Below are 144,179 nucleotides of genomic sequence, written 5' to 3'. Positions count from 1 at the left end.
AAACCTCTGCTGAAATTGTTCTGCATTCACTTAGAATTTCTGTGTCTCAAAGTCATATCTTAGAAATTCTTAAGTCCATTGAGTCTGTATCTGATTTGTATTGTGAGCACCTCTGATTGTATATCAAGTGTTCAACCTTAAACAATTTTCTGTGTAATTTTGTTTAGTTAGGAAGTCTCTTGCAGTTGTGCTTGAGCAGGAAGTCTCTTGATTGTGTTCTTGAGCAAAGGAAGTCTCTTGCTTGTGTGCTTGAGCATTGGAAGTCTCTTGCTTGTGTGCTTGAGCATTTGTAATCAGATATTACTCATAGTGAAATCTCCTTGGAAGTGCAAGGGGGACTGGACTACTTCCGGATTGTGGAAGGAACCAGTATAATTGCTTTGTGTCGTTCTTCTTCTCTCTCTCTCTGTTTTATTCCGCTGCATTTAGATTCTGATTATCACTTCAGAAGCTGTCTCGCTTAGCTTCTGATCAGTGTGTTCAGTTTTTAGGAGAAACGAAGAATTTTTCTAAAACACAATTCAACCCCCCTTCTTGTGTTTTTCTCACCTTCAATTGGTATCTAGAGCCTTGGTCTGTTGTGTATCACTTAACCGTGCAACAGTCAAAGATCTGAGAAAAACATGACTACTCCTCCTCCTGATGGTGATACTAGCTATAAAAATGTCTCACATGATTATAGTGATAGTAAGAAAACCAGTGTTGGAAAAGTTCCAAAGTTCAATGGAGATGCTGAAGAGTTCTCTTGGTGGAAGACCAATTTTTACAGTTACATCATGAGCCTAGATGAAGAATTGTGGGATATTCTGGAAGACGGCGTTGGTGGTTTAGTCCTTGATGAAGAAGGAGCTGCTGTGGATAGAAAGAAACATACTCCAGAACTGAGGAAACTCTACAAGAAGCATCATATTATCAGAGGAGCTCTTGTCACGGCCATACCCAAAGCAGAATACATGAAGATGAGTGACAAATCCACTGCTAAAGCTATGTTTGCTTCTCTCTGTTCAAATTATGAAGGGAGCAAGAAGGTCAAAGAAGCAAAGGCTCTCCTGCTTGTACATCAGTATGAGTTATTCAAGATGAAGGATGATGAAACTATTGAGGAGATGTACTCAAGGTTTCAAACTTTAGTTTCTGGGCTACAGATTCTAAAGAAGAGCTATGTTGCTTCTGATCATGTAAGCAAGATACTCAGAAGCTTACCTGCTAGATGGAGACCAAAGGTGACTGCCATTGAGGAAGCTAAAGATTTAAACACTTTAAGTGTCGAAGATCTTGTTAGTTCTCTCAAAGTTCATGAGTTAAGTCTTAATGAACATGAGTCTACTAAGAAGAGTAAATCAATAGCTCTTCCATCCAAAGGCAAGTCATCAAAAGCTCTCAAAGTGGTTGAATCTGAAGAGGAAGAACAGTCAAGTTCAGATTCTGAACCAGATGCTGCTGAAATGGCCATGCTCTCAAACAGACTTCAATATCTGGCCAAGAAGAACAGAAAGTTTCTCTCCAGAAGGGGTAACTCCAGAAGCTCAAAGAAAGAAGATCAGAAGGGATGCTTCAACTGTAAGAAGCCTGGACACTTCATTGCTGAATGCCCTGATCTTCAAAGAGAAAAGTCAAAGGACAAGTCAAAGAGGTCTACATTCAAACCAAGCAAACTCAAGAAGCAGATTAAGCAGAGTTTAATGGCAACCTGGGATGATTTGGGTAGTGAATCTGGATCTGATAAAGAGGAAGCTGATGAAGATGCAAAGGTAGCTGTTGGGTTGGTAGCAACAGCAACTTCAGAAGCTGGATCAGATTCAGACTCAGAAGATGAAAACGAGGTATATTCCAAAATTCCCAGAGATGAACTTGTTGAGTCACTTAAAGAACTTCTTACACATTTTGAAGTAAGAACCAATGAGTTGAAGGATTTAAAAGAAAAATATGCTGATTTGGTACAACAGCAAAAATCAACTCTATTGGATCTGAAAGCTTCTGAACAAGGACTTAGGGGCTTTGATTTCATGTGTAAAACATATGAAGATCAGCTCAGGTTCTTATGTCAGAAGCTACAAGAAAAGTGTAATGAAAAACCTTTAAGTAATCATGAAATTGCTCTTGAAGATTTCATTATATCTGGCATTGACAGAAGCAGAGTAGCTTCTATGATTTATAGCATTTACAAGAACAATGGCAGAGGAATTGGTTTTCCAGAAGTGAAACTTGATAAAACCAATCTAAAGTCTTGTTGTGAATGCATCAAGGAAGGTCTGAAAACATTCTTTGTACCAGAAGGGGCTGAATTGGAAACTGTTGTTCAATCAGAACCTGAAGCTTCTAGTTCTAAGGCTAAGATTACTTCAAAGCCAAAGAACTCTAAGTCAAAGGCTATGATCAAATCTGATTCCAAGACTTCAAAGGTTAGGATCCTGAAAAGATCAGAACCTATTCCTCAGAGTCTGGTGAAACCAAAATCTGGGGTTCTGAAGTCTAAGTTTCAGAAGAAGACAGTTACTGCTTCTGAAGTACCAAAACCTAAGGTGATGGTTAATCAGAAGCAACCCAACTCACAGCACAAGGTACAAGAAGTGAAGAGTAAAGCCTTAAGTACTAACCTTCCAGGACCCATAGAACAATGGGTACCTAAATCTAAAAATGTCAATGATGTAGGTATGTCTAAGAGCAGTGCCAAAGCAAAGATCATGGTACCTAGACAGCGGTTGCTCAAGACACATGACAGGAGACAAGTCCATGTTCCTCAGCCTAACAATGAAAGAGGGAGGAAATGTGAAATTTGGAGGCAACCAGTCAGGCAAGATCATAGGTACAGGAACTATTGGTAATTCCTCTACCTCAATTAATAATGTATGGCTGGTAGATGGTCTTGAACATAACCTTTTGAGCATTAGTCAATTTTGTGATAATGGTTATGATGTGCTTTTTGAAAAACCCAACTGTACAGTAATCAACAAGGAAGACAAATCCATTGTGTTCAAGGGAAAGAGAGTTGACAATGTCTATAAAATCAATTTTTCTGAACTGGCTGATCAGAAGGTGATTTGCCTACTATCAGTGAATGATAAGAAATGGATGTGGCACAGAAGGTTGGGACATGCTAACTGGAGGTTAATCTCTAAGCTTAGTAAGTTACAACTTGTGAAAGGGCTACCAGACATTGACTATCATTCAGATGCACTCTGTGGTGCATGTCAGAGAGGGAAAATTGTGAAATCATCTTTTAAAACCAAAGACATTGTTTCAACCTCAAGACCTTTAGAATTACTCCATATTGATTTATTTGGACCAGTGAGTACTGCATCCTTATATGGAAGTAGATATGGATTAGTCATTGTTGATGATTACAGCAGATGGACTTGGGTGAAATTCATAAAGAGTAAAGATGTTGCGTGTGATGTATTCAGTAGCTTCTGCACTCAAATTCAATCTGAAAAAGAATCAAAAATTTTGAAAATCAGAAGTGATCATGGTGGAGAATTTGAAAATGAGCCATTTGAAGCTTTTTGTGAAAAACATGGAATTTTCCATGAATTCTCTTCTCCTAGAACACCACAACAAAATGGGGTTGTAGAGAGAAAGAATAGAACTTTACAAGAAATGGCCAGAACCATGATTCATGAAAACAATTTACCAAAACATTTTTGGGCAGAAGCAGTGAATACAGCATGCTATGTTCAAAACAGGATCTATATTAGACCTATTTTGGAGAAAACAGCATATGAACTCTTTAAAGGAAGAAAACCCTATATCTCTTACTTTCATCAATTTGGATGTACATGTTACATTCTGAACAACAAGCTCTACCTAAAGAAATTTGATGCCAAGGCCCAAAGAGGAATCTTTTTGGGTTACTCTGAAAGGTCAAAGGCATACAGAGTGTATAATTCAGAAACACTCTGTGTTGAAGAATCTATGCACGTTAAATTTGATGACAAGGAGCTTGAAGATAAAACTTCAAAGCAAGGTGAAAGTTCTGCAGAGATACAGGTTCCTGAAGCTACTCCAGAACCTGATCAGATAGCTGAGTCTGAAGATAGTCCAGAAGCTGAACCCACATCAGAAGCGCAAGATGAAGCTGTTTCTGATGAAGCACAAGATGACTCACATCAAGAAGATCATCCCAGAAACACATTCAAACACAAGTCTTCACATCCTGAAGAGCTAATCATTGGAAACAAAGATAGTCCAAGAAGAACAAGATCACATTTCAGACAAGAAGAGTCAATGATTGGACTAATCTCAATGATTGAACCTACAACAGTTGATGAAGCACTTTCAGATGATGGATGGATCCTAGCTATGCAAGAAGAGTTGAATCAATTTCAAAGAAATGATGTGTGGGATCTGGTACCCAAACCTCAGCACAAGAACATTATTGGAACAAAATGGGTATTCAGAAACAAGCTGAATGAGCAAGGTGAAGTAACAAGAAACAAAGCCAGACTTGTTGCACAAGGGTATAGTCAACAAGAAGGCATTGATTACACTGAAACGTTTGCTCCAGTTGCAAGATTGGAAGCAATCAGGTTACTTCTTTCCTATGCAGTTAATCATGGCATAATATTATATCAGATGGATGTCAAGAGTGCATTTCTCAATGGTGTCATAGAAGAAGAAGTGTATGTTAAGCAACCTCCTGGATTTGAGGATATTAAATATCCTGATCATGTTTTTAAATTGAAGAAATCACTATATGGCTTGAAACAAGCTCCCAGAGCTTGGTATGATAGACTAAGTAATTTCTTAATCAAAAATAACTTTAAGAGAGGACAGGTTGACACTACACTCTTCAGAAGGACCCTTGGGAAAGATATTCTTGTTGTGCAAATATATGTTGATGATATAATATTTGGTTCTACTAATGCATCTCTTTGCAAGGAATTTTCTGAGTTAATGCAGGATGAATTTGAAATGAGCATGATGGGAGAGCTGAAGTTCTTCCTGGGCATTCAAATCAATCAATGCAAAGATGGAGTCTATGTTCATCAATCAAAGTACACAAAGGAGCTTCTGAAGAAGTTCAAACTTGAAGATTGTAAAGTGATGAACACTCCAATGCACCCTACGTGCACCTTAAGCAAAGAAGATGAAGGAGCTAAAGTAGATCAGAAGCTGTATAGAGGTATGATTGGTTCTTTGTTATACCTCACTGCATCTAGGCCAGATATTTTATTCAGTGTATGCTTGTGTGCAAGATTCCAATCAGATCCTAGAGAATCTCATATGACTGCTGTCAAGAGAATCTTCAGGTATTTGAAAGGAACGACCAATCTTGGACTCCTTTATAGGAAATCCTTAGATTATAAGCTAATTGGATTCTGTGATGCTGATTATGCTGGTGATAGGATTGAAAGAAAGTCAACCAGTGGCAATTGTCAATTTCTGGGTGATAATCTTATATCCTGGGCTAGCAAAAGACAAACAACTATTGCTATGTCTACAGCAGAAGCAGAATACATTTCAGCTGCAAGTTGTTGTACACAACTACTTTGGATGAAACATCAGTTGGAAGATTATCAGATAACTGCTAACAGTATTCCCATTTATTGTGATAATACTGCTGCTATTTGTTTGTCTAAAAATCCAATTTTGCATTCAAGAGCAAAGCACATTGAAATCAAACACCATTTTATCAGAGATTATGTTCAAAAAGGAATTTTAGATATACAATTCATTGATACTGAAAATCAATGGGCTGATATATTTACTAAGCCTTTAACTGTTGAAAGATTTGATTTTATAAAGAAAAATTTGAACATGCACTTTGTATCTGATTAAATGCTTGCTTGCTCCTGAATAGGATTTTAGGTTCTGAAGTTAGTTCAGAAGCGGTAGTCCATCAGAAGCTCTTTATTGAGGTTCTGAGGAAAACTCGCTTCTGATGATGACGTCAGCATCTGAAGTCCAGAAGCTGGATTTGTTGCTTCTGAATAGTTGAATTAGTGGAAACGTTGGAAGTTACCTTTTAAAAAGTAACTTCTGGCCCACTAACTTGGTAGTTACTCTGTGAACTTCTTACGTGGCCTGTATGTGTTGGTGTATAACTAAAAGGGCAATGATGATTTAATAGCTTTGAAAGTACTTTTCACGCGCCCCCAATTTTGTCATTAATGTTATGTTTGTTTGTCTCTTTTGAATTGCAATCGTTTTACTTCTAACACTTTGTCAATTCACACACTACTCACTCACAACAAACACATTTGCTCTCAAACCTCTTGCGAAGTAAGCGCATTCTCTCAAACTTAGAACCCTAAAATCTTCATCTTCTTCAAATCTTCGTCAATCATCAAATGGCATCATCAAGCTCAAAAGTTTCAGAATCTACATCAAACAAGCAAAGCGTATCAGAATCTGGGTCCATCTACAAAGAGAAGACTATGGATATTCCATGGGAATCCTTAATAGTTCAAGTAGAGTCACCGGTGGATTTTGCTTCACTCAAGAAGTATGAAGTAAACATGGAAGGTTTGATAGAAACTCAGATGATGTCTGAGTATTTCAAGATGCTAAATGGGCCAACATATGTGAACTTGGTCAAGGACTTTTGGTTAAAAGCTGAAGTGTACAATGAAAAGCCTGCAAAAGTCGTAAGCAAACAAGCTGGGTCAAAGAAAGGGAAAATGGTCATGGATATGAATCCTACATCATTTGATAGCTTAGAAATAAGGTCTGAAGTGATGGGCATTCCTATAACCATCACTGAGGACGTTATAGCTAAAGCTTGTAGGATGGATGCAGAGGGAAGATTCCAAGAAATAGTCAGGAAGGAAGATGTCCTGCTACAAGGTTACTACAACACTCTTTTGGGTGGGAAGAAAGATGCAAAGCCTTCTGAAATGGATATTCACAACAGGATGTTGGTGAAATTCAGTAATGATTGCTTCTTTCAAAGAGCAGGAGGATCTGACCAACCCAACAATCAACAGAAGCTAGCAATTTACTTCATGGCTATTCTGGAAAAGATAAACTTCCCAAGATATGTAATGGATCATCTCTGCTGGGCCATAAATGAAAGCACTATCAGAGGAAGAAAACAAGTACCCTATGGAAGATTGCTGTCTGAAATCTTTTATCAAGGAAGGGTGCTGGAGTTCTTAAAAAGGACAAGGAGTGCTTCTGATAGATGTTTCGAAGTCTCTACTGCTGAAAGGACTATCAGTAGCAGGAGCTTATGCTCTATGAAGTTCATCAAAGAAGCCCCTAAAGATGAAAAGTGGTTAGAGATGACAACTGCTGAAACTGAGATAATCAGGGACTTTCCTCCCATCTTTAAGGAAAGTGACTCTGATTTCCTAGTTCAATCAGTAGCTGAGTATGTCCTGGAAGAAGATGCAAGCACTCAGGAGGAAGCTGTTCCTGCTAAAGTAAAGAAGGTAAAGAGTGCCACTGCATCAGAAGCAATTACTGATAAGGGCAAGCAAAAGAAGGATGTCAAAAGAAAGAGGGGGAAAGCTGAAACAGTTTATCACAAGGAAAAACTGGATGAAGCTTTGGATGAAATAGAAAAGGAGGAAGTTGAGCCCAAGCTGAAGAAGAAAAAGGCACCTGTTGATATAAAAAGCTCTATGGTTGAGCTGACTCCTGCCAAGGCCAGAATGGCTAAGGAATTTGCTGCTTTTAAGTTATCAGAGTTACAGGAGAAGAAGAGAATAAGGGCTGCTTCTATTCCTGAGAAAAGAGTGACTTCTGATATGAAGAAAGAAGATGATGAGCAAGTTGTTCAGATGCTAGCTGAGATAAAGAGGAAAGAAGCTCAGCACAATCAGGAAAGGGATCAAAGGCTCAAGGCTTCAGGACTGGAGAATTGTGATAAATTTCTCAAGAAGAAGTCTGAAGAAGTCAAGGAAGTGGCTGTTAAAGCTTCAGAAGCGGTTCTGAAAGCACCTAGTGCTACCACTTCTGTAGCTGGCTCTTCAGTCAAGGTATGTCAGATTCCAGTCACCTCTACCCCCATTTCACCCCTTTCACCACAAGCAACTGAGCAAGAAGAAGACACTTCTGTCTTAGACAGTCTTGCTCTCCACTACTCAGGTGAGTTACCTTTAGACAAATCTACTTCAGAAAAGGCCTCTGAAACAACTCCAGAAGCAACTGCTTCTGAAAATGTTGTTTCAGAAAACCCCCATCAACAAACACCTGAACCACAAAAACCCACAACACCCCCACAATCACCAATAGCCATCATTGACCCCCAACTCAACAATCAAACAACAACTTCATTACAACAACCACCAACTGAAACTGAATTTCAACCTTTACCTGAACACTCCCCAGAACCAACTCCCATGGATGTTGACATCTCTCTAGTCAATGTTCAAGCCTCAACCTCTACCACTCACATTGCCTCTGACCAGCCTTCATCTTCAAACACACAAACACACCTTACCTTTCCAATTCCTAACCCCATTCAAGATTTAGAAATCAGTGATTCTGATCTTGAAACCCTTGATCATCCACCCACAAACATCCTGGAATCTGGATATATTAATTCTGAGCTTCTCACAATCCTGAGTCAGATGCATAATCTGGTGGATCAACGAAGGACAATTGATCTCACAAGTGCATATGAAGACTCCTGGGCATCACTTCAGAACCGGGCAGCTGAGCTTATTGAAGAGATCAAGGCTAAATGCATCAGAGTCAAGCAAGCTTCAGTCAGAAGGCTAATGGAAAATCTGAATCAGAGTCTTAGAGTAAGAAGCTCTACACTGCTTCTGGCAAACCAGCCTTTCTTCTTTGAAACGGATTACTTGACCAGAGAAGCAAGGCTGTGTAAGCTTCTGAAGAAACAGATGGCACAGCAGCAGCAAGAAGCTAGAGAAAGGGAACAAGCTCTTCTTCAGAGGCAACAACAACTTGAAGAACTGTTGAAGAAGAAGATTGAAGAAATGGAAGAGATGAAGAAACAACAACAAACCAACCCTTAGTTGCACACCCTTGTGTTTTTCTTTGTTTGTTGTCTGTTTTAAAATTTCTTAGTCCTTGCTTCTGAAACCATCTTGTCTTATTTCTCTTGCTTCTGAATGCTTACTGATTCTGACTGTTTAGCTGCTTCTGACAATTGATATACATGTTCATATATTTTGCTCTGACTTATTTAGTTCACTTTCTTTTATACTCTCTCCTGTTTGAGTTTTTCTCATATCTTTTTGTCTTTTATGCTTAATTTTTTTTTGATAATAACAAAAGGGGGAGTATTTGTGACAAGTATTTAAAGGCTCTGAGCCCCATTAATGGCATTTGAAATTTTTGAAAAACTTCTATCATTCTTACCTTATTGGTATAAGCTATGAACGAACGAAGGAGTATCAAAATTCAAGTAAAATTAATTGAACCATTCTTCTTATCTATAAGTTAATTCTTTCAATGATTCAATTTTGTTTTTAAGCTCTGATAATTTTATTGCGCGAAAAATGAATTTAATTAACCTGGATAGAACTTAGGGGGAGCTTACAAACCTCACCTTAAAGACTATCAGACTCAGGGGGAGTTTGAGCTTACAAACCTCAGATTCTGAGCTTACAAACCTCAGAACCCCAAAGTCAACTTGTTAATTAGATTAACAACAATTGATCAATTTTAAATACTTTTGTTTGTCATCATCAAAAAGGGGGAGATTGTTGGAACAAAATGTGTTTAACAATGAACCTTAAAGGGTTTTGATGATAACAAGGTATTAAAAATTGTAAATTGGACTAGCTAATATTTGTTCAAGTATACAGGACCATAATTATAAAGTTACATCATCATTGGTTCTGAATGAGCAAATAAAGAGCTATGGAAACAACAAAAATTTGAAGCTTGGACGCTCCTGAAGGCAACTTACTACTGAAGAGAAAAAGCGCTCCTGAAGTCAAGCTGCTCCTGAAGAAATAGCGCTCCTGAAGAATAGTGCTTCTGAAGACAAGAGGTCCAGAAGCCACATCATCAGAAGCTGCGTCATCAGAAGCTGCAGAAGTCATATCATCAGAAGCTGCATCATCAGAAGCTGCATCATCAGAAGCCATTTCACCAGAAGCTGAATATCAACTGGATTTGCAAAGAATCAAGAATTGAAGAATTATCAATGCAAAAGCTGTCTATTGGATTCGAAAACACAAACAAAGGATTAGTGGAGTTTGCAACGGTCATTTCAAAGGTGTTTGAAGGCGTGTGTTTGCAATTTGGACGAAAGCGTTGACATTGTACTTTGTACGAATTGTACAACCACGTTCTCCACTACTCTGTTTTGTGTCCGCGCTACAGGACAAGAAAACAGCTCCAGAATACGGTTTCGCTGCATAGATGTTCCTTTGGATAAGGAATGGATTTCAAATTTGTTCTTCATAGGACAACAGCCAAATCAGGCAAAAGATTATTGGTGAAAGATCAAGCTTCAACAACGACTCTTTGGTGTGCTGGCAATTTCACAACGTCTCTCTCACACCTCTATATAAAGGAGTGAAGACCTAGAGAATTGGTAATGCAAGAACGCTGAACGAAAGACTCACAAGATTTTCACAAGTACCAAACCTCTGCTGAAATTGTTCTGCATTCACTTAGAATTTCTGTGTCTCAAAGTCATATCTTAGAAATTCTTAAGTCCATTGAGTCTGTATCTGATTTGTATTGTGAGCACCTCTGATTGTATATCAAGTGTTCAACCTTAAACAATTTTCTGTGTAATTTTGTTTAGTTAGGAAGTCTCTTGCAGTTGTGCTTGAGCAGGAAGTCTCTTGATTGTGTTCTTGAGCAAAGGAAGTCTCTTGCTTGTGTGCTTGAGCATTGGAAGTCTCTTGCTTGTGTGCTTGAGCATTTGTAATCAGATATTACTCATAGTGAAATCTCCTTGGAAGTGCAAGGGGGACTGGACTACTTCCGGATTGTGGAAGGAACCAGTATAATTGCTTTGTGTCGTTCTTCTTCTCTCTCTCTGTTTTATTCCGCTGCATTTAGATTCTGATTATCACTTCAGAAGCTGTCTCGCTTAGCTTCTGATCAGTGTGTTCAGTTTTTAGGAGAAACGAAGAATTTTTCTAAAACACAATTCAACCCCCCTTCTTGTGTTTTTCTCACCTTCAATGTGAAGGATATAACATAATAAAAATAAGAGTTACAAAGAGAATATATAGTAACGGGTTAAATAAGTTTTTCGTTCCTATAAATATCTCAAATTTTGTTTTTAGTTAGTCCTTGAAAAAATTGTGAGCAAGTTTTGGTCCCCTAAATATTTTCTGTCGCGATTTTTGGTTCTTATTTTTAAGTCAACTCATATGTACCTTTCACATTTTTGAATAAATTTTTACATAAATGTTTAGAATATTATAACAATACCTCATGTGGCATGTCCCCTCTCTTCCAGGTCCGATACCGAATATTTTGAATTTTTTACAAAATATGGATTAAAAATTAATTTTTAAGCGCTAATAACTTAAAAATTCATACTTAATTCATCCCTTGTTAAAAAAGTAAACTTTTGCAAGAGAGATTTTTATAATGTACTTATAAACATGACTGCCATAAAAAAGAAATCAAAATTTTAAAATAAATCCACATGATTTTAGTATGGTGACGGAAACTATTTGGGGGACTAAAAAGCGAAAATTGAAAATTTTATAAGGGCTAAAAAATTATTTAACCCTATAGTAAAACCTAAAATGACTCTGCTCTTGACACATAAATATAAAAGGTTCAACAACATATGTACAATGGTTTATCATCCAATAACTCTCCTCAAACTCACGATACATTAACAGGAAGCATCGAGAGTTTGTCAATTAAGAAACAAAAACTAAGTACCCAATAATTAGTATTATAAACCCAAAACATTTAATATTTTAAGACTGCATCTCAAGCTAAAGTTTAAGAAACTTTAATTTCGTTACAAATTAACCTTGAAAATAAGAGTTCAAACCAAACCGCCTAATATCGAAACCAGCATAGAGAAACAATCAAAGAATGCTCATTGGCCAAGGAGAGGGACCGACAGAGGGAGAAGCAGCAACCAAAAAGAGAAATCATGATAGAGATTAGCAGTTGGGTCGTCCCTTGCGTAGGGTGTAAATAACTCTATGGAAAATTTACGGGCCCAAAATATATATTTTTTAAATATATAATAGATGAAAAATGGAATATATACTAACATCGAGGCTAAGTTACATGACTATTTTTTACGCTTACGGAAGCTATTTTCAATTAAAAAAAATATTGTTCTATGAAAAAAATATTTGATTTTATTAGAGATCTATTTTAACTATGAGAGTCGAGCCTCTAAATTTATAGGAACGGCTCTGATGAACAGCAGTCAAAGAGATAAACAATTAGACAAAAGAACCAAATCAACCATAACCAACAAAAAGAGTAACCAAATCAAGCCAAACCAAACAAAATCAGCCAAAACAAATCAAACGAAACAAACAAAGAGAATAACCAAACCAAACATAAAGAGAAGAGAGGAACGACCAAACAATAAACCAAAAGAATCGACAAGTATTCTATAGTATAACTGATCATCAAAACTTTTTTGAACTCAACAACGGAACAACCAAACAACTAACCAAGAAAACCGACAAACATTTAATATAATCGATCAATACAATTTTTCGGAACTCGACGTCGCAATAGTCATACGATAGAACTCAATCGTAAAAAATATACTCCCTCCGTCTTTTTTTATAAGCAAAAAACACTAATTCACACTTATTAAGAAAACCAATACTTAGTGATTTGAGATATAATTTTTTGTGTTCTCCTTGGAATAAGTTTCATGGAAAGATGTAAAAATAATTCTCATTGGTTAAAAATTATGGAGAAAATAAAAAGAGAAACAAATTGAATGCAACATGCATTTAATTTTATATTGGAAAAGATGATTTGTTTGAAAAAACACAATAATAACATAAAAGTTGGTGTTTTTTGCTTATATTTTGATACAAAGAAAATGAAATTTTTTTGCTTATATTTTAGGACGGAGGGAGTATACTACATTCTCAAACTTTTAGAAACTTAACAGCTTGATAATGGCAAAGTCATTCAAGAAGGATAGAAACAAGCTCCAAATTTCATGTTATAATTAAGGATTACAAAATACGGAAAGGACAAAAAGGCTACAATTTCAATAATGTGAATAACATTCGATAATGAAAATAAAGGTTACAAAGAGAATAAATAGTAAAATCTAAAAAGACTAGACAAGTAAATTATAAATATAAAAGGTCCAACAACATAAGTCTGAATGTTGATGATGGTTCTCTTCTCGAATAGTGATATATGTACATCCATTTGAAGACAACTTTGATGACAATTTTGTTGTTCTTTCTTCTTATTGGCCAAAAACAATCGAGAGAGAAAACGGAAGAGAGAGGAAAAGAACATCATGTGAGTGTGAAAGAGAAAGTTGTACAAAAGTTATCGCAAAATAGATATACAAATATCATTTCTCTTCTCATAATTCTCTTGATTAACTTTAACTTGTGGAGGGCTTATTAGACATCATCATGGTCATCTTATTTGCGTTTTCCATTGCAATATTGTAACCTCTATTGTTTTCCATGCAAAAATTTGGGATTTATGCTATTGCTTAAAGCTTGCTTGCCAACTCCGCATTCCCTCTATTCTGGCTGAGGTTGACTCTGTGACTATGGTTAGTTTTGTCAAAAAATGATTTTATGTGATTACTTCTCTCAGACCTCTTCTTGTTGAAGTGTTTTGTCCTCTTCATGCTCTTAATTTGCATGTCTCTCTTCCTCAAATTTATAGTGAAGTCAACACTTGTGTTGTGTTGATTTTCTTCTCAATTTGAATCATGGTAATAGTTTCTCTTAAAATATTCTAGATATTTCTCCTATCCCTTAGTTAAAGTTGGAGCAATGATACATTGACACACTTATGTGGCATACACACTTTAACCACCACACATAAATCTGACATGTGGTCCCTGCACACAAACACACTCAACACTTTGTCTTTCACCATCTCTTCTCATTTTCCTTCACCCTTTCTCCGACCACCACAACCGGCCTCTGTCATCACAACCACCGCCACCACCTTCACTTTCGTTGCTCTCTCCTTTGCTCAGATCTGATCTCACCATTAACCTCACCATCACGATCGCTCACCGTCCTCATCACCACCCACGTTTTAGATCTGACCTCTCTTCCTTCAGACTTCATCCCTCACCGGCCACCACCACCAGCCACACCCACCCCGTCTTCCGGCGTCATCACTGTCGCATATAACACCACCATCGACCACCATCCCTGTTACTACTGTCGTCCTCCCCACCACCACCATTACTATCATCCCTCACGACCAACCTCTGAGATTCTGAGAGAGAAAGAGAGCGAGAGATGGATGGAGCTTCCACGAGAGAGAAAGAGATAGAGATGGGGTTGCGATTCGGTGTGGCTGATGGTGGTGGTGACGGAACAGCATCGACGGTGGCGGTGAGGAGAGAGGACATTGCAAGTCAATTTAGCTCATATGCAATTACGGATGAATTTGAGTCTTTAAAGGGTCGTCAAGTTCAATTTTCATAAATAGCCACTATTAGTTTTTATTTCTTTTGTTGTAGCTTTTCTGGTACAATCAGCTATTCTATTGTGGCTTTTTTGGTACAATCTGTTATTGCCGCATTTTTTGTATAATCCGTTCTTGTTGAATCAAGTGTGTGTTTTATGAAGAACATTTTATATAAGTAATAGTTATTGTGAGTTTTTCTCTACTTGCCTGATTATATTAGTTTAAAAAAAAATATATTCCTTATATGGAGCCACCTCATAAAAATATTGCTAGCTTCGCCGCGCTAAATTGGAGACATCAATTTCACGAGGCTACAATTAAACATCTAGTCTTGTGTCAATCTGATCACTATCCCCTCCTTTTACGTTGTTGGAATAATCTATCAAGTAGGGATGGGAGGTCGTTTCGCTTTCAAGCTGATCGGTGTACTCATGCCAATTATCATAATATTGATAAAACTACATGAAAAAAAATTAGGTGATGTTTCTAAGTCTCTTGATAATGTTAAAATGAGTCTCTTGTGTTTAATAAGGAATTATCTAGCAGTATTTTTTGCAAGAAAAAGGAGTATGTGACAAGACTTTAGGGTATTCAACGCTCTTTGGAACAAACGGATTCAACTTCTCTTCTTGTTTTACAATGTGATCTTCTTCAACAATATGACAGTAATCTTCTTTAGGAGGAAACTATGATATATAAAAAACTAGAGAATTGGGTTCTGTTAGGGAGTCGAAATACTTCATTTTTCATGATCGGACTGTAATTCGTAGAAAAATTGATAAAATTCATGTTCTGGATCTCATGGCAAGCAAATGGTGCATAAATAATGATATTCTCGTAGAAGGAAGCTCTTCGGTTCTTTAAGATTTTGTTTTGAATGAAAAAATAACCTATGATACCCCCATTGATAGAATATCCAACTCTTGTTAGCCCATATAAGAAGAATGTGCAAATAGTCATGAAACAAGAGGTACATCAAGCTTTGATGGAGAGGAAATCTTATAAAGCCCTTGTTATGCCTGATGTTTTATCAAGATGTTTAAGATGCTTTATGAAGATATTGGAAATGATATGTCCATATTTGTGAAGAAAGCATTCGAGCAAAGGTGTTATGCCATAACAAGCAACAAATTATCATATGCAAATTGGTTTCTATGGTCCTTGTGAACCGATTAAGATCGGTGCTCAATGAAATCATGAGCTCTCTACAAAGTAGTTTTATTCTAGGGAAAGGAATAATGTAATCATTCCACATAAGTTTATTTCCAAGAAAAATAAAATGGGTGTTATTTACAAATTGGATTTGCGTAAAGCTTATGATAGGGTGGATTGAGACTTTCTTTGTGATACTTTAAGCTATGAATTTCTGGCCATTATTATGTCTCTTATTATGACTAGCATATCAATTATCAGCTACTTCTCCTCTTTGCAATGGAAGTAGGATTGAGCATTTACAACCAGTGCGAAGTCTTCAACAAGATGATCATTTATTTCCAACCATTCTGTGAAGGTTCCTCATTCTAGAGTTTAGTTACACATGATAGCAGTGACAAACAACATTAACAATGATGTAGATCTTCAAACTTCTTCCCCAGACATTGAAAAACACCACCTTAGGGTTTTTGGATTGCACCTCACGCATCAGAGCCGTCAAAATTTAGATTGGAAGGTGCATTGTATGCACGAGACAATCGATTGTCACCGATAAATTAATTTAATTTAATTTTTTTATAACTTCTAAAAAAAATGAGAATGCATATCATATATTATCAAATAATTTAGTAGAAAAATCGTACACGAGATAAGCCATCGTGGCCTTAAAATTGAGGGTTGCTCGAAAACAATGAAATCAATACCAAAGTTTTTTTTTTTTTGGTAGTGAATCACTACCAAAGTTTATTATGAGATGGAAAACATCGGAAAAACCTTTTAAAACAAAAAAAAAATGTCTTTTGTAACCAGATTTTAGATTTGGTACCACTACTAAAAAAGCAAAAATTAGTGAGGGAAATTTAGGGAGGGAAAACGTGAAATTCATCTCTAATTCTGCACTAAATTTTGCGACCAAAGAATTTGTGAGAGATTTTATATTTTCCGTCACTAATTTCCCTCCCTAATTTAGCTTTTTCTTGTAGTGGGTACTCTATTATGTGTAGAAAATGTATTAGCACCCTACGAGATTCTTTAAAAAAAACGGTTATCTCTAATTAATTACGCAATTTGTTAACTTTAAAATATCAGCTATGCTATACATAGCGACATTTTTTATCACGAGCAGTTCACGAATATAAATTGACCAATGAAAAATCAGGGATGGGCACAAATCAAGGAAGGGTTGTAACATACTTTTTGGGTTTTAACATACTTGGAAAGCAACAAATAAAGCGGTGAGTTAAATACACAGTCGGAATAAATTCTTGAGTTTCTTTCTCGTGATAAATAGCATTTTTGTTAAAATATTTATTTTCTCCTTATAATTAAATGCAAGTTAAAAATAAATTTTTAAATGAAAATATAGGTTTTAAATATATAGAGAGGAAAATAGAAGTTTTTATCATTATGTTTGACAAGATTGATCTCATGCTCCTAGGTATCTTCTAGCACGATGGAGAATTCAAAACTACGTAATTATTGAATATAAAATACTTGTGTGTTGGTTGATTTTAAAAGAAAATATTTGTGGTGCAATTATTTGGATAAAAAGGTTAACTTGATAAAAAGAAATTATTCATTTGATGAAAATATGTCGAGTGAGTTTGATTATGATGAGGTTTTTTTTTTTTCGACGATCAAACTGAAAGAGAATTTAGAGTAATCATCCTTATTTATTAATTTTGTTACGTCTGCAGCAACTAAACCTCTCATTTGCTTTATTAGGTTTGCAATTATTTAACCTAACAAATTCCATCTAAAAAAATGCATTGCACATCAATTACATTCCTATCCTCTTGCATTTTTTTTATTGAAGAAAATATTTTCTACCATATCAATGATCACATATGATCCTTCTATTTTATACCTTTTTTTTTTGTCAAAAATTTTATATATATATTTTTTTGGATTTTTTTTAATTTCATGCCTTTTTTTTTACATCCTTATCCTTATTTATTAATTTTGTTACGTCTGCAGCAACTTAACCTAATTTTTTCCCGCTCATTTGCTTTATTAGGTTTGCAATTATTGAACCTAACAAATTTCATCTAAAAAAATGCATTGCACACCAATTTCATTCCTATCTTCTTGCCTTTTTTTTTTGAAGAAAATATTTTCTACCATATCAATGATCTTACGGTTAAAGATTATTTATTGGCCTCTATTATAGTCGAGAAAACCCGTGCGACGCACGGGTCAAAAGTCTAGTTAGCTTTTAAATTTTTGTGATGATCGAAATAAAAAAGAATTTGATGTATTCACTGACTTGTGTTTATTGAATTATTAAAGCATTATGATTACCAAATCAAAAGAGAATTTGGAGTAATCACTACAAATATTTAAAATTTAGATTATTTATAACTTTCTGATGGTCAAACCAAAAATGGATTTGAAGTACTCATTTAATCAAAGGTGGTTTTGACTCATTCATTATTACTATTATTTTTGGGTTCTTTTAAATATCATAATAATCAAACCAAACGAAGATTTGAAGTAGACACTGCTAACATTTTAAATTTTTTCAAAGTTTCGCAAAATGACCAAACTAAAAGTGGATTTTTTTTTTTTTGCTTCATTATAATTTATTGTGTGTGCTCATATCCACATATTACTCACTCTAAGTGGAAGTGTTTAGTGCACATTGTATAAGAATGTTGTGAGTTTCTAAAAAATCGAATTCTTTATGGAAAAGAAAAGTATAAGATGTACATTGATGGTCATGAGAGAAAGTTTTAGATAACCATGTTGTAGTTACAAAGTATTTATAAGTATAACTAACTATAAGGCAGTCTAAATTATTAGACCTTAAAATAACATTTTTTTAATAATAATTTATCTCCCAAAGTAGACATATTGTTTTTTTATGGTTAAAAAGATATTGGAAGTAAATGAATATTTAGTATTAGTAAACGACGTACATAAAAACTTATAAGTTCTTTCAAAAAAAAAAAAAAACTTATAAGTTGGTGTATGGAGATGAAAATTTGTTTCAAATATTGTTTTATGTAATTTATAATTTTTTCACACCTGCTCGACTAAAATATAAAAATGGCTACGATGTTATAGTAGAAGATTTCTCACTTTATAGCAAAAAAATCTCCTTTTCCCACTTCTAGTAAATATGTGAAAGAAACTTCGCAGCGTTGCACATCACGTGGTTGTTTTTCACGGAGTCGCGACACTAGATGCGTCACAAAGATGAAAGGGACATTTTCAAATTTTAAAGAGAGAAAAATCATTTTTTTTTAGGGAAGAAAAATCATATTTAAAGTTTTTTCTTGACACAGTATTTCTGTGAAAGTTAGAATAAAAAATTATTTGATAGGAACCAAAATATGTTTCATCATAAATTTAATAAAAAAACTTATCAATTTGTAATTTTGATACATTCCAAATCTCAAAAACTATAGTGACATCTTCTTAAGTTTTTTTTTTGGCCTTTTTTTTTTCTTTCACTCATCGAGGAGCAGTGGCGGTAGACATGGCAACGGAGCGGGGCGGGGGCGGGTTTTAACACACCCGACCCCGGCCCTGTTTGATAGTACCCATCCCCGCCCCCAGACCCAGCGGGGATAAAAAGTTCACCCCCAGACCTGCCCCCAACGGGGACGGGTTTCCCCAGCCCTGCACCCACCCCCACCCGCGAAAAGTGTATTAAAAAAATAATAATACAGTAACCTTTTTTTTTTTGAGAGAGAACAGTAAGCCTAAGTTCTGGAATGTAATTTAGTACCATGTCAAGATTTTTATACAAATTCTGAGCATATGTTGGGTGTCTTGACTTGCAAATTGCAAACATATAAAAGTCTAAGTATTGAAGTTTTCATAAAGTGCATAAGAGAACAAAGGTCATCGAATAGAAGTGAAAGAAGCAAAATATTGTTAACAGGTACTCATAGGTAATTCAGTAATTCAATAATAATAACAAAGGTGCCTTAACATAGTCTCACGAACCACAGCAAAGAAAACAAAGTTAAAAGAACAAGAAAAATTAAAACATTGCAAAGAGACAAACATAGTAACAAACAAGTAAACTTAAAACTTATGCAGAATACTCAATGAACAGCAAGACAAAAATAAACGAAACTGCAAAATTGACTTATGGAGAATACGCCAGAAGCCACCAAGGAAGGACATACCAACTAAAAATGGTGTTCTCTAGCAATTAACATGCATCTTTGTCAAATATGGATGGTAAAGAAATCTAATACTTTGAACCAGCACTGACACAGACTCTTAACTCGGAACAAGACTAATCCTAGCTTGTGAATTTACACCTAAAGTAAATTCATATATACGGGTGCGGGGCGGGGGTGGGTGCGGGGCGGGTGTGTATATCCCCCGGCCCCGGACCCGGCCTAGCATTAAAACTACGGGTTTTCCCCGCACCCGCACCCGGACCCAGTAAATTCGTCTTTTCCCCGTTACAATCGAGGCAGGGGCGGGTGGGACCCGGCGGGTGCGGGTTGTGTTGCAATGTCTAAGTGGCGGAGCTACGTTGCCAGCTCTGTAGGCACGTGCCCCCATTATTTTCTCTGAACCATGTATATATTTTTATATATATGTATACATATGCATGACATACCAATCAAATATTCAATCAATGATTTGGACGTCAACGTTGCAGATCTGAAAGCATGAGTATTCTTATGATTTAGATTTTATCATATTATTTGTAGGCATTTTGCAGTTGTATGCTGTTAATTTAAGTGATGTAAGTTTGTCAACAAAGGTATATTCACAACAAAGGTATATTCTTATGAATATACCTTTGTTGACGCTACGGTCTCAACAAAGCTTCTTTGGCATAAGGATATTCCATTGAAGGTTGTTCTCTTTGCTTGGCGTCTGTTCCGAGATCGCTTGCCAACTAAGGATAATCTGTTTTGTCATGGAGTTATAGCTTCTGATGATAGATTTTGCACGGGTGGTTGTGACTCCCTAGAATCTTCTTCCCATTTATTTTTACACTGTAATGTTTTTGGAGAGGTCTGGCATTTGATCCATCGCTGGATGGGTGTCTGTTCAGTACTCCCTAGTGTGCCTGCAGACTACCTCATTCAGTTTGGTTTTTTTGGTGGTAATTGCTCCAAGGTGCGGCAAACTATTTTGCATCTGATTTGGTATGCTACTGCGATCGATCTACATCTTTCCTCAAAGCCCTGGGGCTGTGTCTTGATCTCCTACGTGCGAAATCTGAGTGACTAGTTCCTATGGAGATTCCCTTTGGACGTGAGAAATTTGGAAAGAAAGAAATAGTCGGTTATTTAATGGTAAAGATTGTCCAACATATCAGATTGTTGACAAGATTAAGTCACTTTCATATATGTGGTTGAAGGCGAAAATTCCTAACCTCTCTTTCAATTTTTTTTTGAACAAGCCAAAATGGAATTATATATAACCAAACCAAACAGCAAATCCCAAGCACAAGGTGTGTCTAGAGACCTACTAGAATACACAAAGTATGTCAAAAGCTACAAAAGAACAAAAAGCTAGTTAACCAATGCCCAAACAAGCTAAAGGACATGACCACAACCTCTGCGTGCCAAAAACAAACATGACATTTTTTGCTTTCAGCCAACCTAATGACAACAACTTAACTTTATCTAACAAACGGGGGATAACGGTTACAACATTATTGAACAGTCGGTTGTTTCGTTCTTTCCAGACAACCCAAGAACACAGAAGCCAAATCACTTGCAAGAACGAACATTTAGCTTTACCCACACCTGTCATATAAGTAAATTGTAACAAATGATCAGAGATATTATTAGTATCAACCCCCGCAAAACCAATCCAGTCACGAACAAGCTGCCATAACATTCCAAACGTTGAACAAGAAAGAAAGAGATGTTCGGCCGTTTCAAAATGGCCACATCCTGAAACACAATAAGTCGCTGCTGTTAGGATAATCCCACGGACGGCCAAATTTGCTTGCGTCGGCAAACGGTCATGAAGAAGCCTCCAAGCAAAGACTGATACCTTCAAAGGAACATGATGATGCCATACAAACTCCAAGGATGTATCCATACTAGGTGTAGCAAGGTCTGTCAGCATATCATAGGCACCACGCACAGTGTAACCCCCAACAGGATTCGGGAGCCACACCCATCTATCTGAAACATTAGGAAAAACAGAGACATCAAATAGTAAAGCCCTACACTCCTGTACCAAGTCCTCCTCCCACGCCCACAACCTTCGATGCCACCTCCAACTATCCCCACCATCACCTAGACCATGAGAGAACATGTCAGCCACCGTGGCATCTTTGTTCTCAGTTAAATCAAATAATCTAGGAAACCGCGCACAAAGCGGTAAACCTCCAATCCACCTATGCATCCAAAACATCGTATCAGACCCATCCCCCACCCTCCTCATCACACTACCACCGAACCAGCCCTCACCCATACCGCCATCCCCGTCACGAATCCTCCCTACCTCCTGCCACCAAGAAGAACCACTCCGGCCCCCAACCTCCAACCTCCCACAAGCCTCGCCATAACGAGCGACTAAAACATGATACCACAACCCGTCTCTATCCACTAGCATCCTCCAACACCATTTTCCTATTAAGGCAAGATTAAACTCTTTCAACTTCCTAACCCCCAACCCTCCATGCTCCTTTTTACAACACAAGTTATTCCAACCAATCCAAGTAATTTTTCTATGGTCCTCACTCCCCCCCCCCCCCCCCCCAAAATTTTTTTTTTTATTCAATATGGAAGAGATTATACCTGATGGAGCTTTGAAGAAAGAAAGTGCATAGACATGCAGAGAATTCAGAACCGATTTAAGAAGGATCAAGCGGCCGCCAAAAGAGAGAAACCAGCTATTCAAACCCGACAGTCTAGATTTAATACGATTCACAATAGGATCCCAAAAGGAAAGTCTCTGCGGATTACCCTCAATAGGCAAGCCTAGGTACATAAAAGGAATTGTTCCAACTTTGCAACTCAACATCGAAGCCGCCTCATTCAACCAAGACTCAGGAATATTGACTCCCACCAACAAGCTTTTATGAAAGTTTACCTTCAAACCCGTCATTTGTTGGAACAAAATGTGCTTAACAATGAACCTTAAAAAGTTTTGATGATAACAAGGTATTAAAAATTGTAAATTGGACTAGCTAATATTTGTTCAAGTGTACAGGACCATAATTATAAAGTTACATCATCATTGGTTCTGAATGAGCAAATAAAGAGCAAAGGAAATGAAGCTTAGATGATTCTGAAGGCAAAGCGCTCCTGAAGTCAAGCTGCTCCTGAAGAAATAGCGCTCCTGAAGTAAGCTGCTCCTGAAGAATAGTGCTTCTGAAGACAAGAGGTCCAGAAGCCACATCATCAGAAGCTGCGTCACCAGAAGCTGCAGAAATCATATCATCAGAAGCTGCATCATCAGAAGCTGCCTCATCAGAAGCTATTTCACCGGAAGCTGAATCTCAACTGAATTTACAAAAGATTCAAGATTTGAAGAATTATCAATGCAAAAGCTGTCTATTGGATTCGAAAACGCAAACGAAGGATTAGTGGAGTTTTGCAACGGTCATTTCAAAGGTGTTTGAAGGCTTGTGCTTGCAATTTGGACGAAAGCGTTGACATTGTACTTTGTACGAATTGTACAACCACGTTCTCCACTACTCTGTTTTGTGTCCACGCTACAAGACAAGAAAACAGCTCCAGAATACAGCTTCGCCTGCATAAATGTTCCTTTGGATAAGGAATGGATTTCAAATTTGTTCTTCATAGGACAACAACCAAATCAGGCAAAAGATCATTGGTGAAAGATCAAGCTTCAACAACGACTCTTTGGTGTGCTGGCAATTTCACAACGTCTCTTTCACACCTCTATATAAAGGAGTGAAGAATTAGAGTTTTGGTAATGCAAGAACGCTAAACGAAAGACTCACAAGATTTTCACAAGTACCAAACCTCTGCTGAAATTGTTCTGCATTCACTTAGAATTTCTGTGTCTCAAAGTCATATCTTAGAAATTCTTAAGTTCATTGAGTCTGTATCTGATTTGTATTGTGAGCACCTCTGATTGTATATCAAGTGTTCAACTTTAAACAATTTTCTGTGTAATTTTGTTTAGTTAGGAAGTCTCTTGCAGTTGTGCTTGAGCAGGAAGTCTCTTGATTGTGTTCTTGAGCAAAGGAAGTCTCTAGCTTGTGTGCTTGAGCAAAGGAAGTCTCTTGCTTGTGTGCTTGAGCATTTGTAATCAGATATTACTCATAGTGAAATCTCCTTGGAAGTGCAAGGGGGACTGGACTACTTCCGGATTGTGGAAGGAACCAGTATAATTGCTTTGTGTCGTTCTTCTGCTCTCTCTGTTTTATTCCGCTGCATTTAGATTCTGATTATCACTTCAGAAGCTGTCTCACCTAGCTTCTGATCAGTGTGTTCAGTTTTTAGGAGAAACGAAGAATTTTTCAAAACACAATCCAACCCCCCTTCTTGTGTTTTTCTCACCTTCAATTGGTATCTAGAGCCTTGGTCTGTTGTGTATCACTTAACCGTGCAACAGTCAAAGATCTGAGAAAAACATGTCTACTCGTCCTCCTACTGGTCCTAGTGATACTAGCTATAAACATGTCTCACATGATTATAGTGATAGTAAGAAAACCAGTGTTGGAAAAGTTCCAAAGTTCAATGGAGATGCTGAAGAGTTCTCTTGGTGGAAGACCAACTTTTACAGTTACATCATGAGCCTGGATGAAGAATTATGGGATATTCTGGAAGATGGTGTTGGTGATTTAGTCCTTGATGAAGAAGGAGCTGCTGTGGATAGAAAGAAACATACTCCAGAACTGAGGAAACTTTACAAGAAGCATCATATTATCAGAGGAGCCCTTGTCACTGCCATACCCAAAGCAGAGTATATGAAGATGAGTGACAAATCCACTGCTAAAGCTATGTTTGCTTCTCTCTGTTCAAATTATGAAGGGAGCAAGAAGGTCAAAGAAGCAAAGGCTCTCCTGCTTGTACATCAGTATGAGTTATTCAAGATGAAGGATGATGAAACTATTGAGGAGATGTACTCAAGGTTTCAAACCTTAGTTTCTGGGCTACAGATTCTAAAGAAGAGCTATGTTGTTTCTGATCATGTAAGCAAGATACTCAGAAGCTTACCTGCCAGATGGAGACCAAAAGTGACTGCCATTGAGGAAGCTAAAGATTTAAACACTTTAAGTGTCGAAGATCTTGTTAGTTCTCTCAAAGTTCATGAGTTAAGTCTTAATGAACATGAGTCTACTAAGAAGAGTAAATCAATAGCTCTTCCATCCAAAGGCAAGTCATCAAAAGCTCTCAAAGTAGTTGAATCTGAAGAGGAAGAACAGTCAAGTTCAGATTCTGAACCAGATGCTGCTGAAATGGCCATGCTCTCAAACAGACTTCAATATCTGGCCAAGAAGAACAGAAAGTTTCTCTCCAGAAGGGGTAACTCCAGAAGCTCAAAGAAAGAAGATCAGAAGGGATGCTTCAACTGTAAGAAGCCTGGACACTTCATTGCTGAATGCCCTGATCTTCAAAGAGAAAAGTCAAAGGACAAGTCAAAGAGGTCTACATTCAAACCAAGCAAACTCAAGAAGCAGATCAAGCAGAGTTTAATGGCAACCTGGGATGATTTGGGTAGTGAATCTGGATCTGATAAAGAGGAAGCTGATGAAGATGCAAAGGTAGCTGTTGGGTTGGTAGCAACAGCAACTTCAGAAGCTGGATCAGATTCAGACTCAGAAGATGAAAACGAGGTATATTCCAAAATTCCCAGAGATGAACTTGTTGAGTCACTTAAAGAACTTCTTACACATTTTGAAGTAAGAACCAATGAGTTGAAGGATTTAAAAGAAAAATATGCTGATTTGGTACAACAGCAAAAATCAACTCTATTGGATCTGAAAGCTTCTGAACAAGGACTTAGGGGCTTTGACTTCATGTGTAAAACATATGAAGATCAGCTCAGGTTCTTATGTCAGAAGCTACAAGAAAAGTGTAATGAAAAACCTTTAAGTAACCATGAAATTGCTCTTGAAGATTTTATTATATCTGGCATTGACAGAAGCAGAGTAGCTTCTATGATTTATAGCATTTACAAGAACAATGGTAGAGGAATTGGTTTTCCAGAAGTGAAACTTGAGAAAACCAATCTAAAATCTTGTTGTGAATGCATCAAAGAAGGTCTGAAAACATTCTTTGTACCAGAAGGGGCTGAGTTGGAAACTGTTGTTCAATCAGAACCTGAAGCTTCTAGTCCTAAGGCTAAGATTACTTCAACGCCAAAGAACTCTAAGTCAAAGGCTATGATCAAATCTGATTCCAAGACTTCAAAGGTCAGGATCCTGAAAAGATCAGAACCTATTCCTCAGAGTCTGGTGAAACCAAAATCTGGGGTTCTGAAGTCTAAGTTTCAGAAGAAGATAGTTACTGCTTCTGAAGTACCAAAACCTAAGGTGATGGTTAATCAGAAGCAACCCAACTCACAGCACAAGGTACAAGAAGTGAAGAGTAAAGCCTTAAGTACTAACCTTCCAGGACCCATAGAACAATGGGTACCTAAATCTAAAAATGTCAATGATGCAGGTATGTCTAAGAGCAGTGCCAAAGCAAAGATCATGGTACCTAGACAGCGGTTGCTCAAGACACATGACAGGAGACAAGTCCATGTTCCTCAGCCTAACAATGAAAGAGGGAGGAAGTGTGAAATTTGGGGGCAACCAGTCAGGCAAGATCATAGGTACAGGAACTATTGGTAATTCCTCTACCTCAATTAATAATGTATGGTTGGTAGATGGTCTTGAACATAACCTTTTGAGCATTAGTCAATTTTGTGATAATGGTTATGATGTGCTTTTTGAAAAACCCAACTGTACAGTAATCAACAAGAAAGACAAATCCATTGTGTTCAAGGGAAAGAGAGTTGACAATGTCTATAAAATCAATTTTTCTGAACTGGCTGATCAGAAGGTGGTTTGCCTACTATCAGTGAATGATAAGAAATGGATGTGGCACAGAAGGTTGGGACATGCTAACTGGAGGTTAATCTCTAAGCTTAGTAAGTTACAACTTGTGAAAGGGCTACCAGACATTGACTATCATTCAGATGCACTCTGTGGTGCATGTCAGAGAGGGAAAATTGTGAAATCATCTTTTAAAACCAAAGACATTGTTTCAACCTCAAGACCTTTAGAATTACTCCATATTGATTTATTTGGACCAGTGAGTACTGCATCCCTATATGGAAGTAGATATGGATTAGTCATTGTTGATGATTACAGCAGATGGACTTGGGTGAAATTCATAAAGAGTAAAGATGTTGCGTGTGATGTATTCAGTAGCTTCTGCACTCAAATTCAATCTGAAAAAGAATCAAAAATTTTGAAAGTCAGAAGTGATCATGATGGAGAATTTGAAAATGAGCCATTTGAAGCTTTTTGTGAAAAACATGGAATTTTCCATGAGTTCTCTTCTCCTAGAACACCACAACAAAATGGGGTTGTAGAGAGAAAGAATAGAACTTTACAAGAAATGGCCAGAACCATGATTCATGAAAACAATTTACCAAAACATTTTTGGGCAGAAGCAGTGAATACAGCATGCTATGTTCAGAACAGGATCTATATTAGACCTATTTTGGAGAAAACAGCATATGAACTCTTTAAAGGAAGAAAACCCAATATCTCTTACTTTCATCAATTTGGATGTACATGTTACATTCTGAACAACAAGCTCTACCTAAAGAAATTTGATGCCAAGGCCCAAAGGGGAATCTTTTTAGGTTACTCTGAAAGGTCAAAGGCATACAGAGTGTATAATTCAGAAACACTTTGTGTTGAAGAATCTATGCACGTTAAATTTGATGACAAGGAGCTTGAAGATAAAACTTCAAAACAAGGTGAAAGTTCTGCAGAGATACAGGTTCCTGAAGCTACTCCAGAACCTGATCAGATAGCTGAGTCTGAAGATAGTCCAGAAGCTGAACCCACATCAGAAGCACAAGATGAAGCTGCTTCTGATGAAGCACAAGATGGCTCACATCAAGCAGATCCTCCCAGAAACACATTCAAGCACAAGTCTTCACATCCTGAGGAGCTAATCATTGGAAACAAGGATAGTCCAAGAAGAACAAGATCACATTTCAGACAAGAGGAGTCAATGATTGGACTAATCTCAATGATTGAACCTACAACAGTTGATGAAGCACTTTCAGATGATGGATGGATCCTAGCTATGCAAGAAGAGTTGAATCAATTTCAAAGAAATGATGTGTGGGATCTGGTACCCAAACCTCAGCACAAGAACATTATTGGAACAAAATGGGTATTCAGAAACAAGCTGAATGAGCAAGGTGAAGTAACAAGAAACAAAGCCAGGCTTGTTGCACAAGGGTATAGTCAACAAGAAGGCATTGATTACACTGAAACGTTTGCTCCAGTTGCAAGATTGGAAGCAATCAGGTTACTTCTTTCCTATGCAGTTAATCATGGCATAATATTATATCAAATGGATGTCAAGAGTGCTTTTCTAAATGGTGTCATAGAAGAAGAAGTGTATGTCAAGCAACCTCCTGGATTTGAGGATATTAAATATCCTGACCATGTTTTTAAACTGAAGAAATCACTATATGGCTTGAAACAAGCTCCCAGAGCTTGGTATGATAGACTAAGTAATTTCTTAATCAAAAATGATTTTAAAAGAGGACAGGTTGATACTACACTCTTCAGAAGGACCCTTGGGAAAGATATTCTTGTTGTGCAAATATATGTTGATGATATAATATTTGGTTCTACTAATGCATCTCTTTGCAAGGAATTTTCTGAGTTGATGCAGGATGAATTTGAAATGAGCATGATGGGAGAGCTGAAGTTCTTCCTTGGCATTCAAATCAATCAATGCAAAGATGGAGTCTATGTTCATCAATCAAAGTACACAAAGGAGCTTCTGAAGAAGTTCAAACTTGAAGATTGTAAAGTGATGAACACTCCAATGCACCCCACGTGCAACTTAAGCAAAGAAGATGAAGGAGCTAAAGTAGATCAGAAGCTGTATAGAGGTATGATTGGTTCTTTGTTATACCTCACTGCATCTAGGCCAGATATTTTATTCAGTGTATGCTTGTGTGCAAGATTCCAATCAGATCCTAGAGAATCTCATATGACTTCTGTCAAGAGAATCTTCAGGTATTTGAAAGGAACAACTAATCTTGGACTCCTTTATAGGAAATCCTTAGATTATAAGCTAATTGGATTCTGTGATGCTGATTATGCTGGTGATAGGATTGAAAGAAAGTCAACCAGTGGCAACTGTCAATTTCTGGGTGATAATCTTATATCCTGGGCTAGCAAAAGACAAACAACTATTGCTATGTCTACAGCAGAAGCAGAATACATTTCAGCTGCAAGTTGTTGTACACAACTACTCTGGATGAAACATCAGTTGGAAGATTATCAGATGACTGCTAACAGTATTCCCATTTATTGTGATAATACTGCTGCTATTTGTTTGTCTAAAAATCCAATTTTGCATTCAAGAGCGAAGCACATTGAAATCAAACACCATTTTATCAGAGATTATGTTCAAAAAGGAATTTTAGATATACAATTCATTGATACTGAAAATCAATGGGCTGATATATTTACTAAGCCTTTAACTGTTGAAAGATTTGATTTTATAAAGAAAAATTTGAACATGCACTTTGTATCTGATTAAATGCTTGCTTGCTCCTGAATAGGATTTTAGGTTCTGAAGTTAGTTCAGAAGCGGTAGTCCATCAGAAGCTCTTTATTGAGGTTCTGAGGAAAACTCGCTTCTGATGATGACGTCAGCATCTGAAGTCCAGAAGCTGGATTTGTTGCTTCTGAATAGTTGAATTAGTGGAAACGTTGGAAGTTACCTTTTAAAAAGTAACTTCTGGCCCACTAACTTGGTAGTCACTCTGTGAACTTCTTACGTGGCCTGTATGTGTTGGTGTATAACTAAAAGGGCAATGATGATTTAATAGCTTTGAAAGTACTTTTCACGCGCCCCCAATTTTGTCATTAATGTTATGTTTGTTTGTCTCTTTTGAATTGCAATCGTTTTACTTTTAACACTTTGACAATTCACACACTACTCACTCACAACAAACACATTTGCTCTCAAACCTCTTGCGAAGTAAGCGCATTCTCTCAACCTTAGAACCCTAAAATCTTCATCTTCTTCAAATCTTCGTCAATCATCAAATGGCATCATCAAGCTCAAAAGTTTCAGAATCTACATCAAACAAGCAAAGCGTATCAGAATCTGGGTCCATCTACAAAGAGAAGACTATGGATATTCCATGGAAATCCTTAATCGTCCAAGTAGAATCACCAGTGGACTTCACTTCACTCAAGAAGTACGAAGTGGACATGGAAGGCTACGTAGAAACTCAGAAACTGTCTGGCTACTTCAACATGCTAAATGGGCCAACATATGTGAACTTGGTCAAAGATTTCTGGTTAAGGGCTGAAATTGTCAATAGAAAGCCTGTGAAGGCAGCAGATAAACCAGCTGGGTCGAAGAAAGGAAAGAAGGAGATTGAGTTGAATCCCACTTCCTTCAGTAGCCTTGAGATAAGGTCTGAAGTGATGGGTATTCCTGTAATCATCACAGAGGAGATAGTTGCTAAAGCTTGTAGAATGGATGCAGAAGGAAGGTTTCAAGAAATTGTTAAGAAGGATGATGTCCTTCTGCAAAACTACTACAACACTCTTCTGGGTGGAAACAAAGATGCTAAGCCTTCTGAAATGGAGATTCACAATAGAATGTTGGTGAAATTCAGCAATGATTGCTTCTTTCAAAGAGCAGGTGGGTCTGATCAACCCAACAACCAACAGAAGCTAGCAATCTATTTCATGACCAATCTGGAAAAGATAAACTTTCCAAGATATGTATTGGATCATCTCTGCTGGGCTATTAATGAAAGCACAGTCAAAGGAAGGAAACAAGTGCCCTATGGAAGATTGCTCTCTGAGATCTTTTATCAAGGGAAAGTGCTGGATTTGTTGAGAAGAACAAGGGATGCTTCTGATAAATGCTTCGAAGTTTCTACTGCAGAGAAGACTATCAGTAGCAAGACTTTGCATTCAATGCACTTTTTCAAGACAGCTCCTAAAGATGAGAAATGGTTGGAGTTGACCACAGAAGAATCTGAAATTATCAGAGACTTTCCTTCCATAGTTAAGGAAAGTAATCCTGAACACTTAGCTAGATTAGTAGCTGAGTACGTCTTGGAGGAAGATGCGAGGTCTCAGGAGGAAGTTGCTCTTGCTAAAGGGAAAGGCAAGAAGGCCAAAGCAGTTGCTGTGTCAGAAGCTGCTGTTTCTGATGCACCTAAAGGGAAAAGGGCCAGAACTAGTTCTGAATCTGATGCTGCTCCTACTAAAGGAAAGAAGGCCAGAACCAGTACTGAGTCAGAAGCTGCTATTGCTAAAGTTGCTAAGTCTGAAGCTAAACCTGTTTCTATCAAGGATAAAGGAAAGATGCAGAAGATTGGTGCTGCTTCTATTCCTCAGAAGAGAAGAAAAGGTAAGGCAGACTTGGTAATCACTCAAGAGCAGCTGGAGGAAGCTCTTGAAGAAATGGAAAAAGAAGAGGCTGATCCCAAGCTGAAGAAGAAGAAGGCTCCCCTTCAACTTGTGAGTCCTATGGTTGAGATGACTCCAATAAGGAAAAGGATGGCAGATGAACGTGCTTCTGAACTTATTGCAAACAAAAAGGATCTAAAAGCACAATACACTCATCAAAGAGATGAAAAGCTCAAGGCTTTGGGATTGGAAGACTGTGATAGGTTCTACAAAGATAAATTGGCTGAAGTAAGAGCCATTGCTGGTAAGCCCACTGAAGACAATGAGGAAGACGATATGATGCTCATTTTTGAAAATGCTCCAGAAGAGGGAACTTCAGAAGTAGTTCCTCAAGCTGCTGATCCACAGAAGATCACTTCTGAAGCTGGCCCTGCAGATCAGGTAATTCAGATTCCAGTCACCTCTATCCCCATTTCACCTTCTTCACCATCTGTACCTGAACCAATAGAAGACACTTCTGTTTTAGACAATCTTGCTCTCCATTACTCAGGTGAGTTACCCATAGACAAATCTACTTCAGAAAAGGCCTCTGAAGCAACTCCAGAAGCAGCTGCTTCTGAAAACGTTGTTTCAGAAAACCCCCATCAACAAACACCTGAACCACATAAACCCACAACACCCCCACAATCACCAACAGCTACCATTGACCCCCAACTCAACACTCAAACATCAACTTCACCACAACAACCACCAACTGAAATTGAACACTCCCCACAACCAACTCGCATGGATGTTGACATCTCTCTAGTCAATGTTCAAGCCTCAACCTCTACCACTCACATTGCCTCTGACCAGCCTTCATCTTCAAACACACAAACACACTTTACCATTCCACTTCCTAACCCTGTTCAAGATCTAGAAATCAGTGATTCTGATCTTGAAATCCTTGAACAACCACCCACAAACATCCTGGAATCTGGATATATTAATTCTGAGCTTCTGACAATCCTTAGTAGATTGCATAATCTTGTGGATCAACGAAGGACAATTGATCTCACAAGTGCATATGAAGACTCCTGGACATCTCTTCAGAACCGGGCAGCTGAGCTTATTGAAGATATCAAGGCTAAATGCATCAGAGTCAAGCAAGCTTCAGTCAGAAGACTAATAGAGCATTTGAATCAGAGTCTCAGAGTAAGAAGTTCTACACTGCTCCTGGCAAACCAGCCTTTCTTCTTAGAAACGGATTACTTGACCAGAGAAGCAAGGTTGTGTAAGCTTCTGAAGAAACAAATGGCACAGCAGCAGCAAGAAGCTAAGGAAAGGGAACAGGCTCTTCTCCAGAGGCAACAACAGCTTGAAGAACTGTTGCAGAAGAAGATTGAAGAAATGGAGGAGATGAAGAAACAACATCAAACCAACACTTAGTTGCACACCCTTGTGTTTTTCTTTTTGTTTGTTGTTTGTTTTGAATTCCTAGTCCTTGCTTCTGAAACCATTCTGTTTTAATTCTCTTTGCTTCTGAATGCTTACTGATTCTGACTGTTTAGCTGCTTCTGATATTTTAGATATTCATGTTCATATATTTTTTTGATCTGATTAAATTCTTGTATACTCTCTTTTGTTTGAGTTTTTCTCAAATCTTTTTGTCTTTTATGCTTATTTTTTACCTTTTTTTTGATAATGACAAAAGGGGGAGTATATGTGACAAGTATTTAAAGGCTCTGAGCCCCATTAATGGCATTTGAAATTTTTGAAAAACTTCTATCATTTTTTTTACCTTATTGGTATAAGCTATGAACGAACGAAGAAGTATCAAAATTCAAGTAAAATTAATTGAACCATTCTTCTTATCTATAAGTTAATTCTTTCAATGATTCAATTTTTGTTCTTAAGCTCTGATATTTTTTATTGTGCGTAAAATGAATTTAATTAACCTGGATAGAACTTAGGGGGAGCTTACAAACCTCACCTTAAAGACTATCAGACTCAGGGGGAGTTTGAGCTTACAAACCTCAGATTCTGAGCTTACAAACCTCAGAACCCCAAAGTCAACTTGTTAATTAGATTAACAACAATTGATCAATTTTAAATACTTTTGTTTGTCATCATCAAAAAGGGGGAGATTGTTGGAACAAAATGTGCTTAACAATGAACCTTAAAAAGTTTTGATGATAACAAGGTATTAAAAATTGTAAATTGGACTAGCTAATATTTGTTCAAGTGTACAGGACCATAATTATAAAGTTACATCATCATTGGTTCTGAATGAGCAAATAAAGAGCAAAGGAAATGAAGCTTAGATGATTCTGAAGGCAAAGCGCTCCTGAAGTCAAGCTGCTCCTGAAGAAATAGCGCTCCTGAAGTAAGCTGCTCCTGAAGAATAGTGCTTCTGAAGACAAGAGGTCCAGAAGCCACATCATCAGAAGCTGCGTCACCAGAAGCTGCAGAAATCATATCATCAGAAGCTGCATCATCAGAAGCTGCCTCATCAGAAGCTATTTCACCAGAAGCTGAATCTCAACTGAATTTACAAAAGATTCAAGATTTGAAGAATTATCAATGCAAAAGCTGTCTATTGGATTCGAAAACGCAAACGAAGGATTAGTGGAGTTTTGCAACGGTCATTTCAAAGGTGTTTGAAGGCTTGTGCTTGCAATTTGGACGAAAGCGTTGACATTGTACTTTGTACGAATTGTACAACCACGTTCTCCACTACTCTGTTTTGTGTCCACGCTACAAGACAAGAAAACAGCTCCAGAATACAGCTTCGCCTGCATAAATGTTCCTTTGGATAAGGAATGGATTTCAAATTTGTTCTTCATAGGACAACAACCAAATCAGGCAAAAGATCATTGGTGAAAGATCAAGCTTCAACAACGACTCTTTGGTGTGCTGGCAATTTCACAACGTCTCTTTCACACCTCTATATAAAGGAGTGAAGAATTAGAGTTTTGGTAATGCAAGAACGCTAAACGAAAGACTCACAAGATTTTCACAAGTACCAAACCTCTGCTGAAATTGTTCTGCATTCACTTAGAATTTCTGTGTCTCAAAGTCATATCTTAGAAATTCTTAAGTTCATTGAGTCTGTATCTGATTTGTATTGTGAGCACCTCTGATTGTATATCAAGTGTTCAACCTTAAACAATTTTCTGTGTAATTTTGTTTAGTTAGGAAGTCTCTTGCAGTTGTGCTTGAGCAGGAAGTCTCTTGATTGTGTTCTTGAGCAAAGGAAGTCTCTAGCTTGTGTGCTTGAGCAAAGGAAGTCTCTTGCTTGTGTGCTTGAGCATTTGTAATCAGATATTACTCATAGTGAAATCTCCTTGGAAGTGCAAGGGGGACTGGACTACTTCCGGATTGTGGAAGGAACCAGTATAATTGCTTTGTGTCGTTCTTCTTCTCTCTCTCTGTTTTATTCCGCTGCATTTAGATTCTGATTATCACTTCAGAAGCTGTCTCACCTAGCTTCTGATCAGTGTGTTCAGTTTTTAGGAGAAACGAAGAATTTTTCAAAACACAATTCAACCCCCCTTCTTGTGTTTTTCTCACCTTCAACATTGATTCAAACAGAAGGAGCGTTGCTCGAAGAGCACGGACGTTGGCCCAACTCTTTTGACCCAATAACAACGTATCATCAGCAAATTGAAGATGTGACACAACCATTGAATTGTCCATACCCACTGAGTACCCATGAAACAGATGATTTTCAACCATAGCTTTCATCAACACATTTAGTCCCTCAGCCGCAATCAAAAATAAAAAAGGGGAAAGTGGATCCCCCTGATGTAAGCCCCTGTGTAATTGGAACTCATCAGTTGGGCTTCCATTTACAAGGACTGAAGCTGTAGCAGTGCTCACACATTCTTTAATCCACTTCCGCCAAAGCACCGGAAAGGACATACACCTCATAACTGTATCCAGGTAGCCCCAATCTACAGATTTGTATGCTTTTTCAAAGTCCACTTTAAATAACATAAGCTCCTTCTTCTTTTTACGCGCCTCATCTACCACCTCATTACGCTCCTTCTTTTTAATAAAAGCAGATTGCGAAAAACGCACAAAGCCATAAACCTCCTTATTAGCATTACACCGACGAGGCACCACTACCTCTTCTAACATACCACATACCTCAAAACCCTTCTGAAAGTAAAAATTCGATAAAAATGGCGGAAAATTAGTAACATAAAAAGTGACAAACCGGCGGAATTGAGAACCCTTCTGAATGTCAACACTGATTGCATCAGCCACCCGCGCTTCAGGCCTAACGCTGCCATCAGCACGCCGGCGTTCAGGCTGCTTCCTTCGAGACACTTCTGCTTCCCCACGTCTGTGCCCCCCAACTCGACGTCTATCTTCAGCCCAATACCGATCCTCCTCAGAATCCCCACAATACCGATCAGCCTACCTGTCTTGGTAGAAATCTGCATCGCTTCCGTAGTACCCATCATGTGAATCCCTAAATCTAGACTATCGCTTGCCCGCTACATCCCAATCTTTGTACTGCTTGTCCTCCCGCTACCAGTCCTTGCCTCGATCTCCCTGTCGCAACGCTTTCCTCCTCCTTGGTCTCACATCAAGCCAATCATCCCCATCCCCCCTTTTGGTGGCACCCAGCCTGGACCCCTCCCCCCCAATTGGACCACACACCCGGCGATAAAGAACACCGGTAAGCCTGCTCGCGTCGGAAGCGCGAACGATCTTCTCTCTCAATCTCCCAATCGCTCGCTCTCATTCTCTCGGTTACAATAATTTTACCTAGAATGATTCGATAATGACGCAGAAGATAAGCAAGGATTAACAAACATTAAGCCTAAAAGATAATAACCTCTCTTTCAACTACCATGGTTGGTGGCTTAGTCCGTTCACTATGTTGGGCATAGGCTAAATACTATTTCTTCCCCTGTTTTTTGTTTTTGCTTTTTGTTTCCATTTTTTTTAAATAGTTTGTGACTTTCATTCTTTTCCTGGTACATCTTATGCTAGGGAGAACGCTTTGATTGAACAATATATTCCATTTTAGTCTCTTAAAAAAAAAAAAACACCTTTTATGTTTTCAATTATGTTGATTATGAAGTCTTTTATCAATTTGAATAAATAAGTTTTTTTCTTTTTAAAAAAAAAAACTATCGTGACTCACGCTCGTGTCTCATACACTATGGAACAATATATTTTTTTAGTAAAAAATTTCCCAACGGACAAGACATATTTACACCTCGTTTTATTTGTGGCAATAATTGCGGTGGGTATTCATTTCATAAAAAGAAAAATTGTGGCGGGGTCGTCTTCAAAGAAAATGGTCGATACACACAAACAACATTGGCTCCAGTAAAATTATTATTGACTCTAATGTCGATACCTTAACCCCAAAAAAAATGTCCTCAGGTATTAAAAAAACATTTCTTTCAATAATAATTTAAGTCTTAAAACGTCTTCATGAATATAGTTCAGTTAACAATGACAGTGCGTATAATAATACATTATTATATATAGGGGTTGATGTTTGAACCTCAAATATCTCACTTATTCATCTTTACAAATTGTATTATAGCCACATGACTATTTGAAAAGAAAAGAAAAAACTAACCCCCTGAATTGTAGCATTGGTGTTTTAGGGTAAAAAGGTATTAGAAGTAAATGAATATTTGGTATTAGTAAATGATTTCAAGCAACATTAGCTTGGTAAAATGCTCAATTTTTGTAGTATAAAGATTTCTTTTTGTTTTCTTTTTTCTATTATTTAGAAAGATAACAACAAAGAAAAGAGAAGAAAAAAAAAGGGAAGGAAAGATTAAGCCTTCAAGAAAAAGAGAAATGATGTTTGTAAAATTAATATACGATAACTTTATGACAATTTTTTCTCTCGTACGCATATTATGTTTTTTACCTTCTCTTTATTATTTTAGTTTTCGTGTCAATATCTATATTTCTTTGTAAATTTATTGTTGTGTAGTAAGTTGTCATGCAAACAGTATATTTCTTTGTAAATTTATGTGGATGGTGTGAATGATGCAAGTGTGAGAATTGTATTCGAATCTTGTTTTATGTAATTCACACATGCTCAACTAAAATACAAAAGAATTTGTAAAAGGGTTAAATGTACGTTTGTCTCTGTCATTTGAGCAACTTTTGATTTACTCCATATAAAAAAATTTAAATTATAATCATATAATTTAAAGATTATTTACTTTTAAGCATATGTGACATTTGAGTATACAAAACACATATGTAACATATGTTAATGGTAACTCACCTAAATGATGAAGGGTGGAAGTAGCATTAATTTTGTAAATTGATTTCACATAAGAGAAAAATCTTTAAAGAGTCGTGTTAACTTGTGCCCTTAGACACAAGTTTAGAAGCTAAAAAAGGAATTAAAATATAAATTTTGTCTTGAATTTTTTTTTAATTTTCTAAAATATGAAATGCACAATTTCTAATAAAATATTTTTATTTTTAGTTTTTTAACTTGTGTCTTAAGGGCGCAAGTTATTATCTCCCATCTTTAAATTATTACGTTAGGTTAAACCGAAAATCGTTCAAATGACAGGGAAAATTGCAAATGACCTTTTGTAAAAATATAATAGGGGAGATTAGTCATTTTAGTCCCTGAATAGGAAAGAAGTCGTCATTTTAGTCATTGAATGCAGATAAATTGCCATGAATGTAGACTCTGTTAGTCAATTTAGTCCTTGAATGCAGACTTCGTTAGTCGATTCAATCACTGAATGAAAACTTTGTTAGTCACTTTAGTCCCTGAAATTGACTAACAGAGTCTACCTTTAAGGATTGTTTTGCAATTTCTCTCCATTCAAGGACTAAAGTAACTTATCTTTTCTCATTCGGGAACTAAAGTGGCTAATTCTCCATGTAATAATGGTCATGAAGTTGAAGCAAAATAGGTCACCCACTTTCTATCAAAAAAAGTAAAAAAGGATTTACCGGTTTAGTTAAAAAAGTAAAAGGAAAATTTGCAGCTTAGCACATCCACATCACATGGTTGTTACTTAAGGAGTCATGTCCTATCGACACGATTCACTATGAAACGTGATTCACACGCTTAAAGTGGGTCCCCATTACGCGTATTGTTGTCGGCACGGAACGATTTATTCTTGTCACGTTTTTCTCTAACACATATCATCAACCTAAAGTTCTTGCAGAATACTATTGACTCCATCAATTTGGCCAAACTCTATATGATTGCTTCGGTTTTCTTTTTGTACCACTTGATAAGAAATCAATGAAAAGAAGAAGACTTTTTATTAAGAAAGGAGACATTAATGTGTTAATAAGTTGATAACTACTTCTTCAAAAAAAAGAGAGTTAATAACTACTTGTTTTACGAGAGTTTTGGGTCCAAAACTCATGAGAGATTTTGACATCACATTTCTAGAAGCGAAGATACCTTAAAAAATAGAGAGGCAACGACCTCCTCAAAATTCAAAAAAAAATTAAGTTAACCGTTTTTGGAATGACACATAAGAATTGTGTGAATAGAGTTGCAAATAGGTCAGGTCGGTCTACAGAGGCCTACAGTCTGATCTGGCCTGTTTATTAAAAAGATTAGGTCTAGTTTTTTGAAAAATCCAATTTAAGTAAATCAACTGGGCTTAGGCTCAGGGACGGATCCATTCGAAGGATATGTGAGGCTAAAGCTACACATCCAACTTTCCTATTTTTTTTAATTATAAATAAAGGTAATGGTTATTTTGGTCCATAAATGTGTAACGAGTAATAACAGTACTCTCTCAATGTATTAAAATTTTAAAATTGTCTCTGATTTAATATTTTGTTAGGTATAATAGTTCCTGAAATGACAATAAGTAAGTATATTGAAAGACTAATATGACAATATTAACGAAGTATTTTAATGTTAGAGACTATTTTGACTAACAAATTGCACAATCAAAGACTATTTTGAAATTTTGATACATTTAGAGACTATTTTGGCTACTCATTACACATGCAGGAACCAAAATGACTATTACCCCTTATAAATAAAACACAATATGTAAGAATAACAAGTCACCAACCTTGTGAAAAACTTGTGAAAACAAGTGCAACACATTTACTATGAATTATAAGCTTTTGAAGTTGACTTTACTCTTACCGGTAGCTACAGCAAGTGTTGAATGTATTTTTTAAGCTATGAAAGTTGTGAAGAGTCAACTATGTAACAAAATGGGTGATCAATGGCTAAATATTCGTCTTATAACTTATATAGAAAGATATGTTCTTTTAACAATTAGCAATGATGTCATTTTAGATCATTTTCAACAAATGAATAGGAGACGATTTTCTTTGTAATGTATTGTATCAAATAGCGTTATTTCGTATTTTTAATATAATTTGCATTATTGTTTCTTTGAATTTTTAACCCCACAAGTAACAAATGTCTAGATCCACCCTGCTTAGGCTGTCAAAAAAGTCTACGAAGCCTAATAGGCCAGTCTCTCTATTCATATTATTAAAACTTATTTTTTTATTTATAGTAAACATAAAAACCAAGTAACAACTCAAATAATGAACTTTTTAAATAGGTTTTTAAGGCCTTATAGTGAAATAGGTTTTTAAGACATTATAGTGATAGACAAACCTTACAGTGAAATAAACTTTAAAGTCGATTTAGCCTATTTAAAAAATAAATAAAATAAATTATTTAATGACTTTGATATGAAGTAAGTATGTAAATAGGTTTTTCGGTCAGACTAAGCTTTTAAATAGACCAAGTCATGCCAAAAAACAAGCCTATGAAAGATCATAGATCAAACTCAGGCTTGCAATTTTTTTAAAGGTCAAGTTCATACTTATCAAAATCTGGTACGACCTGGCGTATTTCCACCCGTGAGTGTGAGTATCTGGTCATTTTTTTAGCTTATGCATGTATTATTTAGAAAAATATATGGTCAAGACTTTTTTTTAAAGAAGAAGGGGAATTAGTCACTTTAGTCCCTGAATAGGAAAGGAGTAGTCACTTTAGTTCCTGAATGCAGAGAAATTGCAAAACAGTCTCTGAATGTAGACTCTGTTGGTCAATTTCAAGGACTAAAGTGACGAACAGAGTCTACATTCAGGGACTAAATTGACTAACAGAGTCTGCATTCAGGGACTAAATTGACTAACAGAGTCTACATTCAGGGACTATTTTACAATTTATCTGCATTCAGGGACTAAAGTGACGACTCCTTCTATGTTCAGGGACTAAAGTGACTAGTTCCCCTTAGAATGACAAAAACGTGTTCTTATGATTTTGAAACTACATTTTCCTCTCTCTTATGTATACTCATAAAATAAAATTTGATTGATCAACTTTTCTTTGTTTTTGTTTTCCTAGACAAAGCTCTTTATATAGTTTTCATGTCAATATTTTACGTCGTATATAATTGATTGCGCTAAATTATATTTTTATTTTTTCAATTTATTTTTGATTTCGCTATAATCTCTTAAATTGTTTTTTTCGATTTTAATATATTAAGTTATAAATATTACACATTTTGATTCGCTAAGATTTTTTGTCTAACGTTAGACACTTTGGTTATTTCTATCATTTGTAACTAAATGATTACAACGTTAATCTTTATAACTCAAGAGAATATAATTTTTAACTTTTATAACTTGAGAGACCAAAATAAAAATAAAAATAAAAAACATCGATGTTCTGGCAAAAAAATAAACTTATATAACTAAATAAAATAGCCCCTTCATAAAAATATTAATGGCTCCGTCATTGCACACTTCTATCTAAAATCTCAATGCAATGAATATATGAGTTATCTTTGTTTTTTTTTTTTTTTAAGAATGAGCTATCTTTATTATATAGCTCATATTTCTTCTATTTTTAGTTTATGTGTGACTAAACATTCACACTTCAATTCAACAATCATGATCTAAGGTGCAAGTCACTCACATCACTTGTTTGATCCACATTAGGATCTCGCTTCTATTCCCCTGTCAAGGCGAATCATGGCTCTTATACAACTTGTTGAAGAGTTTGTATGAGCATCGAGAGTAACAACGAGTTAATGTTTCATAAGGGGGGAGGGGGAGAGAGAGAGATCATATCTCCACCCAAAATCTTTAAGACAACAAGTATATAAATCATCTTTCTTAAATATCCAACATTTTCTATACTTGTAATTGATGCGAGACTAATCACACGCACTTGAATTCCAACGTCATTATGGTTCTCCGTAATAAAAACATTACTTTAACATATGTACATATTTAATAGAAAATGTTACTAATTAATTATTAAATTAATGTTTATCATTTGGGCTTATATTTCACTTGCTCTGATGCATGTTTATTGTATAAGAGCTTATTTTTAAGGAAAAAAAGTTTTCTTATAGAGAGATAAACACACACAATGAAATAATTAATAGTTAAAAATACTGAAAAAATATGTTTCACAATGCATAATATATGCAAAGGTCCGGGGTTCGATCCCCAGCCACAAAAAAAAAAAACAAAAAACAAAGTGTTCCATTTTGTTTCTTGCACTCGTTAGAGATATGGTAATAGCAGTGTCGAAATCAAGTTTTATGGAATTAAGTTTCTTTTAGGTACATTTAATCGTCTTTTAATGCATGCATACTTTATAGATATCTTAATTATCCATGTTATTGCTTCATCTGCGAGAGAAAATTTTCTAAGTTTTATATTGTTAAAATATTATTTGTTATCTACTTTGCTACAATGCAAATTAAATAGTCTTGTTTTCTTCTTTCGTTTTTTTTCTTAAACATTTGATCTTTAGGGAAATTAAGTTCCACTAATTTAGAGTTTAATCAAGAGTTAAGTAAAACATGACAAAAGATTGTTTAAGATAGAATTTGAATTTGGATTTCTTCGAACAAATCATTAATTGAAGTTTATTAACCATTTTAGTTCAACCACTTGATCGAATAATTTTCCTTCGATTTCTATTTAAAAATAATTTTTTAAAGATTATTAATTTATGAAAAGATTACTGATAATTTTGTAAAAAAAAAAAATATATAGTATTCAAATTATTAATGGTGCATTACTTTTCCAGTTTGCTCAAAACACTTAGAATCTATTCAAGAAATTGGTGCTCAAGTGTTCTCCATTTTGCATCATGTTCTTAAAGCATTTGTTTCTCCTTATCCTCGTCCTACTCCACCGCATGTACATGTCGCCACTTTGGATTCGACCTAACTTTGGCTCAGTGGCTTTTAACATAGATGGCAGCATGTTCCTCGAATCTAATTTGGGTGATTTTTTATGGTTTTATCTGTGATCATACAAGGTCCTTTCTGCATAGGTTTCTCAGCAACATTAGTAGACCTTGTATTCTGCTACTGAGATCTTGGGTTTTTATTATGATTTGAAGTTGTGTTGGGATTCTGGCTATAAGCAAGTGTTGTGTCTCTAAGACGCAAGCACTTTGATTGACATTGTTCGTAAAGATTTTAATGTGTTTCACAAAGATGGAAATTTTATATGGACTATCAAGCAACTTCTGCTTAGAGATTGAATGGTTAATTTGCAACGCACTTCACTTAAGAACAATGACACAACTGACTTTCTAGCTAAAAAGAGTGCTTTGAGTGACAGTGACTTTGTTGTCTTCCATAAAACTCTTAACATGTCATCTATTCTCTTAGCGGATGTCACGAACGTTAGTTCAGTTATAATTAGGTTCTCTCGTTCCTTTTGTTCTCTTTCTCTTTTTTATTTTCCTTTTGTTAAACAAAAAAAACTTAAAATCACGTGGTACCACGTGATTAAAGCCAAGAATTATAAAACTATTAACCAAGTAGGTCAATTATACTATAGTCTACCAAAGGATACTAGTATTACTAATATGACCAATATTACAAAATTACAAGCAACTACTACTATGATCACTATTAAAAAAGTTTATTGGGTTTGAGTCTGGTTTTGCCTGAAACCCGTTATTTTTAGGCCATTGCTTTTTCTATCCTGTAAGCTTCTCGCGCACCATATTCAAATTTTAAAATCTGAAATATTTCAACGTGTTTTAGAAGTTTTATGGGTTTTTATGCAGTTCGGATTCTAAAATCTGAACTGCATAGAGCGCGTGAGAAGTTCATAGGACGAGAAAAGAAACAGTCTATTTTTTATGGGTTTCTATTTTTTAGAACCATACTCACCCAATGGATGGGTGAGTATGGTTCTAAAAAATCCATGTATACTCATAAATGCTACTCCCTCCGTCCCTCAATAGATGACCTAGTTGACTTCGACACACGTACCAATGCATATGTTTTATCTTTGATATCTTCATTTCTCTACTAAAAAAAAAAGAAAATTTAATATTTTAAAAATATTCGTCGAGACGAATCCAACGACATCTTACATGATATTATTTATCTTTGTGAATTAGTAGAAAAATATGGTCAAAGTACGTCAAGTCAATAATGTATATTGTCAAACAGGTCATCTATTGAGGGACGGAGGGAGTACTAGTATGATCACTAATAATAATATGGGTCTTGTTAACGAGTGCCCCCGGGACACTCTTTAAGCATTCCAAATTAAACAATTATTCTTTAAAAAAGTCAAATATTTCAATTTTCAAGGCAATGATTACATACATTTTTTAAAATATTTACTACTTATTGGTCTTAAAGAGTGCCTCGGGACCACTCGTTAACAAATTTCCCTAATAATATAAGCAACTAAAAGTGTTTCATTTTTTGTCACTATTTTAAACAAAAATTAACTGTTTTTGAACTAGGTATATATCCTTTTGTCACTGTTTTAAACAAAAAAGAAATTGTTTTTGAACCTTTTATATACCCTTTGTTTGATTCTAAAACATCTAATGCAAGCAGTTGTGTAAATTTTTCATTGAATATTTTAAAAAAAAATGACAATTTAATCAATTGGACATGTTTTTATACAAAATTTGTAATAATTGTGAATCACTATTATAAGGGGAAAAAAATTCACAAACGTTAAAATTTGAATTATTTGATGTTGATCGAACGGCTCAGATCTAGTTGACAATGAAAACCTTATCCATGAATTCCCAATATTTTTTATAGAGTATTCAAGAGTATTCATTAGCCAAAAGGGTTAGGACAGTGTTTCCATTTTTAGACAATAAAGCATTCAAATAAAACACTTGTTTTCCTCGTGTGCTCATGTCATGTGCATCTTGAACTTTCCCCTTGCCAAACCAAACAGTACTTTAAAGCCAACCCTGCTACAACTGCAAGCCTACCTTTGTCAATTATCACACACTAAAAACACGTGCTTCAACCAAAAAACAATATACTAATATCACACATTAATATTTTATCAATATATGTAAGAAAAAACTTTATTAAAAAAATAAAAAAATTATGTAGATAAAGACCACATGGTCTCATAGTTCAGACCAAACCAGATTCAACGAACAAGCTTAGAAAAAAAAAAAAAGCAACTTCCTAGTTCATAGTTTCTTCATTCTCTCTCTTCAAAGATTGTGAAAAATCTTGTAAAGTTAAGATTTTTTGTTGGTGGGGTTTTGTTAAATATGTCAAATTTAGCTAATACTGTGTCAGATGGCCGGAGACTCACCGGTAAGGCACCGGAGAAGTTCAAATTTTCACAGACTTGTAGTCTTTTGAGTCAGTTCTTGAAGGAAAAGAGAATTTCTGGTGATTCTACACCTGCTTTCTTTGGGAAAATGGAACCTAAAGGTATAATCTTTCTCTTGTTTCATGGTTTAATGTTTTATTTCTTACTTGGCATATGAAATTTTAATTTTTTTTGGTATTTTCTTGCCTTGTCAATTAATTGTTTGGTTTGTGATTTTTTTTCCTTATTTAATTTTATTATTATTTTGTTACAAAATGGATGATTTGGTTTAGTATTGGAAAATTATTGGGCTATTAGTAGTTGCTTAGTTAGATGAAAATGTTACATAAAGTTTATGAAATTTCTTGTGAAATTTTGCTGATCGTGTTTTTTGGTTGTGGATTTTTCTAGCAAGTACAAAGGATTTGTTAGCCAACATGCAAAACTCAGATGGGGGTTTGAGACTAAATGCATCTGCTATTGAATCTCTTCCTCAGCTTGTGGAAAATCCTTGCATTAAGAAGTCTAATACAAGGTATGTGTGACAATTTTAATATCTGCAATTGTTATGATTTTTTTTAATCAAGAATTGTTCTTAATTTCAAGCTAATATAGAAATTACTAAGAAATACAGTCTCCTACTACCAAAATGTTTTTCCATGTAAATTAGGTTAGTCATGGGCTGGTGAATGATGATACAATTCAGTTTTGAAAAGGTTGTGCAAGAAAAATAAACCACCACTTGTCATTAGATGTCTAGATCTATTTATAACAAAGTGGCGCAATTGGTTAATGCGCGTTAGCTTAGGTCGAAATGTTTTGGTATTACATAAATTAAATCTTGATTAAAACAATCGTCGGTCAGATTTTTTGTAAAATCGTGAATCAGTGAGAGGATCTAAACCAAAAAGAAGTATAGATCTGTTTGATTGATGTGATTTAGCAAAAGTCGAATTGTTTGGGTAGTACTTGAGTTCGATCTTGGTTGGAAAAATACTCTACTTAGTTTCTTATCAAACTGTGAATTAGTCCGAACCCAATTTCCCTTAGACTAGAAGATCAAAACGATAAATAATTTGGTTCTGCGCCTTAGCTAAGGCCTAATTGTTCGGGTAGTACTCGAGTTCAATATTGGTTAGAATAATAATTGGTCAGACTTTACTTAATTTCTACTCGAACTTTGAATTAGTCGAGACTGAATTTCACTGTGGACCACAAGATCAAAATGAAAGATTTGTTTGATTGAAAAGAGGATTCTAGATTTGTTTGATTGATGAAGACCATATCATTAATACTTCAACCTTCCCAACCAAAATTGATCACTAACATGTATGTAAGAAAAAGGTATTGTTGTGTTAAGTTTGGATCACCAGATCTCAACCTCACAATAAAATTAATTTACAACCAAAATAAAATGATACTCTAAACTCGTTGAACATCAATGGTAGGATGAAAATTTTGAAAAGAAATATTTATTTGAAAAAAATATATATTGTAAGAGTTTGGTTGAACCAGTGTTCTTATTGTTGTTTATTCTTCTTGTAGATCAACAGATCCTAAAACTCCACAATTGACGATATTCTATTCTGGGAAAATGTTAGTATTTGATGCTTTTTCGCCTACGAATGCAACTGAGATCATGGAGTTGGCCACCAAATTAGCCTCTGAAAATCCAAGCGGTGAAGAAAACCCCCCAAGTGCACCGGTCACTAGTGAAAAATTAAAGGAGCCCGAAATTCCTCAAACAAACACTGCCTTAGAAACAACCGAACAAGGAAACCAAGCCAAATGTTCAGGTAAATTAGTTAATCTATCTTCATTTGTCGTTTTAACAACAAAAAAAAACATCAAATCCGAAACATTACAAAGCATGCAAGTAAAAATTCATACACTAATTTAATGTTACATTTACTTTCAACAGATATGAGATATCCAAGAAGAGCTTCACTTCTTAAATTTCTTGAGAAAAGAAAAGAAAGGTATGGACCAGTTAAAAATTTCTCTTTCCGTCTGTTTATTTTATTTCCTTTGTATGTTGTCTATTTTTGTTGGTCCATGCTAATTAATTGAATCTTGAATTGTTGCAGGGTCATTGCTAGAGGACCCTATCAAATTAATGGTCACAAAAATGAGGGTAGTAGTTCTGGAAGTGAACCTAAAGATAATTCTTCCGATCAATTCGACCTTAACTTATAGTGATTTAGTTCATCTTGAACTTTAGGTTATACATGTTTTGGTCAGTCAAATTACATTTCCTAACTATGCCCTAAGAAGATTGTTGTGGCCTTCAATCTTCATATAGATTTATAAGAGATATAAATATTTGTATGTATTATGTTATCAATCAATTAGGTCCAATGCTTTCGGATCAAAACAAAGATTAATCAGTTTTATCACTGAGATTGGTTAATGATTAGATTCAGAAAATTGCAAGTTTTTTTTGTTCTTTATTGATTCATTTTTAGTGAATGCCATTTTTTGAATACATGTGATTTGGTAAAGATCTTCATTTTTAGAGAAAATACTTGTCTTCAAATTTAGTACTTTGAATTTGTATCTTTTAAGAAACCTAATTTTTTATGTTTTTATTTTAAGAAAGTTTCTTCATAACCATTATACGTAACCCCAAAAGTAAACGTGAAGATTCTTAACCAAAATCAATAAAAACAAAATTGTCACTGTCTAATACATATTTATATTTAATATTTAATATATTACAAATTAAAATTTGACTGCCTTTGAAATGTCTGCAAGTGTCTAGATTGAAGTTTGAACGTTGATTTCATATAAATATCATTCTAAAAACGTGTTTCTTTTTTAAGGATTTAATTTGGCAAATGCTAAAGGGCACAGGTTAAGAAACTTATTATAGAAATATACGCATCAAAAGTTGTGCAGTCAACTTCTTAAAAGTTAAATTATTATGTTTTTCAATGCAAAATTGTTCATTTTGGATTTCTTAACATGTGCTCTCAGGGCACAAGTTAACATGACCCTTTTAATTTATATGCACCGAAAACTATAATTTTCTTTTCTTACTATAATTTTCTTACACATACATTTAATTGAATTGTGTCATGTACTAACAGGGTCGTTCTTTGGGGAGTGCAAGGAGCTCAACCGAGCTGGGCCTCCCAAAGTGATGGGCCTCAAGAAAAAAATTATTGCTCAATATCCTCACCCCCACTCAAAAAAAGAAAAATAAATATGTTTCATGTTTCAATTTCTAAGTAAAAAATCATGTTCCATGTTTCTATTTCTAAGTTAAAAAACACGTCTTTAGTAAAAATAATTGCTAATTTTGATTTTGGTGGCTAATAATCATCATACGGGTGTTATTTTCAATTTAAATAGAAGATTAATCTTTTAAAAAAAAATTGTGGTTTATTTTTATTAGGGGTCTATTTTTACTATAAGAGCCGAGCCTTCAGTTTCATAGGGACGGCCCTGTGTACTAATATTTGTGGAAATAACTTAAAACGACAATCCCCTAAAAAAACATAAAAATGATGCCATAATATGATTTGATTGAATTCAGGCCAGAGATTCGAACCTAATAATGATAAATCTCATAAGAGAGGTTTGACGTCTATTTGAGTCTTACTCGACTTAAAGAAAGAATTAGTCTAGTTGTACTGATAGGATATGTAGTTCACACAAACAAAAATAACAGAATTAATACATGTTAAAAAACAAAGAAAAAGAGAATGCAATCGCCAAAGAAAGAAAAGACATATGTGGTTATGAAAGATTTAACCATTTAGGGACCGGCGGCGTTGAATGTAATATAACATGCAGCAACTTGCAGTTGCCTCTTCATTTTGGACATGCCACATGAGTGGTTAAAAATGATTTTGCAAAATGAAAGACAAATTCTTATCTTATTCTATTGTTTTTTTTTTAATCATCCGGTTTTTAAAAGAAAATGATTTTGAGTTTAGTTTTTTTCTTCTTAACATGCCAAAATGGAATTATATATCAATAATAATAGCAGCTCCCAAGCACAAGGTGTGCCTAGAAGGCCACTACAACAATACAACGAGAGTCAGAAACATCACAGTACTGAAAACAAAAACAAGGTGATTAGCCAATGCCTAAACAAACCAAAGGGCTTGACCACCACCTCTTAGTACCATAAACAAACATGGCTTTTTTAGCCATCAACCACGCTAAAGACAAAGATTTAATCTTATCAAGTAACCTGGGGACGTCGGTAATAACATTATTGAACAAACGGTTATTGCGTTCGTTCCACAAAACCCAAGTACATAGAAGTCAGATTAATTGCAGAAACGAACGCTTAGCTTTACCACCACCTGTCATATGAATAAACTGCACCAAATGATCAACAACATTATTAGTATCCGCCCCCGCAAAACCAATCCAATGACGCACCTGCTGCCATAAGGAAACAAAGGACGAGAAATAATCGAATAATTACGCAATAATCGAATTTGAGTTTTTTTTAGTACAATCCATTATTTGATAAATTCATTAACTATTTGAGCTCAGTTTTTGGTTTTTATTTTACATTTCATTTGTAATTGATTTAGGAGAAGGTCTTAGTTGGTCACAAACACAAATAAAATATACTTAGACACACAAATAGATAAGAAAAATTTAAAGATGAAAATAGAAAACGATGTGATTAATTTATTTCTCTTTTTTTTTTTTCATTTGTGTGTGTCCAAATATTTTTAATTTAGGGTTGTGACTAAGAGCAATGTTAACAGAATACTACAACCTTATCAAATTAAGGTTAACAAAATAAGTAAGTAATGTGAAAAATCCATTAAAACAACCCCTAAGAAAGCATTTGGTGCCATATAAATAATGCAACGTGATACACGAGGAAATAGAAATCCGCCAAATTTGAAACTGCAAGGTTTTGTTGACTTTAAGCCTAAAAAATAAATTTGTTGACTTGATTGTGGTGTCCGAAAGGACAACCTATTTTCTTTGTTTTTTTCTACAAATTGTTTTTTGAATTGGTAAACATACTCAACAAAATGGTTACTCCATTAATTTACATGAGATCTTTTTGAACTTAGGGTCTGTTTGGAATAGATGAAAGCATAAGGAAAGATACCACTAAGGATGGAAAGATTTTGGGGAATTGAGCTTCCTTTGTTTGGAACCACAGATTAGTAGGGAGGAAAGATTGTTTTTTGGTGGGTCCTACCACAGATTTGTTTCCGCGCTGAAACCAGGAGAAAGTAGTGAGAACATGCATCTCTTTATAAAATGCCAATCCTGCCCTTGCTTTGATCCACGTGCATGCACTAATGTACATTTCTCTTATTTGCAACCTGCATGCTTTTAGACTAACTTAAATCATATGTTCTTAAAGAAATACTTGAATACAATGTTACTTAATGAATTAGTTAATATCGTGCTTAAATTTTGTGTATTAAATATGTTAATTATTATTACAAATATATTTACAATGAAAATTAATTAAATAACACAATAACATAGGGTTATTTATGTCATTTACTAAACTCATCTCTTTCTTTCCTCTTTCACTTTCACTCATACCAAACACTCAAACAATCATCTCACTTTCCACTCACTTTCCTCATACTTTCTTTCCTTCAACAATCTTTCCTCTTACAATCTTTCCTCTCACTTTCTTTGGTGATCCAAACACACCCTTAAGGAAGATGGTCTGAGAGTTAAGTGTTGCTGCGTACTTCCTCCAGTCACTATTATAAGTAAATTTCTACTTTTTAGATTCATTTAATAAATGATGTATGTGGTCTATATTGTAGACTACATACATCATCTATTGAATGAACTTAAAAAATCAAAATTTGCTTATAATAATGATCGGAGGGAGTAGATGGACGGATCCATCATGACTCTACCGTTATCCGCCCTTGGAAAAATAAAAATGGTAAATGTTGTTTTGAAGTTAATTCCACTTAAAGTTGTCCTAACCAAATTGTGATTAAAGAAATTTGCGGGAACAAGTTATGAATTCACCCTTTATGGACTCCACACCTTCTAGCCACTCTCCCTTTCTATGAAAAGCTATAAGTTGTGTTGAAATATGTCTTGAATTAGTGTTGGGAAAAAGTCTTACATCAGAGAATATGAAGAAATATGTAAAAACTTAGTCATATAAATAAAAAACGAATATATAAGTAATCAATGAGAAGCTAATTTGCAACACATATATTACATACAATATCAATTGTGTAATTAACTAATTTTAATGAAATCAAATTTCATAGCACATAGTTTTATAGGTTTTTGATAGAAAATGATTGGCACTCTTTTGTCACGATTGAATAATATTTTTATTTGCATATCAACAATAGTGAAATCCAGCCCTTATAGAGGCAACAACAAGAGAATAAAAGCTAAAAAAATCAAATGGAAATCGAGAATTGAAAATTAATCATTGTGTTGGATCAATAATTATGATGAAGAAGGGTTGAGATATTGATTTGTTAGAAGGTTGAAAATTGAGAAAGTGAACCAACGAAAATTGAAAATCAAATCAAACTGAATTGTGAAGAAAAGTGAACGACTGAGAAGGCTTTGAGGAGATGGTGGTTGGTCGGGAGAGATGGTGGTTCGCCGGAAGATTGGTGGAGGGTGAGTAAGGGTTGAAGCAGAACTATGTGAAATGAAAAGGAGTGAGAGAGATGTCACAATGATTGGCACATGACTAACTTAAGTTTGTTTTAATCTCATCCCTTGCTTTTAATCTAATTGCTGCAATTCATTATCACCATTCTTATATATAAATATCATTCTCATGTGATATGGCTCATACATACATACATACATACATACATACATAATATTTTTACAAAAGAATTGATATTATAAAAAAAAATGATACCAACCAACTATAACCATAAAAATAGCACACCAAAACCCTCTTAATTACATTTAAATATGATATTATCAAAACACAACATGATCTCAAAACCTAAAATCATGCATCAATAGGTTTGGACAATTAAATATTAAAAAATAATATTTAAACATTGTATCACTTTTATCTCATATCAATTCATTTGTATGTTGTCCTCGCGAGCTTAGCTCAGTTGGTATGGACAGTGCATAAAATATGCAAGGTCTGGGGTTCAAATCCCGGCCACGACAAAAAAAAAATCATTAATGATTTGGATAATGCAAAAGCCAAACATAGAGGAATAAAAGAGATTGATAAATAGAAAAAACTATCTGGGGTTCAAATCCCGACCACAATCCCGACCAGGACAAAAAAAAAAAAATATTAATGATTTGGATAATGCAAAAGCCAAACAGAGAGGAATAAAAGAGATTGATAAATAGAAAAAACTATTAATGATTTGGATAATGCAAAAGCCAAACAGAGAGGAATAAAAGAGATTGATAAATAGAAAAAACTAAATAAAAATTTAAAATTGATTTCTATAAAGATATGACTTACCAATTATGTTTAAAATTGTTGGGCCTCATTTTTAATGTTTGCTTTAGGCCGCACATTACGTCTGGTCGGCCCTGTACACCGGCAATATTAAAATTGGTAAAACTTCTTGCTCCACTACAATAATCTTCTACGGCAAGCTACAACAGACAGGTTACCTTATTTTTTTTGTTTTTGCGAAGAGTGTTGTTTAAAAGTTATGAGTAGTCTTTTGAAAACAAGATTTTAGAAATAAAAAGGAGTATATATTCAAAAAGGAGGGTATGAATAGAGAAACTCAAAACACTTAGCCAACATATCTTTATCCCAACACAGCACCTTTTGGGCTTAAAAAAAGTCCAAACTCAGCTCAACCCCATCTACGACCATTCTTATTAGAAAATGAATTCTGCTCTTTACCCAAACGGTTTTCCTCATTCCCAAAGTAAATGACCAAAATACCCCTGCGTGAGTTAACTCACGCTTGTGTTAAATTTGTGTGACTTAAGTCACGCTGAAAAAATCACATTGAATCCCAACGTGAGTTAACTCACGTTGGTTTCTTTCATATATTACTATATGTTGCTATCATTCTTATAATAATCACTGAAGCTATTTCTTTATGTATTTACTGTTTATTTATACTAAATTATCAAATTACGTAATACCTAGGCAGATTATGGATCACAGGGAAAGCATTTGTACTATGCTATCTAGCGATATATTCCCATTTTATTTGTATTTTCACATCTGTTTACTATTCGGTTTATTGCACTTTGTACTTGAGTGTTTAAATTTGGTTGACAAGCTCTCTATTTCTATCTCAGGTACATGATACTAGCAACAACAACAGTATCATGTTTTTCTGTTTCCCACTAGCCATGAAAACCAACATGAGTTAACTCACGTTGGGATTTCAATGTGATTTTTGCAGAATTATAACTAGTGTGAGTTAACTCACGCAGCGCAAGTTAACTCACGCAGGGGCACTATGGACATTTACTTTGGGAATGAGCAAAAACGTTTGGGTAAAGAGCAGAATTCTTAGAAAATTTATCTCGCATGTGTTTTCTTTTCTTAAAACACATTAAAAATACGATTTTACCTTCAACGGTAGTTAACTATCGTTCAGACTTTTTAGTTTTAGTTAACTACCGATGAGCCAGCTACAGTTGACTCAGCTGCACTTAAGTGCAGTTGGAAGCATCAATTGTAGATTCAATCTCAAATAATTCACTTTATAAGCTCATGATATGAATCTTAGATTAAATTTTTTATGTGTGTGTGCGCGTGCGCGCATAAGTAAATAATATTAACATTGATATTAATTTTAATACATTTGTTTCATATGTTTAGGTTGTCTCATTGAATGCATTTGACCTTGAGGAGAAATTATACCCTCTTGTTTACGGTGGAGATGCTCCAAATACTATAGCAGGATTTGATCAACACGAGTCTAGGTAACTAGCCTCCGTATCCTTAAAGTTAACAAACTATGTAAGCATTGACGTTACGGAAAATTGTAAAGGGAAAAATATGTTTCGAGGATCTATAAATAATTAATGTTCAACTCTTGTCCTGTCATTTAATAAAAAATTGCATAAAAAACCGAAGTTTATAAGAGCAATCAAAATATTTAACTTAATACTTACATCTTCTTCAAAAAAAAATTTAGCTTAATACTTACATAATAATAGTATTTGCTAAAAAAATGAGCATTATTTAAAACCGAATTTTTTTTCGAAAATCAATGATTTTATTAATGAAACTATTCTAAAATTGCAGGTTTTGCTCACCCAAAACATTGGATGATAAGTTGGTGAAGGGCAAAATCGTTCTATATGAAGGAAATATAGGAGCTGCATAAGCCTTGAGAGCAGATGTTGTTGGTGTTTTGACACAAGAACATACTTTTTCAGATGGTGCACACCCTTACCCCTTGCCTGAATGTACCCTTCAATCAAAGGATGTCACTGATATAAGGACCACTGAGTTAAATGATAAATTGGCACCTATGGTTGCCTCTTTCTTGTCAAGGGGTCCAAACAATGCTACATCTGAAATTCTTAAAGGCAATTTCTATGAATGAACAAATTAAATATATTTATATCATTTTAACAATATTTGTAATTAACTTTTCTTCTGTTTAATATTGTAGCTGGATTTAACTGCTCCAGGTGTAAACATTATAGCTAGTTGGCCGTCAATTGCTACTATTACTTATCATCCCAGTGAGAGCAGAAAAATGGAGTTTAATATTATTTCAGGAACCTCAATGTTGTGTCCGCATGTGTCTGGTGGAGCAGCATGCATCAAATCATTTCATCCCGCATGGTTCATTTCATCCCACATGGTTACCTGCTGCTATCCGTTCAGCGCTAATGACAACAGGTATAACAAAACAAATATTGTCACACCTCAATTAAAAAGTCATTGAAAAATAGAAAACTAAACTTAGCACATGCTTCTAAAAATAGTTTAGGTTTATTTGATTTGAGGTGAATATATTTTATTTAGGATATTTTAAGCTAATATAAATAATTTTATATGCTCTTTCGGTTGCAGCTAAACAGACGAGTCCTAGAAATAATGGTGATGCTGAATTTGGTTATGGAGCTGGTGAAATTAACCCAGCCGAGGCTTTGAATCCTCGTCTAGTATATGATGCAAATGTAGATGATTATATCAGATTTTTATGCGGACAAGGATTCAATACAACAGTTTTGCTCTAAAAGCCCCAAGCCCTAAACACCGTGTGAGTGAAAGTTTCATTCGGACAATCACAAATGTCGGTTTACCTATCTCGACTTACAAAGCAATTCTGACATCGCCTAAAAGATTGAATATTACAGTGAATCCCAATGTTTTATCATTCACTTCACTTGGAGAGAAAAAAAACATATGTTCTCACAATAGATGGTATATTGAAGAAATCAATTGGGTAAACTTCTTTAATTTGGGATGATGGGAATTTCAAAGCGAGGAGCCCAATTGTTGTTTATAACGAAAGAGCAGAGATAGATGCACCATCCTCGAATTCTTATGTTCGAGTTGCTATTGTTGTTGGATCTTCCCTTAGTGGTTTTATTATTTTGGTTTTAATTTCTATTGTTAGGACAAATCATATATTTAATATTATTTAAATTTATATACTATGATATATATATATATTTCTCATTTGATTTCCACAATATATTTAAAAAAGCATATTTTATTACAACCAGTCCGACCCGATTTGACCCTTAAACCTTGAACTCATACCTATACTGGTTTAATGTTCGGTTCGATTATTACCCTAGTAATAAATTGATTGTGGTAGACAAAAATCTTCATATTATATTTAATTTGACAAAATCACACGCACGCGTGCACGCACTCACACATCATACTCCCTTTGTTTTTTTAGGTGTCTTTTTAGAAAATTAACACTAAATCAACAATATGAATTTTTGCACATTTTCTTCCTATTATATCCTCATTTTAATCCACAAATAAATTCCTATTTTTTTGCACGCACTTTATTTTTCCAATAAATTTAATATGTTATCTTTCTCTTGTAACAAACAATTGTCAGTTATTATCTTATTCTACGACAAATTCATATTTTTTTGCGCACTCTCTCTCATAACAAACAATTATCAATTTTCTTCCTTTTGAATATTCATGGAGTCTTTTATTTTTCTTTTCTCAAATCTGTTCTTTTACTTTACACATGAAATTTTTAAAAACTGCGACTCATCTTATTTATAGAATTTTAACTCTTTTTGGAACCATTGTTTGTAACAAAATTTTGTTTAAATTTGAAGATAACAAGAAGCAAACATTGTTTAAAAAAAACAAAAAATCTTTTTTTAAAAAAAACAAACTTTAGTTTTCCAAATAGATAACATTAATTAGTTTTATCGAAAAAGATAAGAGTAATTGACAAAGGATATAATTGATAAATCGTACCCTTAAAATACCAAAAAGACAGATAAATAAGAACGAAAAAATTCACACTAAAACAAACTGAAAAAGGAATGGAGGGAGTACTATTTAATAATCTTTCACTCATTGAAACCTTACATAAAAACTCAATCTTTCCTTTCTCTATAACACTAATTCGATTTTTCTTCACTCATTTTCTTTCATAAAAAACAACACACTCAGAAAAACCTAAGTTTTTTCTTTCAGACAACACAATCATAAGCTTTTTTTTTTTTTTTTTTCTGAATGTAGAACATGCATTTTCACTTTTAGCTTTTTCTCTCATGCGTAGAAAATATCTAGTATGAGCATATAGGGTCGCGTTTTGTCAACCATTGTCATTTGTATTTCTCTCGTTAGTTATCAATCCATGGTGACAAAATTGTACTCTTGATTTTAAAGTTCGTCAGAATCATAAGATTCGTCGAATTTCAGCTGCCTCATTATTTAAAATTAAGTTCCTTTTATAGACCTTGAGAAGATAATCATTGTGAAAAGAGTCATTGTACACAACTACAACGATTCGTGGAAATTATTCATGCCATGAGCGTGAAACACTATATTACATGTTTTCATTGTACGATTCTGTATAAATTCTTCAATATATTTTATCTTATGTGACGACGACTAGACTATATGCTCTAGCGAGGGCTTGATTTGGTTTTTCGTTTACTTGAGAGTTGTACACATGTTGAGTCGGACTTTCCGGCAATAAATCTTGATTCAAACTTATTTATGTATTCTTTCTTGTGTTACCGCACCACGAACTATCAGATTCTGACATCAGAGTAACCAGACAAACGTTGCTTAGATGAATTCAACTAATGTTGCTTTGTAAGTACCAAACAATCGTTTTTAGTAAGTGACACACTATGTGTTTTACCCCCATAATAAATGTCATACGGTTATATTTTGGTTACAACTACTTGTATTACTAATGTAGACAATAATTAACAAATGATCTAATCTTAAACTTTTATTGATTGGATGTGTAACATGCACACTTAATCAAACAGATACGAGACAAATTGTTTGTATTGTTTTATTATCATCAAAGATATATATTGTATTGGTTCAAAAAATGTATATATTTACCAAATATGTAATAAGTTCAAAGTATAATATTTAAATATTGTAATTGATGATATAAAAAATTGTTAACGTAATGTTCTTTTTGTATATTTTAGAGTTTCATTGCATCATTTGCTTCAAAATAAATTGAAATTGTTGGTATGATTTATCATTTAAAAGTGGTTGTAAATTCTCAATCTGATGTCCTCTTTAGAAAAGATTTATCACAAGTGATGCTGGTATTTTATTGAAGGTTTGTCATAATTTGCTAAACTTTTTTTGAGTGACCATGTGACCAAAGGGTACAATTCTCATGAGACTAACAAATTATTGAGATTCTAGTTATTCAGAAAGATTATTTTTCCAATAGCACATTTTTTGTGGGACTAATAAATGATTGAAATTTTAATCGTTCAAAAAATAAAAGGTTATACAACTTACAAGTTAAGTGTGCGAGAGATGAGATTGATCACTAGTATAAATAATGTTACTAAGTGGAATATTTTCTGAGGTGCTGAGTTGGAGAGATTGGGTGTTTATTATGTAATACTATCATTGAAAACTAAAAAAATAGATGATGTGTACATGCATGACCCACTTAAGCACTCAAAATTGAGTGCTCTGTTGTAGATGGTCTAAGTTCTATATTGTCACTCTTTTTGCTGTTTTTTTTAACTAATCGATGCCATTTTTTTTTCTTTTACCAAATCTATGGCATTGGTCTGGATTTAAAAAAAAAAATTAAAAGCAGAAACTATTATCAATTATCACATTGTATGTTATAGCTTAGTGTAAAAATCATGCAATAATGATTGTATGTGGTTTGGATCACCATAAATTTTTTTTTTCCGAGGGATCACACCATAAAACATTTGATGTGCGTTGAGAAGACTTACGGAAAAAGAAAATATGTTTGTTTTTTTATTTAAAAACAAAATTAGAAAAAGATAAACAACAGTTGATTTAAAAAAAACAATAAAGTGAAATTTACAAATCTATCCTTTAATTTTAAGTGATTTATAACAATGAAAAATGGTTTTTTGGTCAAAACCAAGTGAGAGTAGGCTTGTTAACTTATTCCTTTATGTTTTTAGGTGGGAGTAAGTTAACAACCATATGAGCCCGTTTGAATTAGCTTAGTTTAGAGCTTATATAAAACAATTTATGCAATTAAATAAGTTTTTATGTATTATTTGTAAGTTTTTAAGGTAGTTTATGAAAAAATAGTTTATGAAGATATGATTTTTGCTAGTGAGAGCTTATAAATTAAAATAAAAAACTTATTTATTTACATAAACTATTTTTTCATAAGCTCAAAACAAACGGATATATATATATATATATATATATATATATATATATATATATATATATATTAATCATTCGATTTTGAGAGGAAGGGATCCTAGAAATCGAACTCGGTTACCACAAACGATTTGTATTTTGATGAAGTTTATTAACCACTCGATATTTTTTGAAAGAGAACTCAATAACTTGATTAAAATGAAAGTATTTTTGAGCTTGAATCTTTTTCCATTTATCCACCCTCTAATTACTATCCATAAATACACATGATAAATTAATAAGATTTGTTTGAACCACATCAAAAAGTTATTGGTAATTGTAGTTCGGTCGTTGAAGTAAGTATAGTTTGGACAAGAATTGTTCGACTCGTCCTTGTGAGCTTAATTCAGTTGATATGAAATACATACTATAGGTAAGTTCCAGGTTCAAACCCCGACCACCAAAAAAAAAATTGCTCGATTCATACTAAAATTATTATTATTATTTTTTTTTTTTGACAGTAAAATTATTATTTTCTTAAGAAAAACAAAAGTGTACCTTTTGTTATGAATAGTCGGCAAGGGTTTTAGTGAAGAGTCCTCTGGTATTTTCTCAGAGGAGTCTCTTTCTGTAAGAGGGTCACTGCGTAGGGACCCCTTTGAACCCTAATAAATTTCCAGTGAAAATTTCACTAGGAAGAAGAAGAAGAAGCTGAAAATGCAGAATCATAGGTTGAAGCAACAGCAACATCAGCAGCAGCAACAACAACAACAAGCTATGATGCAACAAGCTGCTCTTCTTCAACAACAGTCTCTCTATCACCCTGGTCTCTTAGCTCCACCTCAGGTTGGTCCCTATTCATCTCCATTTCTTCGATCATCTTCTCTTTTTTCACTGTGTTGATCTTATAGCTTTGCATTTTTTGTTTATTAGGGATTGCACTAAACACCTAGGGTTTTGTACTATGTAGCTAAATTTATTTTTTTTCTTCTTCAATTTAATAAGAAAATTGGGGTAATGGGTTTGATTTTTAGTGGGTGTTTGGTTTTGTTGAAAAAATTGAATTTTTATAGTGGGTGTTTGGTTTTGATGAAAAAAATTGATTTTTTATTTAGTGGGTGTTGGGATTTGATGAAAAAATTTAATTTTTTTTTAGTGGGTATTTGGCTTTTGATGGAAAAAAATTGAATTTTATAGTGGGTAGTTGGTTTTGATGAAAAAAATTGAATTTTGGAAGTTGAATTGTACCATTCCATTATTTTTTGTATGAATTAAGGTTGTTAATTTTTCTGGGTTTTCATCAATTGAGTAGGGGTAGCTGAAATATTAGAAAGTTGTCATTTTTGTGTGTTTGAAGTGAGAAATGGCTCTGAAATTGCGTTTGAGGTGTTTTATTTTATATATATGAAAGCTCACTTGGTAAAGAAGCATTTTTTGTAGGAGTAGTGAGTAATGAATACCAGTCTATTTAGTAATATGATGTGGTTGGTGTTAATGTAACTATGGAAATTTATTAAGAATGTTAATTTTTTTCCTTTTTGTGTTGGCATTAGTGTATAAGTTTGCAATTGATATATGGTATTGTTTCCTTTGAGGTTTAGTTGGGAAAGGAATCCGCATGGCTTACGAGTTAATGTCTGGTTTGTTTGATGCAGCATTGAATTTGACTTAGCCAGATAGGAGTTTTGTTTTCTTACTGCTGTAGTTTAGTTTGTATTCAAACTGTGGATGTGTTCTGCTGTTGGGTGCAATGAACCCAATTTTAGTTTCATTTGTGATTAACATGCGGTATTGTTTCCTTGGAGGTTTAATTGGGAAATGAATCTGCATGGTTTAGGACTTAGAAATTCTTTGTTTGATGTCGCAATGAACCCGATTAAGTCATATTAGGGTCCGTTTGATTTGCAAAAGGGAAAGTACCGGACAAAACGGTACAAACAGTACGACACAAACCTTTAAAGTACTGAACTATTTTTTGTCCTGTTCGATTTTTGATGGACAATGGACAACACAAATAAAATAAAGTGAAATTTACTACAACACCCTTTATGAATCTAAATGTTATTAGAGGAGAAAGAGATTGTAGAGAGTCGGGGGAGAGAGAGAGAGATAGAGGTGAGAGAGAACGAGAGACGTGAGATAGGAGAGTGTGCGCATGTGTGAGAGAGAGAGAGAGAGAGAGAGAGAGAGATAAAGGGGAGAGAGATAGGAGGGAGAGAGAGGAAGGAGATATGAGATATGAGAGAGTGAAAATACGAGGGAGAGAATGTTTTTGAGTGGAAAGTAAAAGGGTATTTTGGTATTTTAGATAACTTGTCCTTGGGACAAAAAGTTGTCCCGTGGTTTAGCGAAGGACATGAACAATTTTAAAATCAATCAGTACAACTGAAGTTGTGCTGTCCAGTCCCTTACTTTCTGCAAATCAAACACACCCATAGGATTTTTGTTTTTCCTACTGTTGTAGTTTAGTTTGTATTCGAACTGTGGATGGATGTGTTGGGTGCCCTGGACTCATTTTCATTTTCTTCTATTAGGCTTAGCAATGAACTCTTTTATTCGTTTTTTTGTCTGTTATTGTTTTGGTTATGCGCTTTCTTTCTCCCCATTCACTCTAGTTAATGGTCCTCATGCTATACTGTATTGATAGATACAATACAAATATTCAATCTTGATTTGGCCCCTTTTTCTTTTCATCTTTTCTTTCCTTTTTTCTTCTTTTTTACCTTTTCGTTTTGCAGATTGAACCAATCCCAAGTGGAAATTTGCCTCCTGGTTTTGATCCAAGTACTTGCCGCAGTGTGTGAGTTTTGTCTAGACATTTTTCACCTTTTATTCAATCTTATTGATCACTTCCCTTTTCTTTTGTTTTATGATTGTGAGACAAGCTTAGGCATCGTTTACTTAATTTTATCTTTTATTTAGTTTTCAAAGTTAGAAGCATTTGAGTTTCTGATTTTTATATATGACCTAAGTTTATTATATCTTGCAACACGTAAAACCAGTTCTGTTGCATTAAACCATTACTGTATGTTACTTCTTGCTAATCTGACTTGAAATAATTGATTAATTGTAGCCTAATTGTTTGTTTCTTCTCTTCTTCTTTTTTTAAATTGTAGCTTCTTTATCTGTGAGAAAATGCAGGTATGTGGGCAATGTCCATACACAAGTAACCGAGCCACTTCTGCAAGAAGTTTTTGCGGGTACTGGCCCAGTTGAAGGGTGTAAGCTTTTTAGGAAAGAGAAGGTATGTTTTTGTATATACATATGTCTTTGTCTAATATATTGATTTAAAGTACTAGATAAAACTGTAGCTTTGTATTTGACATCTTATGTCTCTCTTTTGCAGTCATCTTATGGATTCATTCATTACTTCGATCGCAGATCTGCTGCTCTGGCCATATTAACTCTCAATGGAAGGCATCTGTAAGTGCAGTTCTTCTATAATTGTGTTAGGTTAGTTTGGATTTACACTCAGTTCAATTCAATGGTTTGTAGATTCGGGCAACCTATCAAAGTTAACTGGGCATATGCCAGTGGTCAGAGAGAGGATACATCAGGTTAGTTCAGAGATGATTATAAGATACATATGTTTTGAACAAATAATTTTGGTGAATATATTACATAATATGTTTCTTTGAATTTTCAGGCCATTATAACATATTTGTTGGTGACCTCAGTCCTGAGGTTACCGATGCTACACTTTTCGCATGCTTTTCTGTCTACCAAAGTTGTTCGTAAGCTTCATTCTCCTATGATTTCTTAGTAAAAATAGCATCCATTTTATATATTTGGAATTGGAGCAATCTTCATTTATTCAAAATGGAAAAAAATGTGTTTGTTATTCCATATATGTGATAATGGTGCATTGCATACTAAACAACTTTGTTGGTGACTTGGCATGGCTCACTAACTTTATCTTTTTTATGGTTTTAGAGATGCAAGAGTTATGTGGGATCAGAAGACTGGGCGATCAAGGGGATTTGGATTTGTTTCATTCCGTAGCCAGCAGGTCTATTTTTGTCTTAAAATCTTAATTTGTGTTTTGGGGTAAGAAACTTTATGATGTTTTTGACTTATATTTTTTGTCATTTTGTAGGATGCTCAAAGTGCTATAAATGATTTGACCGGTAAGAAACTTGTCATTGACATAGCAACCTTATTTTATTTTAGCCAATTATAATTTGGAAAAGCCTCCATAGATTTTTCGTTAGTAAATGCCGAAACAAAACCATATTCTCAGTTCAAGGGAGTTGCACATTAGGTTCTTTTGTGTGAATTGATTATGACTTCCTATGTTTAATTATTTTAAAAGTTCATGATGATAAATGTCCTATATATTTTTTTTCTTCAGCATATCGACTTCTGGTGATGCACTGTTTAATTGGTTATAGTTCATATTATTTTCACTTATGATCGAGGAATAATGATGCCCTGTCTGTTCCTTTCAGGTAAGTGGCTTGGAAGTAGACAAATACGCTGCAACTGGGCAACAAAAGGTGCTGGCGGTATTGAAGAGAAGCAAAACTCGGACAGTAAAAGTGTGGTGGAACTAACAAATGGTTCATCTGGTGAGTAAATTATGCCATAGTTCCTTAAACAATAATAGAATGGTTGTTGAATCAAGTACTTTCACATTTAACTTCTATATTTCTTGATTTAAAAATAGATCCGGGGGCTTACTAAAACTTTGGTGTCCTCTTTTTACCCTTGACCTAATGATTTTTAGGTGGTTAAACTTTTAAAAAGTATTGTGTTCATAAATATATCTGTTTTCTTAATTAACAGATGGAATGCTAGATATTCAATTAACAAACATTTTTTATCCTACAGAGGACGGTAAAGAGATATCTAGCAATGATGTTCCTGAGAACAATCCTCAGTACACAACTGTTTATGTGGGTAACCTTGGATCGGAGGTAAGAAACTTTGTTTATATCTATTAATCAATCTATGGTTTGAACAAAATAGTTCATCTGATAATAGTCCATTGATGATTTTCCAAGCTTATTATTTTATGATGCAACAAAAGTAATGTTTTGAAACCCATTGGTCCATAACCAATATTTGTATTCCTTCACCTGTTTTAGCATTTTGTTTATTCTCCATTTCTACTTTGGCCATTATGTTAGAGATGTATTAAGACTTTAGCTTTTAAATTTCCACCTTTTGATTTTACAATATATGTGATGTGATGTTTACTTGTGAACTGTATCTTTGAAATCTGTGCGGAAATTGCTGTTTCCATTTTAATCATTACGACCTTTGGTGATTCTACAGGCAACACAGCTTGATCTCCATCGTCATTTCCATGCTCTTGGGGCTGGTGTGATAGAGGAAGTTCGTGTCCAGCGTGATAAAGGATTTGGGTTTGTGAGATATAGTACTCATGCTGAGGCAGCTCTGGCAATTCAGATGGGAAATGCCCAGTCTTATCTCTGTGGCAAAATAATTAAGGTGTGTTTTTCACCTTTTGATGTCGCTGGCTCACTGCTAATTGCTATGTAGTTTTTTCTTCGTTTTGTTTTATGCTGAATATTGTGTGAAGGAGTGTGGATATTTCCACATTGACAATTGACATGCTTTCATCACCTGTGCTGTGAAATATACACGACTTATTATCTTTATTCATGAATTTGATTTGGACCGATCTTATTGCCTCTGACTATTATTGTGTTCAAATATAGTGCTCTTGGGGGAGCAAGCCCACTCCACCTGGAACTGCTTCAAATCCTCTTCCCCCACCTGCTGCTGCGCCTCTACCAGGCCTATCCGCAACAGATATTTTGGCATACGAGCGGCAGCTAGCAATGAGCAAGATGGGTGGAGTTCATGCTGCGTTGATGCATCCTCAAGCACAGCATCCTCTTAAGCAAGCTGCAATTGGAGCAAGCCAGGCGATATACGACGGGGGGTTCCAAAATGTTGCTGCTGCACAGCAAATGATGTATTATCAGTAATATAATAATTCTCTTGATTTGCTATCTATCTGCATGCATATCTATTATTCTGCACATTGGTTGGTGTTAAAAGTAAAACTCTAGGGAGCTATTTTTCTTTTTCCTTTTAAATTAAATGGTGGTGAGGTAGTTTCCACTACCAAATTAGATTAAACATTTGTATGAGTTTGTATCATGTATGCGGTTTTCTAGTTTGTAGTGATGATGAGTGTTTTTTATATGATTTTATGAGATGTTTTCATCTCACCCATTTGGGTTTTATTGTTACTATGATGTAATGATTTATTATTAGTGTCATTATTATCCTATATATCTTATTGTTGTTATATATCTATTTCAGTTAGTATTTTAATTAACAAGTCTGGTAAGTAGTGTGATATGCATGTGATGATTGGTTGGTACAAGTACAATACAACTCACAACACATGATCCTTCCCATCCCTTCAATAATGACATTACATTGCACAATCAAGTCATACAAGTACGATTGGAGTTTAAAACATTTCAAATAAAATTTAGTAGTTACTTTTTTTTAGAAGAAAATTGATTAGTTACTTGATGTAGAAACAATGAGAAAAAAGAGGGACAAAAAATGATGAGTGCATTTATTTTTGCGGAAAAAAAATTCTTTAATTTTTAAATGTTTGTTAAAGTTCTTTGAAATATAATTATATTTATTATTTTGAGAAATGTTTGAAAGAGTGTACTCTGTAAATGGAGATTGTTCTTCTACTTGGTAAAGAGTTTGTTCATATTCGTCAATAGCGTGATTTTGCACAATTATTAAATGAAAAGTAATTTGTTTCAAATTTAAAAAATTACGTCATGTTTTGTTTTGTACATTTTTATTTTTTTAATTTTCGTTAACTACAAAACAAGTACATACAAGAAAAATGTTGAATCATAGATACATGCCATACCCTGCGGAATAAATGACAAGTACATTCACTATCCTCCAAGAGGACAAGAAACTACAAACAAAAAAAATGCAAAAAAGAGCAAGACCATCAATTAAAGGTAGACATTAATGCTATTCAGCTAACATTACAAATTGCACCAATTTTTGCATCTCTACCTCACGATTTGAATTCATTTGAAATTGTGTCATCAAAAGGAGGAAAGAAGGTTTTCCTTTAAGAAAAAGTTCATCACAAGTCTTTTCAAAAATATATATCATAAATTGCAGAGGGTGGGGGTGTCTAAACAAACATGATATTCAATATTTATCTTCAAAAGGGGCTTGTTTGCGGCTTTAAACGTCCCCCGCAGGTGGACGGTGAGATTAGATACTTCAAATTAATCGGTCCTTAAATTAGATATTGAGTTTTGCTTATATGATATGTGAAGTTTGATATAAAACACAACACTAGTATTTGTGTGTGTCTATATATATATGTGTGTGTGTGTATTCTGTCATTGAATATATAAAGAAAGAAAAACTCGTATTTAGTATCATCAAATATAAACAAATTCAATTACACTTGATTAAAAGTTGTGATTTTGAAAATACTTGTGGTCAATACATGTTTATTTTTTAGTATGTCTTTTATCATCATCACGAAACAGGTTTTTAGAAAAAGCAATTTAGAGAGTATAATTATCTTTTATTAGATTAATTTTTATTTGAAGGTAATGGAGCTTATTCTCTATTTGTTCTTAAAATTGTATGAGTTGAGACGCTGAAAGAGTCTTAAGGAGAGTTAGGCTTCAATATTTACTGCTAATAATTTCCTCCTCCTAAAAATTAATACTAAAAAGAGTATTAACAAGGTCAAAGTCTCTTTGAGGTAGATTCCAAAATGGTGTTTAACAAGCTAAATTTCAATTATAATAATGGATCTGAAAATATTTTTGCAACGTAAAAGTCCTATTAAATGGATTGCTCTCAACAGAGAAATTGGACAATGACACTGACTTGCTGAAAGCATTGTAAAAAGATTGAGGTCTATTTGTTTGAAAAAATCGGATAAGACAACTAAAAATTGTAATTTTTTTATTGAAAACAATAATTATTTATTGAAACTGGACAAGTTGACGAGTGTCGATTGAGAATCGATAGATCAATGATAATGTATAACTTTGTTTGGAACCATAGATGATACTACAACCATTATAACTCTAAAATGAAATTGGCCAACATCTTTCATGGACCAATTTTGTATTCTCTTAAAACTAGTTATGCCTCATTCATTCCACATACTAGAGATTGAACATAACATTATCTCTAATATAAACTCTCAATAAGGCATAAAACCAACTTTACAGTCTCAATAATAGCTTAATAATAACAAAATAATTAACTTATGAAACATTAACTCAAATAAAACGCATGAAAAATGCCGAACATGAGAGTGAGGATTAGTCCTTTTCCAACCTTGCAATATACTTGTCATAGTATTGCCCTGCTTTCTCAAGGTCTCCAAGCTCAGTGTAACAATCAGCAATTGCCCCAAAAGCTTCTGTGCTCCCAGAGTCTTCTCCTTCTCTTTCAGAGATGGACAAAACCATCGAATGGTATTTAACAGCATCCCGATACTTTCCTTGTCTTTGCAATGAAGCTCCTATAATACACAATGTGCAAATATACTCAGGGTCTATATGGATTGACTTATTTGAGCTTATCTACTGTCATAGCTACTAGTAAGACTGTTTTGAAGAGTTTATAAAAACAGTTCAAGACATATTCATAAACTGTTTTCAGCTTATTTTGATAAGCTCTCCAAAACAGTTTATGAAAACAGCTTATAGCTTATATGAAAACAATTGGACTTTCAACAACAACAACAACAACCAAGCCTTAGCCCACTAAGTGGGGTCGGCTACAGGGATCAAATGACGCCATAGAGTTCTATCAACTTATACATAAGCACTGATATGATAGGAACTTGTGTTATAGACGTTTAGTCGAGCTGTTTATCCAAACACGGCAAAATTATTCTCCTTGTGAATTCTTCACTCGTTGAACACACAAAATCTAATGTTGATTTTGTAGGGTCATTCAAGAAAACACACATTAATAAGCGAAATAGGGAAGATTACAAACCTAGACCTCGAGCCGCTTTTTTCTCCTCAATAGGATCCTTAATATTCTGTGCAAGCTCAAGCGCAGTCTTAAACTCCGTGAACGCTCTATCTGGCTGCTGATTCCTTAGAAAATTCTTTCCACTTTTTAACTTAGAAATTAGCTCCTGCTTCTTTGGGTCAACAATAATTTCACTCTCCGCTATCCTACCACCACCAATGGGAGCATAACTCAAAGTGGGGGCATAGGACTCAATTTTCGCTTGCTTCCTTAAAGCCGCGTTGATCTGGAGTAATTGCTCATTTAACCGCTGTAATTCTCCTTTCCTTTGTCTCGCGACCAACCCTATCAGATCAATAAATTCAGGAAAACGATGAGATATCACTTATCCATAAAAAGTACAAATAAAATGCAGCAACCACATTTTAGTAAAAGCGCCGGTTTAACTTGTGATATACAGATATCAGATATTCAAGGACACAAGCCACCTTTATTTATTTGTTCACTTCTAAAATTTCTACCAACGCATTTTATGTTGCTTTCTAATCAAGCTCTATACTTCATTGAAAACATTGAAGACAACCTAACTAGTAAACACATTGTGCTCTCAGAGGTTTTCATGCTCCACATAGCAAAATATCTTAACTTCTAAACTAAACTTGTGTACTTCAAGATTTTTAGTTGCAAACGAAATACTCCCTCCGTCTCACAATAATTGTCTCTTTATCATTTTTTCTTTTTCTCAAAATAATTGTCACTTTAGAATACCAATGCAGCATTTATTATTTTTTTCCATTATTATACCCTTATTTATTGAATTTCATCCAACTTAACTACTCCACTAACTACAATTAATAAGGGTGTTTTAGTAAATGATACTAATTTTACCATCAAAATCAACACAATTAATCATTTCCTTAATACCCGTGCATAAACCTTAAACGACTATTATTTAGAGACAGAGGGAGTAAATTTAAGTAATACGCTACTCCTATATTAATACAACCGACGAACCAATTAAATCAATAAGTAAAATAAAAAAGTTATAAAATCTGATGCGACTTAAATGAAGTTTTAGTCTTAAAGCACTTGGGTTTAGAAACATTCATGAGCTAATATAATTGTATATCATAATCTAATAGTACCTTACCTCCCACAGTGGCTCCAATGAGGGCTACTGCTAGCAGTATAGGCATATTGAACATAGAGTTATCCGCCTCACATGTTTCGGCTAAAGCTTTACAAGGCATAGAGAACATCAAAAAATTGCTCGCAAGAAACAGCAATGAATGGAATCTTTTTGGCATGTCATCCTGATAAGGCAACCATTTTCAGTCATAAATCACAAGTCAAAGAAAAATATGCCAAAACAATCGTTTGTGAAGATATTGGCACAAAATAGTATACACAGTTGATAATTTCCAAAGCAGGACTTTAGATAAGGGACCGTAATAAAAAATTTAAAAGTAAATCATCATTTTCATCCCTAATGTGCGAGGCAGTGTCACTATAGTAATTTCATGGACTAAACTGATTAACTAAAGACATATTTGAATATCAAAGTAACTAATCAAATACACATCCAAGGACCAAACTCAGTAAAGAAAGATACATTCAAGAACATTTTTATAATTTTGATACAATCACAGATTATAGTGACGGCGCTCGACACATTCAAAGACCAAAATGAGTGTTCACTCAAATCTTTAAACTTCCTCATTTCACTGAAAAATTACTTTTGAAACTATAGTAACATTTTCACAGTAAAAATTTCAAGTGCATAAGATTACCTTACAGTTTGAGCAGTGAAGCACGGTTGGAATTTTAGAAGACCGGTCAAAAGTATCTTTCAAGAGTGGCACAACCTTGTCCGCTTTTAAAGAAAGACAAGTGAATTTTCCTGATTCATTCAACAAGTCCAACCTCATGTGAGTATCATTGTCTTATAGTAAGTTGCACCATATCACACCACACCACACCACACATTTTCATTATTTTGACAAACTTAACTAGTTTCCATAAGGCGTGCCGGTAAAGAAGATACACTAAAATACTTGGACCTATTGGATAAGCAACTTAATTACACGCATATAGTATATACGCTTATCACGTCACGTGAGTGCTTATGTATAAGTTATATCTATAACAAAAGATAAGCTGCTTTCATATCAACTACTACCTCCGTCCCAATTTAATTGACACAGTTTTGTTTTTCACACATATTAAGAAAATGTATAAATAAAGGGGAAAGTGGAATATATTGTATTGAAAATGATAAAAGTAGTATTATTTAGTGTTATATTGTATTGGGAATGATGAAAGTTGTATTGAAAATTGAAATGGGTCAGTTATTTTGGGACACTTTTTTTTAGAAAATGGGTCAGTTATTCCGGGACGGAGGGAGTATAAGTTGTTTTCATAAGCTATCTTGGAGAGCTCATGGAAATAAGTTGAAAACGGCTCATGGACATGTCATAAGTTGTTTCCACAAGCTTTCTCAAACAGTCTCACAAGTGTTTATGACATTATATAAGCTCAAATAAGTCAATCCAAATATGCCCTTGGTTGATGAACTAGTGCTAAAATCATAATTTTTTTTCTTTCTTTTCTTAAGAAACTAACATAATAATAAAATTGTATAAAAACAGAAAAAGGGTTCAATAAAAAAACAGTTCCAAAGTCTTGTATATGATGAAAGTTATGATTTTGAGTGTCATTTTGAAGGAACAAGAGGAAGGACCAAAGTAACTAACTAACCTGAAAGGTGAAGGTTGGTGTTGTTGGAGCAGAATTGAGGAAGTGGAGAGTGAGGACGAGAGATGAAACAGGAACAGCGTACCACAACCGCCATTGCTCTCATTTGTTTTGCAAAGGTTGTTGTTCTGTTCTGAGAGGATAAATGTTGGATTTTTGGGGATAACAATGATAATCCTTGGATTGTGTTTTTTGTGTTCTGTTGATAGATTTTGTTATGGATTATTACAACTTATACCATGTGTCAGGACATAGATTTCTTTTACTACTACTTTATTATATTCTTATTATGCTTTTGTGTTTATTTTACTCAGGGTTATATTAGTCTTTTTCTTAACAACTACATGTTCCACTAAAAATATAAATTAATGGGAACAAAAATAAAAACCTAAGAAAAACTTGATATCTCATAGGATAGGACACCTTGATAAAAAGTGAACTCAATAATAAAATGATTTTACAAAAAAAACTAAAAATAAAATAAGTGCATCTGTATTTTTTTAAAGGAAGAAGTTCATATATATATAAAAAAAAAAAAAGTTCATATGTACAACAAAAAAAAAGGAAGAAGTTCATATCATTTTATTAGATAATAAGTCATTAATACACGGTAGTACATCAATAAACAACTTAGAGTTAGTGTTCAATGGGGTTGCATGTGTTGATTCACGAGCGACCCTATTTGTTTGCCTATGACTGACTAAACTCAACCACAGAGTTGTGAAAAGAATTTTTAAATACTTGCTTACAATGCTGAATAATGCTACCAAACTCAATATTGTCAATACTTCCATCATTTAAAGTGTCTACTACTATTTTAGAATCAAGTGAGAACCATACCATCAAAACCCAATTCAGCAACCCACTGCAACGATTGATAAAGACCCATTGCTTCGCCTAGATCAACCGAACATAAAGAAAAGAACCATGTTGTTCTCGCAAGGACAAAGCCACCATCGGAATAACGAATGCACATTCCTATGCCAACTTTACTAAGATCAGATGAGAAAGAAGCATCAATATTGCATTATATCTACTTGGTGTGGGTCTCTTCCATCTATGAGTGGGAGTACAACTTGGTTGTAGTTGAGGTTGTGCTTCGGTTGTCTTGACACTTGTTCTCATCTCCTGCGCGAGCTTCCAATCTTCTAGCATATGCACGACACATTCAACTACTTTTGTTTCATGGACTTGCTGCCACAATTTGAAATTCTCGCGCTTCCAAAGTCTACATAGGATTGTTGCAAAAAGGGGGCATTGTGTCGTCTGGAGCTTTTGTAGAATACAAAAAACCACAGTGGTTGCCTCAACATACGAACTTAAAGCTTGCCCTATAATGTTCCATAAATTGGTGTTGTACCACACCCTAGTAGCATGTGAGCATGTAAATAATGCATGCACGAAATCTTCAGAATCCTCATTGCAAACAACACATTCAATAGGGCAAATAACTTCTCTACTAACCAGTCGTGCACATGTGGAGAAACACCCACAAAACATCCTCCAAACAAGATACTTAACCTTCAGAAGAGCTTTGATGTTCCAAATCAACTTCCAATGGTTTGGACATCTTAAGTGAGAGGCGTCCCATATATTTTCAGTGCAAATTTGATAAGCGCTACAAACATAATATTTTCCATTCTTCTCTCCTTTCCAAACTAACACATTTGTTGTGACTTGAGGAAAAAGAGGAGTGTTGAGGATTGAAAGTGCACTACACGGATAAAAAAAAGTAATGAAAAAGGTAATGTCACTTTCCTTTAATTGATAATCAGAATCAGAATGTGTACAAAATTTAATATCATAATGGTCCAATTATACCAATAGAAATTAGAAGAAAAGAAAAATAAATAATCATCGTATTAAAGACATTAAATCAACGTCCCGTGATGATATCTCAATTGGCCGGGACAATGTATTGTTATATGTAGCGTGCAAGGTTCGATCCCGGACACACCACTTATTCATGCGAATTCTTGTCACTAGCCTACTTGACAAAAAAGACATGGATCAAAATATTTTTTTGTGTCCAATATCATTCCTTGTTATATATTGATAGAGCTGTTGATACTATCTTTATAGCATTATTCCAATTTCAATTTGACGACTTGTTTAGAAATATTAGCATTTTATTTCTTTCATTTTTGTTTAAAGTTTTTTATTCCAATTTCAATTTGATCTTTCACATCCCGATCTCACGGTAATAAACAACCATTCAGTGATTTTCTCTTTCATTATAGCATTATTCCAATTTAAATTTGACGATTTGTATAGAAATGTTAGCATTTTCTTTCTTTCATTCTTGTTTCAAGTTTTTTTATTCCAATTTTAATTCTATTGAATTTTTGTTTCTAGATGTTGAAATCTCTGACAAAAGTTTTAACTGAAGGTTTGTTGTCTATACTACATCTTAATAGGTATTTAGTGTGGCTTCAGAGCACTTAGATATTCTTGAGCGTTCGTCTTCTTCGTTCTCAGCGACTTGTACACTATACATTATTGCACTGGATGCGTTTGTTGTCTAGGTTACATCTTAATAGGTTATTTAATGTGGTTTCAGAGCACTTCTTGAGTGTTTGTCTTCTTCGTTCTCTCTCATGGGCTTCTACATTATATAATCGCACACTCCGGAGGCAAGAAAATAAAGGGCTTTGTGCATGCAGCCTTTTTACATCCAGAGCTCGTGTTTCTAGAATTGGATTCTAGTAGACAAGTTCTTTAAGAGACGTAACCTTCGTTTCACTATTTATATTTAATCTAGTTTTTGTTTTATTAATAATAATATTTAACTATTTGTAGAACCAAATAATGAAATGGCAGTTGTGAATGAAATGGCTTGGACGTTGTCCATGGTGATATTCCTAAAGATGTAAATGAATTTATTTATATTTATTTTTAAAATAATTTTAATTTATTTATCATTTAATTTAATGATAAATAAATTTCTCAAGTGAACCTAAGCAAGTAAGAAGTATATAGATTGTTAATTCAAAAAATAATTATACCTAGTCTTATATTACAAGCTTCAATTTGATAAGAAAACTAAATAAGCACCATTTATATATAAATTTGAAAAAAAAATATAATATTTCATTTTATACATACATGATTGTTGTATAATTTTTTCTTTTCATTGTTAATTCAAAAGTGAAGTTGAAAAAATTGGGAAGAGATACAAGAACGATATTAAAATCAGTGATGGATTGGTTGTGTAAAGAACATGCAAATTATCAAATAACAGTGGAATAGAATTATTGAAAATGAAGCAATGAAATTCAAATATATAATGTTAATATCCAAAGCTTATCCACTGATGTAACCAATTTAAATGGTGCAGTCAAATAAAAAAATGGTGGATGTGGATGTATCCAACAAAGAAATAGTGGGCGTGGGTAAAATCCCAGAACTGAGAGGAGGGGAGCCCCGCAGAACCAAAGCAGAACAGGGACAAAAGGGTAGCCCTAGCCTACATGATATTTTTTTAAAACAAAATTTAATCACAACCTTTAATCTTAATCCTATGGCTAGTATTTGATACTCTCATCTCTCATTATATATATATATATATATATATATATATATATATATATATATATTGAGAGGATGTCAAATTATACCCTAAAAAAAAGGATGTCAAATTATATTTATTATTCTATTAGTTTTAATAGAAAATGAATAACATCGCCAATTGAAGAATATATTTTTTTAGGGAAATTGAAGAATATTTTGATTTTAGATTAAAAAATAACTATTTAATTTTTTTATTCTTGCTGAATTATGTATAAAAAAAATCATAAAAAAATATCAGTTGTTGCATTTAGATGACACTTCTGTCTTTTCGTTAGTATATATAAATAGAGAGATATAGAGAGACATTCACATAAACTATATGAACACGTGAAAAGAAAAAATTATACAACAATCATGGATGTATAAATTGAAATTTTATATTTTTTTAAATTTATATATAAATGGTGCTTATTTAGTTTTCTTATAAAATTGTAGCTTGTAAATAAATATTTTTTGAATTCCTTCAAATTTTTTTTTTTTTGAATTAACAATCTATATACTTCTCAGTTGCTTAAATTTGCACTTGAGAAACTGCTTTCAAATAGTGTTGTGGTGCCTCTTAACTACAACATGAAATGATAAAAAATGTTTGGATGTGGTAGAAAAATTGAATTAAGTAATATATATATATATATATATATATCTATACCTATTAATAAAGGGAAAACTTTTGTTGGTGTAGCCTATTTTCTTTCCCAAATTACCCTTCTTTTTTTATGAGAATTTCCCAATTTGCCAGTTAAAACTGAACAACGGTTTGAAAACTCCCCTCAAATCTGTCTTTTGTAAACCGTATGTCTTTTATGACTGAGAGAAATAGGACGAAAGAGAGGAGTTACGATCATCAACTCATCAGAGAAGCCACAAGCGGACTTCTGCATACGGTAAATCATTGTTTTATGTCTTTTGTTATCTCTGTGTTCTCAATTTTCCCTTCCTCTTCATGATTCTGTGGAATTGAATTTTCCATTTATGTATATTTTTTTTTTTTTTTTTTTTACAATACAGACAGTTAAGGAAGAACTGTGAAATTTAAGCAAGGAACAATGAAGTGAAGATGAGAGTAAAAAGGAGTAAGACCAATGGCGAAAGAACATGAGATGACCAATACAGGATATGAAGATTAGACGGTTTTTTTTCCGACACTCGGCCACTGCTTGCTCCCATGGTCATTGAATTGAAACGAAGCGACGACGTGAGTTACGATTAAGTTTTCACTATCTCATTCTCTCTTATCATTTTGATACGTTAAAAATTATTAAAAAATTGTTGATTCCGATTATTGAATTTTATAAAATCTGTAAGTATATATGATTGTTTCAGTCTGATTTTTGTTGTCATCACACGTGTCAGTTTTTTCTCCAATTTCCTTACTAATTTTTTTCCCCTTATACTCTCCAGAAGAAGGCTGCAATCTTGGGAAAAACGTAATGTTCATGTTCGTGTTTTTATAAGTGAGGGTTTGTTTCCTATGCAAAGTATTGTTTGTGTTTGTGTGAGTTTTAAAAACAATGTAAATGTTGTGTATCATTATATATGAAACTTAATAATTAAATATGTGAAACTTGATTACTAAATGCAGTGAGGGTATATAACAAAAGTGGCAGGGGATGATGACTCAAGACAATGTCTTTACTTTGATAAACACAAGGTAAATATACTGGTTTGATTACTTTCTTTCGAGGCTTGGTTAATCTAATTTAGGATGTTTAGTTTTTATTTGAAAAGCGATGTTTGACTAGGAAAAGGCTTGCATTAAGTCGTACTGTGCTTTGAATAGCCATAGATTCAACCAGTGAAAGATAGATAGAGAAAAAAGGTTTACCTGCATACCAAAGGAAAAATTTGAAGATGATTGTTTAAATTAATATTTCCAATTATTCAAATTGACCTTTTGCTATTGATTTGGATGAGAATATGAATTTGGAAGATAGCTTTCTTACGTAGTCGTATAATCAACCATATTAATATGTTTTGTAAACCATGTTATGAAGCCTTCTACTCAAATTTTAAACACATCCATGTTCTTTCAATTGGATAGGAAGGAAGAAGAGATGAGAGAAGAGTCTAGACATAACATCTACATGTATGTTTCCTTTACAAATTCCGATTTACAATCACAAACCAAAAGAAATTTTTTGTAATTAATCATTGGTATATAAATATAATTTTGTAAAAAAATATATTAGAAATTAGATAATTCAATTTAAATTTGTGCTTTGTAATTTCGTTGGGGTATCCTATTGAGAGCAAAGAGATGAAGAAGGGCAAAAGGGAGGAAGAAGATGGAACAACTTCGTGTAGCCTATTTTCCTCCACCACTAATTAAAGTGTTTAAGGTAAATGCAATTATATAGCCTATTGTTTCTTATTTTTATCTTTTTCTGTATGATCTATTGATGATTCATTTCATATTTTTATCTTTTCCTCCACCACCTGTTAATTTTGTGTATAGATGGTGATGCGCACACCAATAAAAACATGAAGAAAGAAGTTTAGGAAATTTGAAAGGCCTTTTCCTCATCACTGTACTGCCCCAAACTAAGGTTATTCTATTAGCAAGGGGCATAAAAGCCTAAACAATCGCTTCAAGAAGCCTATGCAGAAAGTTATGCGTCGTTGGCTATTTCCTTTTAAATTTCCTTCAATTTACCATTACTATATTTACTTTAAACAATTGCATACACGTATTCGTCATTTTTGTTTTAAAAATCACATTCCTTCTTTGTTGTGTTAATTTCTGTTCCACAGAGGAAGCCACTTCTTCTAACGGAACGAATTACATGCAATATTTCTTCATGATTGAAGAACTATTTTTGTATTCTATTTCCTATTTACTCTTCTTGGTTAATACAAATTCAGATATAATGGGAAATGTTCCGCATTAATAGAGAAACTCCTCATATATATAGGAAGGTTGCCAATTTTTTCTCCATATTATCTCTCGGTCTCTTACTAATTCTTTTATGTTGTTATTTGCATGTGATTTGTGTCCTAATTCCATAGTTGTCGCAAAGGGTGAAAGGAAACGACGAAGAGGAAAGGAAGATGGTTACATATCAGTAAATATGGTTTGAAGATGCTTAAAGTTTTCAAGTGTAATGTATGATGCTCAATATTTACTTAGATAATATTTTCTTTGATTTCTCCAAATTTGGTAAGTTAGCATCACTGTTGCAACATGGTAACTTTGTGCATTCGCTACTTTGAATTTTACCTTACAACTTTTACATTAATTTTGGTTGGAGAAACATTTAAAGAGTGGAAATTGGTGTAAATGTGCAGTAGCTGCCATCGGCTAAGATACACAGAGAGGTTTCCTAATTGTTCTAAATGTATGCTACAAGAATTCAATTGTACCAAGGGTTTTTTCTTCTTTTTTTTCATTGTGTTTTTTATTTAATCTGATTATTTTGTTCTAAATAATATTTCAGAAATACAGTAACTAAGAGCGATATATAGATACCAGAGGGATTATAGCTTCTTGAGGAATGGCCTGAAACAAAGTAGTAACGAAAATATGAAGAAATAATATCAACGGAGCATCACAACAATGTTTTTGTAATGGAAAAACTAAGATTGTGATATTTTTATACAGGCAGCAGGACTGTGAAAGCCACATAGAGTCGGTGTTGGAACGTTGGTCTTTCTCCTTTGAGAAAGTGAAATGAGAAAAGGGAAGGTTTGTGGTCCATCACCACCGGCGAAAAGTATCACTGTGCATCAAGATTCTACCATTAATCAAGAAGAAAGTGTTCAAAATGATTTTCTATTTAATACTATGATCAAGTATAATCTTCAGCACCATCAACTTTTTGTTTTTTTGTTTGCTTTTGTGGTTGCTGTGTTTTATGTGCTCTGAAGTGGGAACGGGAACTTTAGAACAAACAGAAATTAAAATGAAAAAAATAACAAATAGGAGAACAAGAAAGCTCAAAATGTAAGTATACATGTTATGAAATAAACTTTGATGAAGTGATATGTAACAAACTCTATTCTAAGATTCTGAAATGCAAAGTGCTAAAGAGATTAATTTAGTATTTGGAAACACAATGAAAAGTTTTAGATAAAGGCTTGATATTATAATTTCTCTACGTTTCATTTATTTTATACTTTATTTTGAGCATCTTGGATAGTATGAAGTGTGATTAGTGAGAAGTATGTCAACTATCTCATGTTTAAAACTGTTTGTATTAATTAATAAATAATAATTACGACGTGTTCTAATCCTCTCTTATTCTCTTACTATCTATCTATATCTCTTTATTTACGAAATAGCTATTACATGTGTTAGCGCAGTAGAAAGAGCGGACAGACGGGCACGGGAGTGCCCGTCTGGACGCTAGTATATATATATATATATAAATGTAATGAGAATTTAAATTTACAATTAATTTGTTATTTCTAACTTATACATATATAATATTCATTATCACATGAGATGCATGTATGACTCTAATATTTATATTTAATACATGAAAAATTAGAAAATATGTATTTAAAATTCATGCATGTAGTTTTTTTTTTACATTAAATTCATGCATGTAACTGGTTGGTGGTGTTTGTGATTAATATGAATGTATTTTATTTTTTTTGTTGAAGAATATGCATGTAGTTAGTTGGTGGTATTTTTTATGATTGATATGCATGACTTCTACATGATAATGAAGGAAAATGAGTTGTATATGATTTATTTAGTATTCAAAATTAAGTTTTCTAGTTTAAATTTAAAGATATATAATTTGTGTTTTCTTCATTTCTTTAATTAATATTCATAACACTTAAATTTTGAAATCACAAATAAAATTGTCAATTTTATATTCTTGATCAAGAGTATTTAAGTTTGATCTCCGATTAAAATGATGTGTGATATCATAGGAGGATCCATAATTTTTAATAAATAGAGGGTTTTTTTTTTTGAGAGAAAAAAAATAGAGGGTTTGTAAGGTGGTGGTTGGAATAATTGCATCTAGTCCTCCTCCTGGCCTGATAAGCTAATAAAATATATTGGTGTTACTGCTATAATTAGATTCTCATGCTTGATTTGGTTTTGATATCAAATAATAGTACATAAGTAAAATATTTATTGAGATTGTTTTGACTTTTTATTTAGGTGGGACATTTGCACTATATTCATTGCTATGTAGACATGCCAATGTGAGTTTGATTCCAAATCAACAACCAGAGGACATGGAGCTTTCTAACTACAAATTAGAAACACCATCTAGCAACCAACAATTGAAGAAGAAGCTTGAAAATAATCATTTTGCACGTGTTTTTCTTTTATTTATGACTATATTGGAAACTACTATGGTTATAGGTGACGGAATTTTCACTCCACCAATGTCAGGTTAAGTATTAACTTTCAATTTTACAATTTTGTCTACTAAATTTTACTCATCACCACAAGTAAACATATGTATTCAGAAAAAGCAAAACAATACAAATCAAATTGACCGCTCTAGTAATTAATAGTAGAGCACAACATGTCTTACCAATGTGTCTAATGAAAAATAATTAAAATCTTGGTCAAACATTAACATCAACACAAAATTGAATGACACAGAAACTATAAAGAAAATTATAATATGCAATGTTTTTTTAGAATACTATATGCAATGTTATTGACCAATTTTTGACATTAGATGGACTTGACAAAAATATTTTGTTAAATTGTACATGCAGTTATTTCTGCAGTAAGCGGAATCAGTTCTAAATTGGATTAAGGTATGTAATTTAAGAAGACTTCAAATTTTTATTTACTTATTTATTATTTTTTGTGTGTGTTTTTTTACTAATGATTTATTTTGTGTTGTAACTATTATAATATATTGCTTATTTTTCACTTTCAGATTATGTTGTGAGTATCACTATAGCAATTGGCGATCCTTTTTTGTGCGCAAAGATTTGGTACTAGCAAAATAGGATTTTCATTCGCTCCAATTATAACCATGTGGTTTATATTAATTGGAGCAACTGGTCTTTACAACTTGTTCAAATATGATGTTAGAGTATTACTTGCTATTAACCCAAAATATATTGTTGATTACTTCCAACGCAATGGAAAAAATGCGTGGATTTCATTAGGTGGAGTATTTTTATGCATCTCAGGTATAATTCACATTGTTATTTTCCTATGCAATGGTAGAGTGCATCGAGTATGAATCTTAATATTTTTAGTAAATTTTGATGAAATATTACTTTTTTTCCATTATTATTACTAGCGTCCAGACGGGCACTCCCGTGCCCGTCTGTCCGCTCTTTCTACTGCGCTAACACATGTAATAGCTATTTCGTAAATAAAGAGATATAGATAGATAGTAAGAGAATAAGAGAGGATTAGAACACGTCGTAATTATTATTTATTAATTAATACAAACAGTTTTAAACATGAGATAGTTGACATACTTCTCACTAATCACACTTCATACTATCCAAGATGCTCAAAATAAAGTATAAAATAAATGAAACGTAGAGAAATTATAATATCAAGCCTTTATCTAAAACTTTTCATTGTGTTTCCAAATACTAAATTAATCTCTTTAGCACTTTGCATTTCAGAATCTTAGAATAGAGTTTGTTACATATCACTTCATCAAAGTTTATTTCATAACATGTATACTTACATTTTGAGCTTTCTTGTTCTCCTATTTGTTATTTTTTTCATTTTAATTTCTGTTTGTTCTAAAGTTCCCGTTCCCACTTCAGAGCACATAAAACACAGCAACCACAAAAGCAAACAAAAAAACAAAAAGTTGATGGTGCTGAAGATTATACTTGATCATAGTATTAAATAGAAAATCATTTTGAACACTTTCTTCTTGATTAATGGTAGAATCTTGATGCACAGTGATACTTTTCGCCGGTGGTGATGGACCACAAACCTTCCCTTTTCTCATTTCACTTTCTCAAAGGAGAAAGACCAACGTTCCAACACCGACTCTATGTGGCTTTCACAGTCCTGCTGCCTGTATAAAAATATCACAATCTTAGTTTTTCCATTACAAAAACATTGTTGTGATGCTCCGTTGATATTATTTCTTCATATTTTCGTTACTACTTTGTTTCAGGCCATTCCTCAAGAAGCTATAATCCCTCTGGTATCTATATATCGCTCTTAGTTACTGTATTTCTGAAATATTATTTAGAACAAAATAATCAGATTAAATAAAAAACACAATGAAAAAAAAGAAGAAAAAACCCTTGGTACAATTGAATTCTTGTAGCATACATTTAGAACAATTAGGAAACCTCTCTGTGTATCTTAGCCGATGGCAGCTACTGCACATTTACACCAATTTCCACTCTTTAAATGTTTCTCCAACCAAAATTAATGTAAAAGTTGTAAGGTAAAATTCAAAGTAGCGAATGCACAAAGTTACCATGTTGCAACAGTGATGCTAACTTACCAAATTTGGAGAAATCAAAGAAAATATTATCTAAGTAAATATTGAGCATCATACATTACACTTGAAAACTTTAAGCATCTTCAAACCATATTTACTGATATGTAACCATCTTCCTTTCCTCTTCGTCGTTTCCTTTCACCCTTTGCGACAACTATGGAATTAGGACACAAATCACATGCAAATAACAACATAAAAGAATTAGTAAGAGACCGAGAGATAATATGGAGAAAAAATTGGCAACCTTCCTATATATATGAGGAGTTTCTCTATTAATGCGGAACATTTCCCATTATATCTGAATTTGTATTAACCAAGAAGAGTAAATAGGAAATAGAATACAAAAATAGTTCTTCAATCATGAAGAAATATTGCATGTAATTCGTTCCGTTAGAAGAAGTGGCTTCCTCTGTGGAACAGAAATTAACACAACAAAGAAGGAATGTGATTTTTAAAACAAAAATGACGAATACGTGTATGCAATTGTTTAAAGTAAATATAGTAATGGTAAATTGAAGGAAATTTAAAAGGAAATAGCCAACGACGCATAACTTTCTGCATAGGCTTCTTGAAGCGATTGTTTAGGCTTTTATGCCCCTTGCTAATAGAATAACCTTAGTTTGGGGCAGTACAGTGATGAGGAAAAGGCCTTTCAAATTTCCTAAACTTCTTTCTTCATGTTTTTATTGGTGTGCGCATCACCATCTATACACAAAATTAACAGGTGGTGGAGGAAAAGATAAAAATATGAAATGAATCATCAATAGATCATACAGAAAAAGATAAAAATAAGAAACAATAGGCTATATAATTGCATTTACCTTAAACACTTTAATTAGTGGTGGAGGAAAATAGGCTACACGAAGTTGTTCCATCTTCTTCCTCCCTTTTGCCCTTCTTCATCTCTTTGCTCTCAATAGGATACCCCAACGAAATTACAAAGCACAAATTTAAATTGAATTATCTAATTTCTAATATATTTTTTTACAAAATTATATTTATATACCAATGATTAATTACAAAAAATTTCTTTTGGTTTGTGATTGTAAATCGGAATTTGTAAAGGAAACATACATGTAGATGTTATGTCTAGACTCTTCTCTCATCTCTTCTTCCTTCCTATCCAATTGAAAGAACATGGATGTGTTTAAAATTTGAGTAGAAGGCTTCATAACATGGTTTACAAAACATATTAATATGGTTGATTATACGACTACGTAAGAAAGCTATCTTCCAAATTCATATTCTCATCCAAATCAATAGCAAAAGGTCAATTTGAATAATTGGAAATATTAATTTAAACAATCATCTTCAAATTTTTCCTTTGGTATGCAGGTAAACCTTTTTTCTCTATCTATCTTTCACTGGTTGAATCTATGGCTATTCAAAGCACAGTACGACTTAATGCAAGCCTTTTCCTAGTCAAACATCGCTTTTCAAATAAAAACTAAACATCCTAAATTAGATTAACCAAGCCTCGAAAGAAAGTAATCAAACCAGTATATTTACCTTGTGTTTATCAAAGTAAAGACATTGTCTTGAGTCATCATCCCCTGCCACTTTTGTTATATACCCTCACTGCATTTAGTAATCAAGTTTCACATATTTAATTATTAAGTTTCATATATAATGATACACAACATTTACATTGTTTTTAAAACTCACACAAACACAAACAATACTTTGCATAGGAAACAAACCCTCACTTATAAAAACACGAACATGAACATTACGTTTTTCCCAAGATTGCAGCCTTCTTCTGGAGAGTATAAGGGGAAAAAAATTAGTAAGGAAATTGGAGAAAAAACTGACACGTGTGATGACAACAAAAATCAGACTGAAACAATCATATATACTTACAGATTTTATAAAATTCAATAATCGGAATCAACAATTTTTTAATAATTTTTAACGTATCAAAATGATAAGAGAGAATGAGATAGTGAAAACTTAATCGTAACTCACGTCGTCGCCTCGTTTCAATTCAATGACCATGGGAGCAAGCAGTGGCCGAGTGTCGGAAAAAAAACCGTCTAATCTTCATATCCTGTATTGGTCATCTCATGTTCTTTCGCCATTGGTCTTACTCCTTTTTACTCTCATCTTCACTTCATTGTTCCTTGCTTAAATTTCACAGTTCTTCCTTAACTGTCTGTATTGTAAAAAAAAAAAAAAAAAAAATATACATAAATGGAAAATTCAATTCCACAGAATCATGAAGAGGAAGGGAAAATTGAGAACACAGAGATAACAAAAGACATAAAACAATGATTTACCGTATGCAGAAGTCCGCTTGTGGCTTCTCTGATGAGTTGATGATCGTAACTCCTCTCTTTCGTCCTATTTCTCTCAGTCATAAAAGACATACGGTTTACAAAAGACAGATTTGAGGGGAGTTTTCAAACCGTTGTTCAGTTTTAACTGGCAAATTGGGAAATTCTCATAAAAAAAGAAGGGTAATTTGGGAAAGAAAATAGGCTACACCAACAAAAGTTTTCCCTTTATTAATAGGTATAGATAAAATTCATTTTTTTTCCAAAAATTGTAAGGGTTCAACATTGAACATTTTTGGGAGGTCCATATTTGACAAGCCTGTAATTTTAATTTTTTTTATTTGAGTTCTCTCATTTTTTTTAACAGGGCCGGCCCAAGGGGGCTGCCACTAAAGCAAGGGCTTTAGACCCCAAATTTTTTACACCCCATATTAGGCCTCATATTTTTGTCTTTGAAAATATTTTCGTACGTCAAATTTCGTAAACATGTTCACTCAAACCTCAAGTGGTATGTAAGGAGGAATCATAATTCATGTTGCAAGTTCGGTTTCAATGCCAGCTATTTTATTAGTTATTTGAACCATACTTAAATTCTTTTTGCCTTCAGATTTTTATCAATCTAATTCGATGTCAGTTGTTCTAAATATACTAAGACCAGTAGTGTGTAATCAAAGTTTGTAAAAGTAATAAAATAAATTTATATTTGTATAATTTCAATATTATTTTGTTATTTTATGATCTCTAACAATTGATAAATAATGTCTATGTTAAATATCATTTTCAACACGCACGCACGCGCTCGCGCGCGCGCCCACACATATATATTAAAAATGTCACCCACTAATGAAGTTGTGACAAAACAAAGTTTGATTTCTACTTGACAAACTACTCATATTTAATTAGTGTCGGAAACACATCATATAGAATTACTTTCGATTGAGGGAACTTATGGATTTTTTTTAATATTAATTTTGTCTTATTCTCTCTAAACACACTTAAAATGCCTCTATTTAAATTTTGCTTTAGGCCTAAAAACACGTTGGGCTGACCTTGTTTTTTAATTATTCAAATATATGTATTTATGCATAATTTTAGGTTGTGAGGCCATGTTTGCTGACTTGGGTCACTTCAATATTCGAGCCATTCAAGTAAGTATTAATGAAATGGAATTAATTTTTATGCTAAAATGAAAAGTCGCAAGGATTTAATCATGTGAAAAAATTGTGATATATTATTACGTAAAAAAGTAGTACAAAAGTAATGCAAATGAAACGTTACTTATGCATGAGAACTTTGTATTTGAAAATTAGATCTTTTTTATTATAATTACACACTTGCACTATTGATTTATATATACATGTTGCAGATTAGCTTCTCTTTTGTTACACTTCCAGCAATATTGGCAGCATATAGTGGACAAGCAGCATATCTTAGAAAGTTTCCCCACGCTGTGTCAAATATTTTCTATGAATGCATACCCGGTACAATATTAATTAATTTTTAAAGGTTCATTGATATTTATACACATTTAAACGTTTTTTGTTTAATTATCAAAGGCTTTATCAATGTTAATTATCTTGTAATATCCATATAGGTCCTTTGTATTGGCCAACATTTGTTGTTGCGGTTGTTAGTTCCATCATAGCTAGCCAAGCAATAGTTTATGCAGCATTTTCCATTATATCTCAAGCTTTATGTATGGGTTGTTTCCCAAGTGTTAAGGTTGTGCACACTTCTACTACACATGAAGGCCAAGTTTATATTCCTGAAATCAATTATATGTTCATGGTTGCATGTATTGTGGTTACTACTCTCTTCAGAACCCCGGAAAAACTAAGTAATGCATATGGTAATTATGCTTCAACCTCTCTCTCTCTCTCTCTCTCTCTCTCTCTCTATATATATATATATATATATCTGTGTGTGTGCGCGCGCGCGCGTGTATGCGTATGCGCTATGTACCATATTCATTTTTCTAATGACACGTGGGACAATTTTACATATCTATTTGCACCTACATTTTTCTAAAAATGTGTACAATTTTGATAGTGATTGATTTAATAGTAAGAACAAATTTAGGTTGAAGTAAAATTGGTAAATTGCCCCCATAAAATAGGTTTATGTTCACCATGTTCAGTAAAATATAATTTTTCTCTCATAGTCTTAACAAATGTTGATTAATTCAAATTTTTAGTGATATTTTAGTACCAATGGAAAAATAACATAGTTGACATTTAACATTTTTTTAAGATAAAATTTGTATTTTTTTTTATTTTTTTCTCGAGGGACTAAAATTTGTATTTTTTAAAAAACAAGTACGTGTTCGTATTTTCATTTAAGGATCACTTCATCCATTTACTCTTTTAAAAATATTATAGACTACTTTGGCTCCACGGTAATTTTTCTTTTGAATCCGCCCTTATTTACTAGTATATGTAAAATTTACAATATCATGACAATGTCAAGCGTTATGTTTGATGCAGGGGTTGCAATAGTTTGTGATATGGTCATCACAACATTCTTGGTTTCCGTTGTAATGTTGATTGTACGGAAGAAAAGCATATGGAAAGTATCTCTCTTTTGTTTACCATTTGGTTGCATTGAGTTAGTTTATTTATCGGCACAAATGGTAAAGTTCAAAGAAGGTGGGTTTCTTCCTTTAGTATCTGCAGTCATCTTCACTATGATAATGGCGATATGGTTTTATGCACAAAAACAAGGTACATGTTTGAACTCAATAACAAAGTCTCTTCCGAGTATTTGTTAAAATTGGTGAATGATCTAAACACAAATCGCATGCCTGGAATTGGAGTTTTGTATTGTGAGCTAGTACAAGGAATTCCTCCAATATTCCTTCACTTCATTGCCAACATACCGTCTATTCATTCCGTTGTTATGTTTGTTTACATTAAGGCAATTCCAATTTCTAGTGTTGCATTGGAAGAGAGGTTTTTGTTTCGACATGTGGAGCCGAGAGAATGGAAAATGTTTTGTTGCATTGTAAGACATGGTTACAACGATGTAATTGGAGATTCGATGGAGTTTGAGTCTCAATTGGTGCAACATCTAAAGGAATTTATTACACAAGAAAGTAAGTTTATGCTTGAGCTTGAAAAAACAACAATGTGTGAAGAAGTTTGTGATGATGAAGAAAAATCTTTATCGTTGTCATGTGCATCTTTGGATTCAATTCAATCATTAGATATGTTTGAAGGAATTGAAAATGAGATAAAGGTTATAGATGAGGCATTGGAAAAAGGTGTAGTGTATATGCTAGGGGAAACAGAGGTAGTGGCAGATCCGAACTCATCATTCTTAAATAAGATTAGGTATAATTCACATTGTTATTTTCCTATGCAACGGTAGAGTGCATCGAATATGAATCTTAATATTTTTAGTAAATTTTGATGAAATATTACATTTTTTTCCATTATTATTATAAATTCATTTTTTTTTCCAAAAATTGTAAGGGTTCAACATTGAACATTTTTGGGAGGTCCATATTTGACAAGCCTTTAATTTTAATTTTTTTTATTTGAGTTCTCTCTTTTTTTTTAACAGGGCCGGCCAAAGGGGGCTGCCACTAAAGCAAGAGCTTTAGGCCCCAAATTTTTTACACCCTGTATTAGGCCTCATATTTTTGTCTTTGAAAATATTTTCGTACGTCAAATTTCGTAAACATGTTCACTCAAAGCTCAAGTGGTATGTAAGGAGGAGTCATAATTCATGTTGCAAGTTCGGTTTCAATGCCAGCTAGTTTATTAGTTATTTGAACCATACTTAAATTCTTTTTGCCTTCAGATTTTTATCAATCTAATTCGATGTCAGTTGTTCTAAATATATTAAGATCAGTAGTGTGTAATCAAAGTTTGTAAAAGTAACAAAATAAATTTATATTTGTATAATTTTAATATTATTTTGTTATTTTATGATCTCTAACAATTGATAAATAATGTCTATGTTAAATATCATTTTCAACACGCACGCGCTCGCGCGCGTGCGCACACAAATATATATATATATATATATATATATATATATATATAAATGTAATGAGAATTAAAATTTACAATTAATTTGTTATTTCTAACTTATACATATATAATATTCATTATCACATGAGATGCATGTATGACTCTAATATTTATATTTAATACATGAAAAATTAGAAAATATGTATTTAAAATTCATGCATGTAGTTTTTTTTTTTTTTACATTAAATTCATGCATGTAACTGGTTGGTGGTGTTCGTGATTAATATGAATGTAGTTTTTTTTTTTGTTGAAGAATATGCATGTAGTTAGTTGGTGGTATTTTTTATGATTGATATGCATGACTTCTACATGATAATGAAGGAAAATGAGTTGTATATGATTTATTTAGTATTCAAAATTAAGTTTTCTAGTTTAAATTTAAAGATATATAATTTGTGTTTTCTTCATTTCTTTAATTAAAATTCATAACACTTAAATTTCGAAATCACAAGTAAAATTGTCAATTTTATATTCTTGATCAAGAGTATTTAAGTTTGATCTCCGATTAAAATGATGTGTGATATTATAGGCGGATCCATAATTTTTAATAAATAGAGGGTTTTTTTTTAGAGAAAAAAAATAGAGGGTTTGTAAGGTGGTGGTTGGAATAATTTCATCTAGTCCTCCTTCTGGCCTGATAAGCTAATAAATATATTGGTGTTACTGTTGGCCTGATAAGCTTATAAAATATACTGGTGTTACTGTTATAAGTTGAAGTTGTTGCGAAACGGGTGAAGAACCTCTCTATTTGTCAAAAGAAAACGAGGTTTAATTAAGAGACACTAATATAGATACAAACGTATGTGATTGGTGCATGAAACTTTTTTATCATTTAAAAACTTTCTACATTATTTAAAAGGGCACTTCTACGTTATTTAAAAATATCTAAATTATTTAAAAAGATTGGTATATCAATCTCCTTTGCATCAGACTAATTATTATTGTTAAAAATGAAATGTTTTCTAGATACCCTGGTATATTGGTAATAGACTGCGACATTATGAAACATTGTGAATTACAACGAAATATTCTATCATTCAATTGTGTTTGATGATCAACAACAACAATGTTTGTTCCTTAGCAGTAAGACCAATACAACCAACAACACCCAAAGAAATTTGATCCTAAACAACATCATCAATAACAGTCAAACATGTAAGATCAGAAGGATTATATAAGGTGAATATATTGAATAGTCTAAATCATGGTGTATGAGTGTTGTGCCAACCGACATTGTTCTTACACCAAAGACCCGACGGGTTCCTAGAGGATGATATTGTTATTACACAAAAACCTGGTGAGTTCCTAGAAGAGCCAAAGTTGATTCTGAATATATAGAATTGATTTTGACATTGTTTGGTTGCTTTCGAGTAAATTGATTTTGTCTCAAAAATTGATTCTATTTGAAGATATTATTTGTAACTTTTGATTCTATAAATAATTTTTACACTCAAATTTATGGTTCAAATCACTTTTACCTAAACACAAATCACTTTACTTTCAACTCACATTTAGTCGGAATCAATTCACTCAAAATTAATTTTTGCCATTGTAGAAACAAAAATACACATTTTGGTGAGTGTAAACTTCCTGTTATTTCTAAGGTGTTTTCCACCCACCAAAGTTTTGACATATTCTTCAACTATATCATCTAGAGCTTCTTCGAATTCTGGCGAGAATAAAGTACTTCTGACTTTTTATGTATTTGGTGATAAGCCATTTAACTTTTGATGGAATACAATTGAATTGATGTTTTGCATTATGCCAATTTTTGGCTTGAAACTTTCTTATTATATCTGGATGCTGTGCGTTAGATTCGTTGAATATAGTTTTATAAAGATTTCCATTCAGTTGACAATGTGGGAAAGAATCTAAGTTTTACTTATAAGTTAGCAAGAAATCAGAAATGTAAGTAATGGTGTACAAATTCTTCGCTAGGACTAGCACACTAATCATTAAAGTATAGTATGTGTTATATATTCTATGGTTGATGGACCAAATGTGAGACAACATCAGCTGGTTTTTGTCTTCAACTACATCATCTAGAGCTTCATTGTTTTACCAATTCTCGGTCCTTCTGCAATCCATAGTCAAAGCAACTTCCTTATCAAGCAAGCCATCAAAGCACAACTCAAAACTTTTAGTATAACGTGATTGTTGATAATAGAGTTTGTTCATGCTAATTAATTACCCTTTGGCCTATTGAAGGTGATTAATTAAATAGTTAGTTAGTATGTTTCGCTTAATATAGGTGAAACTTTATACTCGTGTATCAAGATTCTCTCCATAAGACTAGCAATCTTGATAAGGTCTTACTTGTTTAATTCTACTTAAGCAATAGTTCAATTACCTAAATTTAATCACCTCAGTTCAATTACTTTGAACATCAAAGCTTCATCTAATTTGTTCTTCTTTCTTTGCTCATTTTCACCATTCCAACAAAGAATTCATGATAGCTATTCTACTACCACAACAACATAAACCTTCCATCTTCTTTTCATCCATGTAATTTTCACTGTTACAAAAACAAATATAGAATACCGACACTGATTCGCCGACACAAATAATAATTTAAACAAATCACATAATTCAATGTATCACATGTGTGTCGGTTTTGAATGCCGACCGACACATACCTAACGACATGTCTAGCATAATCCAAGAAGTGTCAGAGAATAATTTTCATGCAAGGGTGTGAAAAGTTTTACTATGTCATCTAATCACAGCCAGTATTAAAAATCAAACATTTCACAATGATTGTGATTAACTATCTATGTATAAATCACTAGTAAAAGGGGATAATAATACACATACGAACCCAGTAACAATTATTGCGAAAAGAATAAAATAAAATTATTTTTTGACTGGTTTGCGGCGGTGTTGATCATCGTCGTCGTCAGATACATCGGAAGAGGGAGGATCGTGATCTTCATCATCGGATACAGACGGCGACGGAGGAGAAGGATCAAGACGCGCAGAATCTTTAGCCCATTCAATCAATTTCCGAATCTGAACATCTTCATCTTCTTCCTCTTCACTTTCATACCGAAATTGAGTTTCCGATGTAGAGACAGTGATGCCGGCAGGATTGGATTTAGTTTTGAGAGCATCGAATCTGGCGTTGATATCCAACGGTTGTTGAGATTTGGATTTTGATTTGAGAGCTTGAAATCGACGTTCCAGATCGAGATCGAATTCGGGATCGGGGTTAGTGTTAGGATTGGGATTGGGAATTGTTGAGGTAGAAGGTGAAGGACGAGATAGATGGGAATTGAGAGAGAGGTTTAAGAGGATTTCGTCTTGTGCGGCGCGTAGCATTTGTTCAACTTCATCTTCTGCTTCTTTCTTCTGCTTTCTGTTTCCTCGACTCATTTTCACAGATGCCCAACCTAACGACAGGAAGCAAGTAGAGACGGAGAAACCAAATTTCTTCTCTAATAATCCCCGCTTTCAATATGTTTTTGCCTTGATATTTTTCATAACCGTAAACAAATGTATTTATTTATTTTGATACAGATAAAAATATTTGAAATACTATATTATTAAATTGTTTTTCAATCCTATAAAAAAATATATTTGTTTTTCAATAAAAAATAAAAATTCTCTTTAGGTGTGTTTTACTATCTAGTATAAATGAGACAACACAACTCCAATTATATTGTGTTTTATTTTAAAATTGTGTCTTTGAGACTTGATAACTTGGATGGGGAAAGAGACCAAACAAAGATTGAAAGAGTAAATTACACTATTCTCAAAGCTTGAATTACATTATCCTCCCTTTTTATGTTAAAATATATATTATCTTCAAAGATGCTTGAATTACACTATCCTCTATCCTCCCTTTGGGAATGTAATTTACTCTAATTGAAATTCATGTCTCACTAAATAACAATACAATTTTTTCATTTTGTCAACGTTACAAATTGTCTAAAATACTAAAATAATCTTTTGTTCACAAAACATTACCCAAAACAAAATAAAAAAAGAAAAAATAAAAAAAATGAATTCTTTAAAATTAAATGCTTTTTAAAGAATGCAAGGATAATACATAAAATATGCAAGGTCTGCGGTTCGAATCCCGTCCACCAACAAAAAAAATCAAATAAGAAACAAAAATATATAAAAATAAAAAATAAATAAATAAAATAAATAAATGCATTTTTATTTTTAATGTAAACGTTTAAATAAGAAGAGAGGAAAGGTAAATCGAGCCGGTTGAACTGAACCAAGCAAAGGGTTTGACACAACACATCAAAGCAAAGACGCAAACTCATACATACATACACACCTTCCCGCCCGGAAAAATCAGTGTGAGTGTGTTTGGGGTTTTCTAGGTTAACCAAAAAATCAAAATGGAGGAAGAAATGGCAATGGATTCTCCTTTCTTCGATCCACAAGACCTCACCACTCGCGAGAAGTTCCGCAGATACGGGTCACTACTCTTTCACCTCTTCTTCTTTATTTTCCATTTTTCAACTTCAATCGAGTTTTCTTAGTTTTCGTTCATTTAGTTAGGGTTTATGCTTTTAGGGATGCAGATTCACTTTTCAATTAACCTTATAGCTTATAATGCTTCTTGTAGTAATTGTCTTAGTAATTTTCAACTTCTTTTAACTTCGAATTTTAACTCCTTGATTTAGGGTTTATGCTTTCATAATTTATGCAGCAACATTTAAGTTTAGGGATGCATAATTCACTGATCAATTGTTAGTGCGACTTCCACATTCAATGAATCTTATATTAATGCTTTTAGCAATAATTGTTTCCATTTGCTTATTTGAGCTTATCTATTGACATAATAAGTTTTGTGAAACTGATTGGGACGACTTATGAAAACAGCTTATGACATTGTTCATAAGCTATTTTCAGCTTATTTTCATAACTTCTCCAAGATAGCTTATGAAAGCAGCTTATACGAAAACAACATGGAAGTGGCACTAATATTTCATTAGTGAATCCTGCATATTTTCATATCATAAAGCATATCATGTTTCCTATGGTGAAGGAATAGGGTCCTGTTTGGGAGAACTTATGAAAAACAGCTTATGACATGTTCATGAGATGTTTTCAGCTTATTTTCGTAAGTTCTCCAAGATAGCTTATGAAACAACTTAAATAATTTCAATTTATTTTATATTTTGTTGTAGAAATAGCTTATACATAAGCGATTATCATGATAAGAGATGGTGCTAGAAGCTGCAACTAAGCTATTTATCCAAACAAGTTTTATATTTTCATTGTGAAGGAATAGGGTCTGTTTGGGAGTAGCTTTTGAGAGGGTTTTGGAGGGTTAAGTCTATATTTTGATATTTTAAAAATTATAAGAACAACATGATAGATGATCATATAATACTTCAATCGCACTTAATTGGTTTTAAAAATATTTATATTGTCTGTAATTTAAAAGATAAAAGCAAGCCCTCCCATCCCCTCCGTTCAAACATATCCTAAAATTGTTGTAGTTGTTGTACTTTACTTGAAGATTGTTCTACATCATTTGAAATTCATAGAGTTATATAATTTGATCCCTTCTCTGATTGTATTCTGTAAATTAATGTGGCAACATTCTATAATGTGATTTTTTGCAGGAAGAGGCACTTGAATTCAGGTGCCTCAGTTGAGCAAGATTACTTGGCTTCCAAATTAAGTGAAAGTGGGCTGTTTTATGATGGACAAAACATCCATAGTCCTACTAATGCTGCGCTTATTCTTGAAAATATTAAACAAGAGGTTGAGAGTCTCGATGCTGATTACTTGGACGATAAGTCTCTGTATTCCTCTAGAAAGAGGTCAACGGCTGATATTCCTGGAATCCCTGGCATGGATGATGGTTTTGACTCTGTACGCTATTCATTAAAGGCTTGCAAGCAAGAAGGCGACTCGTTGGGAGATGATGCAGACAATATCTTTAATTCATTTGCTTCTCTGTTTGATACCTCTTTGACAGGTACCACACACACACACACACACACACACAACACGGTTCCCCGAAATATTTACGTTGTTAATTTTCTTTTTCCTGTTAAATTTGGATAAAAAATGATCCTTTTCAAGATTGAAATTCCATAAGGTACAAGGATATATTGCTTTTGTTTGTTTAAAATTTGCTCAAGCATAATGTATGCCACTTTTAGGAGAAGAGACTTTCTTTCCCTGTTAGCAATAAAACTTTAATTTAAGTATGGTAAAAGAAAAATAACCTCTCTCCGCTGTGTACCCTTTGTGCAAGTGCATTTTTCTGTCTTTCTCAGGAAAAAAAGGAATAGCGTGGTTTTTATTTTGTTGATTATTTTTGCAGGAATGATGCCTATTCCTGATCTGATACTAAGATTTGAAAATGAGTGTCGAAACGTTTCAGAATCTATCAGGTTTGTTTACTATTAGTCGGTGTAATCATATATGTAGAAACTTTATCATGCAAATTTTAATGACATTTATGTATAAGTAATTTTATTACCTTCATGGCATTTATGTATATCTTGACATTTATGCCTGTAATCTATGGGATTGAGAGACCTGAAGTCACCCTTTCTTTCATTTTAGGCTGTTATTGCTTTAGACTTCATTATTTGCTTACTTACTTATTTATTTATTTATTTATTGAGTAGTGGGTTTATTGGAATTCTCTGGAAGATTTTCTGTATTTTAAGTTTCGTATACCAAGAAAATGAAGGATAGTGTGTGAGAAAATCAGAGATTTCTGTATCAATGTGAGAAAATAAAACTGAATTGAATCACGTAACTGAATATACATAAAGAGACTATTATAGAGGTAGGAGACAGTTGCGAACTGTTAAATACAGTGGCAATGGGTAAGGTTTTGTTATGTCTTACTTGACCAGTCTTTATATCACTAACTTGCCAAAGTAAATCGTTGCTGACGTGCATTTACTAAAACAATATAACTATAAAATCATACAACTCAGGCGATAAAGATAATTGTATATTCATGAATCACATACTTTTTCGTAGAAGCTCTTAGATAGATTTTTGTTGCATGTAATAAAAACTCAATGAGCTACTGTTCTTGGTCAAAATAAATTTTTCGTATATTCATATGAATCACATACTTTTTCGTAGAAGCTTTTAGATAGATTTTTGTTGCTGGTAATAAAAACTCAATGGGCTACTGTTCTTGGTCAAAATAAAATCTTCTGTTTCCAAATTGAGGTTAAAGCAATGTAGCTGAAGCCAATGAGCTAACAGCCCATTTGACGCTTTTGTTGTATGGGGGGTATAGCATAGGTACATACATTGCTATATCTGAGGCAAGGCAAATTTTCCAAAAACATGGGTACACACTGTTGTTCAATACTGCTGCTGTTTTGTAGCTATATTTGAAAAAATATGAGCGATATACAAAAGGAATGCATGGTTATTGTTATTAATTTGGAGTGTAAAATCCTAGTTTACTGCAACTTGAAGAAATTTGCTGTGTTTGTCAGCACAGCTTCTTCTTTGTTTGCTGTCTTTCTTGTGAATTGTCCATTTATCAGGATTTTTTGCCCTCGTTCTATGTTGCTCTGATGTTCCTTAATAAATTCGTATTATATTAGGGGAAAATGAGGGTTGTCCTGGACTCTTGAAACTACACTGAAGGGTCGATAAACTGAATATGTATAGTGTGTACTTGGATATTAAAAAATTACTGTGATGGTAATATAATCTTGGCTTTTCATCTACAGGTATGGCTTGAACATAAGGCATCGAGTTGTTGAGGACAAATTAATGAGGCAGAAGGCTCAGCTCCTGCTCGATGAAGCGGCAACATGGTCTCTCTTGTGGTTCCTTTATGGGGAAGGTAATATATCGCTATCCTTAGATGTTCTGTTTTTAAGGATTAATTATGTCTCCATCCTTAATTGTTCTATGATGTCTGGTTTTTCATGTTTATTTCCTTCAGTTTGCTGACCCATAACATACTCATTTACAAAATCAACACCACTGATGTTTTGACTTACTGTGTTTATCGTCATACTTTTTAATTCAAATATGGTATTGAATGCTATCTTTTATTTCATACTTGAGATATACTCCCTCCATCCCTAATTATAAGCACCCTTTGATTTTTTTTTTTTTTTTTGTCGCTAAATATAAGCCCCTATACAAATTATTAGGTGCATTTATTATTTTTTTCTCCAAATATAACCCTAATTAATACTACTAACTTGTCTTGGAATATGAGAAGTCAAATGAAATACACATATAACAAAGTGCGATCTAGTAACATTGACACATAAAATGGACTCATTAACTGCACTACCAACTTTTCTTAATATATGTGAAATTGGTTAGAGGGGCTTATAATAAGGGACAGAGGGAGTAGTTTGCATGTTGAGGGAATCTATTAGTATTTACCAGTAATTCAACGAAGTTAAATAAGTATGAAAGTTTGCTCAGGAGGAAATTGTTTCCCTCATATTCAAATCGAGACATGGAATAGAATAAAGTGCCTCTGCAGCTTATGTCCTTACTTCAGTTCTCCTCTTTCTTTGGATTACTTTGGGTTTTCTTTTGCTGATCCTTTTCTTTTTAACTTTTTTTTTTTGCAATTGTTTTTTTCAGAGACGGAAGAGCTTTCTAAAGAGCAAATACTGGTAATGTGTGTGTGATATACTTAATGTAACAACATAATCTCTCCTCATCCATGGCATAGACTTATTGAAATCTGTTCACTTCTTACAGGTGAAACAAACATCACATTTAATGGCTTGTGAGTTTGTTACGGAGGACCATATAGCTCAATTGTGCCTCAGGATAGTCCAGTGGTTAGAAGGTTTAGCTTCTAAAGCACTTGACTTGGAAGCAAAGGTGCTATTTTCCTATATTTTCTGCACGAAATGTTGATTTGTTCGCTTGTTGCATGTTATATTTTGAATAATGTCACTAGTACAAATTTGATTACCTTGAAGGCTGTATGGTGCTGTCTGATAATTTTTAATAAAAAAATTATTAAGAAGTTAGCAAGTATGCCCAGACTCCAGAGAGAGGTGAAGATATAAAATGATTAATTGATTAGGAATTTGAAAGGAAAAAAGAACAATGCTGCCAGGCTATCCAGTCGCTTTACATATTCAAAATGCCGTCTTCTTGAAGGGCGAAGAGAATACCCTTGAAAATGCAAGCATTCCAATAAGCTAAATGCACTATATTTTTGAAAGTGAAAACCATACAATTCCTTCAAAAATTAGCTCCTCAGTATTTGCAAAGAAATAAAAGCATCTTAACACTATACTAGTGAGGTTATGATTATGTCATTATTCTAAGTTAAATTATACTTAAAAAGAATTAGGTGTAGTTTCATCTTTCAACAATGAATACAAGATAGAATTCTTCTTCTTTTGGCTTTGATTGGGTATACAATATATATGTGAAGGCAGTGACAAGTATGAGAGGAGACAGTGGGGTTACAATGGATTTTGATATATATATATATATATGTAGGTTTGTAAGGAAGATCAACTTTTTCTTCAAAAAAAAAAAAAAAAAGGAAGATCAACTTTGAGATGTTCCCATTTTATTTGTTTCTAGATGTGCTTATTAAGGAGCATATCTAATAGATGGAGCCACAATTCATTTTTTTTTTTTTTGATATAGTCTTTACTTGGATAGTCAGTAGAAGAAGTAAATTGAAAGTTAGATAGATATGAAGACAAATCTTGGCATCCCATAAGTTTCATTCAAGTAGAAGTGAAGAACATATGGAATGCATGTTTAGAGAAGGCGCAGAAATATGGCTCGAAGATAAAATCTGAAGAATCTACTGTAACCTAAGTCTCACACTTTAAATATCTTGGGTCCGTTTTATGAAATGGCAAGGAATTAATTGACTAAATGGTAGACTAAATGGAAGACAATTAAGCGGCTTGGGGGGAGAGGGTGACTAGACATGGAATTAATTGACTTCTGTAGACATGGTCTATGATAGAATATTATAACGTTAATTTGATTCATATTTGTTATTCCACCATGGGGGAAAAGACATTGGTAGTCATTGTAGGTATATGATAAAGGTGAACATAACATCATACATGTTGCAGTATGTTGGAAATATGCCTTCGCTGCTATCTTCCCCTAGCTGCCTTAATTGCGACAACTTTGGGAGCTTTCACTGCAGCCATCACTATCTTCATGTGTTGGCTGTGAGGGTGTGTTTAGTTCCACATTAGAGATATGACCTGATTTGTACTTATATAAAGCTTGAGCAATATTCACCTTTCAACCCGATTTTATAAGATTAAATGTTAAAGAATCCCACATCGGATATGAGATGGCCTGACAATGTGTTTATAATTGGGGGCAATCCTCGCCTCACAAGCCGGTTTTGTAAGGATGAGTTAGGCCCCAAATTTCTACATGGTATCAGAGCCTCCTCCAAGATCTGTTGGGCCACCGTCTATCAGGTTTTCGCTATCAAGCCACCCACCATTTACATATATCCACGCTCCAGATGTCCAATCCTAGGCGTGAGAGGGTGTGTTAAAGAGTCCCACATCAGATATGAGATGGCCTGACAATGTGTTTATAAGTGGGGGCAATCCTCACCTCACAAGCCGATTTTGTAAGGATGAGTTAGGCCCCAAATTTCTACATTAAATTAGGTCTAAGAGGAGTGCTGTCAACACACTCAAATTGATTGAAATTCAAATGGGTCTCCGTGAGGGGGGTGTGTTAAAGAGTCCCACATCAGATATGAGATGGCCTGACAATGTGTTTATAAGTGGGGGCAATCCTCACCTCACAAGCCGATTTTGTAAGGATGAGTTAGGCCCCAAATTTCTACATTAAATTAGGTCTAAGAGGAGTGCTGTCAACACACTCAAATGGGTCTCCCTAAATCATGTAGGTCCCACATAAATTTAATAGGACCCATTTGAATCTTAACCAATTAGTGAGTGTGTATTTAGAAGACTGAGTTGTTAGCATAAAGTCCAAATATAAGATGGTATCAGAACTTATCCTACATCTGTTGTTGGGCTTCCTGCATCTGCTTCGTCCAAGCTTCAGATGTAAAGCCCTAGGTGTGAGAGGGTATTTTAGTAAATGATAATCTTTCTTAATTGTGGTCTGCTCCTAACAACCTTTGTTGTGGCAACTTTGGGATGCCTACGTTGTAGCCATCAGATTCTTCTTTGTGTTGGGTGTGAGGGTGTGTGTGTAGTCCCACATTGCCTAGAAATATGGTATAAATAGGGCCTATAATTTTATATACCGCATACATTCTTCATCTCTCATGCCAAACCGGTTTTGTGGATTTGAGTTGGCCCCAAAGCCCAATTTTTAGACACTGCACAGGTTAGTGCTTTTTTGGAGTACATCTGTACATATGCAGGGTAGAGTACTCATTTTATAAGTCAAGTCAGTTTTGTGGGGTTGAGTTTCAGCCTAAAGCCCAAACTTTTAGACACTGCATAGGTTAGTGCTTGTAAGTTATTTGGAGTAACAAGTTGCAATTTTGGTCCTTTTGAAAATAAATAAAGGGAAAGGGCATATGTTCTCAAGTAAAACATGTTCCATCCCCATGTCATACCTTTTATTGTTTTTCCTTGTCTGCATACATATTTTTGTTCGATTGGACATTAATGGTTTTGGGTTTCCTTTACATTTACGCAGGTTCGCGGATCACATGTGGGTAGTTATCTCCCCAGCAGTGGTGTTTGGCATCATACTCAACGTTACCTAAAGAAAGGAACTTCTGACAGGAATGTTGTTCATCACCTGGACTTTGATGCTCCAACTCGCGAAAATGCAAATATTTTGCCTGATGACAAAGTACTTTACACTCCATTGTGTTGCAATTCTTTTACATCTATTACTTGGTTGTACCAATAAGCTTTATAATGGATATGGTAGTCTATGATTTGTTTATTTAACTTCAGAATTATTGAATTTTATTCTAAAGGGTTAAATATGTTTAGTCCCTATAAAATTACAACTTTTCAAGTTTAGTACCTACATATATTTTATTCAACTCTAGTCTTGCTCTACTGACTAAAAATAGTTCTTATAAAGTAAAATAGGAACTAAAATTGAATAAAATTTATGTTGAGGTTAGACTTGAAATGTGCTTATTTTGTAAGGATTAAAAGTGGTAAGGATTTAAATATATTTAGCCCTAATCTAAATAAGCATACTTAATACCTTCAAAGTTGCATAAGGTGTCATATAGTTGGTTATTGAAATTTAATGGCCCAAGTATTGCTCATTGGTAGATAATTTAGTAACCAGTTACCCATCATGTTTAAGGGGAGATGATAAGTTTCTAGAGCCTTCACTTGCTATTGAATGTGGTTTCCTGTTTTAGTTTTTTGATGATCAAATAGATGAGTGAGTCTATCTTTCTATGGACACTAGTCCTATAGAATCTTGAATGTCCTTGATGTTTTCCGTTTTGGGCACAGAAACAAGATGAATCTCTTCTAGAGGATGTATGGACTCTTCTAAGGGCTGGAAGGGTAGAAGAGGCGTGTGGACTTTGCCGGTCTGCTGGACAGGTGAGCATTACTTTGAGGGACATGTCAAGTTTATGGACTTCATAGTTCAGCAATTAACAGCTTAATATTTTCTTGTAGCCATGGAGAGCTTCCTCTCTGTGTCCTTTTGGAGGTTTGAACCTGTTTCCTTCTGTTGAAGCTCTGTCGAAGAATGGTAAAAACAGGACTTTGCAAGCTGTTGAATTTGAAAGTGGCATTGGTCATCAGTGGCATCTTTGGAAATGGGCTTCCTATTGCGCATCAGAGGTAGTGGCAATATGTTACTCTGATTGAATGCTCTTCTTGTTGTTCCATTCATGTTTGTGCCGTTAACTTCTTTATTAACTAATACCCTCGACTCCAGATTTTTCGTGTTTTCAAAGTTATTTTTTATTTATAAAAATTCAAAACTTCTATTTTGCCCTTTATTTTGCAGAAAATAGCAGAGCTAGGTGGGAAATATGAAGCAGCTGTATATGCAGCCCAATGCAGCAATCTAAGACGGATGCTTCCACTCTGCACAGATTGGGAGGTATTTTTTCTTCTATTAATTTATGGGTTAATTATGTTTCTAGTCCCTATAAAATAGTGACCTTGTAAGTTTAGTCCCTACTTAATTTTAATAGCATTTTTAGTCCCTATAAAAAAAAATTTACTTATAATTTTAGTCCCTGCTAAAACAAAGTTTGATTAATTATCCTTAAACTCTTAAATTTTTGAACAATTTTTTTGAGACAAGATTAGAACACTATGAAAGGTTCGTTTACTAAAATTTAGAATTTTCTGACATGAAATGAATTAAATATGAATTTTTTAAAATGACAAAAGTTAAAGATAAAAAGTAATAAAATCTGGATGTAGAAATCAAATTTTGCAATAATTTTTTGCGGACGAACTTTTAGTAATGTTCTAAACATGTCTGCAAAAAATTGTTCAAAAATTTAAGAGTTTAAACATAAATTAAACAAATTTGAATTGAGTAGGGACTAATACTCAGTGCAGAAAAACAAAATTAGGGACTAAAAATGCTATTAAAATTAAGTAGGGACTAAACTTACAAGGTCGCTATTTTATAGGGACTAGAAACATAATTATTATTGCAGAAGTTATCATTCATTCATGCAAAAACCCTTGAGAAAATGCCCTTGAGATTCATACTTATACTTTTTGTGTCTGATTGGCAAGCTTTAGAACAGAGTGATAGTTAAACTAAATAAAGAAGACTGTCTTTATGGTTGAGGCTGTTGAGCTTCATTGTCAGATTCTTATTTCTAGTATTCTTTTTATCATCCCACATTTCTTGTTGGAAACTTGAACTTGATTTACAGAATAGCATTTAACATTTGCAGTCAGCATGCTGGGCAATGGCGAAGTCTTGGCTAGATGTGCAGATAGACTTGGAAGTCACTCGTTCACTGCCAGCAGGAGGAGGAGTTGACCAACTTGGAACTTTCGGAGATGTAATGGACCGAAGTCCTGGACAAGTTGATGGCTCCTTTGATCCTTCTAATGGACCTGAAAATTGGCCAATTCAAGTTTTGAATCAACAGCCACGACAACTTTCATCTCTTCTGCAAAAACTTCATTCGGGGTATCTGTACAATTCTTATCACATGTAGCCCTCGTTTTGTTGTTTCCTATTACATATCTGTTTCGTTTCTATTTTAGGGAAATGATCCATGAAACTGTTACACGGCAATGCAAGGAGCAACAACGACAAATTCAGGTATTTCTGTAAAAGATATTCTTTTTTGGAGTTTCTTATCATCATGTTTCAACATTTTAGATTATTTTGTCTACAATAATAAGAAAAATGTGATAAGTAATGAGTTGTTGGGTCCTTCAATTCCAAATATGATGTAAACATGCAACAGTTCATTATAAGACAGCCCTTTACACAAATTATGTGATCTTCAGCTACTCTGTTTCCAATAATATTTTATGTAGAAAAAGAAAAGAAATGGTGCTACCACTTTGGGTACAGAGAGAATATTAATCAACTCTTTTTTGTTCTCTTTATCTTTCTATATTTATATATGTTACTGACGTCTTAAGTTGTACATTGCCTGACAGATGACCTTAATGCTAGCGGACATACCACGTGTACTAGACCTTATATGGTCATGGATAGCACCTGTGGAAGACGACCAGAATGTATTTAGGTAAGTTTTATTACTAGTTCTCTTTCCCGTAACTGGCCAAATAGGGTCTTACAATACCACATTTAGAAGTTTTTGTTGTAACAAATTGTGAAGTTCATTCAATAACTGCCCAAATAGGGTCTTGCAATGCCACATTTAGAGACACTTGACATCAAATTTTTTCTTTAACAAAATTAGCCTTACTGCAAATTTTAGTTGAGTTTTCTTAGTAGTTATTTTTTTACTATTATTTCTGGTTATAGTAGTATAAACATGTTGGATTACTTTGAGTTGAGCTGTAATGGAATAACAGATATATTATAAAATAATTCCTCTTTTAATTTTTGTTTGATTTGTTTTTCGTGAGTAAACACCGTTTCAATATACCATATTTTTTTTTTGGAGAGAGTATATACCTTACAATTATCAAGTGTTAAATGATTTAATTTTTTATTTCATTTCCTGATGCTTTAATTTATTTCCCAGATCATTTCAATAAGTGAAATTCTTCTATGCTAAAGTGGTAGATACCTTACATGTACTTGTAGGCCTACTTAGAGTCACTCAAAGAGGGGAATTAGAAAAGGGGGGAGAGTTAGTTACAGTAGGGCGAAATAATATAGGGTGAAGGATAGCATAAGGGGGTATTGAGAATTATTCAGTTAGAACCTTATGGTTTGGGCAGAGAGAGAAATGTCTCTTCTCTGAGGAGCTTTTGCTTTAGGTTATAGGGGTTGATCTTCTGTAATAGTTACTGATTTCACAATTAATAATTCAATTTCTTATTCTCTTTAATTTAGGATTCCTACCATAAAGTCACTACTTGCATTTCATGATAATACAGTAATAAGAAATTTAATATAGATTATGATCTGAGCTAAATACGTAGAACATGAGTATATTTATTAATAGGAAAAAAATTAATTTATCAAAGACGGAAGAGAGGATTTTTCATTAAGGGGATTTCATAGTAAAAAAGGGTCGGATGGCAATATTTCTAGTTGGAGTTAGGAGACAAGGTTTTGTAATCTATGCTGTTTTTGCAGATTTTGGTGCTTTTAGTCGGAGTATAAGGTGAATTGTTTATCTACCTTCTAATAATAGGAGTTGCTTTCTTTGTTAGCTTTACCAATGGATTGGAGGATTTGTTGTATTGTTGTGCTATTGCTTTTCCTGTGTTTTTCTTTATTTTAGTATTTTATCCTCCATTTTTGTACTCTCCATTCTTGAAGTTGCAGAAATTTCTACTTTAAGAAAATGAAGGTAAAGAAAGAATATAATAAATGCTTTTCCAAATTCAAGAATCAATACTTCAAATCCTTCCTATCTTTTGGATATATATCATATGAATTCCCCTTAACCAAGCAATTGAGCTCAAGTGGTTACTGATCTCTACCAAAGGACGAATTGTTTAGGAGAACCAGAGTTAAATTCCTGGGTGGAACAATTCTCGGCCAGGCTTTACTTACCTCCCGGCCAAACTTCGGATTACTAGGGCCTCTTCCCCTGAGAACCGGAGGGTTAACACAAAAAAACCGTGAGCTTATATACCTAGGGAAGATTAGAGAAAAGCCTACAGCCCACTGAAAAGGTGACAAATTCGTATTTTCGAGAATTTTTTTGAAAAGTCAACTTATTGTACTTCAGTGAAGGAAACTGCAGCATTGCAAAAAAGTAAATGTCTTTCCTTGGAAAAACAGTTGGAGACTGTTGAGAAAAGCAGTTACTGCAATCAGTGCGGGTGAAGTCAATGTTTTATGGTAATCATGGAATTTAGACTATGTAATGTATAATATAGGTACAATTAATTTGTTTTTAAGCTTTCAAAATGAGGTATGATTGGGAATTTTATTCGGCACATGTGGGTAGGAGGGCAAAGAAATGCAGGGAATTGTGTAGAAAATGAGGAAGACTAGAAAGATAGAGGGGAAGCAAGAATTAGTTAAGGTCTGGGAAGGGAGGTTAGCAGACTTTTGACGTGCCACTGTCTCTCTATCTCTCTCTCTCTCTCTCTCTCTCTCTCTTTTTTTTTTTCCTTTTCATTTTCAGTTCATGCAAGTCTTGTACAGATTATCTCAGTGATTTATATTAAAACTAAACATAGTTTTGAGTGTCCTTTCGGAAGACCTTCCAGTTGATGGAAATCAGTTGACAAACATTTTTTGTGCCTCTTACAGGCCTCATGGAGATCCTCAGATGATACGATTTGGTGCACATCTAGTACTTGTGCTTAGATATTTGCCCGAGGCCCGCGAGGAAATGAAGGGTGCTCTCATGGACAAGATTCTGACCGTTGGTGATCATATTTTACACCTGTAAGTAATTTTTTACAATGTTCTTCACTTCTCTTGAATAATATTGTTAGAGGGAAAACTTAAATATTAAAGATTGTCACTCTGTCCTTAGAAGATTTCCTAATTCTTCTGTAATACTGCACAACTTTCTAGTATGCGTTGGAGCTGAATAATTGTATGTATTGAATGGAATTTTGCTTCACTACTTTTGATTGAATTGGAAAAATTAGGTATGCCAAATTTCTGTTTTCAAAGGAGCACGAGGAGTTGGTGGGCATATATGCTTCTCAGCTTGCACGTCACCGTTGCATAGACCTCTTTGTTTACATGATGGAATTTAGGCTACACAGCAGGTATAATTGAGTCTTTCCTTCTGTCTGTTTTATTTATTTATTTATTTTTTTATGCAATAATCATGTGATTCTCTCTGATGGAGTATCTAATTGAACTTTTATTGATGTTATTTTCTATTTGTTGTATGATGGGTATGATGGGTCTCATCATGGGTCTCCAATCAAGGTATTCTACTATGGGTAGAAAAGGAATAAGGGTAGGTTGGGAAATAGAATGGAGGAGACTGTTATGCATGTCTTCATCACTTATTTGGCTAGTTGAAGAAATTGGGAGGAAAGAAATAAGAGAAATAAATTGGAAAAAGAGTAAATGAAGAGAAGTAGGTGGAAAACATGTATTGTTTGGATGGATAGAAATTGGAAAAATTTCTATTGGCTTGTTTTGATGAGTAGAACTAGAAGCAGAGAGAGGTTGAGAAACATATTTACCCTTGGACAGACTTGGTAGCTTGGCATTCCTAACTCGTTTGAAACAGTATGTAATCAATATTAATAGTCAACACACACACATCAAGTAATAATCAGTTTGATTGTGTGTGTATCAGTATATACAAAATTATGGTATTTGATTAAAATTTTAATGTAATAAATAAATTAGAGATGTGGTTTCTGGAATCATGTAAGAGATGAGAATATGAAATGAATTGAAAGGGGCGTACGAAATCCTCCGGGTAGAGTTTGGCGTGGCTCTTGCCACAGGGCAGAAAGGTTCCTTATCTGATATTTTCTGTTCTGTTTCTGTATTTCTTGCTCTTTTCTGGGTTAATCAATGCTTTGTTCGCTGAATTCTTCTAAGATTATTTAGTTAATTCTAGATCCTTTCACTGTATGTTAGGTAATTCTCTCGGGAGAACTACTTTGGCTGTTTGTTACCAAGTAAAATTATATCTTGTCTGAGGATCATGTGAACATGAAAATTAACATTCAAGTTAACAACTGACTCTACTTACTTTCATGGGTTATTTTATCCAGGAAGAATCAACTGTCTATTATATTTTAACATTCTTAGCTAAATAATTCATTATGAGGGAAACAAAATTCTAAGATTGAGGGTAGGATCCTTCTAAAAAAGTACCGACCAAGGTAGTAAGAGTTGAGATCCTACGTAGATTGGGGAGGTGTCAAAAGTTCGTGAATTGAGTGATCGTAACACGGATCGTAAGATCCTACCATTTTCACAAATTTATAAATATATGCATATATATTCATATCTATGCATATAAATCAACAGAATTAGGTAAAAAGAACCTTTAAATTACACCCAAAATTCTTTATAAAACCCAAATTTAGGATTAAGATTCATAACATAAAGTCATAAATTCCAGAAACAACTAAAAAACTCCTCATAAGCAAATCCAAAATATCAAAATTTAATCATAAACACAAGTCACACTGTACAATACAAACAGTAGCGAAGAAGAGAACTTTGTTCTCTTGCATCCCAAACAGAGCAGGGTGAGAATGGAAGTTTGTATGCATAGAAAATGAGTGTTTAAAACATGTTTTTTAGCGTTTAAATCCCAAAAGGCGCATCCAATGAACTGGGTCGCTGACCCGATCCACAAAACATATCTGAGAAACCCAATAAAGGAATCGACAGATTCGCATGATTTCACTGTCCCACGATTTTTCACGGCAATCTCGGCCGCGCCCACCAGATTCCGATTCCGGCCTTACACGAGCACACAAGGGGGGGGCAAGACCATAGAAGCGTCCAATTTTACGTTTTGGATCACAATCTTGTCTACCATGGTGCTGACTACTTAGAGAATAATCATATTAGGTCATTATACATTATTCCAACGCACAAAACACCATCCATATGTTACACTTGTTTGTTAACTCAGAATTGTTTGAGTTTATGAATCTTCGTATAAAACTCTAATTTTTTTTGTTTGTTTGTATAAACTGGGGTAAGCGAGTGTGTATTGAAGGGGATTGAATGAGTGTGCAATATAATGGTTATTTCCCCTCAGAGATGCCTAAAATGGCGGTTGTTCAATCCCCCCCCCCCCCCCCCCCCCCCCCCAAAAAAAAAAAAAACCCAAATGAAGCAGCTGAATGTAAGGCGTTGTATAGCACAAATGACAAAACATTAACCTCACAGTTGTAGCACTAGACTCCAGATATGCACTAACATTGCAATGTGTATGCATTAGCAAAGGACGTGGTTGATGCTGTATTAGGTCTCAACACCATAGCTCCTAGCATAAATGAAGTCATAAACCAAAAAATACAAACACACCCATCATTGCAAGTTTGCAACGGATGCAGCAGGCCAGCAAGGTTAATGAACCCAACTCTGATGAGTTAAAACCTAGCTCTATGCCTCTATCATCGGGCTGAATCCAGCTTCAACAAAGGGAACCTAGTCCCACTGTTGTTCAGTCTTTTGTGATTTTAAACCTTGTGATTTGTCAATTTGTCCATCAGTTTAAACTTTTTATGCCCTTTGTGTGCTGAGTTGTGAATTGTCTTGTGGTTTTCTGGATTTGTTCATCAATATTTAACTGGTCTGATCGGGATGTATTTGAATGTTGAATATTTTCTATGCAAATAGCATTTAATTATGTTTATATTGTTTAAAAGATTTTTAAAAATGAATTTTCTGTCAAGCAAACTCATGATGAGTTGAGTCTAAAGAGATTCCACGAGTTTTCGTAGATTCCCAAGATTGAAAACCTTGATTTATATGTAACTCATATTGGAAAGAAGGGTATTTGCATGACAAAAATATAAGGAAGATAAACAGTTAGTTAGAGGGGGTTAGTTCAATAAATTAATAAGGGAAACTAAGAGTTGGGGGTTCATTCAGGGAATATTTTTTTTTTTTTTTTTTGAGAATTGAGCAAGTGCTTAGTTGTGAAAATGGAAACTGTTTAGAACGTGGATACCCTTGGAACAGAGAAGTTTCTCTTTGTTATTTCATATACAATCAATTAATTTCTTTTCTCTATTTCCATTTTGGTTTTCGTAATTGACTCCTATGATGTTTGTTTAATTCAACAGCGTACATGTCAAATACAAGATATTCCTTTCTGCTATGGAATACTTACCATTTTCTTCGATGGACGAATCTAAGGGTTGTTTTGAAGACATTATTGAGAGGTACCTGGGCATTATTTACAATATCCATAAAATTTATCCAAAAAGATGTTGAGGAACATATAAAGATTTTGCATTTCATAATAAATCTATTTGGAACAGAGTTCTGTTGAGATCTCGAGAGATCAAGATTGGCAAATATGATAACCTGTCAGATGTTGCAGAACAGCACAGACAGCAGAGTCTTGAAAAAGCTAAAGTCATCCAGTGGCTTTGCTTCACACCACCATCAACAATTGCTAATGTCAAAGATGTTAGTAAAAAACTTCTTCTTCGAGCATTGATACATAGGTAAGTAAGCAGTGAATCAAATTGGATTGTCTAATAAACCGTGCATTTTGAATGTGAAACAATTGTGAGAAGTGACACTTGGAAGTATTTGCCATTTTTCCATATAATTGTTGTACAATTGTTTTTCATGTCTTGTCAGTGTTGAGTGCCTATTCTCATTTGTATTTGGCATCCGATCCCAAATAGTTGGAAAAAGACTTGTGCTGTTACATTTGAAAATATTAATATTTGAATTTTGAAGTATTAAAATAAGAATCTATTCTTTCCAGTCCACCTGTTGGCTGTTACTGCACAAATGTGCACGACATTTTGACTTCACTGGAAATATAATGCATTCCTACAGCTTTGCCGTTATAGTTTAATTTTCCGCTCATTCTGAATTTTAACCTTTTTTCCAGTCCTGATCTTTCCAGTCCTCCTGTTGGCTGTTAGCGCACATATTTTTGACTTTACTGGAATATAATGCAATCCAACAGTTTTGCCATTATAATTCAATTTCCGCTCATTCTGAATTTTAACCTTTTTTCCCTTCCATGTAGCAATGTACTCTTCAGGGAGTTTGCCTTGATTTCTATGTGGAGAGTACCAGCAATGCCTATAGGTGCCCACACAGCTCTTGGTTTTCTTGCTGAGCCCTTGAAACAACTTGCAGAGACTCTTGAGATCTCCGATGATCATAATGTTTTCGAGGATCTGAGGGAGTTCGAAGAATGGGTATGCTGAATTACACTTGCCCAACTTAGTTATTAAACTTCACCCGCATCTTTTCTGGATTGACTATAGTACTTAATTCCCTTTGCATTTTACTAGCGGGAGTATTACTCCTGTGATGCAACCTACCGCAATTGGCTTAAAATTGAATCCGAGAATGCAGAAGTTCCTGTCTCTGAGTTGTCACTAGAGGAAAAGGAAAGGGCTATTTCAGCAGCCAAGGAAACACTGACTGCGTCTCTTTCGCTGCTAGAAAGTAAGTTAAGTTTACAACCTTGCACATAACCCATGCTATGAGGAAAATGTCCAAAAATTTTAGCAACACATCAATCATGAAACTTGTTTGCCGTGTTATTGAAAATGAGCTAGTTAGTTGACGTGTTAGCGCATACTTATTTGTGATTCTCTTTATACAGGAAGAGAAACACACTGGCTGGCTTCTATTGATAATATATATGAATCAGCTGAACCTGTTTTCCTTGAACTTCATGCAACTGCAATGCTCTGCCTGCCATCTGGAGATTGTTTGTGTCCAGATGCTACTGTATGCACCACACTGACGAGTGCCCTCTATTCTTCTGTTGGTGATGAGGTTGTCTCAAATCGGCAGCTAGTGGTATGTTTGTTTAACAATTGAAAGCTTATTAAGCCTGCATAGTAAGCTTTAGTTTGATGGGGAGTGTTAGAATATCAAGAAAAAGACTCATCATATCATTAGTGCATCTTTATTTAGAGTATTTTGGATGGTCTCAAAAGGGTGATTTCCGTATTTCGTGGTATTTCACATTTTTTTCTTATTTAGTTAGGATTAAGAGTCCAGTATTAGTTTAATTAGGGGTTATTATTTTGTATTTTGTATCATATCCTTCACAAAAATATCATGAAAATTTGTATCACATTAACAACAACATCAATATTATTTTACATTCTATATATTTCTTTTTCTTACTCCATACCTAAACACTATAATTATACTGGCATTTACATTTAATCAGTGTCTAATACGTATTGGTTCTGTAAATAGTTATTCTGTATGTAATTTTCAACTAATTTATAGCGTATGTAGATATGGACAATAAATGGACTGCCTTTACCAAGCTTACTCTTGTCATGTTATTCTCTTACAAAATTAATTGTTATCTGCTACTTTGCTTACAGTCTAATATTTTGCAGGTGAATGCCACTATATCTTCAAGGGACCACTATTGCATTGATATTGTTCTTCGTTGCTTAGCAATAGTCGGTGACGGACTTGGACCACATGATTTCAATGACGGTGGCATTCTTAGCATTGTTATAGCTGCTGGTTTTAAAGGTAACACTATTATTAAACTACATATAGCAATATAAGCTCCATTTATGGTCATTGGAAGCTCCATTTAAAGCTCCATTTAGTCCATGGAAGTTCTTTTGCAAGGATGTTTCATTTAGGTCTTTTCAATCCTTGGACCAGATTTCAGTTGCTAGCTTTGGTGGTAGTTTGGTTTAATTTTTATGACAATATGCAAATCTTTCTCTTATTTGGTGAATTTGTTGGTGCATAAAATATTTTTATGGAGATTTCTATGGTTGTGCGGCTGTGTGCATCTAGGATAAGATTAAGCGATTGGATTCTATTTGATATAAAGCACTATATTTTTAAGAGTTTCCCAAATAGTCGCTCAATGAAAAAAATGTTTGCGTGAGAGGAATACTCTGTCAACATATGGAGTATGGTCTTTTCAAGTGTATTTTTCCTTGAGTTGTAATGCATCCTATTAGTTTATGTGAAAGGTGTGCTGAGTCTGTGTTTTACATGGTTCTAATTTCTATCCTAAAGGACTGTTGCATGGAAGGGATGCATAAGAAATGTAAAATCGTTCTTGGGCTTAGTACCTAACTAAACCTTTTGGGATGAGTTGGTCATTGAGAGAACTTTCAGTGGGGAAAGAGTATTTTCTGATATGAAAATTATTGGTGTAAGATGATTATTATATTATAGAAGGATTGGTCATAAGATTTTGAGCTCATGTTACTATGAGAGACCTGTATGAAAATGAGTAAAAGATCCAGTAAGTTTGTTTACTTCCTATTGTAGGTGAGCTTCCTCGGTTTCAGGCCGGAGTTACAATGGAAATATCCCGATTGGATGCTTGGTATTCTGACCAAGATGGCAACTTAGAGTTCCCTGCAACTTACATTGTGAAAGGACTTTGTCGCAGGTGTTGTCTCCCAGAAGTCATTCTTCGATGCATGCAAGTAAGTCAGGAAATGGCATTAATATATATTTATCTGTGGGTAAAATTGCTAAAATGAATTTTTGATGAAAATGTTCAATTTAAGAACATCTAACACTCTGTGGACATCAATGATTAGTTACGTGGTTGATTGTTTCTAAACTGAATGTGTAAAGAAATTTAGACGAGGAAATATTCCCCGTTTTTTAAATTTAAACTGATTTGTTATGTGCAATATTGTCTTATCTGCAGGTTTCTGTTTCTCTCATGGGATCAGGAGACCAGCCTGATTCCCACGATAACTTGATTGAACTGGTTGGCAGTCCTGAAACTCGCTTTCTTGACTTGTTCAGTCAACAGCAATTACAGGTAAGATACTATTTCTTCTTCTCAAAGAAATATCAACTTCACAATGTTTATCCTGTTTTATACCATTTTTGACGAGGCACGAGACCTTGCAATATTCTTTTCATTATTGGCTTCTTATTTCTCTGCAACACCGATTATATCACACAAGTAATCAAGTTAGATACCTTTGGTACTTTTTCAAATGTTACCGAGACACCTATTATAATATTGGATGCTTTTATTTCTAAGACCTTTGTTTTTTTTTTTTTTTTTTTTAAAGAAAATGGGAATTTGAAATAAATCCCAAAACTGCTTAAAATACGTTGTTTTCAGTAGTTTCTCTTAAAAATAATTTCTTGATAGATATATTTTTTTTAATAAAAAAGAAGTTTTTCTCATTGTAGTAAACAAACACCTGCTATTCTTAGTAAGTTCTAAAACATAATTTATAAATTATTGAATGTCAAAATATATTTTAAGAACCCTTGCGGGTGGGAAAAGAAGCCCCTCGCTATTGGTGGTGGTGGGTATGTAAGTTGGCAACGCAAAAAAAGCATTATTTTGTCAATTTGAGCCTGACTAGATGTTTACCATTTAATTTGTAGGAGTTTTTATTGATGGAGAGGGAATACTCAATCTGCAAAATGGAGCATACACAGGAATGATTGATTATAACCCACTGAGCAAACTTAATCCAGTGCTTTATCTAGAGCTACAATTTTGAAAGAATCTAATGCTTTTATAAAACGCTTGCATTTTGTTATTTATGCAGCTAGTGTTGTGCTTGCAGTAGAAAAGCTGGAGGATGAAAGTGTCTTTTGAAATTGTTTGTACCTTGTTCTTTAGAAAATATTCCTTATTTGTATATAATGTCTTACTTGAATCATAATTTTATTTGTTTTTCTACTTATTGTTAACGTGTCCTTGAATTGTTTCCTTTTCTTGCATATATCCATAGACCATTGACATTAGGAAACCCTACAATAATTATTATATTCTAAAAACAATAGGAGCTTAATTCTGTTCATGTAATTTAGTTTTACAAGAAATGACTTTGTTTCCACGATTAAGTTTTTAAATGGTAATTTCAATTGAAGTCTCCAACTAGTTTCATCTCAGCGGTAATCTGGTTAATGGGGGATCCTCCATTTGTATTCGTTGTTTCTTATTAACGATAACGAGTGTCTTGTCTTTGTCAAGGGTACTGGTTGAAAAATTAATATTTGACTTTCTTTTTTGAAAATTATAATATTCATTAAAGGCATATTATAGTATGGACTACAATCATAAATTGTTTATAAAAGACCATAAAAATCATCCGCGATACAAAGTTTCAACTGTTTTTCTGAAGTTTGTGATATTTTCTTTAAGGTCTGTACATTTGTGAATTGCAAAATGAACCTTGATTCTGTGAATTTCCAAGAAGAACAGAATATCTGCAAACTTATGAAACTTGATTCTTTGGCCAAGAGTATAGTATAAATAGGCCTCAGGAAAAGCTTAACTTCCACTACAAGTTAGCCATCCCTCTATCCAATTTCTTAGCTATGTTTCTTTAACCTCTACGGCTCTATTTATATGATTGGTGAATTTACTACCAATGCTGCTTAGATCAATAATGTTGCATCTGTCCATGACAGTGAGCAAACCATCAGCCCTATTGTGATGAGAATTCTTTTTGGTTCTCATGGAGAATCTCAATAAAATTCTCAGTAAGAAGTCAAGTCAATGACCAGAAATATTCAAATTCAACTTGCCTAAGTACTGTCGGAAATTGGCTTGAATGATGGAGTAGGACTAGCATATAGTCTAATGTACACAACCACTTGTTATTACGTAGAGTAACATTAAAGGTAACAACATTATTATGAAAGTCGTCCATCTGTACATCTAGGTTGTTACCATCCAGCTTGAGAAACCACACTTTTCCTGAATGACCTTGAGCAGAACAATAGAAAACAATAGAGCACACTGACACTATTGAAAACAAATAATAATCATCATAACAAAAGGAAAACCAACAAGGACTATCCAAAACATAGGCTAAGTTATCATGCTCACATCCCCTAAGTTATGAATTTCCAAAACAACTCCAGTGCCATTACCTTGACAATCATCAATATCATCCACTTTCATGCTGCAATTCAAATCAATAGGGTCTATACCAATTCGACTGTGGAGGCAGCATCCATCGTCTCCACAATCATGCTGGTTGCCAAAGTTGTCTTGACAACAAGCAAGTTTGAAAAGCCTTTCTTAGTTTCTTCGTTGGGATTAGAAGTAGTATCTTTAGAGGTGAGCAAGATATCCCGTTAAATGGATAAAACCATATTCAAATCCAAAATCATATCCAAGTCCAACAAACTGGAAATGTGCACATAAATTTAATTGATCTATTTAAATCGGCCGATCAACTGCTTTTATAAATCTAGAATTTTTGTTGGAGGTCCACTTCCATAACCATATACATTTTTTGTTTTGGGATTTTTTTTTTTACCAAACCAGACCCCTAGGAATCTCTCTCTCTCTCTCTCTCTCTCTCTCTCTCTCTCTCTCTCTCTCTCTCTCTCTCTCTCTCTCTCTCTCTCTCTCTGTTTTGATTCTATGCATTCGTTAGTACTTGAATTGCATATTGACATAAACTCCCAAGCACAAGAACATTTTTTTTGATTCTATTGCATTCGTTAGTACTTGAAGAACATGTTACTTCGTTTTGGGGAAATCCTTTTGCATATATAATAATTCATGGACATGGATCCTCTGACCTTTGGGCGCAAAAGTCAGGATACCGTTCAATCATTTTCAGTCGTTAGACAAATCTTGTGTCTACAATTTTGCCATCTGAAAAAATGCACGACCCTTTCCTCTCTTGATGAAAAAATAGGTATGACAATAGGGTACCACAATACCCTTTCTCACATCCGTGTTTGTAAAATCCATACATTTGTGGGAAACAACTTTAGTGTCTTTTATCTTATCCTATGGGTACCCAAACGCCCATACCCGCACCCATAACGACAAAATTGAAATAAAACCACGGTCTAAAATTTTTCAAATCAACTCATAAAGTAGTAAGAATCGTAATATTTAGTCAAATAAAAAACATTCAAAATATCTCCAAAAAATTGTACACTAGTATGAGGGAGCGGTTGTTGTATTAAGTATTTTTAGGTTTATGCTTAAATAGTTAAATTAATTATTTAATTCTACATCAAAAATATATAAATTATTTATCATATTGTATAAATATGTATATGCGGGTTACGGGGCTAGACATTATAGTACCCTTTCTCGCACTAATACCAATTTAAATTTGCAGGTAATTACTCGAACCCAAACCCGTATCCATGAAAACAAGTTTTTTACCCTACCCATTGCGGGTACCCATCGGGTCTCGATCTAATTGTCATCCCCAGTTAGTATTAAATAATATTATTCATATTTATTTAAATAATTCGGCATGATATAGTCAAGAGGCTTTTTCTATGACATGTTGGCTGACTTTTTTAGTTAAATATGACTCTAAAAAGTCTAAACATTCTCTATTTAAGAAAGGGAAATGCTAACAAATGTCATAGGAACACTTGACAAGAAACTTAAAGTAGCAACTTTATCATGAAAATTGTGAATTCAATTTATTGAAAGATTAAAAAACAACTTTTTTTTTACATGAAATTTCACAATTATTTCCTTTTTTGATTCCTTAACAAGCGCTCTTAAGTCCCTTATTAACGTAATCCTTTAAAAAAATAGTTTGATCGATCTGATTTATCATAGTTTCACCACTTATTTCTATCCTAATCCTAAATTATCACATTCACATCATTTAATGAATTAAAAATGCATAATTCTTAGGGGTTCTTTCGTTAGTTTATTTTAGTAATTAATTAACTTTGACAAGTCGATGGTGTATATATATAACGAACCAAAGATATGCTGTGTTGTGGGTATGGCAGTAGGAGAAATAAAACGAAGCCAAAGAGAGCACTAATCCAAAATCCATGTTATGTTATGAATTGATCTAACAATGCATTGAGTTGATTCATACTTCAATTCAATCACAAACCCTTTCTTTTCTTCTGTTAATTTCTAGGGTTTCACAATTCACACAAATTTCCATGGGTGTCTCCTTCAAGGTCTCTAAAATTGGCACTAGGTTTCGCCCCAAACCTCTTCAATCTTCTCAAGATGATGACCAATCTCAGGTAATCAAAACAGCTTTCTCAATTCTGGGTCTTGCTATTTTGTTTCTAAAGTTTGCGTTTTTATCGTTTTTTCTATGATGGTGATTATGTTTGTGATATTTTTTGTTTGTTTGGGTGATTTTAGAATGAATTAAGGTTAAGAGCATGTAAAAATTGATTTTTGTTTTTGTTTCTGAATTCTGGGTCTTGTTGTTTTGTTTCAAACGTTTGTGTTTTTGTTGTTATTTCTATCACGGTGTTTCTGATTTTAGAATGAATTAAAGCTAACATATAAAAATTTAATCTTTTTGCGTGTGTTATTTGATTAGCTAGGTTAAATTGAAGTATCCATGCAAATAGCGGAAATTGTTCATTGTTTTGAATTGAAGTTACTTTTATTGATTGCTTTAATTTCCTTCATCTGTTCATACAGAGTGATCTCGCTGAGGCCGGTGAAAACATTACTCGGTTGCCGAATTCATTGATTTCATCTGAAAATCTTTCATCAGTAGCAGGTTAGTAATCAAAGTTTATTTTCCAGTTAACTTGTGTTTCAACATTCAATCCTGAGTGCTGTGTTGTGGTGGCTGTTTTGACAGACAAGGAAGCTTCTTTTACGTTGAATCTGTACCCAGATGGTTATTCTATTGGAAAACCTTCCGAGGTTTGTCGAAAACTAGTATTGTTATTTTGTTATTGTGGAGTTGTTTAGCTCAATCAGTTAAGTTTCTAAGTTGTGTAATTTGTGAATTTTCAGTATGCTGCTGCAAATCAGTCGTTACCGAAGTTGTTACTTCCGTATGATAGGTCATCTGAAACCCTTTTCTTGGTAATTCTCTTGAAATTCTAATATTGTCTTTTTGTTTTTTCAGTTTTAAATTTTCTGTTATAAAATGTTATGATTATTGAGTGGGACTGTTGCGCAAAACCCATGTCCCATGTTGGCTAGAGATATGACCTGCATAGATTTTATATAGCTTTAGACAATTTTCATGTACAAAGCCGTTTTTTGTCCAGTTGTGTTATGCCCAAAACCTAAGAGGGACATTCAACACTTTGTACATTTATAGTAAGCATTGCTATATGTATGAGTATGAACGAAAAGCCTCTTATTGAGCTTTCAAGACTGTTAACCTGATTCAATTAATTGTCAACGACTAGTATAATTTCATAATGTGAGTCCGGGGGGGCTGCTGGGTTTGAGCTACATATTTCTTCCTTTTTACATTGTCTACCTCAAAGGTGGAAACAGGAATAGGACCAGAAGCTATGCTTTTTTTTGTCCAGGACTTTCCTTGTGTGGCTTCAAATTTCTTGTCTAAATCACCATGCTTTCTTATTTATTTATTTTTTATAATTTTTTATTTGTTTGCATATGTTAAGTATTTTATGTACTTACCTTCCTATTTCTGTCATTATGTGTTTGGAGGCCATTGAGTCAGGTCACTTGCCTGCGGATATTCTGGATGATATACCTGCCAAGTATGTTGATGGAGCACTTATATGCGAGGTGAATCTTATATATTTTTGGCATGCTTTACTTTTAAAGGCAACGTTTAAATTTCAATCTATTGTTTTGTTAAAGAATTTAATTTTTTTAAGATTGCACAAATTTTCCACTGGCATTTAGTTTCTTTTGTAGTGTTGACAATTCATTAAGGAGTTTCAGTTATGCAACACTCCTTGTGCCAGAGGAGCTTTTTCTTCTTGACATCTCTTTTAATTTTTTGTTTCTTCTTTTGATGTCGACAGCTTTTATGTGTCATTTTTCACTTGGCATTATTTCTCCTTGCAAATTGCTGTCTTATTTATATCACAATTTTATATATGCTTTTAATGTTGCATACTGTTCATAAAGCTGAGCTTTGTATCAATTCTGTAACACTCCAGGTGCGTGATTATCGAAGATGCTCTTCTGAAAAGGGAGCTGGCATTGTGTCAGTGGAAAGTTCTCCTACTGTGAATAAAGTATGCCTCAAGATGTCATTGGAAAATATTGTTAAGGACATCCCATCTATTACTGATAAGTCTTGGACTTATGGCGATCTAATGGTGAGTATAATCACCAGTCAGGAATGACCAATTCATATAATTTATTATTTTATTGGGTATGAATCTCACTTAACTATGTTCGCATTGATAATAGGAAGTTGAATCAAAGATACTGAAAGCATTACAGCCAAACCTTCATCTTGATCCTACTCCAAAGTTGGATCGACTGTGTCAAAGTCCACTTCCAACAAAGGTATATACAAGTTAGACTCTCCCCTAATGAATTTATTGTGTGGATGTATGCATCCTAATGTTGTTGAACTTGTGTTTCAGCTTAATTTGCAGAGAAAGCGATTAAGGAATATCCCAGAGTTTGCTGTCACTTCTAGTAATAAAATCCATGGCAAAAAAGTATGCATAGATCGAGTACAAGAGAACTCAAACAGTAGGTTTGGTGATTCGGGAATCACTACATCAAATGCTATTGTACAACAGACTCTTGAAAATCCAGCAATGCAAAATCTTAATCCAAGCATTGCCATGAGATCTAAGAATGTTATACCAGATTCTTCCATCCCAGGCTTTTCTATGATGCCCCATCAATCAAGATATCCAATGGCCGTTGGAACTCAAAGAAGCATGCTGGAGCATGGATCAATTGCTGGTATTAATTCATCTGGGGCTTCTCCTGCTACACAAGATGTCACGATTTCATATGCGGATAATCCAAATGCGAGTGTCCCTCTTCATGCAAAAAGAGAGAATCCGGATGGACAATCATCACCTTTATCGAATATTGCAAAAAGAATGAGGTCTGCTTCCACAGGTGTTGATGCAATGCAGCAGCATCAAATAGGCTCACATGTTGACGCTCTTCAAGGACCGGATATGAATTGGCCGAATACACTATTACAGCAACAAGCAATGGCCAGAGGTATTCAGTATACCGGTGGCGGCGTTCAGAAGTTTCCCCAGCAGGGTTTTGAAGGGGGGTTAAATCAAGATACAGGGGCTATTCAATTTGCTTCTGGTCAGCAGGGCATGAGGTTAGTTGCCAAGGAAGAACAATTTGAAATGGAAAGAATAGATGCTGCAGGGATAAACCGTAATAAAAGTGAGTTGGAAATGGATGCAAGCAATTTAGACCCACAACAATTACGGCTTCAGCAAAAAATGGCACAACATGCATTCATGAGATCTAATTTCCCACAGACAACCTGGAATAGTCTGGGCCAGCAAATCGAGAAAGAAGCAAAAAAGGAGGATCAGCTTCAGAAAAGGAAACAAGTACATAGTCCTCGGTTATCTAGTGGGACATTACCTCACTCGCCATTATCTTCAAAGTCAGGTGAATTTTCAAATGGTTCAGTTGGACCCAGTTTTGGACCGTCTTCAATGAACACCGCACCTGGAGCATTACAAAAAGATAAGGCAGCAATGGCTTCACTTACTGCTGCTGTTGGAACTCCATCGAATGATTCTACACAAAGGCAACAACAAGCACACCTAGCTGCTAAACGGAGATCTAATTCCCTTCCCAAGACACCCGCAATGAGTGGAGTTGCTTCTCCTGCCAGTGTTAGTACTGGTGTCCCATTCAATGCAAATAGTCCATCAGTTGGAACCTCGGCTTTATCTGAGCAAGGTCTTCAACATATGTTTGACAGGTTCTCAAAAATTGATATGGTGACAACGAGGTATACTGTTTACATTTAAAAAGCATCTCAGTATTGTTTTTCGTAATCCCATGTTTATGATCTTCCATTGATCTTTTGAAAGAAAAAATTAAATTCAAGTATTCTATTGTTGTGATGGAAGGTTTTTAACTAGCATTTTAATCGGACAATGTTGTATGGGACGGTTTGGGTTGGGAGGTAGAAAGCCATCACATGAATAAACTCAATGTAGTATGGATGAGAATGTTGCATTGGATGAGTAGAAATATTAGATAAGATGAGGCAATATAGTATTAGAGAGAGTTGGGGAGCCACCTTTTGTAGAGAAAAAACAATTGAATCTCAACTTTGTTGGTTCAGGTATGTGTGGAGGAGACTCATAGGTTTTTTAGTAGGAGAGTTGATTAGATGGGGTGCAACCTAATCGCTAGAGGCAGAAGAATACCAAGCAAAACTATAGGCAAAAACTATTAAGAAAGATTTAGATGTCAATGGTTTAGCTATAGATGTGATTGATCCAAATAGCCGACTCACCTAATAAGATAATGCTTGTTTGTTTCTTGTTGTAGCCTTTGGTCTTACCGTTGATACAAAAATAGAAATGTTGGGCTCTTATGTTTTCAAATTTCATGAAGTGAATTTTACTAATCTTACATATAACCTATTGACTTTTATCAGGCATAAACTTCACTTCAAGATGAAAAAGCCGGATCAGCTCATTAAAAAGCAGAATACATATGCACCACAGCGTGTGGCAGCTCATCTTGCAAATGCAGCAAATAATGAGGGATTGATAGATGATTCAAGTTCTTTGTCAAAGTCACTTGTAGGTGGTAGTATGAATGCATCCAAAATGAGGGTGTTAAGTTTCCGTTGGAATGAGCGTGTAGTTCAAGGTTTGTTGCAATTTTTGCTCAATCTCTTGTTCTTGGCAATATGCAGTTCTTTCTATTCCATGTCTGACACTCATTTTCTTCTATACAGGAAATGTTGTTAATTTAGTTGCTAGGTTCCGTACTAGGATGATAATGGCTGAAAAGCCATCTGATGGCACTGTGGCTTTGCATTATGGGGACATAGATGAGAGTGATTTCATAGGGGCAGAAGATCATCTCCCTACATTACCAAATACTGTAAGTTTCATGGCATACAATTTTTAATACTAGGGTTTGTCTAACATGTGCAATATTGCACATGTTAAAACAACTAAAAGTAGCAACTTTTTATTGAAAACAATATTTGTTAAAAGATTATATATTTAATATAAAATGCACAAGTTTCAATGCAAACTTACCAATTTCAACTTCTTAACATGTGCAGCTTTGCACATGATAGAAAAATCCATAATATTATATGTATAGTGAGCATTTACATCTGAAGTTAGTTGAATGCAAATGCTTGAGCTGTCACTTACCTTTTTCCATGGGGTCTTGTTAAGCCATTCAAACATTATTTTGCTATCTGTATTTATCATAACTTTTCTTCTTGACCTTGCGGCTTTGACACCCTTTTGAGGAATCCTTTGCCATTTTATCTCATTGGTACCATTTTTTACATTTCTCCACTTATATTTTGGCTATAATATTTACTTTCACTTGCTAAAAGGAAACTTATTTATTCCCACTTGTTATTTTGGATAGAGTTTTTGTATGTATAATTTCTTAATGTCTCAGCATTAATATGGCGGCGTATCGGTCATTGTCGACCATGAAATCACTATCTAAAGTTAATGAACTATCAAAGCTATTGTAGCACACATATTTGAATTTCTTGTCTTTCAATACAATAGAAAGGAGTTTCTGCAATTTTATTGCACTGATTTATGAAACCATTTTGTGGGCAGCATTTTGCGGATTTGCTTGCAGACCAGTTCAGTTCACAGGTATGTTACTGAGCTTGAAACATACGATAAAAAATCTGTCAAATTGTTTTCTTAATTGTAAAAAATCTGCCTCTTGTAGATTGAACATGATGGATATGTTAAGGAAGATGACAGAATCCAACTCAGACCAAACCTTGTGAACCTTCCATTGGGCAGTCAATCTAGTTTACCTCCTAATGAGATGCAGCAATATGGAGAACCAATTCCGGGTCAGTCAAACAATGAAGTTGCAAAACTAGCCGGTGGCAGTAATGCATCTTTAAACTTACCGCAGAGTCTTGTAGCAAATGCAAGGATGTTGCCACCTGGAAACCCTCAGGGCTTGCAGATATCCCAGGCACTTCTCTCTGGGGTCTCAATGGCTCAAAGACCACAGCAACTGGACTCACAACAAGCAGTTCTGCAGCAGCAGCAGCAGCAACAGCAGCTTCAACAGAATCAACACTCTCTCCTTCAACAGCAAAATCCACAGTTCCAGAGATCTTTGCTCAGTGCAAATCAGCTTTCACATTTAAACGGGGTTGGACAGAACTCCAACATGCCATTGGGTAATCACTTGCTGAACAAGGCCTCACCTCTTCAGATTCAGATGCTACAGCAGCAGCACCAGCAACAACAACTGCAACAGAACCAGCAACCACAAATGCAAAGGAAAATGATGATGGGACTTGGAGCTATGGGAATGAGTAACTTCAGAAATAGCTTAGTTGGTCTTTCTCCCATGGGCAATGCCATGGGAATTGGAGCTGCAAGGGGAATAGGAGGAACCGGAATCTCAGCACCCATGACGTCTATTGCTGGCATGGGGAATATAGGTCAGAACCCAATGAGTCTTGGCCAAACTTCAAATATTAGCAATTCTATAAGCCAACAATATAGGCCTGGAACAATGCATTCAAGCCAAGCTGAACTTTTATCAAAGCTTAGAATGGTACATAATCGCGAAGGCATGTCAGGTTCACCTCAGTCTAGCATTGCCGGCATGTCGGGAGCTCGGCAAATGCACCCCAGCTCTGCTAGTTTGTTGAGTCAATCTTTGAATAATAGGACTAATATGAGTACGCTGCAGCGAGCAATGGGTCCTATGGGTCCGCCAAAGCTTATGCCAGCGATGAGTCTTTATATGAATCGGCAACAACAGCAGCAACACCAACAATCCCAACAGCAGCAACACCAACAGCAGTTGCAATTACAACAGCAACAACAGCATATACAACAGCAGTTGCAGCAGCAATTACAGCAGCAGCAGCAACAAGAAACAACTTCGCAATTGCAGGCAGTTGTTTCACCGCCACAGGTGGGATCACCATCTACCATGGGAGTTTCATCGTTGAGCCAACAAACACATCAGCAAGCAAGCCCTCAGCAAATGAGTCAACGAACTCCGATGAGTCCACAACAGATGAGCTCAGGGGCAATTCATGGTATGAATGCTGGTAATCCTGAAGCTTGTCCAGCAAGTCCTCAGTTGAGCTCTCAGACACTAGGGTCTGTTAGTAGCATAACTAATTCCCCTATGGACATGCAAGGTGTTAACAAGAGCAATTCTGTCAACAACAATCCACAGTGAAATTACAAAGCCTAGAAAGTCCATATCCACTTTCTTACTTGGAAGCGAATAATGACGAAAATTTGAGCACCAAAGTTTGTGCTATAGAATATGACCGAATCCTAAAGTAGGAATTGACATGATTATTTACACATAAATAAAAGCATATGTTAGGGGAATTAATTTTTGCTACTCTAGAACCACTCAAGGAGGAATCACATATATTATGTTGGTTGTAAATACCTTTTTTTGGTTTTCCCTGCCCTCATTCATCATCACAGGAATTTTTGGGATATTTAGGCTAAGCTTAGCATGTGTTATCTCTACTTTGTAGAGCGAACTGTGCATCTTTAAACCGTTTTAGTGATGTACACAAGTAGTTCCATAACTTTACTCTCATATTCAATTTTTAATTATCGCTGGAATGACTATGATTTTTGTTAAGTTGTGAATTTTGAAGCACATGTATCAATTACTATGAATGCTTGTGTGCAATTTGAAACACATAATCATGACTTGTTAATGAACAATTGAGAGTTAGTTTATTATGCTTACAGAATTGTTCATAAATAAAATCCTTAAGACTTGAGTTTTGAAGTAAAAGGCTTTGATTATAAATTAACATACTGTAAACCAAATTTTGATTGTTAATGATGTAGTAATCACTAAAAAAAAAATGATGCAGTAATCATTTATATAAATACTTGTGCTTGATAAAATTGAGTTTTTTTTTATCATTAATGAAATTCTATATAATAATTAAATTTTCTACTCAGTTTGAAGTTTTCTTTACTGTGTGAGATTATTCAGTGTCACTTTTTTTTTTCTCTTTTCATAAAGTCTGGCGTATTCACTTTACATGAAATTCAAATCTTCCTTCTCTATTTTAATTTGTTTTTATACAAAATGTAAGTTATTACATATCATTAAGAATCAAAATTGTTTTTACCACAAAAAGAAAATCAAAATTGTATTGTTCACAACTTTTAAAGCTAATCATAAAAGTAACCATCCCTATCAAAGTATGAGCAACTGCACATGCTTCAATCTTAGGGAACTCTACTAAAGAGCTTAAATAATGTGAAGATATAAGACTCCTACAATTTAAAATAATAACTCCATATTCAACTTTCCCTTGGTGATTTTCAAGCTATCCACCACCTGCTTTGTATCTAACTTGAAGTTCACCTTGATTAAAAGAAGACCCTGGTGACACATTAAGCTTCAACTCTTATTCAATTGTTTCTTCCTTAAGCAAACTTTTCAAGTTCACCCAATAAAAAAGTCACGCATTACTTGGAAATCAACTAATTTCAACCTCTTCAAGTCTCGTTGTAAATTTTTCATGCCTTTTTAACAACGATCTTGAGCTCTCTAAACTAAATGTGTCAAAAAAAAAAATTCATTACAAAGCATTGAAGCCCGTGCATTTTGGAGGTCTGACTTGGTTAAGACTGTGCCTGTAACACATTAAGAGATAGACATATAGAGAAAACAGAGTGTATCGTAATATAAATTCTTTAAAAGATAATATTATTTTATTTTAGTCATTTTTGCCTATAAATTAATCTTTTTGAATAAGGTGGACTATGGCCCACCTAGGTTTTAATGTGGCCATAAAGAACCACCGAAGAAAGAGATAGAGTAAATAAAATTAGGCGTTTAAAAATAAGGTGGACTATAGCCCACCTAAGTTTTAATGTGGCCATAAAAAATAAATAACCACCGAAGAAAGAGATAGAGTAAATAAAATTAGACGTTCAAGAAGTTGTAAGAGAGGTTTCATCCACATCTTAACTTTGAAACAAAAGAAGGTAGGTATTACCTAATTTGTTTACTCTCAGATCTAAGACAAAACCCCCAATATAAGTTCTCAACGTATGTGCTAGTTGTTTCTCAAAATTTAAAGTCATGTGCTGGTCTTATATAACTAACTTTCTCTATGTATATTTACAAAGTTTTCGATGTGGGACTAGTTTGCTTTAAAAGAAAGTGTGACTATGCTATTAGGTATTAGCTGTAGGTATAGAATAACATGCTTGATAAGCTATAAATGATGTGAATGAGATCAAATTTGAATTTCATTTCTATAGTATCACTTCACTAACACTTACATAGGTTGGAGAGGTGAAAATTGTGGCAGCATAAATTCTATCACAAACGAAATGGATTGTACTAACAAAGTAATCACTAACATTGTAACCATACTTGATTAATAAATAAAATCACAGTTATATTGAACAAGCAAACAAAACAAATTGTATATGTTGTGTTACCAAGTTACACATTGTTTTCTTTTTCTTTATCTTGTTATTGATCAATCTCTTGCATACTCTTAACTGTATTCTATGTTTTTTTGAGAGGAACTGTATTCTATGTTGTTCATCAAGAAGTAGGTTGGTATATAAAGATAGAATAATAACATCAATTGATTGTGTCAACATCTTTCTTCCTTTTTCGTGTCTTAATAACTGCTCTACTCCAAATATATTTTCCCCCAATTTCTGCTACTTTACAAGTACGATGAGTTGGATTCATGGAACCATGTGATAATTATTGATTGTAAGAGTAAATATGGAGAGACATAGATAAAGAGAAATTTATTTACTTTTCACAAAAAATTGAGGATGAGTTATTCATTCCACTACCATTATCTTTTTATTTTAGATTTTATTGTTTAATTCTTTTTTTGGAACAATGTCTCTTCAATCTCTGATGAAGAATTTAGGTAGCTTGCATTTCATTTTCTTTAATTATTTTTTGAACAAATGAAAATCTTCTTTACCATGTTGCAAATTACCCTGCATATAAAAATTTGGCACATGATACATGTGACATGTCATAATGAAACATGTAATTGAAAGTTATGTGTACAAATTTAAAGGTTTATGTGTACAAAGGATCATCACCAACAAGCATCATGTCATTTTCATTATTTGTGAAAGTAACTCTCCATTTGTTTTGTGAACGTAGCTCTCTCTTCTTTAATGTCAAACAATTTTCTCAACTTCATCTTTGAGTTCATCATAACCATTTAACATGGTTAAGTCATATGTGCACAACCAACAGCTACACTTTGCATTTGCACTTCGCAAAAAGAGAAATGAAGTTCCATAGGTTAAAAATTGTGTAAATCACCGATTTAGTCCTTGAATTTCAATTTCTCAACCATGTTAATCCATATGACACAGTTTCATAAACTACATTAATCAATCCAAAATAGTAACAGATTAATATGATAAAAAACTTGAAATAAACTACATTAATCAAGGGACTTTGCGTGGGTGTGGAGTCGGAGTTAGGTACGGAGTGGAACTTCATGTGGAGAAGACATCTCTTCATGTGGGAAGAGGAGGTGCTTTTAAGCCTAAAGGAGGACTTGGAAGGGGTGAGGTTGAATAATCAACCGGATAAGTGGAAGTGGAAGTTGGAAGACTCCGGAGTTTTTTCGGTGAACTCGGCATACAAGAGGTTGGAGGGTAGTGTCCTTAACGAAGTGGTGTGGAGGGAGGATGAAAAAGATGTTTTCGAGATGTTGTGGGGAAGTCCCCGGCGCCGTCTAAGGTGGTGGCTTTCGCTTGGAGAGGTTTTATCAACCGGGTCCCTACCAAGGCTAATCTTGTTTTGAGAAATGTTCTAGCGCCGGAGGAACAACCTTTGTGTGGTTTGTGTAATAGGATGGAGGAATCCGCTCTTCATCTCTTCCTCCATTGCGATGTCGCTTGTGCGGTTTGGCTTAAGTTAATGCGGTGGTTAGATCAATTTTTTATTTCTCCTCCAAACCTCTTTATTCATTGGGAGTGTTGGCTTGGAAGGGAAAGGGATAAGAACTAAGAAGATCAAAAATGGTAAGGGGATTATTTGGTTAGCAACAATTTGGGAGTTGTGGAAAACGCGGAATGATAAAGTTTTCAATGACACTAACTTTGAGGTGGATGACATTGTGGAGGATGTGAAAATGTTGGCGTGGAAGTGGGCAATGTGTAGAATGCACATTCCGGCTTGTTTGTATTTTGAGTGGGTTTGGAACCCACAATGGTGCCTAGGGGTGTTCAAAACCGAACCAACCCAATAGAAAAACCGCAAACCAAACCAATCCAAACCGAAACCGCAAAAAACCGCACTTGGTTCGGATGAATTCGGATGACTTTTGCACTGAACTGCGCGGTTCGGTTCGGTTTGCGGTTTGCATCTCAGCAACCGAACCAAACCAAACCAAACCGCAAGAATAATGAATATTACTTAAATATGTACTAGCCCAATTACATAGCTCAAGAATAATCTCTTTTGATTCGATTTTTCCATCGTTGCACCATCAGGTTCGATTATAATTCCTTTCCATCTCTTTCAATTCATTTCCAGTGATGAATTTGTTTTCTTTACTTCCCAATAATTTGTTTCATGCTTATGTTTCTTCTTAATTTTATCTATTTTGATATAAGTTTTACCTAATATTTTATCATATAAACATCAAAATAAAATGTCCTATGTTTATTTTGTAACAAGTTGGCAATATTAGAGTTAATGTAATATTTTTTTTTATCTCGCGATAAACCGCACAAACCGAACCAATCCAAACCGCATTGGTTTGGTTTGGTTTGGTTTGGATGACTTTTTAAAAATCAACCGAACCAAACCGCATACTTTTTTATCTCGCGGTTTGGATGACTTTTTTGCTCAAAATCGAACCAAACCGCACCGCGAACACCCCTAATGGTGCCTTACTCGACCCCCTTTTCAGAGGTAATTGTCTGGAGCTGTTCGCTGCTGTTTTTTGTGTTTGGCAGCAGCTGGTTTGGCAGCAGTTTTTTGCGTTTCTGTGTTGGTCCAGTAAGGGGCGCTGCTGCTGGCTTCTGGTGTGTGGGTTAGCAGCTTGGTGGTGGGGTTTTTTCCTGCGGGTTTGGTTGTGAGGCAGGGGTATGCCTGCGCTTTTGTACCGCACGTATATGTCCGCCTCAAAACCGGCTTCCTTTGTAAGGGGTGTTGCGGGGGTTTAGGTGTTCCGTATATTTGCGGCATCTATTTTGTAGTTTATCCTTTTCACCGCGAGTTTTTTAATGCTTCTTGCGTTAACTCGTCGAGAATAAATTTGCTATTAAAAAAAAATAAAAAATCAAGGGACTTTGCTGTAGGGCTATCTCCACCATCATAATAACAAGTTATTATCCAAGTGGAAGATAAATAACCGATAGTGGGAGGAGAAAGAAAAAAGATAGGCCATCAATACCAATATAAAAGAAAAAACAAAGCTTCACCCCTTGATACTAATATAGTTTGGCACACGTGGTAGGTATTTGAGTCTCAATACGTCGAGGAGATTAGTCTCGGCAGTTGCGTATGAAAAAATATTTGTTGGAAGAGATCAACCCCTTAGATGAATTTCAACACCTTAAGGAGATTAGTCTCTTCAGTTACACACGAATAATATCTTTAGTTTAAAAAAGAAAATAAAACTTCACCCATCAATTTGTGACCAAAATTTCAACTTTGGGGTGAATGCATGAGACTAGAGTAGCGGGTGAGCGCATGCATGAGAAACGTTTAACAAATGGTCAATAAAGCACGTTCAATGCACATACTTCCTCGGTCTCAAATTATAAGGAAAAAAACTTATTTTTCCTGTCTCTAAAAGCAAAAAAGACTAACTTTTACCCTATTTTATCTTGTTTAAAAAAAAAAATCATAATTTCCGAGAATTCTTTTACCCTATTTTCATAAATTAAATGTAAATTGCATTCAATTTTATCTACCTCCTATTTTCTCTATAACCAACAACCAATGAAAATTGTTTTTACTTCTTTTCATGAAACTTATTCTAGTGAGAGCACAAAAAGTTATACTTCAAATTATTGTGTTTTAGGTTTCTTAATAAATGGGATTTTGTTTTTTATTTTCTTATAATTTGAGACGGAAGGAGTATAGTTTAGCATGAATTTGGAATTCAAAAAGTTGTACCTTCCATTTGTTTTTTTATATGTAATTATATTAACCTAAAAAAGAAGCAACAAAAATATCAATTACCGGAGGGAATATTAAGGAATGAATTGATAAATGATCAAAGACTTTCTCTAATAATCATGTAAATTGTTTTGAGTAAATAGACAATTACCCCCTGAAATTGTAAGTTTCGTCAATTACCCCCCTGAAATTAACAAAACTTCAGTTATCCCCCTGAAATTGCAGAACGTTAATCAATTTACCCCCTCCGTCAAATTTTTCTGTTAGTCAACCTAACGTTTTGCAAATACCCCCCTGAAGTTTTGCACTTATGTGCAAAATGCCCTCCGAACTTAAAAATTTATATATTTTTTTCTTATCCTTGACTCAAAAGATATTAAAGGCAAACAATTAACAGTTAACTTTAGAATATTGCTGGTTGTCCCGAACAACTATTCCACGAAAGCATCCCGATAAGATTTTTACACAGTGTCATTATTAAGTTATACCCCACCTCTCCCTTGTATTGTGGGCCAGGAAAGAATTTAATTGGGTGATGGCTTTTCGGGATCAAATCGGGATGATTTTTTCGGGGTAAATAGCAGCACTGTTAACTTTAATACTTTAAACTCTACAATATTACAATCCAAAATTCACACTAAAAATCGCAAAAAGGTCTTAATAATGCAAGAAAAATCATCTACTGAGAACCAAAATAAAAATCAGCTGAGAACCAAAATGAAAATCATTTGCATTAGTTTTGACACAGGTAGAGGAAACCAAGTAGCAAAGTTCTTGTCATTTCTTAAATTAATAAAAATACATATTTGTATAGATGCAAAAATACATAGGCTTTATCACAGTTAATGTTATATCATGCAGTTATTGCACCAAATGCATTTCCCACTGAAACACCTACCTCTGATGTGTATATTAAGAAGCTATATTTACTATTTTTTTTAGAAGCATCTTACTGCCTCTCGAGCTGCTGCATGGCAGCTTCTTGAAACATTTCATACAACAAACAATTATTGAAACAGAGATAAGAAGCTAAAGTAATGACATACACGAAAAGAAATATATAAATTTTCAAGTTCGGGGGGCATTTTGCACATAAGTGCAAAACTTCAGGGGGGTATTTGCAAAACGTCAGGTTGACTAACAGAAAAATTTGACGGAGGGGGTAAATTGATTAACGTTCTGCAATTTCAGGGGGGTAATTGAAGTTTTGTTAATTTCAGGGGGGTAATTGACGAAACTTACAATTTCAGGGGGGTAATTGCCTATTTACTCAAATTGTTTTTATGAAATCACTGATATTAAAATATTTAACTGTTATAAAATAAAAAGGAACTAAGCCTAACATCCATTACTACTAAATAAAAGATAAAATGTCCCACATGGAAGCATGTTATTCTATATCTGCTCACACTTTCTTTCAAAGCAAACTAGTCCCACATCGAAAACTTTGTGAAATGTAGAGTAGATTAGTTATATAAGAACAACCAGTGGCGGTACTCCACAGGAGCCCATGGGAGCCATGACACCCCCACTTTAAAAAAAAATATTTTTTTTTACATAGGAAAAGACCAAAGCACCCCTCATATTGTTTGATATTTTCAGTCTGGCACCCCCCACTCTCACACCTCCTAAGCCAACACTGATCTTGTTAATTGTTATATGCAAACTGATCTTGTTAATTGTGCAAACTGATTTTGGACAAACTCTTTTGGATAGTTCTTAGGCTTACTCATGAAAATAAGGCAAATAAATGCTCAAAATTTTTATCATTCAACTAAACATTTTTATTGATGTGTGAATTGTGCATTTTGTAGGAGTGATACAATTTAGTTCTGATTCAATTATTGACGAATTCAAGACTTTGAAAGACCGAAACGTGAAATTTTAAATTCAGGTAAATTAGGCTAATTCAAATTCTCCAAGGTTAGGATAAATAGTTGGTAGATAGTAATTTGGAATTGGAACTTTAGCCTTGTGTTGATGCATTTTTTGGATAACTTTTATGAATTTGGATAACTTTTATGAATTTCAGTTATAATATTTTGGATGAAATTGTATATGACTTTTATGAATTTCAATTATAATATTTAGTTAATATTCGCCGCTCTCCCCAATATATTGGGCAAGATCCGCCACTGAGAACAACACACATGACCTTATTTTTTGTTCTTATGTTATTTTGGCCTGACCTCAACTTTTAGTTTTCAAAACTTTGTTTTGATGTGTGTTAAGCGAGTTTAGTGTAGTAAATCGCGATATTAGATGAACATATATACTCGATTGTAGTTCCCATTTCATTAGATTTCGAGTTTATAAGCAAGTTGGCTTGAAATTGTGATCTAAACTTGTAGAATCGTACAACTTTCAAGTTAACTCACATTTTAACAACATTGACAAATGCGATATATTACAAGTGTATGTACAATAGAAAATCAGAACTCAACTTTTACTTGAAGAGTGAATTGTAGATCAGTAGATTCAATGATTCTTAAGTTTTTACTTGCTACCATCAAGTGTTGTTATTAGTGATTGATGATCTGCCTCGGTCAATGATTATATCCATGGAGTTTTTGGACGAGCAATTTGGTCTGTAGTGCTAATGAATAATTGAAGAGGGTGATGAAAACTACAACTCCAACAGAAACTGATTTGAAGCATGTCCAAGTTCATGCAATAGCTGCAAAAACTATTTGTGAAGTCAGAGCTTATCAAATTGATTAAGCAAGTTGGATACGTAACAAAACTTTCTCTAATAATCATGTAGACTGTTTTTTAAGGAATCACTGATATTAAAAAATTTAACAGTTGGTATAAAATAAAAAGAAACTAAGCCCAACATCCATTACTACTAAATAAAAGATAAAATGTCTCACATGGAAAAGCATGATGTTATTCTATACGTGCAGTTAATAGCGTAGTCACACTTTCTTTCAAAGCAAACTAGTCCCACATCAAAAAATTTGTGAAATATAGAGAGTAGGTTAGTTATATAAGAACAACACACATGACCTTATTTTTTGAGAAACAACCAGCACATGTATTATTAGAGTATGGGGTTGAGAACTTATATGTGTGGTTACATCCGCAAATCTGAGAGTAAACAAATTAGGTAATACCTACCTTTGTTTCAAATTTGTGAATGTAACTTCGAATATAACTTCTCAAATGCCCAATTTTGATCTAGGTGGGTGTGTTAAAAGTTACATCAAGCCAATCCACACTCTTTGTACTTTTCCTCCCATTTTCTCTCAACTTCTCTTATTTAACTCCTCATACACGTATAACTAACCTATACAACACTTCACACACGATTCTGAGTCCACCAAATTCTGGTGCAAGAGTGAGAATATTCATCCCTTCACACGTTCAACTACCATAGACAACACTTAAAGGAACTTCACACATTCAAGCTGAAAGAGTGAGAATATTCATCGTTTTGAAAGTTTCACAAACAACTCATCTCTACACGCACCGAATTTCGTGGTTTTGGGCTGGTATGATCTCTGAAAACACAAGGAAATCACTTAGAGGTAACGGCACTTCCCCATACTAGTCATATTAGACTAATGGTTAGGTATTATAGAGTAGAAATTATGATTCATAATCGTTTAAAGAGAGAAGAAATTTAAATATAAGTAAAGTTTGAATCTTTGCGAGGTAAAATTTAATTATATTTTATATATGATTTTGTGTATGATACTTTGGTGCCTCAAAATAAAGGTTTAATTTCCTTTGCTGTGTTTGACTGTTGTTAAATCATGGATTTATTTACTAATATAGATGATATATAAGTTCTAATTTTGATGGAGTTATATGTTAGTGTATAAGTTTTATGACTACATGATATGATTATGGCTTTCATTTTGTATCCCCAATGTCTACTGAAGAGAGAAAGACATCAAGGGCTAACTCACTCATTATGGAGGCTGGAAGAGTTTCCAACATCAATGATCACTCTTCAAAGGTTTCTCTACCAATTGTTTTTTTCATCTTCTCTTTTTTCTCTCATTGAATTATCTCTTTCCACACACATACACAATGAGGTTAATCTTTGCAATTGCGTGCATAAATGATACCTGGTTAAATAAATAATACACAAAACTTTAATTTTGGGGCTTTAGACAAAAAGTTGCAAGCTTGTCTTAATTCCCATATACTACCTTGAACTTACATATACTATGAATCACTTCTTTTTTTTATTTTAAAGAATATATTATGAATCGTTGAATTTCCAAAATCTATTCCATGATCTCTCAGCTTACATATACTTTGAATCAGTGAATTTGTCTAAATATCTTCCATGATCTCTTACTGATGATCTTTCTTGTGTAACCAAGGTGGAGAAGAAAATTCTTCCATGATATCTTTTTTCCAATTCATGTATAGTGCTACCTTCAACACAAAACACTTAAGACAAAATGACGTAAGTGATTTGTGTTGAATTAGTGACAAATTCCATAAGCCATGAGTGATTTATGGTTTTATTGAGTGCAAATATTTTACTAAGAAAATGAGGAAATATGAGAGGGTAATGATTGAGAATTTTAAAAAGGGTTGAAGGATGTTTATGTTAAATCGGAGTGAAACTGAAATTTCATGGTATGTAACTAAAATAAATCTTAGATTAATTAGTTCATGTTGCCATTTTCTTTTTATTAAAAATAATAAATTATGTTGTAAATTAGATGCATTTTTGTCCATTTGGATTAAATTTATAATTACTTGTTTCTTGAATGTTGATTATTAATAGTTGGGTTGGATGACTACTCTTGCTTTGGCATTTCAAAGCTTGGGAGTTGTATATAGTGATATTGGAACATCTCCACTTTATGTTCTTGCAAGCACCTTCCCAAAGGGTATTGATCACAATGATGACATTCTTGGGGTCTTATCTCTCATATATTACACCATTTTGGCACTTCCATTGCTCAAATATGTTTTTATTGTACTTAAGGCTAACGACAATGGCAATGGTAAGATAAAACGAGTTGCTCTATTTTTCTTTTCTTAATTATTTTACTGTTTAAACAATAAATCATATTTGAAATAATTAGATTCTCATGCTTGATTTGGTTTTGATATCAAATAATAGTACATAAGTAAAATATTTAATGAGATTGTTTTGGCTTTTTATTTAGGTGGGGCATTTGCACTATATTCGTTGCTATGTAGACATGCCAATGTGAGTTTGATTCCAAATCAACAACCAGAGGACATGGAGCTTTCTAACTACAAATTAGAAACACCATCTAGCAACCAACAGTTGAAGAAGAAGCTTGAAAATAATCATTTTGCACGTGTTCTTCTTTTATTTATGACTATATTGGGAACTACCATGGTTATAGGTGACGGGGTTTTCACTCCACCAATGTCAGGTTAAGTATTAACTTTCACATTTACAATTTTGTCCACTAAATTTTACTCCTCACCACAAGTAAACATATGTATTGAGAAAAAGCAAAACAATACAAATTGGTAATCAAATTGACCGCTCTAGTAATTAATAGCTGAGCACAACGTGTCTTACCAATGTGTCTGATGAAAAATAATTAAAATCTTGTCAAACATTAACATCAACACAAAATTGTATGACACAGAAACTATAAAGAAAAAAATAATATGCTATGTTTTTTTTAGGATATTATATGTAATGTTATTGACCATTTTTTGACATTAGAAGGACTTGACAAAAATATTTTATTAAATTGTACATGCAGTTATTTCTGCAGTAAGCGGAATCAGTTCTAAATTGGGTCAAGGTATTTAATTTAAGAAGACTTCAAATTTTTATTTACTTATTTATATTTATTCTATTTTGTGGGTGTGTTTTTTTTTTTACTAATGATTTATGGGTTAATAGTGTTTTTCACCTCTTTAATATATGTCATTTTCGGTTTTCACCATTGTAAAATTTTCGGTTTGATTTGCACCCTTGCAAAAATTTTATTTTCCGGAAAACCCCCCTCCTCCATCCAACTCACCAAATCAGCTTATGTGGTGCTGACATGGATTTTATTTTTATTATTTCTTTTTTTCCACTTGCCACGTGTGAAATTCGTTTATTTTTTTCAATTAAAATAAATTAAAAAATTTATTTTTTTTCTTAATAAAAATTAATAATTTTTTTTCAATTAAAATAAATTAAAAAAATTAATTAAAATAAAATTTTAAAAAAATTAATAACTTTTTTCAATTAAAATAAATAAAAATTAATAATTTTTTTCAATTAAAATATAGTGAAAAAAAATTAATCAATTTTTTTCAATTAGAAAATTAATAAAAACAATTTTAAAAAAAATTAATAAATTTTTTATAATTTTTTTTCAATAAAATAAATTAAAAAAATAAATACTTTTTTTAAATTTTAATTGAAAAAAAAAACGAATTTCACACGTGGCAAGTGAAAAAAAAGAAATAATAAAAATAAAATCCATGTCAGCGCCACATAAGCTGATTTGGTGAGTTGGATGGAGGAGGGGTTTTCCGGAAAATTAAAATTTTACAAGGGTGCAAATCAAACCGAAAATTTTACAAGATGAAAACCGGAAATGACATATATTACACGTGTGAAAAGGATTATTAACCCATGATTTAATTAGTGTTGTAACTATTATAATATATGCTTATTTTTCACTTTCAGATTATGTTGCGAGTATCACTATAGCAATATTGGTGATCCTTTTTTTTTGCGCAAAGATTTGGTACTAGCAAAGTAGGGTTTTCATTCGCTCCAATTATAACCATGTGGTTTAATATTAATTGGAGCAATTGGTTTTTACAACTTGTTCAAATATGACGTCAGAGTATTACTTGCTATTAACCCAAAATATATTGTTGATTACTTCCAACGCAATGGAAAAAATGTGTGGATGTCATTAGGTGGAGTATTTTTATGCATCTTAGGTATAATTCACATTGTTATTTTCCTATGCAGTGGTAGAGTGCATCAAATATGAATCTTAATATTTTTAGTAAATTTTGATGAAATATTACATTTTTTCCATTATTATTGTAAAATTCATTTTTTTTTTTGAAAAATTGTAAGGGTTCACCATTGAACATTTTTGGGAGGTCCATATTTGACAAGTCTGTAATTTTCATTTTTTTTATTTGAGTTCTCTCCTCTTTTCTTTTTAATTATTCAAATATATGTATTTATGCATAATTTTAGGTTGTGAGGCCATGTTTGCTGACTTGGGTCACTTCAATGTTCGAGCCATTCAAGTAAGTATTAATGAAATGGAATTAATTTTTATGCTAAAATGAAAAATCGCAAGTATTTAATCATGTGAAAAAATTGTACTATTGATTATGTGTGTGTGTGTGTGTGCGCGTCCGCGTATCAAATATGAATCTTAATATTTTTATGTGTCAACATATATTATTATGTGTGTGCGCGCGCACGCGCGCGCGTATGCTCTATATACCATATTCATTTTCCTAATGACACGTGGGACAATTTTACATATCTATTTGCACCTGCATTTTCCTAAAAATGTGTACAATTTTGCTAGTGATAGATTTAATAGTAAAGACAAATCTAGGTTGAAGAAAAATTGGTCAATTGCCCCCATAAAATAGGTTTATGTTTACCACGTTCAGTAAAATATAAGTTTTACTAAGAAAATGAGGAAATATGAGAGGGTAATGATTGAGAATTTTAAAAAGGGTTGAAGGATGTTTATGTTAAATCGGAGTGAAACTGAAATTTCATGGTATGTAACTAAAATAAATCTTAGATTAATTAGTTCATGTTGTCATTTTCTTTTTATTAAAAATAATAAATTATGTTGTAAATTAGATGCATTTTTGTCCATTTGGATTAAATTTTTAATTACTTGTTTCTTGAATGTTGATTATTAATAGTTGGGTTGGATGACTACTCTTGCTTTGGCATTTCAAAGCTTAGGAATTGTATATGGTGATATTGGAACATCTCCACTTTATGTTCTTGCAAGCACCTTCCCAAAGGGTATTGATCACAATGATGACATTCTTGGGGTCTTATCTCTCATATATTACACCATTTTGGCACTTCCATTGCTCAAATATGTTTTTATTGTACTTAAGGCTAACGACAATGGCAATGGTAAGATAAAACGAGTTGCTCTATTTTTCTTTTCTTAATTATTTTACTGTTTAAACAATAAATCATATTTGAAATAATTAGATTCTCATGCTTGATTTGGTTTTGATATCAAATAATAGTACATAAGTAAAATATTTAATGAGATTGTTTTGGCTTTTTATTTAGGTGGGGCATTTGCACTATATTCGTTGCTATGTAGACATGTCAATGTGAGTTTGATTCCAAATCAACAACCAGAGGACATGGAGCTTTCTAACTACAAATTAGAAACACCATCTAGCAACCAACACTTGAAGAAGAAGCTTGAAAATAATCATTTGCACGTGTTCTTCTTTTTCAAGTAAGTATTAATGAAATGGAATTAATTTTTATGCTAAAATGAAAAATCGCAAGTATTTAATCATGTGAAAAAATTGTACTATTGATTATGTGTGTGTGTGCGCGCGCGCGTATCAAATATGAATCTTAATATTTTATGTGTCAACATATATTATTATGTGGGTGCGCGCGCACGCGCGCGCACATGCTTACGTATGCTCTATATACCATATTCATTTTCCTAATGACACGTGGGACAATTTTACATATCTATTTGCACCTACATTTTCCTTAAAATGTGTACAATTTTGCTAGTGATATATTTAATAGTAAGGACAAATCTAGGTTGAAGAAAAATTGGTCAATTGCCGCCATAAAATAGGTTTATGTTTACCACGTTCAGTAAAATATAAGTTTTCTCTCATAGTCTTAACAAATGTTGTTTAATTCAATTTTTTAGTGATATTTTAGTACCAATGGAAAATAACATAGTTGGCATGTAACATTTTTTTAAGATAAAATTTATATTTTTTAAAAAACAAGTACATGTTCGTATTTTCATTCAAGGATCACTTCATGCATTTACTCTTTTAAAAATATTATAGACTACTTTGGCTCCACACTAATTTTTCTTTTGCATCTGCCTTTATTTACTAGTATATGTAAAATTTACAATATCATGACAATGTCGAGCGTTATGTTTGATGCAGGGGTTCCAATAGCTTGTGATATGGTCATCACAACATTCTTGGTTTCCGTTGTAATGTTGATTGTATGGAAGAAAAGCATATGGAAAGTATCTCTCTTTTGTTTACCATTTGGTTGCATTGAGTTAGTTTATTTATCGGCACAAATGGTAAAGTTCAAAGAAGGTGGGTTTCTTCCTTTAGTATCTGCAGTCATCTTAACTATGGTGATGACAATATGGTTTTATGCACAAAAACAAAGGTACATGTTTGAACTCAAGAACAAAGTCTCTTCCGAGTATTTGTTAAAATTGGTGAATGATCTAAACACAAATCGCATGCCTGGAATTGGAGTTTTGTATTGTGAGCTAGTACAAGGAATTCCTCCAATATTCCTTCACTTCATTGCCAACATACCGTCTATTCATTCAGTTGTTATGTTTGTTTCCATTAAGGCAATTCCAATTTCTAGTGTTGCATTGGAAGAGAAGTTTCTGTTTCGACATGTGGAGCCGAGAGAATGGAAAATGTTTTGTTGCATTGTAAGGCATGGTTACAACGATGTAATTGGAGATTCTATGGAGTTTGAGTCTCAATTGGTGCAACATCTAAAGGAATTTATTACACAAGAAAGTAAGTCTATGCTTGAGCTTGAAAAAACAACAATGTGTGAAGAAGTTCGTGATGATGAAGAAAAAACTTTATCGTTGTCATGTACATCTTTGGATTCGATTCAATCATTAGATATGGTTGAAGGAATTGAAAATCAGATAAAGATTATAGATGAGGCATTGGAAAAAGGTGTAGTGTATATGCTACGGAAAACAGAGGTAGTGGCAGATCCAAAATCATCATTCTTAAATAAGATTGTTGTCGGCGCATATAACTTTTTAAGAAGGAACTTTCAACAAAGGGATGAGTTGATGGCTATCCCTCCTAAGAAGCTTATAAAGGTTGGAATGACATATGAAATATGATGCTCAAGAAGGTTGGAATGACATATGAAGATATATATTAAACTGGTAGTTTACATATGAGTTGATGGCTATCCCTCATATGTTATTAAGGAATAAATTAGAGTTATACTTTGCACTTTGTTTGCTTGTCTTTAAGCTTATTTTAATATGTAAACTTTGTGAATGAACTTTGAAGCACATGTATCAACTACTATGAATGCTTGTCTGCAATTTGAAACATATAATCATAACTTGTTAATGAAAAATTGAGTTTGAGTTAGTTTATTATGCTTAGAGAATTGTTCATAAATAGAATCCTTAAGACTTGAGTTTTGAAGTATAAATTAATATATACAATACGCCAAATTTTGATTCAATTTTGATTGTATGCACTGGAATGACTAAGCAGGCAAGATCGGTTGAGAAAGCCAGTAAAACATTACAATGTTTTTGTATCTCAATAGTGGGGTTTAGACAGTAAAATATGCAGTTAATATTTGTTAATGATGCAGTAATCACCGTAAAAAAAAATGATGCAGTGATCATTTATATAAATACTTGTGTTTGATAAGATTGAGTTTTTTTTTTTTTTAATCATTAATGAAATCCTATATAATAAATTAAATTTTCTACTTTGAAGTTTTCTTTACTGTGTGAGATTATTAAGTATCATTTTTTTTCCTTCTCTTTTCATAAAGTCAGGCGTATTCTCTTTACATGAAATTCAAGTCTTGGTATACCATTAAGATAGAAAAGTCTGTGATTTTACCTAATTAATCAAGAAAATCACAATCGTAAATAGAATAGCACCTAAACACAATGATACCTAGCTAGAACACTATGGGAAAAATCTCACTAGGAAGAAAAACAAAATCATAAATAGCTAGCTAGGTGTACATTAATTTCCTAGCACATTATTTTATCAAAATAAGAAAGAAAATTCCATATGGACTTTCTAATTTACTCCATCATATTCATGTTGCTTGAACATGTGGTCATTGAGGAGATATGATTATGTGATTGTGAGGTGACAAAACACTCTCATCAAACCTCCTTGAAGTGAAGCTAAGCCTTAATTAAATTTGGTTGCCAACGTTTGACTTCAACATTAGTATTAGCAAACCAAACCCTAAACTGGCCAACCTCGAAACAATTACAAGAAGAACCCAATGACACATTAAGCTTCACATAATTAATAATCACATGCCAAAGCTTCAACTCTTATTCAATTGTTTCATCCTTCAGCAAACTTTTCAAGTTCACCCAACAAAATTGTCCCGCATTACTTGAAAATCGACTAATTTCAACATTCTTGAGCTCTCCAAAAGAAACGTGTCAACAATTTTTTCATCACAAAGCATTGAAGGCGCAAACATGTGTTGAGTTTGACTAATCCAAAACTTGACATTTTCCTTAAACAATTCACTGCATGATCTTTGTATGAAAAACCATTCTCACTCTAAAACTAGGGAACCCTAAGTCCTTTTGATGTGAGTGAGAACAAATTTGCATTTCATTTCTTGTATGACTTCACTAACACCTACATAGGTTAGAGAGGTGAAATGCGTGGCTGCATAAATTTTATCACAAACCAAATGGATTATTTTCTCATTGATGAAGCTTACAAGACTCTTTATTGTCTCTTTGTCTAAGGTTGTGCCTAATGGGTTGGAAGGGTTTGTTATGATCAACCCTTTAACATTGATGTTTTTTTGTTGTATGCTATACTTCAAGTACTTGTTATCTTGAATTTGTTGGAGCTATACAATGGACAGGAATGAATTAGTTGAACCTTAGTTCTCCAACATAAATCACAGACGAACCTGTAATAAAATATAATTACATCCATCACAATAAACTTAGCATGTTGTTCTTGTACTAACAAAATAATCACTAACATTGTAACCATACTTGATTAATCAAGAAAATCACACTTATATTGAACAAGCAAACAAAACACATTGTGTATGTTTGTGGTACCAAGTTACACATTAATTTTTTTTTCTTCATCTTGTTATTGCTCAATTGATTGTGTCAACATCTTCTTCCTTTATTGAACAAATGAAAATCTTCATTGCCATGTTGCAAATTACCCTGCATATAAAAATGTGGCACATGATACATGTAACATGTCATAATGAAACATGTAATTGAAAGTTATGTATACAATTTAAGGGTTTATGTGTACAAAGGATCATCACCAACAAGCATCATGTCATTTTCATTATTTGTGAAAGTAACTCTCCATTTGTTTTGTGAACGTAGCTCTCTCTTCTTTAATGTCAAACAATTTTCTCAACTTCATCTTCGAATTCATCCTAACCACTTAACATGGTTAAGTCATGTGTAATGAAAAATGAAATTATGATATAATAGTGGCTGAAAGATTAATTTGATATTGTATTTCAGCTTGCTTGCATAATATACACTATTACAATTTTATATCTATCTATCCAACGGTACTAATAATATATAAGGCAATACTAGGTGCCTTTATAATTATTATTACCAACGGCTATATATATATATATATATATATATATATATTTAAGGCAATATCAATGAGAGCCTTTATTCAATATTTTGGTTTTGACAGAAAACCAACGGTAATACTAATATATGAGGAAATATCTCTAGGAGCTTTTATGAATATTATTTGTCTTTACTCCATGTATCAAGGCAATGCATTCAGACAAATTACTTTCCAATGGTTTGCTTGATTTGTCTTGATTTGATTTGATTCATTAATTGTTGAGTCTTCATTATTCTTTACACTCCCCTTCAAGGTTGGCAGAGAGTGTGGATGAACGCCAAGCTTGTAACGAAATGTAGAAAATGAATCTTTACCCAATGCTTTGGTGAAAACATCTGCAATTTGTTGAGATGTAGGCAAGTATTGGAGCTGGAGATGACCGGTCGTAACTTTTTCTCGGAAGAAATGATAGTCAATCTCGATGTGTTTGGTCCGAGCATGAAACACTGGATTATGAGCCAAGTGAATTGCACTTTTGTTATCACAAAGGAGAAGTGGACGTCGTTCGAGTTTGATGTCAAGGTCATGGAGCAGATGTTGGAGCCATGTTAACTCAGCAGCTGTGGTTGCCAAAGACCTATATTCTGCTTCAGTGCTCGAACGAGAGACTGTTGGTTGCTTCTTTGAGGCCCAAGATATGCAATTTGATCCAAGAAAGATGCTATAACCAGTAGTACTTCTCCTAGTAGTTGGACATCCTGCCCAATCTGCATCACAAAAAGCATTAAAAGTTAGAGAGCTTTGAGATAAATATCGAAGGCCATGTGTCAAAGTTCCTTTAATGTAGCGCAAAATGCGTTTGACAGCACGCATGTCCTTTTTTTGTTGGATTTTGAAAATGTTGGCACACAACATTGACAGCATGTGTAATGTCTGGTCTCGTGTAGGTAAGATATTGGAGAGAGCCACATAAACGACGATATTCAGTAGGATCCACAGACTCATGATCATCAGATAGATCAATGTCTTTTTGAGCAATGGGAGTGTTGATTTTTGAAGCTTCGAGCATTTTGGCTTTTTCTAGAAGGTCTCGTGCGTATTTTGTTTGTGAGATTGTGATACCACCAGAAAAATATCGAACTTCAAGTCCTAAGAAATAATGTAGTTGTCCCAAGTCTTTGAGAGCAAAGTCCTTGTTGAGACGTTCGGTAAGACCAGATATGAAGGTTGAATTATTTCCTGTAATAATAACATCATCTACATAGACAGCTACATCATGCATTTGCACTTCGCTAAAAGAAAAAATGAAGTTCCTTAGTCGTTGAATTTCTCAACCATGTTAATCCATGACAGATAGTTTCATAAACTACATTAGTCAATCCAAAATAGTAACTAATTAATATGATAAAAAAACTTGAAATAAACTACATTAATCTTTGCAGTAGGATATGCGATTCGTCGATTGGTAAGAGGTGGGGTGAAGAGAATCAGTCAAAATCTATGAAAAAACCAGAGGTGTCTTGAAGATCTTTTTTGGAGAATTTGATTCGTGATGCTGTTACATACACTGAACACGCTAGGAGGAATGCTGTGAGTCTGACTGCCATGGATGTTGTTTATGCTCTAAAGAGACAAGGAAGAACCCTCGATGAATTCGGTGGTTGAAAAAGATGAAGAAGAAGCACTCTTTTGTGTATTATTCTCTTAACTATGTAATTGGAACATGTGATTTTTCTTTATAATTATCTTTATAAATTTTAACAACAATCTGCTAGGTAAATAAAATTACATATGAATCTTGACCAAATTATCCCTGTTGTTGTAGCATGAACCGTGAAGCTTGGTCATGTGAATGGTATGCCACATTGTGAGGGTCTTTGCGGATATTCCTAGTTACTATTCCAATAGTATCAAGCCCTCGGAGGAGGACGTGAAAGATGAATGGAAATGGAAAATCATAGAGTTTGCACCACCAACAGTGACATTAGAAGTCCAGAGCACTACTAATTGGCTGCATAAAACTGAAAACAGAATCGAAATTGAGAAGGTGAAGTATAGTACTCACTCAACAAATGGTGTCTTTGATTCCTAAAACTATAAGTGTTGGTAGATATAACGATAGCAATACGAATTTAGAGGGGGTGAATGAAATTTCTCTTAAAAACTTTGCGCATAAACATGGTTTGAAAAACTTTCTGCGTATTCGATTGTCTATTGGAAACAGTGCAATTCCAATAAAGATTAACTAAGTAAACAATTTGATATTATACTTATTCAATGTTGAACAAGGGAAGGGCCAGCCCTGGGGTTTATAGTGACCCCCAATCGTCCTCGCTATGGGATACATCCACTTTTCGTAAAAGAAATTATAAGGTCTTCCACTATTATGTTGTTGAAATCACAGAACCAATCACAAAGATTTCTTCAATTTACGAATCCAATTGATTCTAAATCTTCTATGCTAAGTAATCACTCCAAAACCTCCAATCTTCAAATCTTCTTAAAGTTGGATCTTCCAAGGTCTTTGATCCTCAAGCTTCCATGCACTCCTTCAATCTTCTCGTCCAATTTACGACACATTACCAATGAGTCATACCCAGCAAATACAAATGGTTTTGTGACTGAGTTTGATTCCAAGATCATGAATGTTTAGGACCATTTTGCCACTACACCACCTGACTTGTATCCATCCAATATACTCCTTAGACCTTCAATATGGCTACTTCCAGCGTGTTTATGGCCAAGCCCTCCTTGAGACATTGATAAGCACTTCACCTCTAGAAAAACAAAACCTGTCTTTGAAGGTCTTTCATCAATTACAGAAAATTCATAAATCGAGTTAAGAATGTTGTCAAATTTATTTACACCGGACAATCTTCTAAAAATAGATCCACTAGAATAACTTGGCAGAATATATCTCAACCTTTAATAACTTGGCAGAACTTTTATGTTCTTATGTTATTTTGGCCTGTCCTCAACTTTTAGTTTTCACAACTTTG

The 144,179-nt window shown here is 33.9% G+C and overlaps 7 protein-coding genes, 2 long non-coding RNA genes and 3 pseudogenes across 32 annotated transcripts; 8 read left to right on the top strand and 4 right to left on the bottom strand.

Moving 5' to 3' along the window:
* The first annotated feature begins 44,563 nt into the window (after positions 1–44,563).
* LOC146897326 (jasmonate ZIM domain-containing protein 1-like) lies at positions 44,564–47,176 on the top strand. The gene is made up of 5 exons (XM_085735801.1): positions 44,564–44,865; positions 45,155–45,278; positions 46,289–46,539; positions 46,665–46,722; positions 46,831–47,176. Exons 1-5 carry the CDS (start codon positions 44,700–44,702, stop codon positions 46,937–46,939), a joined length of 708 nt encoding a protein of 235 aa, XP_085591927.1. The 5' UTR covers positions 44,564–44,699; the 3' UTR covers positions 46,940–47,176.
* A 1,532-nt stretch (positions 47,177–48,708) lies between these two features.
* LOC146897325 (cucumisin-like) lies at positions 48,709–55,093 on the top strand (annotated as a pseudogene).
* Positions 55,094–59,065: 3,972 nt separating this feature from the next.
* LOC146897324 (oligouridylate-binding protein 1B-like) lies at positions 59,066–64,736 on the top strand. Its single transcript, XM_085735799.1, has 12 exons — positions 59,066–59,315; positions 61,208–61,269; positions 61,611–61,713; positions 61,816–61,892; positions 61,965–62,026; positions 62,116–62,203; positions 62,403–62,478; positions 62,566–62,596; positions 62,918–63,037; positions 63,300–63,385; positions 63,747–63,923; positions 64,154–64,736. Exons 1-12 carry the CDS (start codon positions 59,187–59,189, stop codon positions 64,424–64,426), a joined length of 1,284 nt encoding a protein of 427 aa, XP_085591925.1. The 5' UTR covers positions 59,066–59,186; the 3' UTR covers positions 64,427–64,736.
* Positions 64,737–66,452: 1,716 nt separating this feature from the next.
* On the bottom strand, positions 66,453–70,409 carry FLU (Tetratricopeptide repeat (TPR)-like superfamily protein). Its single transcript, XM_085735798.1, has 5 exons — positions 70,206–70,409; positions 69,239–69,348; positions 68,599–68,761; positions 67,470–67,793; positions 66,453–66,987 (listed from the first exon to the last, which is right to left on the bottom strand). Exons 1-5 carry the CDS (start codon positions 70,306–70,308, stop codon positions 66,785–66,787), a joined length of 903 nt encoding a protein of 300 aa, XP_085591924.1. The 5' UTR covers positions 70,309–70,409; the 3' UTR covers positions 66,453–66,784.
* A 4,010-nt stretch (positions 70,410–74,419) lies between these two features.
* On the top strand, positions 74,420–77,809 carry LOC146897322 (uncharacterized). Of its 10 annotated transcripts, none has more exons than XR_015022812.1 (6): positions 74,420–74,656; positions 74,781–74,967; positions 75,174–75,226; positions 75,355–75,423; positions 75,814–75,858; positions 76,028–77,809. It is a non-coding gene; the product is annotated as an uncharacterized LOC146897322 (long non-coding RNA). The 10 variants fall into 10 exon arrangements; XR_015022815.1 differs by having other exon boundaries at positions 75,355–75,858; positions 76,028–76,111; positions 76,779–77,809; XR_015022814.1 differs by having other exon boundaries at positions 75,355–75,858; positions 76,028–76,111; positions 76,228–77,809.
* Positions 77,810–78,310: 501 nt separating this feature from the next.
* LOC146897320 (potassium transporter 5-like) lies at positions 78,311–86,985 on the top strand (annotated as a pseudogene).
* LOC146897321 (uncharacterized) lies at positions 80,302–83,693 on the bottom strand. 15 transcript variants are annotated; one of them, XR_015022906.1, is made up of 6 exons: positions 83,455–83,693; positions 83,144–83,330; positions 82,885–82,937; positions 81,004–82,756; positions 80,833–80,904; positions 80,302–80,740 (listed from the first exon to the last, which is right to left on the bottom strand). It is a non-coding gene; the product is annotated as an uncharacterized LOC146897321 (long non-coding RNA). The 15 variants fall into 15 exon arrangements; XR_015022899.1 differs by having other exon boundaries at positions 80,302–80,904; positions 81,004–81,332; positions 82,000–82,756; XR_015022901.1 differs by having other exon boundaries at positions 80,302–81,883; positions 82,000–82,083; positions 82,253–82,756.
* A 3,166-nt stretch (positions 86,986–90,151) lies between the features above and the next one.
* Positions 90,152–91,311, bottom strand: LOC146897319 (uncharacterized). Its single transcript, XM_085735797.1, has one exon. It carries the CDS (start codon positions 90,855–90,857, stop codon positions 90,339–90,341), a length of 519 nt encoding a protein of 172 aa, XP_085591923.1. The 5' UTR covers positions 90,858–91,311; the 3' UTR covers positions 90,152–90,338.
* A 450-nt stretch (positions 91,312–91,761) lies between these two features.
* Positions 91,762–112,327, top strand: LOC146897318 (nuclear pore complex protein). Its single transcript, XM_085736261.1, has 24 exons — positions 91,762–91,917; positions 93,074–93,432; positions 93,784–93,853; positions 95,171–95,286; positions 96,051–96,082; positions 96,171–96,296; positions 99,099–99,257; positions 99,887–99,979; positions 100,058–100,225; positions 100,395–100,490; positions 101,308–101,549; positions 101,627–101,684; positions 102,032–102,120; positions 104,277–104,414; positions 104,624–104,746; positions 107,756–107,854; positions 107,954–108,142; positions 108,682–108,856; positions 108,953–109,109; positions 109,270–109,469; positions 110,027–110,168; positions 110,931–111,091; positions 111,322–111,438; positions 112,023–112,327. The coding sequence occupies exons 1-24, from the start codon at positions 91,838–91,840 to the stop codon at positions 112,080–112,082; spliced, it is 3,249 nt and encodes a 1,082-aa protein (XP_085592387.1). The 5' UTR covers positions 91,762–91,837; the 3' UTR covers positions 112,083–112,327.
* A 3,027-nt stretch (positions 112,328–115,354) lies between these two features.
* On the top strand, positions 115,355–123,152 carry LOC146897317 (nuclear receptor coactivator). Its single transcript, XM_085736326.1, has 12 exons — positions 115,355–115,622; positions 116,035–116,116; positions 116,201–116,265; positions 116,359–116,430; positions 117,031–117,111; positions 117,492–117,653; positions 117,748–117,846; positions 117,927–119,290; positions 119,948–120,165; positions 120,254–120,402; positions 121,113–121,151; positions 121,231–123,152. The coding sequence occupies exons 1-12, from the start codon at positions 115,536–115,538 to the stop codon at positions 122,719–122,721; spliced, it is 3,909 nt and encodes a 1,302-aa protein (XP_085592452.1). The 5' UTR covers positions 115,355–115,535; the 3' UTR covers positions 122,722–123,152.
* An 8,150-nt stretch (positions 123,153–131,302) lies between these two features.
* LOC146897316 (potassium transporter 5-like) lies at positions 131,303–138,957 on the top strand. The gene is made up of 8 exons (XM_085736405.1): positions 131,303–132,188; positions 132,546–132,622; positions 133,409–133,631; positions 133,797–134,033; positions 134,376–134,417; positions 135,830–135,882; positions 136,525–136,747; positions 137,776–138,957. The coding sequence occupies exons 1-8, from the start codon at positions 132,155–132,157 to the stop codon at positions 138,726–138,728; spliced, it is 1,842 nt and encodes a 613-aa protein (XP_085592531.1). The 5' UTR covers positions 131,303–132,154; the 3' UTR covers positions 138,729–138,957.
* Positions 138,958–139,702: 745 nt separating this feature from the next.
* The window catches only part of LOC146897314 (1-aminocyclopropane-1-carboxylate synthase 1 pseudogene), a 10,184-nt pseudogene continuing 5,707 nt past the window's right edge, over positions 139,703–144,179 (bottom strand).

The sequence above is a fragment of the Medicago sativa genome, chromosome 8, assembly GCF_051527215.1.
Source record: "Medicago sativa cultivar Bolivia chromosome 8, Bolivia_mono, whole genome shotgun sequence".
NCBI classification, from domain to species: domain Eukaryota; kingdom Viridiplantae; phylum Streptophyta; class Magnoliopsida; order Fabales; family Fabaceae; genus Medicago; species Medicago sativa.
Note: the sequence above shows the minus strand (reverse complement) of the source record. Positions and strands in the feature narration are given on the sequence as shown.

Bases quoted from the DNA above. Each gene is read 5' to 3' on its own strand.
- LOC146897317 (XM_085736326.1), top strand. From the start codon at position 115,536: ATGGGTGTCTCCTTCAAGGTCTCTAAAATTGGCACTAGGTTTCGCCCC. The intron at 117,847-117,926 runs GTATATACAAGT...CTTGTGTTTCAG, and splicing joins AAAGTCCACTTCCAACAAAG to CTTAATTTGCAGAGAAAGCG. The intron at 120,166-120,253 runs GTTTGTTGCAAT...TCTTCTATACAG, and splicing joins GAATGAGCGTGTAGTTCAAG to GAAATGTTGTTAATTTAGTT.
- LOC146897318 (XM_085736261.1), top strand. From the start codon at position 91,838: ATGGAGGAAGAAATGGCAATGGATTCTCCTTTCTTCGATCCACAAGAC. The intron at 95,287-96,050 runs GTAATATATCGC...TGTTTTTTTCAG, and splicing joins GTGGTTCCTTTATGGGGAAG to AGACGGAAGAGCTTTCTAAA. The intron at 99,258-99,886 runs GTACTTTACACT...TTTTGGGCACAG, and splicing joins ATATTTTGCCTGATGACAAA to AAACAAGATGAATCTCTTCT.
- FLU (XM_085735798.1), bottom strand. From the start codon at position 70,308: ATGAGAGCAATGGCGGTTGTGGTACGCTGTTCCTGTTTCATCTCTCGT. The intron at 68,762-69,238 runs GTAATCTTATGC...TTGCCTTATCAG, and splicing joins TTCACTGCTCAAACTGTAAG to GATGACATGCCAAAAAGATT. The intron at 67,794-68,598 runs GTAAGGTACTAT...TTGATCTGATAG, and splicing joins CATTGGAGCCACTGTGGGAG to GGTTGGTCGCGAGACAAAGG.
- LOC146897326 (XM_085735801.1), top strand. From the start codon at position 44,700: ATGTCAAATTTAGCTAATACTGTGTCAGATGGCCGGAGACTCACCGGT. The intron at 45,279-46,288 runs GTATGTGTGACA...TTCTTCTTGTAG, and splicing joins ATTAAGAAGTCTAATACAAG to ATCAACAGATCCTAAAACTC. The intron at 46,723-46,830 runs GTATGGACCAGT...GAATTGTTGCAG, and splicing joins CTTGAGAAAAGAAAAGAAAG to GGTCATTGCTAGAGGACCCT.
- LOC146897316 (XM_085736405.1), top strand. From the start codon at position 132,155: ATGATCTCTGAAAACACAAGGAAATCACTTAGAG. The intron at 132,623-133,408 runs GTTTCTCTACCA...GATTATTAATAG, and splicing joins TCAATGATCACTCTTCAAAG to TTGGGTTGGATGACTACTCT. The intron at 133,632-133,796 runs GTAAGATAAAAC...CTTTTTATTTAG, and splicing joins GGCTAACGACAATGGCAATG to GTGGGGCATTTGCACTATAT.
- LOC146897324 (XM_085735799.1), top strand. From the start codon at position 59,187: ATGCAGAATCATAGGTTGAAGCAACAGCAACATCAGCAGCAGCAACAA. The intron at 62,479-62,565 runs GTCTATTTTTGT...GTCATTTTGTAG, and splicing joins TTTCATTCCGTAGCCAGCAG to GATGCTCAAAGTGCTATAAA. The intron at 63,924-64,153 runs GTGTGTTTTTCA...GTTCAAATATAG, and splicing joins TCTGTGGCAAAATAATTAAG to TGCTCTTGGGGGAGCAAGCC.
- LOC146897319 (XM_085735797.1), bottom strand. From the start codon at position 90,857: ATGAGTCGAGGAAACAGAAAGCAGAAGAAAGAAGCAGAAGATGAAGTT.